We start from the raw sequence: 144179 nt of genomic DNA on the forward strand, positions 1-144179 counted from the left end.
ATACTGCTCTACTTGCGGCAGTGAGGAGGTGTGGTCACCAGACACATCACCAACGGCGAGAGCCGAAATGCTTGCTGCGTGAAAGTTAGAGCGCTGCGTGGAAATGTGCTGTTTCGGTGGCTCGTCGTCCCTTTGGCAGAGCTGAATCACGCCGGCGGCCGCTTGAGGGTTTTTAGAAACGAGCATGTGCAAGGCGCCGTCCTCGATTCTTTTCATTATTTGCCTGATTTTATTAGCTTCCGGCATGGCTGGGTTGATTCGGCGTCTAAGATATAAGACATATTTAATGTAGGCTGTTGTGGGTAGTGTGAAAAAAAAATGCTTCGTTCATCCTCGGTTTTTATCCCCAAACAGCATCGCCAGAGCAAACTCTTGATCAGGCGAAACTAACGAGCATGGGCGCATTGTATTGCAGACGGAGAGGGCATATTGAGAAAAATCTCATTATTATCAATATTTCTAAGGTGTCTTTTTAATTTGCCTTATCCATGGAGAACCTTAAGCTCTAGCAAAAAGACTACCGATTCAAGCACCAGAAAACAAAATGCACTTTAAATATGAGAAAAGTTCGCATATGCAGAACAGTCAAACATAGGCCCACCTATCCCACAAACATCGGACCACAAAAATAGGCCCACTTATCGAAATGTAGACCAGCCTTTTGGGGTACCTTATTCCTGTCTGTAACTTTCGCACTTATCTTTCACGCTTTCACACATATTGCCAGTTATCATACTGGCATGCAATGTGCCAAGAACGAGAGGAAAGAGGGTTAACCGAGGGGCCCGATTTTTATTAGTTATATCATAAAAAGCAAACAGACGCTGACACCATGCGGAACATAGGGGTAATTACTTGTGCTTAATAAACGAAAGAAATAAATGACAAATTAATAGAAATGAAACTGCATGAAAAAACTGCTTCCCGCAGTTTCATGCACATATAAGTAGACTAAGATAAATACCAATATAAAGTCGTTACCAGAGCAGAATAAAATACGGCATATTTACACAATCATATGATACATGTATGACATGTGATTATACATTGGTTGAAGGTGGCTAAACAGCTTAATTATAGATCAACAAGTGTCCAGAAATAAGCACGAAACACTATAGCATATTAAGTGAGCACAGCGAAGGAGCATGGCACGGGAATACTTTCTATGCCACGTGGTCACATTCGCAAAACCCCGGTCCCGTCAGCGGCTGCACTTCGAGGCCTCGCCTGCGGGAGAAGGAAAAAAAATAAGAAAGCGTACTTAAGATGCGCACATGCTGCAACAACTTTCTTCCTTGATCAATGCGCATCTTCCAAATATAACGATATCCATGGACAACGTATTTTTGCAGCAACACTCCCACGATATTCGATGGGAAATGCAGATCGGAAATAATGCGACATATTGCATATTTTACTTTGAAACTATTGACGCTTTCATCAAAAATATAAAAGAGCCGCGTTAGTTAAAAATTTTTACATGTCAGTGAAGCATCTCAAGCGTTGGGTGAATTCTGAGGTTTTTCGTGCCATCTTAAAAGTACAGCTGTTTTCTATCCTACTTTTGTGTGCACAGCACAATCGTGATCAACATTATGATGCAGTGAATTCTATACGCAGTGACACTGTTGACTTCGAGTACTGGAACTGCAATGTGACGAAAGCCCCCGCGTAATGGATGTTTTCCTTGAGTCCGAAGTCAGAAGCCCTGTAAATGCTACCTAACTTATACTTAATTCGCTCAGTTTCACTCAGGGCAATATGTCGCGCGTGCATTATCTGGTAAGCCAGCCATGGATGAATGATAGCCGATCAGCACATACCAGCTTCCAGGTTTCCTGACGTAGACATAACTCTCCAAGGACTGGAATAGTGTCACTTTCTAGTTGTTTTTCCCTACATAAAGTTTCAATCTTGTATAAAAGATTCGCCTGTTCGGCAACCTTCGTTTCACGTCCGCGTTCTGCAAGGCCTAGAAAGAAACGCAAGGAGGAAGCTTCGCTTCGTAAAAGACCGCCATTGATTTGTTGATATTTGGGTAAAAACTGCACCTTTTTCCAATATCAATAGTTCTCTTGTATTTTTTGCGAAACATGCCATCTGGGGTTATAAAAAAGGAACTATCGAATGATGATCACAGCGCGCCTGATATGTCACTGCAAGGCTGGCTATATTAGTTTCGTCAGCACTAAAAAATCAAGGCTGCTTCATAAACTGGTACTGCGCATGCGCGGTGGAGCTGGTGTCAGTCCAAACAGTGCGTCGGCAATAACTCCGCTGACCTACGGAGTTGCACTGGCCTTGTTTATTCTTTCTCACCCATCCGCCATGGTACGAAAAGCGCAGAATGCTAAGAAAAATATCGCTGGCGTCTGTGTGCAGTCTATGGTATGGTACCTGAGCATCCGACAACGCTGCTCCTGAAGTCTGGTCATGGCGGTGTTCAGGTCTGTCAGATCCTTTGGGCTCCAAAGTCTCTCCGCCGCCAGTGATGCCGCAGGCCTTCAAGGGACAGATTTTATAGTGTTTAGTTTTATGCTCGCTCCCTCAGAGACTGAGATATATCGCAACGGAATAGCATCGCACAGAGAACAGTAGTGATATGCTGCAGACAACTTACGCACCGTAAAAACACTCAGCGCACAGCGACGGGTTAATTCCCATTACTATGAATGCCAATCTGCTCAATGTCTTAAGCAGTAGCCATCCTCATTATATGTCATTTATTCCGCTAAGTTAATGTGAAATAAAACAAGTATTATAAGGCAAGAGAGCGCAAGGTAATACGAAACAGGGTGCGGTCTCAGGCACCGCGTCTCGGACAAATGTATGCGACCGTTCTCGGCCACGGCGGCTTAATTGGCAGATACAGGCAGAGAAAGAGAGAGAGAGAAACCTTTAATGGAAGGGAGAGATTTTCGTCGGCGTAGAGAGGTCGCTGACATGGTGCTCTACGCGAGGACAGGAATTGGGGAGAGAAAGAGAGACGGAGAGAGGCGCACAAAAAGGAATAAGTTAAAAAATTACAGATCCCACGCACTGGGGGAATCGATGTAAGCGGAGCTTTCAGTGCTCGATGCTTTGATTGACGATAATAAGGGCTGATGGTGACGGCTAAAGCCTAATTTATACAACGTTTAGGCTAACACGAGAGTGGTGAGTTGATGTTACACGTTACCTTGCGTTCACCACTGCTGTTTGTCTGCGTAGTACACAGAACACACAGGGACAGGTGTTTGCGGCGTTGTTGCTTGTCATATTTTATAACCTCTGAGAGGGTTGAGCGTTGTCATTTCCTCACATGGCACATCGCATTGTGGCAGAAGTATCAAACTGGAATTGGATTGTGGGGCTGCACGTAGCAAAACCACACTCAGATTTTGAGGCAAGCCGCAGTGCCGGACTCCGGATTAATTTTGATACCATGATGTTCTTTAACGTGTCCCAAAATCTAAGTGCACGTGCGTTTTCTCTTTCATCTCCGTCGAAAAGCGGCTGCCGCGATTGGGGACGAATCCGCGACATCTATCAATACCATCGCTGTAAAGCTAACGCGGGGGGCACAGAAGTGTTGATTTGACGGTCAACCGCTTCGGTATAGTGTCTCCTGGACCCTGCGGTGCGCTTTAATTAATGCGGCTCTGCTTCTGCACGCGCTGCCTCAGTTGTCCGCTTGACATACTTGCATGGCGTTTATTTTTCAGAAATAGCAGCAACGTAGTGTACCGTACGTTGAACTTAAGCTTATCCTGTTTCCCCGCAACTGCTGTCGTATTGCAGTGGGATTTCCTTGCCTTCTCGCGTCACCTCCCCCCCTCTCTTATATGGGAACTGCCTCTTCTCCTCTTCTTCCACTCTCTACAGTTCTATCTGCGTCCCCTCTGGCCTCGTACGTTAGCAGAAAGAGAAGCGCTGCAGTTTCTGCGATGCTTCTGAGGGGAATCACAGGTAATTACAGCTGTCAAGCGGCTGATGTGGCGACGGCCAGGGAGTTTCACAGGGCATTGTCCACATTCGACGCGGTGGGGTGAAAGCGAGTTTCTCCCGTCACATTTCCTCTCTTACTCGCGCTTGTCATTTATATACACGTTCTGAAACACCCCCCGAGGCGGTGTGCGTGACAGCAGGCTACAGCAGCAGCACAGCAGTGGGAAAGTCGAAGGAATAGGCAAAGAAATCTTGGTTTTAGAAAGCTTCGCTTAAAAAAAATTGGCCACTGAGTTTTCTAACTCATGGGCAACGGCGTGCTATGGTAAGGTCCTTCAGTGTATGCACCGTCCTACAATCAGGTGACAGGATTCGTTGCGTGAAAGGTGCATGAGGGTGACAGAGTAGAACTAAAGTTTGTCGAGTTGACCAATGTTTTCTAAGTAGGTGAATAAAAAGTTCATCGCGCGCCTCTGTTGTATGAGGCAGGCTAAAGGGCCTAAGACACCGTCAAGTGACAAAGGTCTTTGTGTAAGCGAATGCATGCAATGCTCATAGAACGCACGCTCGTCAGCATACGCTCGACACTCAAACAGGATATACCCCATAGTTTCAATTAAACCACAGTTGTTGCAATGTGGACTTGTCAGTTGACCGAAAAGGTACCGTAAGCCGTTTTCATAGGCGCTGTTCAGGCGAATACGATGATTAATTATCAAATGGCGAGGAATGTTGGATGGGAGTCTGGATCTGAGATTTCTGTCGATTGAGTAAAGGACATGGTAATGTTGGGTCGGCAAGCTCCATAGCCGGTCCTTTTCTTCCGAAGCAAATCTTTTAGCTAGTTGGGAAGCATCAGATCTAGTGAAATAAATCCGCTTATAGTTTTGGTGTTGAAGACCTTTGCATGCCGCTTCATTACTTTTTCGTTGGCCAGAATACCGCAATGAGCAGTTATCTACTGCAATTTCATACAGTGGCCTGATGCAATGGCCAAGTGATGAAAGTACGCAATGTAGAAAGAAACAGGCTGATTATTTTTTTTTTTTGACAGACGGCACAATGTTTGTAGTGCTCCCTTAGAGCCATTTAAAATAGCCCATTGATAAGGTACTCGGCGCAATATATAGAGGACTGCTTCTCCGATGCCGTAAAGCTCTGTTGTCGTTGAAGATGTTCTCCGCTGCAGGTTATCAGCTGCACTCGTCTTGTCGAGTGTACAAAATACCACAGGAGCAAGTCTCCCGAGTGGTTGTGGCATCAGTGTAGATGTGGGTGTGCTGAGTATATTTGTCGGCTAAGTAGAGGAGAGTGGTCTGCAGGAGTGCCGCCTGTGGCATGCGACTATTTGTCCCATTTACACCCTGTACAAACTGGTCTATATCTAGAGGCGAAAGTGTAGAGGGAAGAAAAGTCGGAGACAGTAATTTCTGTGGCTGAATAAACGGAGGAAGGGCCAAAATTTGTACAGCTTGGCCAAAGCCAGACTTAACGTGGGTTATGTGGACAGGGTAAATGAAGTGCTTCTTCCCTTGGAGCACTTGCCCGAGATGGGTACTCATTGTTTCTTGGGAAGCGATGACATCTAGAGGTAGACATCGCGCTTCCGCTACTGTTCACGAGGCTGAAGCGCCCCTTGGAAGGCCCAGATAAATTCGCAGGCAGTTGTTCCGCGCGGCTTCCAGAGTCCTCTTCTTTGCTGGTGATAATCTCTGAACCACCGGTAGGCAATAGCGCAATGTGCGTTCAATATAGGCTTTTTCGAACACTACCGTTGAGCGGCAGTTGCATCCGCATCGTTTTCCCGCCATGAATTTGAAAACTTTCGATGCAGCAGCAATCCTCGCACACATTTTTTTACCTGAAGTGACCAAGAGAGATTTCTGTCTATCACAATCCCAAGGAATCGCTGACACCGTACGTACGGCAGCGGTCGTCTACCGAGTAAGAGCGGTTATTTGCTCATTTTCTTTGTTCTGATTTTTTCTGGCGAGAGGTGAAGATCTCGGGGAGCCAAATACACGGAGAACTTCAGTAATGGTTCTTGAAGTCGCTGTTGATAGATATAGTGCGAACTTGATGCGCTTCAGGTGCAGATATCATCGGCATAGATAGTGATGTGTGCTCCTCGCGGCACGTTTCCTGTTATGTGACCAGGGTGAGATACAACAGGTGCGGGCTGAGTACAGCACACTGGGGTGCGCCCTTCTCCACTGCCTAAGACTGTGTAGGTCTGTTCGGAGTACTCATAAATGTTTTCCGTTCTGTTAAATAGCGATTCCGGAACTACGAGGACAGAACCGTTTAGAAATCGTTGTCTATTGAGTTACCCACCGCGATCAGCTAAAGGCATCTATCGCGGACAAATAAAGGGAATTTTTAGGCACGTAGGATTCACCACATAGGCAGCAGAAAGTCCCGTTACGCGCCGCCGAGGCGTGCCAACTGAGTTGCATGCGCGCCTTTTGTGGTCAGGGCGAGCGCAGGGTGGCGTTATTTATGTTATCGTTTTTGACTAAGAGTGGCGCGTTATGAGCTCATAGTCGTGGAAAGATCCGGCGTCGCAGTCTTCCGAGAAGTTTTCGCGCGCGCGCGCGCGCGCACACACACACACACACACACACACACACACACACACACACACACACACACACACACACACACACACACACACACACACACACACACACACACACACACACACACACACACACATATATATATATATATATATATATATATATATATATATATATATATATATATATATATATATATATATATATATATATATACCCGTGTGTACATAAGGCTGAGCAGCTTATCCATTCCTCTCGGCTCGGCCTTCAAAGGAGCGCAAGATGGAGGGGCCCCTGTCTAGTTGCCTTTCCGGTGACAGAAGCGACCAGTTTACCGCCATTATCTTACCCCTCCATGTTCTAAGCTGTCAAAGGCGGCCGAGACGCCTTATACCTAGCCGTGTTCACGGCCGACAGCGCACGTGTGATTCCAGAACTACGAGGTCAGAACCGTTAAGAAATCGTTCTATCTTGAGTTAAGGTAATCAAATCAAGAATTTTTTTTAGGCGTGAATGGCCCTCGGGGCGGTACTTGTCGGCGTTAACGTAGCCTCACCGCCTGGGGGAATATCTGATTGAGGTATGTCGAATGCTCGGTTGCCATAGACGGAAGCTTCAATCCCGCTATATAAGCTTTTTTTCTTCCTATGATGAAACTCACCTCCTCTAGCGCAAAACATCTGCAGGCATGGAGTGACGCCTGTCACCGGAAAAAGATGCCCGGAGCGAGTGGGGCTATACTAATTCAGGTACAACCAAATTACGAAGGCCCACTAAGCTTCAACAAGACACTCCCTCACCAGAACAGGAATTGGCCTCCCTGGTGCAGTATTGGGCCACCCTTTCCCACATGGCTCACTCAATTACCCAATGGCCCTCAGTCCCCAGCAGCTGCGGAGTAGCTGACCAAGACGGCGGTCAGACCTGTAACGCTAGGTCTTAGCGCTTAGCACTAGGTCAGACCTGGCACTAAAAATCGCTGGGTCCAGGCAGGCCGTCAATGGAAACTGACCCTTGCAACGTTTAACACCCGAACACTCTCGAGTAAGGCTAGCTTAGCAGGACTCTTTGAGAAATTGTCAGACAATGTTTCGGATATCATCGGCCTTAGTGAGATTAGAAGAACTGGTGAGGCTTATACATTGCTGAATAACGGGTATGTCCCCTGCTATATAGGTCCCCCAGATAATAAGCAATACGGGGTAGGATTTATAATCCATAAGGACATAGCGGGCAACAGTGACGAATTCTACAGCATTAATGAGAGGGTAGCTGTGGCCAACACACACTTCGCAGCGCACTGGGCCAGTGCAATATGTCGATATGTGGCCATGCCTCTGCAATTTCTAACACTGTGTTGCTGCCTCGACGTATTCGGTGACAGGGTAACTAAAGGATCAAAGCGTAACTCGTTGAGGTAAAAGTGAATCTTTGGCGAACTCTAATATAACAGATCGACGAAATGTCTCTTTGACCTTGCCGCCACATTCAAGGGCGTAAGTGGTGAGCCTCCTTGCTCAAACGACGCCTTGGTCGCGTAGACACACTTCTGGTTTTTATTTGAGTAGCTGAGAGGTACGTACATTGTGTATTTTGCCGAAGCTGGTAGAGTATGAATATGGGACACGGGCTTCTATAGTCATGCTAGCTAGCTCAGTTACCGTGAGCAAACGGTTGGCGACGAGCAGTCTTGGCATTCTAACCATCAGGCTGTCGTCCCTGTTAAGGCGATGGCTGAGGCAAAGAAACACTTCTCCTCACTTGCTTTACCCAAACGCGTCGTCTCACAGCTGAGGCCACAGAATGAGAACCCGAGTGCCAGAGAGCTGACGAGTACGACGAACCCAGATGGGGTGTGCAGGTGTGGTGCCTAATCTCCCTCTTCACATACGCAACATATGCTATATCACTTACGTTACACATTTAAAACCGTTTCTCGTTTCCTCACCAATGTCACAGCGCTCATTCCTTTCAAAAAGTATTTAAACGAGAACTATTAAGGCGTCCTATAGGGGCTCATTTACTAAGCATCAATCCAATCAAGCCGGCTTCCAATGAATTCAAAGAAGCATAAAAATTATATCAGTTTTATTATAGGGCATATTAATTACGCGTGGTCGTTAGATATGCGAGTAAGGATAAGAATAATGTCAAGTGGTAGTGACGGTAAAAAACACAGTAGCAATACTGTGAAAGATGAAACTAACTTTTTTGTGGGCACAGGTTTGCCCAACAATAGTTAGTTTCGTCTTTCACAATATTGCTACTGTGTTCTTTACCTCACTACCACGTGGCATCTGGATGAAATCAGATTACACAAGGTTCGGTGCCGACAGACAGCGGATGCAACCATCGATAACTTTCGAGAAACTTCCGATACGTGCAGGCGCGTCCCGCGCTGTGCGATAACATTTGTTAGGCAGTGAAACACGGTCACCTGATAAATATAAACAACTACACGTGTCAATATGACAGAAAATACAACTACCTCTGCGGACTGGAGCCAGTTGCACAAACATTGTATTGTATTGGGTTTTATGGCGCATACGCAAATCAGGCTATCATGGGCCAAACACATGGTATAATTTATTTCAAAAATTGGGTATCCTCAGCGAAAGTCCTTCTCCGGACAAGGACTCTGAGGAGCCCAACAAATCAAATGGAGACCTCAGCCTTCTTCACAGGACTGAGAAAATGGGTGAGGTGCATCATAAGATGCGTGAAAAACTGGGTAAGAATTTTTAGAATTAGTAGTTATGTGATATATTATATTTCGTTTAGGATCGCTGCGTCTTTCAAAAAACTAAAAACAGATGAAGTTCCTACAAGTGGGCTATCTCCTAAAAGTAGACTGGGATGGAAGGGAATGCGTTCATTGTAAAATACAGTAAAATATTTTTTCCTTAGCCGTTCGAGTTGTGTGCACGAGAATAAAGTTTGATTTACAGTGAGTTCAGTTCCACAAACAGCGCCTAACGTGAATGCTACTCTACCAGTTGAGCTACACGACGGTAGCCCTACTTCCTACCACATTTTTTTGTTAATTAATTAAGTCCCATCATGCTAGCCAGCATCCCCAGTAAAATGATCGAATATGTACTATCATCGCAGTTTCTTGACTCCATCTCGTTCTTTTCACTGGTATACCACAGCTGTCGTAAATCTCAACTCAACTTTTTCTCTTCACACACAAAATGCACGTAATTTTAGACCGCTATTTGATAGCTGACTGCATTTGTCTCGATTACTAGAAGGCGTTTGATCAACTGTATCGTGAACTACTAGCCTTCAAGCTAAACAAATTAAATATAGATGCTCATCTCGCCAGTTGTCCCGAGTCCTTATTATTGACCGTATTCTGTTCGTTGCATACAATGACACAAAATGTTCGAGCAAGTCAATTCATTTTGGAGTGCCATAGGGGTCCGTTGTATCTGTAATGCTGAACTCTATATATTAACGACCTCCCAAGATGCGTTTAACCATTACTTTAGTTTACTGCAGATGAATTTTTAGACCCACTCTTCTGCTTTGCCTCTCCAGGTCAGTGAGCATGTATTGCAATTGGTCCCCTGAGTCCCCAGTCTCGGAAGAGAACAGTAATTTACAATAGGTAGCGAGACACTGGAAGTGGTAAGGGAATACATCTACTTAGGGCAGATAGTGACGGCGGATCCGGATCATGAGACGGAAATAATCAGAAGAATAAGAATGGGCTGGGGTGCGTTTGGCAGGCATTCTCAGATCATGAACAGCAGGTGGCCATTATCCCTCAAGAGAAAAGTGTATAATAGCTGTGTCTTACCAGTACTCACCCACAAGGCAGAAACATGGAGGCTTACGAAAAGGGTTCTACTTAAATTGAGGACGACGCAACGAGTATGGAAAGAAGAATGATGGGTGTAACGTTAAGGGATAAGAAAAGAGCAGATTGGGTGAGGGAACAAACGCGAGGTAATTACATATTAGTTGAAATCAAGAAAAAGAAATGGGCATGGGCAGGACATGTAATGAGGAGGGAAGATAACCGATGGTCATTAAGGGTAACGGACTGGATTCCGAGGGAAGCGTAGCAGGGGGCGGCAGAAAGTTAGGTGGGCGGATGAGATTAAGAAGTTTGCAGGGACGACATGGCCACAATTAATACATGACCGGAGTTGTTGGAGAAGTATGGGCGAGGCCTTTGCCCTGTAGTGGGCGTGACCAGGCTGATGATGATGATGATGCAGATGATGATGATGATGATGGTGATGATGATGAAGTAGCGTTGCTTTTAAGATTCACTTCTTTGCTGACGATTGTGCTATAGTTAGTGAAATATAATGACGTGAACGACAGTACCGCCTTACAAAGCAATCTAGATGCTGTTTCTAACTGGTGTAACACGTGGCTCATGGAGCTTAATCCTAATAAGTGCAAAACGCTCCGTTTAGAGTGATTTGGAGTGTTTTCAGAATACTGGAGTGCCTTGCACTGCATGACTCTGGAAACAGTTTTGTTTTTCTTATCGCTGCCTTGGTGTCACATTACCTAGATTGATCTTGCACACCACCAGTACTGTTCACAATTTTAACCGCATGCTAAGTTACCTTTTTCTCTCCAGCCTCTTCTCTCAAATTAATCCTTGACAAAACCTTTATCAGAAGTAAACATGAATACGTGGCCTCTATATGACATCCGCCTAATAGTTAACTTGCTAAAGTAATTGAACTTGCTCAGAATAATGCTGCCAGATAAATCGTTAACAGCTATAACCGCATAGCAAGTGCTACATTCATGAAAAATGCCCTCGAACTGCCCTCACTTGCATCCCACCGCATAATCTTCGGGCCTTCCTTATTTCACAAGATCTCTTACTTTATTCCACACCTCCGATTTGATCTACTTCCCCCGCCCACTTTTGTTTCTTGACGCCTTGATCATAGCAATAAAGCCGGTATCAACTCACGTCGCGCTAAAGCTTGCCTCTATTCATTTATCTCACGGACTGTGGGGGGCTGGAGTCACCTTCCCGGAACAATTGCCTCCATACGAGATATTTTTTGTTTCCGAGAATCATTAGCTTGCATTGCCTAGCCAAGAATTTTCATGTACAACCAATAGCTTCATGCAGGAGGTCATTAGCTGTGAATAATTAAGTAATGTTGTATAACCCGGTATTTCAATTCTTTTTCTCAATCCAACCACTCCCCTCCGTAATGCCCTGGTGCCTTGAGGACATAAATAAAGGAAATGAAATGAAAAAGTTAATGTTTAATCAACATTATATTGTCAACCAGCCCCGCTCTTGTAATTGCGCTGCACCTAAATTTCTGCAACCTTAATGATGGAATCACGTAACGAGAACAAATTTTCTACGCAATATTTGAAAACTCGCACAGCTAGCATGGACTCGAAACGACACTAAGCGACCCGCCACTGTAGCTCGAGGAATATATGGCCCTGTGCGAGCACGAGGCAGTGGTTTTGACTTCCGACCGTGCTGGCCATGCTGCAATTATCGTAAAATATAAGACACGCTCGTGTTTCTAGAGAAAGGTGCATGATAAAAAGCTCAGCGTATCAAAATAAAACTCATTGTGTTTATCTACCTCTTCTTTTTCTTCTTTTTTGTCCGTTAAGAAGCTCTCGTAGCCCATAAGAAACATGAATGCAAAAGTCAATCAATCCACAATGCTCACCAAGTACTGGCTATCAGGTTAGTGCGATCAACGCTATCATCCCAGACACCGACTTCGCCTCCGACGACCAGGGCCTTTTGCTTGGCTGTTCCTGTGACAAGAAGAAATAGTGATGTCGGTCCGCCCACCGCCGCGGATTAACTTAAAGGAAATTACAAAAGTATTCGTAAGTTTAAGAATTGCAATCTTTCTATAGCCGCCGAGACGCGGAATAGACACGCGAAGTTATATAGAGAGGTCGAACCGTGGAAGTCGTGAGGCTCGCATTGATGGAGCGGCGCCCAGCTTTGGTTGTTGGCGGACGCTTCCATGAGCCAGCAGTGAGAGACCAGGACCCGGTGTCCCTTCGCCGTCAGCTCGGAGAGAAGGTGAGCCGTCCCGCTTTTGTGGTGCCGCGATTGGATTACCGCGTGTCGAGGTAGCTGCGCAGAGTGGCAAGAACGAAGCCAGCTGATGGCCGTGAGATATCAAGCAACGAGGAAAACACCACCGATGAGAAAACGCCTCATTACAAAGGTGAAAATGATTCCCGTGAAGCGAATACCCTTTTTATGCTTACAAACAGACTTGCCAGAAGACTTCCGCTTAAGCCCAAGTTACAACACAACACAAGTTACCATAGCTTATAAATTTGTAGAACTCTCAAGCTGGCATCATGTTCGCTGTAGAGTAGGAGTGCCCGACAAGTGAATTGTATTGGTGACATGAGCTCGACGCATTTCGCACGTTCTTTTGCCGGAAAACATGAAGAATATATGCATACAGTATACTATGTGACAAAATACTTCCCTTTTCTTGGCTAACTTGTCTGTCAAAAATACATGACCGGAAGTGTTCTGGGGTCATGGATGCACTGCTGCCACAGCGTGGACAAAACGGGTCCATAGCTCTTCTTTGCGACTGGAGCATCGCGAGTTGCGGCACATGCTGCATCTAAAAAGCTACGTGCACCTGTTTCAGGTGCTGACTGGATGTCACACTGGGCAAGTTACTGTCGATTTATTCAAAATGATTTCGTCGTTCACAATAAAGAGAGAAAAGTACATTCTATACGGAATTGTTTTTTCTTCTTCCTGTACATATTTTTTTTTGTCGCTGGTTAGAAGAGATTTTGAATATCGGAACACCGAAGAAGGCAATTTTTTTAGTGTGGGTTTCGAATTTTCTGTTATGAGCTGGTGCGTGACGCCGGCTGGTACTTATAGCGAGTATTCAGTGTCTATTCGCCGTTTTCAGCAGTAAATGCTTAAGCCGAAAGTTCTACAGGACCCGAACTAAGTTTCATTCGTCGGAAAAGCCCAAATATCCAATTATTTGCAGGCAAGATTTCCTGCATAACGTCACTCATTGTGCTATCAACTCGAATAACCTTGGCAGAAGAAGGAGTGTTTGGAGACATCGTCACTTATTGGAGAAGCGATTTAGACAAGGACAACCGGTTGGACATGTCTCCCCAACACCATAATATGCTAATTAGCCCTAGAGAGGCGCGAAACAAAGAAAACAAACAAGCATGAGCGTAACTGTGCACTGCTGAGAAAGAAGCGAATTGTGCCATTTTTTATCGCTCTAACACGTTGCCTCACTATCGCACAGTATTGCAAAAAAACCCTACGTGCATATTACCACAACCTTTCGAGGAGTGACACTCACAAAATTGACACGCAGAACGCGCAAACTAAGGAAAGTTGTAAATTATTGACTTCTTAACTGCAATATGTGTGTTTGGCTTTTCGCAACTTTCTCAGAGATAGTTAATGTTGCCCATGCGTGGCAAAAGAAATACTATGACGCCACATTATTATCACCCTCGATTACATGAATCACTAAAATTGAAGATCACATTCCCGGCGTCCAAAGTTTTTCTTGCACTTGCGCCCGGTAAAACAGCAGCCTAGGCTGGTCAGACCAAAAATCAACAAACAATATTGAGTTTCCCGTATTTTCTTCACGTCATTAACACGGACACTGCCGAAGTGAGCTGAACTTTTACGCCATCCATGAAGGTATACTGCGTAGGATACGGCATAGGCTTGACTGAGACTGCGGATTGAGCACTGAAGACAGTAAGCAAAAGTGTTAATGTAGTGTCCCATTGCAAGTGCGTTGGCGTACGGCAACTGCAGCAGGCCGTAGACGCTGTAGAAGTAAAGTTACTGTAGCGGTAAAAAAAAAAGAATTTGAGAAGCAGCGGCCGTACTTGACATAGTAGTTTAGATAATAAGTACCTAATTTGCAAATTTTCTCCAAGATACATGTGAGAAACTTTGTTGCAGACTTTATAGTCATAGACTCGCCAATGTGTTCAGTGTGCAACGTTCCTGTGGGCTTGCAGCGCGATATATGCGAGTGCATTCAATAATCATCAAACCCACAATCTCTAAAGACTGCGTTGAGTTCCTGTCACGATTGCATAGTCAGAAACTGCGGTAAAATCTTGGCCCATGCTGAGAGACTGCTTTGCACAGCGTCCACGCAACGAAAAATATTTCGGACATTTCTGAGAACCTCGTGGACCTCGATAAGACTTTATTATCAGTTTAAGTGTGTGCGTGTCTATAGCAGCATGTGCCACTTATGTGTTCGTCTGATCACTCTGTGCATCATATTCTTCGCCCAGCACACAGTATGCCAGGCCGACAGACGGGTAAACAGCTCCAGCTTTCATGAAAGTTGGCATCTCTCTATTCTTTGTGCACTATTGGCTGGCAGCGCTACAGCATAGTGTTATAGTTTTCACGGTTTCGAACTGCCTGGTTCATCACCAAGCCTGACAGTACGCAGTCAACTTTCGTTATATTAACATGGGTTAATTCGGCTTTTCGCCTAATTCTAGCGCAATTCAACTGCCCGGGCGAAAAACCATACCTTTATATGGTAGGTGGAGTACTTTACTTGGAGCACAAAAGCACGGCGCTTCGGGTAGTTCGAATCCCACTGATGCCCCTTATGCGCGCATTAATTACTAAAAGCCTGGAAACAGAATAAGTTCGGCAGACAGGGCTTACTACTTCGTTAGAGGCGTGGAGCTCTTTTATTTGAAGTTACCTTATTATTTTAGTGTCCCACGCTCCTTTCGCCCGTGAAGCCATTCAATCCCACTTGTTTCACGCCATATATCAGGCTGAAGCAGCTTTCAAACATGTCGGCTCTCTCGCCTCATGCTGCTTCCGTTGTGCTTTAGGAGCGAGAAACAAAAACGCCTTACAGACTACTTCAAGTAATAAAAAAGATGTGAATTTATTCATTTCGCCCCGTTACAGACTACTTCAAGTAATAAAAAAGATGTGAATTTATTCATTTCGCCGCCGTTCGTTAATACGACCTTTCGTATATTCGGCAAAGTCTTGCGGCTCCTCAAAGTCCGCATTAATTGGGAGTCAACTGTATTACCTCGTCATCCCGTTCGCGCTGTCGTTATAGCGAATATCTTTGGATCCTCTCGGCTAGCAATCCGCTGACGAGGTATAGTAGGAAGCAGCGTACGCATTCCTCTCGTCTCTTTCCGCTGTTTCACTTCGTGTAATAATTTAGCAGGTAGAAGTAACAAGTCCGGCAAACGGAAAAGGTGAAACATCTTTAACGGTATTAGGAGTATTAGCATTTGCTCTAAATTTACTTTGTTATATTTTGCAGACCAACGCAAGAAGACACAGGTAAAAATGAAGACGAGTGAAGCGTCCTGTCTTCTTGCATTGTGTGTTTTTTATTGTGTACGGCTGCTACCACGTCCAAGCGAAGCATTTCCGTCGTTGTAATTGCATATCTTTGTTACTGTACAGTTTTACCAGTAGTCTATGGAACATACTGCCTCATTATGTGAGCACCAAATAAAATCATTAAGATGACAACAGTTAGCCTAAATCAAGTTGTACAAGAGCCACTGACATGCACGCTTCGTAAGACAATAATACGCGGCAGACTTACTCGGACTTTATTTGTAAATACGTCTTGCCAGAAAACAGGGCTTTTGCGAAACTTGTTCACAATAAAAAATAACCTGAAAGAAAGGGAAAGGTGCCAGAGTAAGCGCTACAGGTAATGAATTTATAGCAATGTTTTAACAGGCAAACTATTCGGGCTTTCTCTTTAACCTGCAGTGCTACAAGCTGGGATATGCTTAATATTTCTTGGACACATTTTTTAGGTTGCAGTGCAAGAATAAAGCTCATTTTCTTATTTATTATTATTTATTGTTTATTTCTTACTGCAAACCCAGTTCAGGTCCAAGCAGGGTGGTAAAACACAACAATAATACAATGCTATAATCAATCACGAAGGGTGTTAAAACACAACAGTATTACAATGCATCAATCAATTGAAACAGGCAACAAGTTATTCCAATCTGTTATAGTTTGGGGAAAAAATGAATGCTTGAATACATCCGTCCGTACAAAATAAGGTGTTACTAAAATCGTATGATGGTGTTGACTAAGCCTAGACGTTGAACTAGACAGATAGGATGCAGGATTAATTGATAAATCTGCATTAAAAAGCATGGAAAGAAATCGAGTTCTTAGGTTCCCCATTTTCGTAAGCTTGACATTATTCCCGCGCATCTACCTTTGATAAATTGCATACATGATTTATTAAAACAATAGGCAGTAGAGCGTAAACTTCGGGCTCAGCTTAACGAGTGTCTTGTTGACTCACGCTTTACGCCTTACTTTCGTCAAGGCGGCTAAAAGTCATCTAACTTATAATGCACAGTTTTCCCCGGCCACTCTACATTGTGGACGAATAAATTGCTGCGTTTCAGAGATAAATGAGCACCACTCTGGGCCTTGCAGATTCAGCCACATGTAATGGCTGCACGCTCCGAGAAAAGCCGTAAACCCTTGGGAGCGTATCTAGTCGTCAAACAATAATCGTCATCAGCCGAGCTTTTGGTTCGTTTCTTCAAAACTAGGCAGTTGCAACTTTCCCTTCAAGAACAATATGTGATAGTGACACCGCGCATGCCATTCGTGATTTCAAACTATACACCGAGCGTGCAGCATTACACAAAAGAATTGCGCGCAAGATAGACACGATTGCTGTCTGGGGACGACGTAAGATCGAAAAACTGTGTACTTTTTTGAGTGCACCCTCCACCATACGCTCTTAAACAAAATTGCACCCCGTGGGTCGCATCTTGCCACGCAACAATAGTCATCTGTCCTGCTTGTGTTTCCTTTCTTTAACGCTGCGAGCCCCCGTAATTCTAAGTCACGAACGGCATGCGCGTTATCATCATGACAGAGTATTCTCGACAGGAAAGCTGCGAGCGCAGCGTTTTCAAGAAAGGAAAATCAAGCAACACTCATAGACAAAGGTACTTTGGGGTGTATATTTGCCACACAGCAATAATCGTCATCTGTATTGGCCGCATTTAATTTCTTTAACGCTGCGAGCCCGGTACTTCCAAATCACGAACGGCATGCGCCTTATCAGCATCACAGAGCATTCTCGACAGGAAAGTAGCGTGCGCAGCGTTTTCAAGAAAGGAAAAGCAAGCGATACTCTTAGACAAAGGTACACCCTTTGGGGTGTATATTTGCCACACAGTAATAATCATCATCTGTCTTGTCCGCATTTCCTTTTTATTAATGCTACGAGCCCAGTACTTCCAAGTCACGAACTGCATGTGCGTTATCAGCACGACAGAGCACTGCAGGAACAGCGACACTCAAGCTTGAAGCCCTAGGAGTCCATAATACTATAAGAGAAATTATAGACGCCCACCTCACAAGCCAACGAGAACGACTAGCTCTCACACCAACAGGAAGGACAGTCCTAGCGCGCCTAGGCTACCCCACACACGGCAAAGGCCACGAACAAGCAATTCATCTGGCCCCCAACTTCCGGGAACACATCAAGGTAGCCCCTATCCCCAGAAGCATGCACCCGGAACATCATGCCGATCGTCGCCAAGCTCGCGCAAAAACTCTACAGACAAAATATGGCAGTCTCCCCACCACACTATACACATATGCCGCGCAGTACCCCCAAAAGGCAGCCATGACGGCCAGCGTTGTCGACTGTAACCTACAAGAGGTGGTCTCGATGACGGTCCGCACTGCCAGCACCCTCGTAGCGGAGGAGACAGCCATCGCCTTGGCCATCACCTCTAGTCCGACCAACGAGTACGTCACAATCATTACTAACTCCCAGGCAGCTTGCCGTAGCTACGCGAGAGGCAGAATATCTTCAATCGCCCACCGACTCCTCAAACAAGTCTCCCAATTGCCGGACGTTGAAATAGTGTGGACTCCAGGACACGAGTCCCCCCGTGGAAATCAGCGTGCGCACGCTGTAGCCCGAGCTTATGCCTCCCGGGCGCCACAAGACAGGGATACGGCCGCCTCCATGGAGCCCGTACCTTTACAATACAACGCCATACTACAACACCACAGAATGAACAGACGACAATACCCGCCTCCACACAAGACCCTCTCACGTGAAGACGCCGTAACATGGCGACAACTACAAACCAACACATACCTCCATCTAAGCAGACTGCACGCAATACACCCTACACTATATTCATACAAATGTCCCCTTTGCAATGATTACGCCTCCCTATATCACACCACATGGGCGTGCCCCAACGTGAAGGCGGCCCCGCAAATACCCAACCCCACACCCGAGCAGTGGGAGGCCGTGCTGACTAGTTCGGACCCTCGTAACCAGCAGCAACTGGTGCGGCGGGCCCGGGAGACAGCAAGAGCCGCAGGAGCCCTGGACTAAGGGCGCCTCCCGCACAAGCAGAAAGACACCTGCTTGTCCTTTCTTTTTAATAAATGTTTCTCGTCCTCCTCTTCCTCCTCTCTGCAGGAAAGTAACGAGCGCAACGTTTTCAAGAAAGGAAACGCAAGCAAGACAGATGACGATTATTGGTGCGGCAAGATACGACCCAAAGGGTGTACATTTGTTTAAGAGTGTATTACAACCCCCGGGTATTCATGAAAGTTCCTACACTCAACACCACACTTGCGCCTACACTTTTATATGAAGAGCGCGGCCCTGAACAGGTGCGGTTACTACGCTTCATCGACAGCACATTCTTGAGAAGCGCAGCATCTTCCTGTGCCGAGGGCTGCCCCTGCCGGGGCCATAGCTGCCTTGGCGTGTTTTCTACACCATGAACCAAGAGCGCCAAGCGACCAGCTCTTCTGATGCACATGTTCTAAACGGGCGTGCAAAGGGCCTTCGGCCAATTCACCGCTCTGTTTCGATGGAGCATTTATCTACCGTAACGTCATTTTCCAATGAGCAGAAGACGCAATCGGCGACGGAGAACGCCGCCGCGCGTTCCTCAACAACAACAAAGACGCCCGAGATGGATACCGCGGGAGTGGCCGCCGATCCCATCGTCGCCAATTTTCCTTTCCAACAGCGAGAGGTGGACACTACGACCGGGGAAAGGAGGGAGGAATGTGCTCCCACAAACATTTACAACGACAAAACTGACAACGACGGAGGTAGCTGTTGGAAGATAGTCATACATAAGGGCCCGTACATGGTCAGTCCGCCTGTCCGTTCCGCCCTCGTCCGCCCGCGTGCTGATGGCTCTCTACTGGTGAGCGAGGAGGGGTCGCAACTTTGCCGTCCGCACGCCTGCTCGTCTCTCATTGGCTGGTCCGAGGCGGATGGTTCGGCTGTCGTCACAGCAAACATGGCGCGTGCTCAAAACGAAGCGAAGCGGGGACGTAAGGCCTAAGCTACAGCCGCATCAGAAACAGTCTATTTTCTCTCCTTTTTCTGATTTTTGCTAGTTATCTGGCACCCAAGCAGATAGTAATCGAAAGCAGCAAGCCGGTGTACCCTTCCAGACCTCATCAGTGCGTGCGATCGCCAACAGAAACAGACGGAGCGCCGGAAGTGTGTGTTGTGTTTACGAGAGCGTCGGAAGAAATATTTGAAGCCGTCGACTTCGTGATTTTTTGTTCCGTGCTTCGCGTGCGTGTCGCAAACGAGAAGTCCATCACATACAAGTGCATTCGGAGCAGCAGGACACATGTTCAGTGCGTGGCGAAATAAGTAGCGTCCGATTAGCGCACCCAGCGAACAGGACTGGTTTCTGTTCTGTGTATTTGGATCGTTGCCGCGAAGTGGTGAACGCCAGCCCTTCGCAACTTTCAGAAGTAATGATAAGATCAGTAACGATAACTTTTTATCGCTTTGTTATCGCTGCCATTCCGCGTGTGCTATACTGCGCGTGAGCCGTTTTGCCGGCTGCGACGCGCCGAGGTGACCGCGACGTTCGAGCTGTGTTCTTGCTGTTATGAAGTGCGTTTGCAAGCTACAAACCGTGATATATATGTGCGATGTGTCGCAGCGTTGCGGGGTGTAGAAGTGCTCGTTCTACGCGATGTGCGTTTGCTCAGAAGTGAACTGTGCAGAAGTGTTGCCGATCGCGTTTTCATATTTAGTACCCTTACAGATAAGCCCTATCACACCGGCCTTTCCTGCTTCGTACATCTATCGTTTCTTTCAAAAGTTGTTACTGCACGGTTGAAGATGCTTATATCGGTGGGGGGAAATTAGGGAACATAATAATAACTGCACACGTCAAGACGTTCAGCGCTGTCGTGAAATGTGGACGCCCCTGAGAGCACTAATGTCATGAATGCAAATTTCTGGCAGCCTTGATTTTCATAATGTGGACACTAGTGTGAAGATCAAGAATTTCTAGATTTCACGAAGTAAATTGCTTTATATTTTGTGATGCAAGCGGCTTACATATCGAAAATCTGAGCTTCTTGTTTTTGACTAGTGACTAAGCACAGAGTCTGTTTGTGAAGACACCAGTGGCATGGTAGATGAATATGTTATAGGTAAGAACTGGATACTACTTTCTTATTAACTAAAAATTTTACGCTTGCTGACAAAAAGCAATATGAATGTAAAAATGAACACGTAGGACGAGTAGTAACAAGTAAGTAAGTGTCACAGGTATGGTGTTATATAATATTCTGCTAGCAGCCAGCAGAACTGCGTGAAAGAAATTATGCCCAGACTTCTTCCTCACTGGCCAGCCACGGTCACGTTACTAATGCAGGCAGAATTGGGTAAGCGGAAGTTTGCGGTTACTTTGTTTATCCACCCTACTTGATTATCTGGTTCGTATCGCCTGTTCTGGCACGAGCCCTTAGTTTAAAGCGAAGAATAGCACAAGTACCAGCATTGTGTGCCTGATAGGTGCTTTATTTTCTTTCCTCATGTTCATTCTGCCAACAGTCATTAGCAAATAATGTGCATTAAACTGACTTGGGCTTATATAGTATGTCCATTAAACGTATTTCCAGTGCACTTTCATCTGCCAGTAAGTTTAGTGCTACCTATCATTCGTGGGTGCGGGATGTTGGACGCTATAATGGCTATCTGACTGATCTTTATTTTCGATAGGCCACGGTTCCACTCACTAACTGAACCGCCTTCAGCTGCGCAGCCAGAGTATAGAAAGGGGGACCTCGCCTCTTGTCATTCTTTAGCATGCTCATGGCCACAGTGCGTTGTCCCTGAGAAGTCAGCTGCTATCACAATTTAAAAAGTGCCTATTGGCTGCTATGAGTTTATCCTGAGCACGCGTTTTCACAGTTATGTAAGCATTAGTTATGTGACCGAAGCCAGCCAATGAGCACGAACTGCTTGCAAAATATTTAAGTGACTCTGCAGGCAGAGTGTCTGCTCCCTATATTATGTTAGCCGCACTGCTTTGTCAGTGTGCTGAATTGTTCTTTTTTGACAGAAATTTGCTACCCAGCCAGACAAGATATTGCCAAACCATGAATTTTAGGCCTGTACGCATGGTCACTTCTTTATTTTATGATATTCTGGACATGACACCCATGTCTAGCTTAGATTAGCAACATCAGCTTAACTTATGCACGGAGTTGAGTTGCTGCATGTGAGAAAAAAATCACTGCATAGCTAATAGAATTAGACTGGTACGAAAAAATTATTTGTCTTTATGGCTTGTAGTATAAGTGGTGCTGTTCATTTGATGCACACAGTAGCATGTGAACACAAATATATGTGTACCTTGCATTTATGTGCATGTGTGTGTGAATAAAACAACACAACTTCTAATATCAAGGCACGTTGTACCAACTATACCCATTAAAGATGTTCTATGTGGTATTCAGATAATCTTATTGAAATTTTATCACATGGTGCAGTTACAACATTTCATACCTGTATGTAAACCAATTTAAGAACTGTATTCACTGCATGTGAAAATGCATAATTAAGGCCAATGCAGTACCTGGGGTTGCAGCTTTTTAGTTAGCTTTTGCCACAGCTTATTAGAGGGATCTTGTTGATTATGCCATCCAAACAACTCAAATAAAGGTTTGTATTTAGTATACCAGCAGTGAAATACTGAACGCAGCTGCAATTCTTTGCATACTAGTGAGATTAATTTCACTGCTCATTGTTCTGTGACATGTTGTTCTTCAGTCACACGTGGTGACAGTATTTGGCGTCATGAGTTCTAGGCTAATTTTCACATGGGCCTTTCGATGAAGTGAAATCTGCCTCTTCAACAGTCAGTTTAGTGGAAAGCCACCACTGAACCAATAGCTCAAAGACCAATTCCTGCATGCTTTTCGCCAATTTGGTAGTGCGCGGAAACTATGTGTGATACATAACTTCAGCTACACCAATAATCACACAGGTAAACCTGCCACATATAGTTAAGTCATTGATATAGGCAGAGGAAGATGATGCACGTATGTAACAGTTCCTCATCCCTTGAAATGTGAATGACCCAAACCTTCGTGAGCATATCCGTCACAACCATCCAGCCGCACAAGTGGGAACACTTGTGCCATCACAAGTGAAAACAAGTACAATAGTACCACCGTCCCAGCTGGTTTGTCGTGATTACCTTGCCTGCTAGTTCCTTGTTTATATTGGATAGGCTGCCTATTACCAGCTTTCACAACATTTACTGCGCTAATGAAGGAACAGTACAGATAGCAGTAATGAAGGAGGTATATACAATTAGGGCAGAGAACTTCTGGGTAAGTTCAAAAATAAACAGGTAAAACTATGTCGAACAAACTATGTTCACATTAGAAGATATACCATCGGCAATTAATGCACATTCAGAACATGCAATAAGTGCCCTCTGTGGGAGATTAAGACATGTGATGCCAAAAACCTGTTTGCCTTTTAAATATTGACATAAAGAAAAATTCCAGTCTGTACTTGTATGTCGGAGGGTAGAATATCAAAGGAGAGGTGCAAAACGGATTTTGCATGTAGTAGTCCCTTATGAATGTGCTACTGAAGTTGTGCCAAGAATAGCAATCTGTGTGTAAAGCATTGGACAAGGTACCATATGTATGTCTGACACATTAAAAATCTTTTGCATTGAACATTCTGAGCTCGAAATGTTATGCATGCTGTTTTCAGCTACAAATAGTGTGTATACATATTTGACCTGCACCACAAAGAGCTGATGTCACAAAAAAAATGTGTACACGTTAGTGTTATGTTGCTTTTCATGGCGTCTCAGTTTACTTAATACAGTTTTGAATTTACAGATTGCTTCACATGTTTATAGCTAAAAACCACAGAAAACTACTTGCATTGTGACTGCGAGGTCACAACACGAGGATTTGTGTGGTATCGTTCCTGTTCATCGGTGTGTCCTTGCACTATAAGTATAAAACGTCACACCTGCAAATCTGAGCATCCACCCTTTCATTTCGAACACTTTTTTGAATGCTTGGCAGTTATGCTTACAGGCACATTGTGACAGCAAATCTACACCACCTTAATTTAAGTGCGATGTAAAGGGTTGTTTGTTTGTGCATAGCCAAGCTGTTCTAGAACGCCTGCAGGGATACAGCATTGTCCAGTGGCACCGTATAGTTCAGGCGTAACAGTGAACTAGTAAACAAAGCGGCTGATAATACTAAGCTGACCCATATGTAGGAGCATTATATTATCCAACCCACACGCAAAGTTGCCTTCAGTGTACTGAATAACCACAGCTTTGATTTACCAAGTTATATTGCTGCACACACACAGCACTGAAACAAAAGTCTGTACAATGGTGAGAAATGCGCCAAGGAATGAAAGATTACTTGTTCTGTGTAGATTTGAATAGTAGATGTGAATGCATACCCAATTCACCAGTATGCATGTTTTCTTTTGGAACAATTTTACATTTGGCACAGAGGCTGAGCCACTACGGCCTCTTGACTGCAAATTTCTGTGCTCTCACAGTGCTAATGGGAGTATCATTCATTTGGCTACCCGAATAGTGAATAGGCAATAGAACACTACAATCTTTCAGTTTGTCGCAAAACACCTTGTGCATTATTCACAAAACTGAACCCAAGGAACTATTCGCTGGTTTGTTGTGGAAATAAAAAAATGGCAATGAATGTTTCCTCACTTTTTGTGTGGCCCTGTCTTCTGCCCTACGTGCCTTCATTTCATTGTAATGAGCATGTTAAAACAGCAACTAATTAAGAAAGACAAACACAAAACTACTAACTATATCAACTTTTTACACCGCAAGAGGTCACTGAACTCACTGCTAAGCTACACTTGATAATCTCGGTTTGCTTTAAATAAATACAGGCACTGGCCAGCTGTTTATGTTAGGCTATGCATTTTTCAGTTTCCTAAAACATGGCTGTGCATGAGCTAGCTAGGTTGTTACTGCATAAATACATAAACATGCAGCCCATGCCCAACTAACTCATATAACCTGAGTAGAGCTTATTTTTTATATGTAGAGCAATCAAAATAGAACACGCACGTATGATGCTGACAGTATCAAACAGTCTCAAGTCGAACATCCTTGTTTGGTGCCATGGGTGAGAGAGGGAGCATGCCTGTCAAGGTACTGCTGAATTTTGTGCGCTTTGGTAATGTTTGTACATTGTTGAAAGGTTAAATTAGGTATGTTAAGTAGTAAGGTGGCAACATATTGGCCACCAAGGCTGGCAAGAAAGAATGTTTTTGTTCGATTTCACTCAAAATAAGTTTTCTTATCAGCAATGTAAGTTATATGCTTTCAAATAAATGCTCCCCTTGGAAACATCTCATGAATATACATATATCTGCATAAGGTCACTGCTACACATACATATTGCTTTAAGCCACTTATAGTGAGTTGTACACTCACTGCTTAACCTTCAATTCCTTGCTGCATGAAGTTAACCACTTATGCACAACCTTCTTGCACAAGGTGAGAACTTCATTCATCGCTGAGCACATATTTAAGTTTATATTTTGTGTAGAAAGTTTACAAGCAGCAAGTATTAAATTTCTAAGGTGCATGTTTCATGCCTCATCTTCGGTGCCTTTATATCTGTAAAAAAGGAAAAGGCATTCCATGCATCCAACTGCTTTAAGCAATCTCATAAAATTGGCAGAGTGAAAAAAAAAGCACGAGCAAGCGTATCCTGTACTCGGACGCTGACACGCGTGCTCAGTGGTAAAAACGTGTGTCTCGGCGACCTACGCAAATGCATTCCGCGACAGATGTGCGTGTGTTCCGTACTCTTGCAAGCTGTCACTAGCACTACAGAAACCGCGCCACCGCGTTTCCGGCGACACTATCAGTTTCGCGTGACGCAGAACGCTGCACGTTGGATAATTAATGAGGTTTTGTTCAACCAGCATAGACAGCGCGCGCTGAAAGTAATCATCCGAGAATACATCGCGTGCGGCGACGTGATGCGATTGCAATACATCTGTAAGCGGTGGCGCAGAAGACGACTGTGCAATGTTTCGAAGAAGGATGATGGTGCCAATGCAGCATATACGGCTGCAGAACAAAATGTGGCAGCCTAGAATCGCATTTTCATCGGGACGCGGAAACTTTAAATCCCACTGCCACATCTGCAAAAATATGCCAGTGTCGTCTGCTGTCAAAGGTCGTTGCCAACATTGAACACCTTTGCTCCGCCGAACGGTTGCCAGCTGTCAACAGGCCGCGTCGCCCAATAGGAGTGCTCGTGTCGTGCGGATTGAGCGTGCATCGAATTTCGCGACACCTTCCGCCTTTTGGGCTTCCGCACGCGGGCGGGCTAGGGCGGAACGGACTGGCGAACTGACCATGTACGGGCCCTAAGCGACGCATCCGTCAAACGAGCGCTAAGACACAACCCTCCGAGAACATCTTGGGCATTCCGGACGCCTCCCAGCCTACCGTACGCAAGCGAATTCGGAATCAGAACCTGCCTCAACTTCCTTTGCACGATAAAAGATAATTCTGCGGCGGCCTCACGGAGGACTTTGTCTCAATAAGTGGACGCGCCCAGAACTCGCCAGTGCTCTATGGAGTGCAGCCGGCTTGACCACCGACGATCGTCAGGACATCACATTCCGACTGCGACCTCAGCAGAACTTGGCAATCGTCAGCACACCCCAGTCACACGTAGCCGACGCATTGTACAAGGTGAGGGAGCTGAACCTTGGTCAGCTGGTCTATCCCATCACGACATATTTTGCGGCCCCTAGACAAGTCATGCAAGGGAATTGTTCCTGGTCTTTTGCCCGGTACACCGTCTTCCAAGCTAGTGGATGAGCTTGTGGCTCCTGGAACTCAAATGCTTCAAGCACGAATGATGGGTCAAACCAACGTTGCGTTGGTAACATTTGAAGGACATAAAGTGCCTCACTACGTGCGTTTCTATGGTGCAGAACTCCGCTGCTACCCCCATTGACCCCGCCAACTGGTTTGCAAGATATGTCACAAGCTCGGCCATTAGGCTGATTACTGTCCTACGCCGCACGTGGTCATTTGCGCGACGTGCGGGACTGACAACCCCACCCCGTCACATCCGTGCACCCCACACTGCAGATCCTGTGACGGGACCCACCCTACAGCGGATCCAAACTGCCCGCGGCGTGCTAGGCAGACACTGACAAAACTTGGGTGCGGAAAGCTCTCGAAAAAGAGCAGCGTGAACTCCAACCCTCCAGCGACCCGACCACTACCACAGATACGGCGGAGACCCGAACGTCGCGCGGCCCAACGAAGGAGACGAGAAAACTCCGGTCGGAGACCCGTTCGAGATCCCGTCGCAAGTTCAAGTCTTGGTCCCGATACCGCGAGGCATCGGTGCGCCTCCCAGAGAAGCGCCCTCCTTCCCCATCTTCCCAACAACCCTACAAGAAGGCCCTGCAGACCAACGCCCGAGACAAGGTGACCCTGGTCCCTTCAGGGGTGCAGCGGACACCGGAGAAGAAAACAGCAATCAATAGAGGCGCCTCGGGAGGTAGGTCGGGCGGAGGGTCCCACACAGCTCGCTCCGCCCCGTAAATCTCTCCCTACCCGTTCCCCTATTACCAATTCGTTACCAAATCCCGATCCTCTAATAGAAATAGCCCGCCTACGTCGTGACATGGAGGCGCGCTGTGAGCGCCTGCAAAAGCAAATGGACGCGCTGGTGGCAGACATGAGCACTAGTATGCAGGCGGCTCCGGACAGGATAGAACGCCAAATGGAGGCCCTTCAAATAGGGATTACGAAGCAAGTGAACTCATGCGTAGAGTGCACTTTCGCACGCATGCAAGTTTCTGAGTTTAGCGGTAACAACGAAAGCGCGCTTTCCGACCAAGGCTCTCGGCCGCAACCTTCAAATGTGTGCACCCGGCGCCCACATCCCTATGCAGGACCGCCCGATTCCTCTCGCGATGATCATGGTGCCGCGTAACGCGGAGGAACTAGTGGTGTGGCAGTGGAATTGTAGGAGATTCCGCCGAGAACGAGGTTCCCTACATCAGTATATTGCCACATCCACAAACCCTCCCGATGTCCTCTTCTTACAGGAAGTCAATTGCACCCCTTCTTTATCCGGCTACAGCACGCTCTCGGGTGTTTCTCCTCTTGTAGGAGCCTTAGTTTCGAAACATGTTACATGTCGCATGCATACCACTAACATTGACATTCCTCACCAAATATTGGAAATAATTACGCAAGGTAAACGCAGCGAGAGTCTGTTATGCTCATGCATACAGTTCCCCCCGTTCGCGAACGCACTGTTTTCAGCACCTACTAACAGAATTTGGTAGGTTTGGACGGGTGTGTGGTGGCCGCGACTTTAACGCTCCGTATACTGCATGGGGTTACGTTAAATCGCAGGCTAAAGGGACCCGCTTATGGAATGCCATCTGTAACATGAGATACACACTGCTTACCGACCCAGAGCACCTCACTCGGATGGGCAACAGCGTATCTCGTGACACCTGCCCTGACCTTACCTTCGTGCGCAATACTGGCCCAGTCGTAGCGCACGGCCTTTAGAGGAGCACCTTGGTAATGACCACTACATTGTGGCGACCACCTTGTCATTACGGGGTGCGCGCAGGCCCGCGCGAAATGTGCGTATAGCGGATTGGGTGAAATTCAGGGAACGTCGCCAGGACCCATCTGAGCGCTAAGGGTACGAACGCCGGCTTGACTCTCTCGCACAAGATGTAGAGGCCACCACGAGCACACCGCGCACCACAACCGAGACACCAGATATAGACCCGCATTTACTTCATCTTTGGAACGCCCGCAGAGGGTTGACACGACGATGGAAACGACAACTCCTCAACCGCAAACTTAGGAAGCGTATAGATCAAATGACACGGGAATCTCAGGAGTATGCAGAGATCCTTACGAGGAATAACTGGCGAGAATTTTGCGATCGCCTCTCAGGCACATTGAGCACAGCAAAAACGTGGTCGATTCTTCGCTCACTCACAGATCCCACCACAACAAACGGAAAAACATTTGAACAGTTGCACATCCTAATTCATGAGTACAGGGACGATGTCTCGACACTCCTCAGAGAGCTAGAGAAGCATTTCATGCCCACAGGCCCGCCGCCGCAGTACCCTGACTATCCTTATGTAGGTTAGGCGAACGAATTGCTCGATGCAGACATCACATCTGACGAGGTGCGGGTGGTCCTACAAGACCTACGCCGCAACACAGCACAGGGAGCCGACCCCATCCGATTCACCACACGGCTAGGATACTCTGCCCACCCCTTGAGTCTGAAACCCGTCCAACGATCTTGTCGTCAGCGATACGCCAAGCACTAAGTATTCATCCATTGCCACGTAGTATGCACCCTGAGCATGACAAAGGGCGGCGCAAAGCCCGTGTACGATACATTGGCCGCATGCTTGCAAACATCCCGGAAACACATACTTTATACACGGACACATCACGCACTCAAGAGGGCTATACCTGAGTAGTTTTGGATGGTACCGAATCCCTGAGAGACTCTGCTGCAATGCGTGGAACAAATGCCGCTAACGGAGAAATTCTCGGTGTTGCTCTTGCAATTCGATACGCCATCCGTTTTCCTGAGGAAGTGTATATATTGACGGACTCGCAACAGGCATGCCGGGCGTTCCTATCAGCACATGGCACCCCGAGAACGGCCCACCAAATTCTCAAACAGATCCCTTAAAATACGCCAACCACACTTCCCCGCATCCACTTACTCTGGACCCCTGGTCATACCTCGCTGCCGGGTAACGAACGCGCACATGCGGTTGCCCGAGAAATTTCCCTACGGGCGACTCGGCGTGGTGAGGCGACTAGTTCAAAGTGGGGGGATCCCTTGCTCCTTTACAAAGACATACACCGCCATTATACACGCATTCGTCGCACCCACGCCGCACCACTGCCGTCCTTCTCGCGGGAGGAAGCAGTGGCATTACGCCAGTTACAAACCGCAACTTTTCTAAATCTTGTCTCTCTCAATAAATTCTACCCACACTGTTATGCAAATCGTTGCCCTGGCTGTGGCAGCTCGCCCACAATCTTCCACGTCACGATTGAGTGCACTGCAAACCTCTTTCCTCCCTTGCCAACTCTCCTTTACCCCCTACGCAACAAAGAGCTGTGGGACGATGCCCTCCGCGACGGACCTCCCGAGGTCCTCCGAGCTGTGATACAACGGGCTTGAAACATCGCCGGAATCATCTTAGGGACCCTGAACTGAGGGTTCCTCCCACACTACTCTCGCCATATAATAAAATAAAGATGTTTTACTCTCTCTCCTCTGTCGAGGGGGAACGCTGTTCTAAACTTGGTGGTGTGGAGGAAGACTGAGTGGCGGATCGGTCGACAGCATGAGGGTAAAATTTCGATATTGCGGTCTACCTAGCGAGACTCTGTTTGACCAAGTTACGACAAATATAAGTTATGATGTAGATTTGGCCTTGTTCGTTCGTTCGCCACACTTTTTTCATCAGGGATGTCACATACTCAAGGAAATGGAGCAGATTCAACGAGTTGGAATCTATATACAGCGAGGCTTTGTGTGAGTGCATAGAGTGTTGGAACACGAGTACACGCGCACACACGCAAGCGCAGGCGTGCACAAATTACACCGAACCTTTCGGTAAGCGGAGTTGCTGACTACTAGCAAGTACGAAGGACGCCTTGAACGCATCATGGTTTCAGAGGCAGCGAGCGCATGCGTACATAGCGCACTTTGAATCCGTTCTGTCCGCAAAAAGCGTTTGCTTCCTCATTACCTCAGTCTTTCCCCCGCACGGCAGGTGCCGCCGCGGATGCGCGGAGGTGAGCGCCATCTGGTGGTGTTGCAAGGAACCGAGGAGCCGCCCGCGAGCTCCGCTGTGATTGGTTGGCGTGTTAGGCAAGGGAACAGCCAGGCCGCAGCCACGGTCACGAAACCCGGCGATTTTCGCAAAGGAAAGCTTCGCTTTTATAAGATGTAATGGAGCACAACAGCCATGTGTTTGTTTAACACATTTGTGCTAACCACCCCGCTACGACCAATTAGGGCAAGAGAACAGGTAACCCTTTGCACTGGGCGCTGACAAACGCCGGTTGGTCTTCCCTCGGGCACATCACGTATAGCGTTGGTCTAAGGCTGTCGCCTGTCACGTGCCACTGCGTTGCGCTCTTTCTTCGCTCCACCGGCACTCGCACTCCGCTGCCCGTGCAAGATTCGTGAATTCGTGACGCACGCGGGCAAGGAAATGCGCAAGTAGTGAACGCGCACCGAGTAAAAGGACACATCGCGGAGGGCTCGTAAATTGGGCTCTTATTACACGTCATACGATGGACGGCATTTCAGACAGCCCGCATTCGCTGCTGCCTGCAAGATCCATTCGTTTAATGTGAAGCTATCTTAGCGCACTGTCCCGGACTTTCGTGACCATGGCAGCTCTTGGGGGCTACTGCTGCTGTGTTGACGAGTAGCTCGCAAGCAGAAGAGAAAAAAAATATGCAGATAGAGTGCACGTACTGCAACCTATGCCAAGCAAATTTTTCGTGAATCGCTTAATTAAATGCTCTAAAATTGTACATCTCCTAAACGACGTATTGCACCATACTGACCGCGTGACTGCCCGGCAGGACGGCGAGACGCGGAGGCTCCACCGCGGCGACCTACGTGATTGCGGATTACACTGTCATTTGGGACACTATCTCCTGGATCGGCCCACATTACTAGTTCCCAATCTGCACGATTACCTCCGTTTATTCGGCAACAAAGCGACGAAGCACGAGCGTCGAAGAAAGTACGAAAAGTTTAGTGCCAACAAAATAATTATGTACTCGAAGTCATACACTTGTTGCAGTGAGTACATTTATGGGTCGGTTCTTGATTCTGCGTTATTCCCTATGGAACTCAGCCGGCAACCAGCACGTCTGGAAGACAGCCGTATGAGTGCTGTCCTGTGTATGAGCTGCTTGGCAAGGCGTCAGCAGCACTCAGCAGCTGCCACGTTCATTAGAAGGTTAGCAAAGAAAGCGTTGCTTTAAATGAATCACGTGCTCGATGGCAAAACTGAACCTCGGATTCGCAGTACAAGGCCGATTCCCAGTAGGCCACAACCGCAGTCGTAATTATCTCGTGCCTGCATCATTGCTCGTTCAAACGACCCACGCATGTGCCTCGTCTCGTAGCACGTGCGCGCTAGAGCACGATAAAGCACATGCGCGTGCTAATCTCCGCGCACGTGGTCCCGCGCGAGCGCTTTGTGGAGTCCGAAGGTTTAGATGCTGCGGTTCGGTCCAGGCGCTGGGTTGCATTTCTTCGCGGCCTAGTGTGCGTCGCATATCAGGATGCACTGTTTCGATTCTGCGGTTTACAAAAGCTTGAGCTGCACCAATTCCGTCAATGCGTGGAATCTGGCTTTTTTTATGCAAAAGTGTCAAATGGACCACTCAGCAAAAATGCCGGCGTGTGTCGTCTGTAGCAGTGAAACGGCAGGTAAATTCCCATTGGCTGCGACGTCACGTCCCGAGCGCGCCTCGACGTAGCAGAGCGGGCGAATGGGAACACCTGACGCCTCCTTAGTGCGCCAGATGTTGCGTGAGGGGAGAGGGCATCTCCGCGACACCACGTCACCCTCGCTCACGAAAGCCTGTGTTATCCACGCGTTCCTTGTCTGCGCAAGCTCTCGCCTGCGTTCTAACTGCGCCCGGTAAGGCCAAATCAAAACGCGCCAAGCGTCTCAACGCCCTCGCTTGCCCGCGAGGCGTTCATAACTCGACAGACCGCTCAATGGCGATCAAGTGGGCATTAAGGGCCCAAACGTGGTCAATCCGCCCCTTCGTTCCGCCCTATTCGTTCCGACCACCTGGGGAGCTTTACCGTGCACCTAAATCTAAGTACACGGGTGTTTTCGCATTTTGCCCACATCGAAATGCGGCCGCCATGACCGGGATTCAATCCCACGACCTCGTGCTCAGAAACCCAACCCCCTAGCCACTGAGCAACCACGGCGTGTATGTAATAACAAGTAACAAGTAAGTAAGTGTCACAGGTACGCTGATATATGATATTCAGCTAGCAGCCAGCAAAAATGCGTGGCTCACTGGCTAGCTATAGTCACGTTACCAATGCAGGCAGAATTGGGTAAGCGAAAGTTTGCCGTTACTTTGCATATCCACCCTATTTGATTATCTGTTTCGTGTCACGTATTTTGGCATGAGCCTTCAGTTTAAAGCAAACAATAGCACAAGTACCAGCATTATGTGCCTCATAAGTGTTTTACTTCCTATTGTCGTGTTCATTCTACTAACGGTCATTAGCAAATGTGCATTAAACTGACTTGGGCTTGCAAGGTATGTGCATTAAATGTTTTTCCGGTGCACTTTCATCTATCTGTAAGCTTACTGCTACCTTTAATTCGTGGGTGTAGGATGTTGGACGCTATAAGTGGCTATCTCACTGATCTTTGTTTTGCATAGGCCATGGTTTCACTCATTAAATGAACCATTTTCACCTGCGCTGCCAGACTTGGAAAGAGGTGCCTCGCCTCTTGTCATTCTTTAGCATGTTCATGGCCAGAGCGCATTGCCCCTGAGAAGTCAGTTGCTTTCACAATTTGAGACGTGTCTAATGGCTGTCATGAGTATATCCTGAACACACATTTTCACAGTTATGTCAACATTAGTTATGTGATCGAAGCCAGCCAATGAGGACGAACTGCTGGCAAAATTTTCAAGTGACTCTGCTGGCAGAGTGTCTGCTCCTTATATTATGTTAGCCACACTGTTTTGTCAGTCTGCATTTATCTTTTTTTGACACAAATTTACTGCCCAGCCAGATAAGATATCAAACCATCAATTTTAGGACCGCACACATGGTCACTTCTTTATTTTATCATATTATGGAAATGACACCCATGTCTAGCTTAGATCTGCAACATCAGCTTAACTTATGCACAGAGTTGAGTTGCTCCACGTGAGAAAAAGATCACTGCAGAGCTAATAGGAATTACACTGGTACGAAAAATATATTTGGATTTATGTCTTGTTGTATAAGTTGTGCTGTTCATTTGATGCACACAGTAACACGTAAACATAGATGTATGCGTACCTTGCATTCACGTGAATATTTGTGTGAACAAAAACAGCACAACTTCAAATACCAAGGCATGTTGCACCAACTATACCCCATCAAAGACGGTGTATGTGGTATTCAGCTGATCTTATCTGAATTTCAGCGCATGGTGCACTTAAATTTCATATCTTTATGTAAACCAATTTATGGACTGTATCCGCTGCATGTGTGACTGCATATTTTTAGACCAATGCAGTGCCTGAGGCAGCAGCTTTTTATTTACCTTTTGCCATCACATATTAGAGGGATCTTGTTGATTATGCCATCCAAACAAATCATATAGAGGTCTGTGTCTAGCATACCAGCAGTGAAATACTGAATGCAGCTGCACTTCTTTGTATACTACTGAGATGAATTCCACTGCTCATCGTTCTGTCACGTGTTGTTCTTCAGTCATACATGGTGACTGTATTTGGCTTAATGAGTTCTAGGCTCATTTTCACTTGGGCCTTTTGATGAAGTGAAGTCTGCCTCTTCAACAGTCAGTTTAGTGGAAAGCCACCATTGAACCAATAGCTCAAAGACCAATTCCTGCATGCTTCTCGCGAATCTGGTAATGCGCAGAAACTATGTGATTCATCGCTTGAGCTACACCAATAATCACACAGCTGAACCTGCTATATATGTAGTTAAGTCATTGACATAGGCACAGGAAAATGTTGCACGTATGCAACAGTTACTCATCCCTTGAAATGTCAATGACACAAACCTTCGCGAGCATATCGGTCACAATCATCCGGCAGCACAAGAGGGAACAAGTAGAATACACCGTCCCAGCTGGTTTGTCGTGATTACCTTGCCTGCAAGTTTCTTGTTCATATTGGATAGGCTTCCTACTTTATGAATTAACAGCCTTCACAACATTTACTGTGCTAATGAAGGCACAGCGCAGATACCAGTACTGAAGAAGGTATATACAAGTAGGCCAGAGAACTTATGGGTAAGTTCCAAAATATTCAGATAAAACTGAGTTGAACAAATTATTTTTACATTATAAGATATGCCACCGGTAATGAATGCACATTCAGAACATGCAATAAGTGCCCTGCGTGGAAGATTGAAACCTGTGATGCCAAAAACTTGACTGCTTTTGAATATTGACATAAAAAAAATTTCTACTCTCTACTTCTGTGTTGTAGGGTAGAATATCAAAGGAGATGTGCAAAACGGATTTTGCATGTAGTAGTCCCTTATGAATGTGCTACTCAAGTTGTGCCAAGCATATCAATCTGTGTGCAAAGCATTGGACAAGGTACCATATGTATGTCTGACCCATTAAAAATCTTTTGCATTGAACATTCTGAGCTCGAAATGTTATGCATGCTGTTTTCAGCTGCAAATAGCGCGTATACATATTTGACTTGCACCACCAAGAGCTGATATGACAAAAAAATACGTACACCTTAGTGTTATGTTGCTTTTCATGGTGTGCCAGTTTACTTAATACAGTTTTGAATTTACAGATTGCTTCACATGTTTATAGCTAAAAACCACAGAAAACTACTTACATTCTGACTGCGATGTCACAAGAGGAGTTTGTGTGGTATCTTTCCTGTTCATCGATGTGTCCTCGCACTATAAGTATAAAACGTCACACCTGCAAACCTGAGCATCCACCCTTACATTTCGAACACTTTTTTGAATGCTTGGCAGTTGTGCTTACAAGCACATTGTGACAGCAAATCTACACCACCTTAATTTAAGTGCGATGTAAAGGGTTGTTTGTGCATAGCCAAGCTGTTCTAGCACGCCTGCAGGGATACAGCATTGTCCAGTGGCACCGTATAGTTCAGGCGTAACAGTGAACTAGTAAACAAAGCGGCTGATAATACTAAGCTGACCCATATGTAGGAGCATTATATTATCTAACCCACATGCAAAGTTGCCTTCAGTGTACTGAATAACCACAGCTTTGATTTACCAAGTTATATTGCTGCACACACACAGCACTGAAACAAAAGTCTGTACAATGGTAAGAAATGCGCCAAGGAATAAAAGGTTACTATGTGTGGATTTGAATAGTAGATGTGAATGCATACCTAATTCACCAGTATACGTGCTTTCTTCTGGAACAATTTTACATTTGGCACAGAGGCTGAGCCAGTACGGCCTCTTGACTGCAAATTTCTGTGCTCTCACAGTGCTAATGGGAGTATCATTCATTTGGCTACCTCAATAGTGAATAGACAATAGAGCACAACAATCTTTTAGTTTTACGCAGAGCACCATGTGCATTATTCACAAAACTGAACCTAAGGAACTATTTGCTGGTTTGTTGTGCAAATAAAAAAAACGGCAATGAGTGTTTCCTCACTTTTTGTGCGGCCCTGTCTTCCGTCATATGAGTCTTCATTGCATTGTCATGTGCATGTTAAAGCAGCTTCTAATGAAGAAAGACAAACACAAAACCACTAACTACATCAACATTTTGCCATCACGAGAGGTCATTGAACTCACTACTAAGTCATTTGATAAGCTCGGTTTGCGTTCAAATAAAATATAGGTACTTGCCCGCTGTTTATGTTATCCTATGTATTTTTCGTTTTCCGAAAATATGGCACTGTGCATCAGCTAGCTAGGTTAACACTGCATAAATACATAAACAGCATGCTACCCATGCCAAACTAACGCAAATAACCTGAATGGACCTTACAGTAGTTCATGTATCATGTGTATTCTGTGTGAGCTTATTTTTTATATGTAGAGCAATCAAAATAGAACACGCATGTACATGCATGATGCTGACAGTGTCAAACAGTCTCAAGTTGATCATCCATGTTTGCTGCCATGGGTGAGAGTGGGAGCATGTTCGTCATAGTACTGCTTAATTTTGGGCACTTTGGTAATGTTTTCTACATTGTTGAAATGTTGAAATGTTGAATGAGGTGTGTCTAAGTAGTAAGGTGGCAACAGATTGACCACCCAGGCGGGCAAAAAAGAATGCGATTGCTTGATTTCGCTCAAACTAAGTTCTCTTATCAGCAATAAAAATTATTGGCTTTCAAGTAAATACTCCCCTTGGAAACATCTTATGAGTATATATCTGCATAAGGTCACTGCTATACATACATATTGCTTTTATGCCAGTCATAATGAATTGTACTGCTTAACCTTCAATTTCTTGCTGCATGAAGTTAACCACTTATGCACAACTTTTTTACATACAGTGAGAACTTCATTCATCGCATAGCACATCATTTAAGGTTATATTTTGTTTGGAAAGTTTACAAGCAGCAAGTATTAAATTTCTAATATGCATGTTTGATGCCTCATCTTTGGTGGCTTTATATATGTAAAAAAAGGGAAAGGCACTTCATGCATACAAGTGCTTTACGCACTCGCTTAAAATTGGCAGAATGAAAAAGAAAACGCATGAGCAAGCAAATGTAACCATGTCAGCAAGCTGTACTCGGAGCCTCACACGCGTGCTCTGTGGTAAAGAGGTGTGTCTTGGCGACCTACGCAGCTGTATTCCGCGACAGATGTGCGTGTGTTCCGTATTTTTGCAAGCTGTCACTAGCACACTAGCACTACAGAAACCGCACCACCGCGCCGAACACGGAGATTTCGGATTAATCGCTTCCGGCGACACTAAAACATTCGCGTGACGTAGAACGCAGCACGTTGGATAATTAGAGAGGTTTCGTTCAATCAGCCAAGGCAGCGCGCACTGAAAGTAAAGGACCGAGAACACGTCGCATGCTGCGACGTGATGCGATTGCTATACATCTGTAGAACGTGGCGCAGATAAGACGACTGTGCAGTGTTTCGAAGAAGGCTGACGATGCCAGTGCAACGCATGCTGCTGCAGAAAAGAATGTGGCAGCCTTGAGTCGCATTTTCACCAGGACGCGAAAACTTGAAATCACATGTGCAAAAATATGCCAGTGTCTTCTGCTGCAGCGCCTCCTCTACGTGAAGGAGGCGATGTCTGCTTCCAAAGGTAGTGGCCAACCTTGAACACCTTTGCTCGGCTGAATGGTTGCCAGCTTTCAACATGCCACATCGCCCAATAGAAGTGCGCGTGTGATCCGGTCGTGCGGATTGAACGTGCACCAAATTTTGCGACACCACCCGCCTTTTGGCCGTCCGCACGCGGGCGGACGAGGGCAGAGCGGACGGGCGGATCGACCATGCTTCGGCACTAATGTTTTCGCAGCCACAACTCAGAGTGCTTAGGTGTCCTCGGATTTTGTGTGTGTGCGTGTGTGTATGGTGGAGGGGGGGGCTTTTAAAGATGTCGAAAACTGTTCAGGAGTTCGTCAGGCACTGGAGTCGCTGAAAGTCTTTATGAGTACCGAAAGCTCATCCCGTAGATCATGTGGGAGTTTCTGAAGGTGTCGGGAAGCCGCGAGCTCAGAAATGGTGTTTGTAATAATTGAGGTAAGTGAATGAAAAAAAGTAATCAGACTTTGCCACTTGTCGTAAAATTGGTCTAAAATTAAGACAAAGTGTAGGCTGAAATGTCCGGCAAGCAAGAAACAGTACTCCCTGTCGGCAGTTCTATACCACGAACATTGCGAAGAAAAGTCTAAAAGACTACACTAGAATTCCCACCGCGGCAGTCCGTTGGATATGGCTTTGCACTGCTGATCTCGAGATCGCGGGCTCAGTCCCGGACATGGCGGTTCTATCTTTATGAGGTCGAAATGCAAAAAGACCGGTGCACATAGAGTTAAGGCCAGCTTGTGTAATTCCAAATAATCAAAGGTAATTTAGAGACCCACAGTACGGCGCGATTTATGTGAAAATTGTGGTTTTGCTACATGAAACGCATACTTTATCAACTATACAAGCAGAGAACTGGGCGAATTGAAATACTTTCATCAAGAAGTACACAGAGAATAGACACGGACAAGAAGTGAGAGCACAACCGTTGTCGCTCAGCTTAACTCGCGCTCGTGTTCAGTAGCAGAACAACGCTTTTTTTTTTTCATCTTTTTCAGTGCCTATTCCTTGGGCTAATCAACTAGCTACTATTAGCAATCCCATCACACAATGTTCCGAGGAGAATACTGAACTGCAATAAAATGTGACTGGCGCCTCTAGGGCAACATAGGGGACTTATGTTATCGCATCTGTCTGCAGATGTCTCTAAGTAGCAGAATCCATCACATCAAGAAGTCATCCTAAACACAATGGCTTAATATTTGGCATTATTACTTTCACCTTTTGTAATAGCGCCTCAGAAGGTCCCGGTAATTTCCGGAGATGTTCATTTTCTTCAAGTACTTTGCAACTTCGATGTCGGACTTCCTGAAAACACAGACGCAGCACAACGTGGGTGATGACTACGCACCTTGATGAGACACAAATTCTGTAGTTGCACTCCGTCAGGTTTTAACACCGTGACGCTAGTGCAATCGTTTCTGATCAAACAATTATAGCATAGTCGAGTGTCATCTTCTAATAATATGGCGGCGACTAAAATGACGTAATGAAGTCCCGCACCACCGTTAAATTCCAATTCTGACGATTTCTCTCAATCGCAGAGAACACCCCAAGAGACCTGTCTGTTACGCCTTCCGCTTCAACGATGAAGACAACGCACAATAATCTAGTAAGAAGAAGGCGAATCGTCAGGTTAATATGCTTTTAACGAACTTCCTTGTTTGCACCAATGTTTTATATGCTGTAGCAAGCGTGCTTGCCGAGCAAATAAAGCTGTGAGATGAGACTAGCGCATTTTGCCTTAGTTTGTTCTGTTTATTTCATTTACACCAAATGGTCTGACAAAGTTCAGTCATCAAGCAGCGAGGAAGTTCTTTGAAGTCTGAAGATTATTAGGACAACATAGAAAGATGTTGCCGAGGGATTTGATAAAACGCAAAATGACTCCCTGGCAAAGTGTCAGGATCCAGGGATACAAAATTACAGAGTAATCCCGGTGTGGAGATAAAAATGAGGAAAGTAATTTACATTGCAGAAGTCTGTGCTCTGTAAAGAGCTTGCATTCCACAATAAATAAACTGAGTTACCCTGAATTCTTATAGTTCAGTCTCTTCTTTAATAATAATAATAATAATAATAATAATAATAATAATAATAATAATAATAATAATAATAATAATAATACCTTATTGCACAAATTTACAAAAAGAAAAGTGCGTACAAATCAGCCTTGCCAAAGCCACATAGAGTTTGAACGGCAGTGCCTGGCAGGCAGCAGGAGCCACTAGGAAAAGGAAATGGCATACTTTTCACATTTTAATATTGTCCCTAGGAAAAAAAAGAAAGAACTGTAACGAAAGTAAAGTACTGAAGGCGACTAATTGTCAATTTGTCTGAGTGTCTCTTTTAACTTGCTTTTACGTAGTTTGAGCGCTCAAGACGCATTGAGAAAAATAATTTAAGTATACAGAAACATAGTAGGCTCGCGTTCTCTTGCCATATCTTCTAAAACGCCAGGGTGCGAGGTGAGGATCCGTAGGCCGCAGACAACGTGTGGGAACGTACTCGACCTTGAAGCTGCTTTCCCAGAAGTGCCTTATCGCAACATTTTCCAATAGTAGGTGAACAAAGTCCGCCATAAATAAGGTTTTGAAAACATCACTTCATGACTGCTGGAAGCGAATTTTTGATTTGGGGCCTGCATTTTATTGAAAGAATTTTCAAAAATTCGAAATTTCGAGAAGGATAGACGCATGAAGTTTATAAATCAATAGCTCTGCATCAAGAATAGGTGTCGCAGTTCTGTAAACGGCATCCATTAGACCATTCAAAGTGGACAAATTTGCTATGTCAATTTATATCTTACTTGAAGTTGTTGCGTTGTGTACCAGGGTTCTGCAAAAGTTGTATTTCAATATTAGTGAATTTTTTTAAGTTCATGTATTACATATAACTTTTGTCCGCTTTCGATGCGCTATAATATGTAATTCACAGAATTGTGATAATATTTTGCTTCTTTAGTTGGAGAATTGTAATTTGGATAGTTTCCCTTACTGAATATTTTCGATTTTTGCCAATTTTTAATAAAAATTTGACAATCTAAATGAAAAATTCGAAACAAAGAGCCACCAGATTTTAAGTTTTTTTTTTAAGATTCCGCACACCTGGTCAAACTTGGTGCAGTGGTTGCCGAGAAAAACGAGTTCTCCTTTACATGTATTCAGATAGGAACACCCGAGCTAAAGCTTCCTCTTAGTACACTATAGCACAAAGCAAGCACGATAACTTTTCGAACAGAGAATTGCATATACTATCTCAGACTGTACAGCACACATGCTATTGCACGAAGTCGTTTGCATAGATAATCTAAATGGGAGTTCCAGGAAAGATCAATGTCGAAGTACAAACGAGGGATCTTACAGAGGTCACGTAATTTAAAGGTTTACACAGACATGGTAAACACTTTGAATTGTGTAGCGCAAACGGATAATCGATGTTTAGTTTTTCAGAGGACTGTGAAAACAAATAAGTTTTGCCTTAGACGCATCAATATTGATTAACTTAGCAGAGAACCAGTCCTTCATGGCTACTGCTTGTACGGAATTAATAGCATGCACATAGTGGGTTGACTGAGTTATTATGACAGTATCATCTCCGTACTGATACAATCCAACAGACCATACCAGAAAGGTCATTCAAATAAATATTATATAGCAGTGGACTTAGCATACAGCCTTGAGGGACGCCGGATTTTATTAGTAAGAAATTGCTCTTAGCCTGCCCGAGTGAAACCTGGTAGCGCCTGTGATGAAGAAATATTTTCAGGAGCGTCAAGAATGTGCCACGAAAACCTAACATGGAAAGCGTGGTTAACAAAATACCTTGACTCACGCTGTCGAATGCCTTGCTGACGTCAAAAAAGGTTACGCATACAATCTGGTTGCTTTCAAAGGCAAGTTTAACACGTCAGACAGATCTTTAAGAAGCGCTTGCGTACCTTTACCTGGAATGAAAACACACTGGGAAGGGGATAGAATTCTTTGTTTATCCAAGAAGCTTGTCATTGTCAGCAATAAATGTTTTTCTAATACCTGAGATAAGTAGGGCAACACAGAAATTGGGCGATAGTTGTCTATTCTATTATCGGCTTCTCCCTTAAAAAGTGGAATTACTACCGTAGTTTTCATACTTAAAGGGATTGTACCACTGGAAATAATATTGTTGCGGAAGGATGAAAAGCGACAGCAACACATCTTTGATGACGCCAAAGATGGCGCATAGGTCATTTACATAAATAACATCAATACCTGGTGATTTGTTACACTTTAGACTAAAGATAAGTGACTTAAGTTCGTCTTCGGCTAGCAGAGATAGATGCGCATGACTCTAATGTACTGTTATGCAACGTACACGTCGGTGGAGCGGTGACGCATTACCCGAAAGTCGAAAAAATAAAGTATTAAAATCATTAGCAAGAGTAGATCATTTGTAATAAAAGTAGTGAAATGACGTTCGCGATTAGCATGCTTACTAGCGCCTCTGATGTTATTTATTAATAACCATGTTCTTCTGGTGTCTGTCCGAGCGGATTTAAATTCATCCCGTATTTGCATTCGCTTAGCGCGACGAAACATCCCATTTGCCTTATTTCTCGCTGCTTTGGATCTAGAGCGCATCGCTTCAGAAGCCTGATAACGTTTAGTGTGCGCCCAAAGAAGGTCCTTTTCTTTTATAGCAGCCAGAAGTTCTGACATCATCCATTTGTTGTCTTTGTTACGCTGTTTGACGAGTACGCTACGTGTGAACGCCTTCTTAAGCTGGTGTAATGCATCAACAAGCCTGTGGCATATATCGGCTCGTGCGATATATTTTTCAGAAACCTTCCAGTAATAGTTCGATACTAACGTGTAAAAGGTTTTTGAGTCACAGATGGAAACTTCTTTCTTATTGAACGCCATCGGGGGGGCCGGGGGGGGGGGGGGTACAGATGGGCTTGATTGCCGAGTCAACGAGCAACAGAGTAATGATCGGAAAGTTTTTTCGCCACGACGTAAGATCGCAAGATCAAAGTTTGAGCACGAATATTTATGTGATGAATGCAGGAAGCGGGAAGCCGGACAGATAAGTATTGTTCCTGTGTTGTCTTTTGAATAGTAGCCTGCAGTCCCCCTTTCGACAACGTATCAAAGTAATCTGCAACTAAGCCAACTGCAGGACGCAAGATGTCGATATTAATGTCTCCTAACAAGCATGCGTAATCTTCATATGACTGAGTCGACAGTGCGTGATCGAGTTCTACAAGGAACAATCTTCCGTTGAAACAAGGTGGCCGATAAACCGCAAACAGAACGAGCGAGAAGGTAGGCGTGTTTAGTCGGAGGGCAATAACTTCAGCCTGGTGAAAGCTAAAACTTAGCTCTATTACGATTAAGGTATCTCTAACAAATACTGCAACTTAGAACACGTATGGAAAAGCAATACACACGTAGTTGACTGAAACAAGCAATCAAGGTAAAAACAGAATTTGATTGAATCTTGGAGATGTTGCAATTCCGGACTGAATTCGCGACACGCCACAACCATCCTCCTGGAAGATTGCTCCTCACTGGCCACTTTGCGCGACGCCGCATTCTATGGTGCTGGTACACATCCTGCAGAGCACCTACACAGCTTATGCTGGGTCTGCCTCCAGGACAGATACCACCATAGTGTGCCAAGCTCTAGTGACACCCTTCTATCAGCCGAACATCTACTTGGATCACTATGACTTTGCATGTGTGAATCTGAGATGTGCGCTGCCACTTATTTACTTCCCTGTGTTCAAAACCGTTACGTTTAGATGTCAACAGTTCAGCACCTTCCCGAAAGCGTCTCCTCACTGTGACGTCATATAGGTATGCCGAGACTGCCGCTCAAACCCATTTTATCCCAAACATTTTGGATTGCACTCAGGATGTCTCATATACAAAAACTGCCACATATTGCCAAAACATTCTCTCGTCCGTTTTTTTTTTAAACAAAACTAGTTTTCCTCAGAAATGTACCAGCTGCCGACCACCACACGTGACTTCGCGGGTCAAAGCACGCAGCCCCTTTCATTCTTTTTAATCTGCCTTTCTATTTGTCATTTTTGAGCGCAACTCTTAGGCGCCGGTTCCTGCGGCAAGTGTCGGCGTCGGCCTAACCGAGCGAACGAGTGCAGCGAAAGATGAAAGCGCGAACGCTGAGCGCTGCGGTGGATGAAAGACTTGAGGAGGAAAGAGGAGGAGGAGGGTATGCCGAAAGCGTGAGAAGCGAAGCGTAGGGCGGCGACAATGGTTACGAGATGGCGCCAGAGTAGCGCGCGTCGCCTGGGAGGTCTGTCTGCGGCGGCTGCTCTGACTCACAGCCACGCGTCACCCACGCGCTGCCTCCCGCGATCTCTAGACGCGGCGAGTACAGGCGGCGATCATCGAAATCGATGGTAAGGGTCCGAGGCGTTGGCTATTTATGCATGACTCACTGAACCTACCCGCGCAATCGCTGGCGCTCGCGTAAGTTCTAGAATTTACTCTATTTTTCTTGTCGTGCGCGCAAGGCTCAGCGAAAACAAAAACAGCTAGAACCTGCGATGGCATTCGAGATACTTTCGATAACGAAAGGCGCGTCTTGCGCTGAGCGATAACTTTCAACGCTCGTTAGCCGGTAAAAATGAAGTCACCGGATAAACAAATACGCGTATCAAATGTATAACACATCTTTTAGTTCGTTTCTTTTTTTTATTTTTTGGCACTGCGTCCAACATAATGTGCTTGTATATCTCCTAGTGTGTTGCATATGCACGCTGCAAAGACGGGTACTGCAGTTGATGAAGGATGCTTCATAGCAGCTTTAACCCGTCTTCCCTAGCATATTTTGTGTATGTCATGTAGGTGTTGCGGGAAATGAACAGAACGCAACCCGTCTAGATATTGTCTCCACTTTGGTTTTTGCAATCGCTGCCTTATACTTTTCTGTCCTGCGGTACTTTGTTAATTCTTTTTCTTCTAAGCGATGGAAATGCTTGAACCGACTATCACGGTGGGAATACGGTATAGATTAGCCTTCGCAAGCATACCAGCAGTCGAGGCCTAGCTCGTCCCCGCCCAGGTGTAGGTAGTCATCGGGGAACAGGCGTGCCACTTCTGCCAAAAGCCTATTCAGGAACTCGAACGTGGCATTCTGTGTCGGGTTGAGCGAGCCCACGCTTCCGCTTCTTTCTTCCTCCTCACATCTGGCTAGCAGGTGAGGGAACGCCCTGCCCCACGACTTCGTGCGACCTATGAGGGCGAAGCGAACAAGAAATAAAGAAACAAAAAGAAAGGGGGAGAGAGTTCTGAGCCGCATTGTATGCATGCGCTGTTTTCCCAACAAAAGGGTGCCCGTTCACTCAGGAATGAATGCACGTGCAGACTCTTCGCATGCCTCACCTCTTCGGTTAAAGCATATCGTTATCATGTTCTCCCTCTTGACGCTGTGATTTACATTGCTCAAAGTTGGGCTATTAGCTACTGGAATTAGAAAACCCATGCCCTTCCTGTGTATTCTATCTTGGTTTATTTTACTGATCCTGCATATGTATACCCATTACAGGGGATTGGCCAAGAGTCGGATGACGTTTTAAACATTCGTCTTTGTACCACACTGTAACCACGTTACAAACACTTAACTAGCTTCTTTTTCAACATATTGGTCTTAACAGACGCCCTAGGACTGCCGTGCTTGTCTTGTTAGGTCAACGTCGTTTCGACCTGCCCCTGTCACTGCCAGCCACATACTATACTTAAACCTAATTAATCAGTTCCGTAGAATCCCACTTGAATTTTTCTTCAACGGCGAAGCTTGTTGTCTGAGAAATTTGTGTGGGTTTTCTTTGAAGATTCGTGGCACTCCTGGCTGGATGACAATTTTTCCTTTGCGAACACGTGTATCTTAGTTGCTAAGAATATTTATGCACAAAATAGGTAGTATACAAAACCAAGGAGCAATGATATCTCCAGGTCCGCTGATTTTGAAAGTTCACAGAACTTAATAAAGACTGGTGCTTTGGCAAAAGTAGCATCTGCTACCGCGCAACAGGCGGTAATATTTTCAGCTGACTAGGTAATGTGATCTGGCTGTGTAGTTTATTCGTTTCCGCTAGAGAAGATTACTGCCATAGTGGTGCCGCTTCCCATTGACCATGGTCTTTCGCACTTGCTTTCACATCCGCTGATATCAGAGGAATAGAATAAGATTCATTTTCGATTCCTCGGAAGCCGGCGGTGAGTTGGCCTTCTGGATTCTTCGTTCATGTGTCTCTCAAATATACACAATAAAATTAACAACACCCTAATCTCTACCACGGTAGCGCTTTAAAACCACGGCGCTGCTAGTTTGCTTTCCTTTCCTTCCCTCTTCTCCGCCCTTAAACTGGCTCTCTTAACTACTACACGCAGAGGCAAGAAACAGCGCGCGCTTTAGATCCTATAGATGAGATGAATATATACAATTATTATTAGGGTTATAATTATATCCGAGTGCTGATTGCCGTGTTATAGTTTGTTAACGAAACTACCCCTCAAGTCTAAATATTGTAAGGCAGTTTGTCGTGTGCGTATCATGGCCACGCATGCTTATATCGTGTTTCCGTTTCTCTACCACGGTTGCGCTTTAAAACCACGGCGCGGCAACTTTGCTTTCCTTTCCTTCCCTCTTCTCCGCCCTTAAACTGGCTCTCTTAACTACTACACACAGAGACAAAGAAATAGCGCGCGCATGCGATCGCATAGATGAGATGAATACATATATATAGAAAAGCATCAGTCATAGCTCTCGAAGTATAATATAATATAATATAGAATAGCTCTCGAAGATAGCGATTCCGGCGGCTAGCTTCCCACGCTATGCGTGCCGCCCTCGCACCTGTGAAAGCTTTTCCTAGACGCTAGATCTATACTATTCCTGCGCAACCTTGAGCGATCGGAAAGCGCGTTTTCCACGCCTGGCCGGCGGAGAGGGGAGGCTTCGTTCCGGCCGCGAAGCTCTCCACATCCCCGTAAGGAGCCTGGTGGTGGTCTCGTGCTGACGATGCCCTCTCGGTGAGCGCATATTTCCCCCCTCATCTTTTAAGAGATTCAATACATACAAGCATTTGTCTCGCAAACCAGATTTATTTCAAGGGAATTTTCCACGTCTCAATAATTTCTCTCGTCGTATTCGAGTGCTGATTGCCGTGTTATAGTTTGTTAACGAAGCTTCCCCTCAAGTCTAAATATTGTAAGGCAGTTTTCCTAGTCTCTAAAGCCGCTCGAGTTCACGCTGCTCCTCTGGCGGCCATTTTTCAAAGAAATTATGCCTTCCAACCATTCAGCAAAAATCGACTGTCGCGGACAACACCAGCCCCTTTCCACATAAGTATGAGGCTCGGAGCAGGAGCTATGGCGCTTGAAAGTAACCGCTGGCTTGACGAACCAACCGACTGAGCTACCTTTCCGGGCAACATTGAAGGATCACGAGTTCAAATCACAAGTTATGTTCCTTTTTTTCCCCTTTTTTTTCTCTCTTTTTAATGTCTTTTCCTTCATTTTATCACTGTACGTAAACCCTCCTAAAAAAAAATTATATATCCTCAATTATGTCTGGCCCCACATGTGCAGGTCATAAATACCAGGTTCTCTAGCCGAGTGCCATCCATGCGGTATAACCGAGCTCAGATTGGCCCACCTTGACTGATCAAATTGGGCACCAATGTAGGTTAAATGACGCGTACAACTCCTGCGGGACCCGCCGTGGTTGCTCAGTGGTCATGGTGTTAGACTGCTGAGCACGAGGTCGCGGGATCGGACCCCGGCCACGGCGGCCGCATTTCGATGGGGGCGAAATGCGAAAACACCCATGTACTTAGAATTTGGTGCACGTTAAAGAACCCCAGGTGGTCGAAATTTTCGGAGTCCTCCACTAAGGCGTGCATAATCAGAAAGTGGTTTTGTCACGCAAAACCCCATTCTCCAACTTTTAATTTAACTCCTGCGGGGACGGTAGAGTATCCGTCTCCAGTGCAAAAGGACCGTGATTCAAATCCCGGTGCAGCGCAATTCTCCACCGGAAAATACAAAAAAAAGAAAAACGTGTGTTGAGAAAATTGCACAAACAGGCCTGGAGTGCGGCCGGATCCCGGTGACCAGAACCGCTAACGCACTCTCTCACCAGAGCAGGATTGGCCACCCTGGTGCAGTACTGGGCCACAACCTCCTATATGAAAATATTAGTAGAGTTTGCAGAACAGAATAATATGCAAATAATGAACACCTTTTTCCGCAAGCGGGTTAGTCGAAAGTGGACGTGGAGGAGCCCGAATGGTGAGACTAGAAATGAAATCGACTTCATACTCTGCGCCAACCCTGGCATCATACAAGATGTAGACGTGCTCGGCAAGGTACGCTGCAGTGACCATAGAATGGTAAGAACTCGAATTAGCCTAGACTTGAGGAGGGAACGGAAGAAATTGGTACACAAGCAGCCAATCAATGAGTTAGCGGTAAGAGGGAAACTAGAGGAATTCCGGATCAAGCTACAGAACAGGTACTCGGCTTTAACTCAGGAAGAGGACCTTAGTGTTGCAGCAATGAACGACAATCTCATGGGCATCATTAAGGAGTGCGCAATAGACGTCGGTGGTAACGCCGTTATACAGGAAACCAGTAAGCTATCGCAGGAGACGAAAGATCTGATCAAGAAACGCCAATGTATGAAAGCCTCTAACCCTACAGCTAGAATAGAACTGGCAGAACTTTCTAAGTTAATCAACAAGGGTAAGACAGCGGACATCAGAAACTATAATATGGATAGAATTGAACAGGCTCTCAGGAACGGAGGAAGCCTAAAAACAGTGAAGAAGAAACTAGGAATAGGCAAGAATCAGACGTGTGCGTTAAGAGACAAAGCCGGCAATATCGTTACTAATATGGATGAGATAATTCAAGTGGCTGAGGAGTTCTATAGAGATTTATACAGTACCAGTGGTACCCACGACGATAGTGGAAGAGAGAATAGCCTAGAGGAATTCGAAATCCCACAGGTAACGCCAGAAGAAGTAAAGAAAGCCTTAGGAGCTATGCAAAGGGGGAAGGCAGCTGGGGAGGATCAGGTAACAGCAGATTTGTTGAAGGATGGTGGTCAGATTGTTCTAGAGAAACTGGCCACCCTGTATACGCAATGCCTCATAACCTCGAGCGTACCGGAATCTTGGAAGAACGCTAACATAATCCTAATCCATAAGAAAGGGGACGCCAAAGACTTGAAAAATTATAGACCGATCAGCTTACTGTCCGTTGCCTACAAAGTATTTACTAAGGTAATCGCAAATAGAATCAGGAACACCTTAGACTTCTGTCAACCAAAGGACCAGGCAGGATTCCGTAAAGGCTACTCAACAATAGACCATATTCACACTGTAAATCAAGTGATAGAGAAATGTGCAGAATATAACCAACCCTTATATATAGCTTTCATTGACTACGAGAAAGCGTTTGATTCAGTCGAAACCTCAGCAGTCATGGAGGCATTACGGAATCAGGGTGTAGATGAGCCATATGTAAAAATACTGGAAGATATCTATAGCGGCTCCACAGCCACCGTAGTCCTCCACAAAGAAAGTAACAAAATCCCTATAAAGAAAGGCGTCAGACAGGGAGATACGATATCTCCAATGCTATTCACAGCATGTTTACAGGAGGTATTCAGAGGCCTGGAGTGGGAAGAATTGGGGATAAAAGTTGATGGAGAATACCTTAGCAACTTGAGATTCGCTGATGATATTGCCTTACTTAGTAACTCAGGAAACCAATTGCAATGCATGCTCACTGACCTGGAGAGGCAAAGCAGAAGGGCGGGTCTGAAAATTAATTTGCAGAAAACTAAAGTATTGTTTAACAGTCTCGGAAGAGAACAGCAGTTTACGATAGGTAGCGAAGCACTGGAAGTGGTAAGGGAATACATCTACTTAGGGCAGGTAGTGACCACGGATCCGGATCATGAGACTGAAATAACCAGAAGAATAAGAATGGGCTGGAATGCGTTTGGCAGGCGTTCTCAAATCATGAACAGCAGGTTACCACTATTCCTCAAAAGGAAAGTGTATAACAGCTGTGTGTTACCAGTACTCACATATGGGGCAGAAACCTGGAGGCTTACGAAAAGGGTTCTGCTGAAATTGAGGACGACGCAACGAGCTATGGAAAGAAGAATGATGGCTGTAACGTTAAGGGATAAGAAAAGAGCAGATTTTGTGAGGCAACAAACGCGGGTAAACGACATCTTAGTTGAAATCAAGAAAAAGAAATGGGCACGGGCAGGACATGTAATGAGGAGGGAAGATAACCGATGGTCATTAAGGGTTACGGACTGGATTCCAAGGGAAGGGAAGCGTAGCAGGGGGTGGCAGAAAGTTAGGTGGGCGGATGAAATTAAGACGTTTGCAGGGACAACATGGCCACAATTAGTACATGACCGGGGTAGTTGGAGAAGTATGGGAGAGGCCTTTGCCCTGCAGTGGGCGTAACTAGGCTGATGATGATGATGAATGAATGGCTTCGGCAGCCTGTAACAAAGACACCACAATTAATCAGAAGACAGATTTTTCTGAAGGAAAGCACCTGCAGAGGTTCAAGTATTCTTATTCAGTAGACGCATTACTAGCAGTAGCGAGCCTCAGTAAATGTAAGATAATCACTAAAGCACTCCGTAAATTTGTTACCATGATTTGAAATTTGAAATTTTATTTTAAGCACGTTGTAAATACGAATGTGAAACAAGCCAATGACCTAGGCATCTCCACTTGCTAGGTATCCTGAATTATAAGATCAGATTAGAGATGGTCATCCTGCAACTCTATCCCAAAATATATATATTATGGGGTTTTACGTGCCAAAACCACTTTCTGATTATGAGGCACGCCGTAGTGGAGGACTCCGGAAATTTCGACCACCTGGGGTTCTTTAACGTGTACCTAAATCTAAGTACACGGGTGTTTTCGCATTTCGCCCCCATCGAAATACGGCCGCCGTGGCCGGGATTCGATCCCGCGACCTTGCGCTCAGCAGCCTCACACCATAGCCACTGAGCAACCGCGGCGGGTTATCCCAAAATGTGTTAATATTCCACGCAGCTTCGCTCCGCATTGCCAAAAGAAAGCTTTTTGGCAAATTATTAGCAGGAGGAACGCCAGTGCATTTCTCCACAGGTTTACTACATATCTCGGCTCTGGGACTTGGCACAAAATTCCTTATAAGTGCAAGTTTGCAGCACTAGCTGACTTCCATCCCACAATGCAACCTGTGAGCCTAACTCATTAATTAAAAGCCGGCTAACCATTCTTGGCGTAACTTATAGGGTTTCAGTGACCCCACATATTTACAAATGTCCACCACTACTATAAATTCGTCGCAGGAAAGAAACATTATCTGTACCGCAGTGTCTTACAAAAACGCAAAGAGAAAGCTTCGCTTTAAACAGATCATGCGAATACACATAATAATACGCCCCAGTGTATTAATATGCATTAACTGTTTACAAGAGTAACACTTGGAGTGTAGAACAGCCCTCGAAAATAGGAGGACAAAGAAAAGGTAGGGTGACATGCGCTTTGTCAGCTCGTGTCACGTCCATTTTTTCTTTGTCCTCGTTTTTTTAAGTGTGGTTTCACATTCGAAACCAGAGTATACCAACCCGTACAAGTTGCGGCACTAGTCAGGAACATTTTAGCACAACTGCGAATTGCTGTCATGACAAATGTGCTTGTTCATTTAAAAGTCATTTAACGTTACGCTTAACCTACGATGAATACGTTATTGGTATGAAATGGGCACTATATGTTGTCCTATGGCACGTTCTCCCATTTCTTCGTGGAACTGTTCCTTTCTTGATTCAGTGGTTTAGCCGTTCTTAGAGCTTAGCCATAATAATTGCCTCCCTTTTGGACGTCGCTGCAACTATTGTCATACCGAGAGAGGCTCATACGGGCTACTTAGAGGCTCAGTGGCTACGGCTTAGGCCCAGAGGCGCAGTGCCTCTTATGCATTGTGCTCGCTGGCGATAGGCTTCAATGACCCTTCGGACTGCACCTATATTGAACAAGCACACGAACAAGGTAGTCACGCAACCAAATTAATTACTAAGAGAAAGCAATGCAGCTCGGAGGTCTTATTTCTCTCAGCTAATAAGAAAACTCACGTTGAGCATTCAGATAAGCATCCAGACAATACTTGCCGGGGTTGTCCAGCTCAGGTACTATCCGGATTCCTCGGTCCCTGGCCTCGTTGATGACCCGCTCAACGTCCGAAGGCTGGTACACCAGTGTCTCCGGGTTGTACGCCCCCTGAGTGGGCGGTGAATCAAGATAAAGAAAAAGCTTCTGAAGAACAAGCATCTATCATGGCCGAACAAAGGGGCAGCAGCATTATGGAGACAGAGGAAAATGTTTAAGCTACGCTGGTTTAGCCTTTTATAGGTTTCGGTGTGTTTTGGTGAGTAATTAATTGCTAGCATGCATAGTTGTTGGATGACGCGTGCCGATTGATTCACTGGCTAATCTTTCATATTTTAGTCGATTTTGCGTGCAGTGAACAGTTCTCAGTTAAATATATTCATTTGAACTGTCTATCCTATTGACGTTGCAAATCATTACTACCGCTTTCTCTGTTTTTGTTTTCATGGGCGAGAGTTGATTAATGACAACGTGCTCAATCACAACATAAAAACTAGCAAGGTAATATGTTGGAAAATTGATACATTATTCAAATAGGTAAAGTACAATGTATATGAGCACTAAGAATATACTGGACTGACGGGCCCTCTATCCCTTACATGCTTTATATGCTCGTTCATTACCTATCAAAACACCTTACGACCTTACCTTTCTGACTTCGCACTTAGCGTTCGCTGCACCTCCTGTACCGGTACAGATACAATGATTTATAATTGGCAGCTAAATATACCTTTCGTACTATTTAGCAGATAATGCAATTACTGGATTTTACTGTAATTACTACCTCAAATTAGTTTCACGAAGAATATAAAACTGAGGACGATGAAAAGTTTTTCTTAGAATTAAAGAAAGCAAATATTTATATCTTAGTAAGGGAGGCACAGATTTTTAGTAAATAAATATATAAGCAGGCTCAACTTCAATTGCCATATGAGTATGCCAGGGTGGCCGAAAAGGGTTCTTATATTTCACAGATTTCTTCTGCAGCGAAATGTTAATATTTTCGCGAACGGTTGTAAACTAATGCAGCGTGCAGGGCATGGTATTGTATCTTTTATTATGCTGTCAGACAAGTTGACTGAAAAACTACACGTAACCAGTGGCCCCAGGGGCCCACAGTCAGTTCTCTTCAGGATCGACGTACATTTTAGACTACACTATATTCGGGCTGCTTAATGCGGATAGCGACGTTGGTGTGTCACACTGACACTGTATATCCCTCGTAGGAACTGCAACGAGCCCGGCGGCAACGCGGCGGAGACTCCCACGCTGCTTCGAAGCCACGCGCCGAATGACAAGCTAGTGTCCGGTCTGAGCAGAACCAGCCGCTCAATTGTGTGCCTTCTCCATCTTCTGCACTTTCCCAGCCGCCAGTAACACACCCATTTTTGCCGAGAGACAGCTTCGACGCGAGCAGAACTACGCGTGGAGGGGCGTAACCTGATGAGGCTCGATTCCCAGCCTAGCTGTGCCATTCGGGAAGTTGGCGTCGGGGAGGTTCGTCGTAGAGCGACAGACACCCAGTGACCCTCGCGTTCGGCCTACATTTTTGTACTGCAATATATGCATGACCGGCACACGGTAATGCCCCAAATTGTCGCCAGATAGTCGCCGGATAGGTGTTACAAAAACTGGACTGAACACGCCAAGAATGCTTCGCATTAAAACAAAGTACGCTACTTCATTTAGAAGTTATCGCAGATATAATGAAGCTTTCTTTGTGTAACCGAGCAGCCGTCACGCCAGTGCAATGTGCCGTCTTGGACCCGCCCCCAGCCTTAAGCACATGTTCCCCTTCAAGTAGTATAAAGAGAAACGGCCAAATTACTTTCAAGGTGTCCTATTGGCTAAATAGACGTGTCTCGCATAAAAGTGACGAATATGACTCGATGTTCGAGGGAAAATCTATTTGTTACATAAGAACAAGTACGATTACAATGCGCACATCCCGAGTAGTCTTCCCTTAAAAGTAAATTCCGTGCCCATTTTCATATTGCTTATGGCTGTACTCTAAAGATTGCATATAGCTTTCTCACAAAACGAGGGCCCAGAAACATTAGAGTGCTCATTTAATAGCCCAAACTGCTATCAATGATATTGATAAATGAAGTAACAACGAATGACCGATTGGAAAGCCAACGCCAACAGCAAATTGAAGAAACTACACTGGAATTTGACGTATTGTGTAATAATATTACAGCAATATTAGGAAGAAATATGATAATCGTGCCAATGATTTCACATGCTCAGCGCATTATTTGGTTCATAACTTCTATTCCCACTAAAATAACATTTAACATGTGTTAAAGCCTGTAACCTTTGTTTCAAGGCACACGGAAGGCGAAACAATGCGAAAAACATACTTTGACAACGATTAAATCATCCTTGTTAGCGGGTGAAGAGTAACGTATAACCAATGTTACTCTTGATTTTCGGGATGCTGCTAAGCAAGTTGATTTTACGCATATTGCTTGCCTTAATAATGCCAATGAAGCCTATAATATGTTTACTGATATCTTTAAACAGCTATACCAGTCCTACTTTCCCTCTAAAACATGTAAACAATCTCGAAAAACTCGCAAACCGTGGATCACCCCAGAGTTGCGGAATGAAATTAAGTATAAAAATAAGCTATACAGAAGGTTTATAATGACACGTGCGGCAGAAGATCTGCAGTTATTTAAACAGTGTCGAAATAGGTTAACAAAGAAACTGCGATCAGCTCGAACGGAATATTATACAACATATCGACACGTGAAGAAGGGCCGCCATGATGTGATTTTGACCCGTGTAAACTCACTGCTACATCGTAGTCAGTCACAAAACCATGTGCACAATTTAAATATTGGTGGTAAAGAGCTAACGCGAACTGAACTCGCAAACGCCTTCAATTATGCTTTGACAGAAAGAAAAACTAATGGGTCGTTGTCGGAGATATATGAGTACATAAACTTTCATAATGATAATACAATATTTTTTAGATCCTGTGACAACGGATGAAATACTGTTATACTCAACCTAAAAAATAGTGGATGCCGAGATATCCACGACATTCAGATAAAGCCAGTAAAATATGTTGCAGATATCATATCGCCAACCATCACACATATTTTAACCTTTGTTTAGCTACATCGATATTTCCAGAACAAATGCAGATTGCAAAAGTAACTGTTTTATTTAAAAAGGGAGATAGAAATGATTTCGGCAATTGTAGAGCTGTGTCCGTACTACCTGTCTTCTCCAAAGCACTAGAGAATATTTTGCACTCCTGATTTACAAAATTTATAGATAAATAGAATTTGCTAACACCTCCCCCCCCCCCATGTCAATTCAGATTCCGAAAAAAAAAAACAAATCTACTGAACTGGCGCCTTTAGAACAAAAAGAGTATATTCTGTCACAATTTGAAAACAAATCTTTTGTGATTGGAATGTTCGTCGACTTCTCAAAAGCGTTTGATCTTGTAAACCATGAATTACTTCTAGAGAAACTATGGTACTTCGGAATCCGAGGACAGGCTGCAAAGCTAATAACATCTTACTTGTCTAAAAGGCAACAAACGGTTAACATACATAATGCGTATTCAGAAGTAAAACCTGTTTATTCTGGTGTTCCACAACGGAGTGTATTAGGACCACTACTTTTCAAGATTTACCTTAATGACATTGTAAACATTAACCCAAATGCCAGATTCATAATATATGCAGATGATACAAGCATTTTTTTCTCCGGAAATGTCATTCACGAACTGATACAATCGTGCAACACGACGATGATCTCGCTGAAAAATATCGTCCCAGTCTAATCATATGCGTGTTAATGAGGGCAAGACAAAAGCGGTAATCTTCAGGACGAAAAATAAACCAGTTGCTCATCACAAAAGCATCTTATTTAACTCCAAACAAATAGAAATAGTTGACCATTTTAAATGTCTTGGTGTAGTATTTTCTTCAACTTTGTCATGGACAGCGCATGTGGACCAAGTTGCAAGCAATTAGCTAGAATAACTGGCGCAATTGGCTGAATTAGATACATTATTCCTAAACCAATTAAACTGCTTCTTTACAACTCATTATTTTATTCTCACATTAACTATTGCGAGCTGGTTTGGGGCACTGCAACACCGTCCTGCCTACAGAAAATTTATATTTTGCAAAAAAAAAAAAAAGTTTCTTCGCAATGTCTTTAATGCAATTTACGGAACAACCACCAAACGCTTTTTTTCTTGAAACTGGTATAATCAAAATATTTAATTTGTGCCAGCATCGGCTCAGCGTTCGTTTTAAAATAGGAACAAGTAATAATATAAGTAACATTCGGCATCTAGCAAACTTACAAGAAAATAAACAGGGTTACACTTTCAGACACCCCGAAAACTGGTTGGTGCCAACAGCACGCGTCAATACCGGGAAAGAGCGCCTTCAACGCACACTTCCTTCCCTACTCAACGCGTACGAATCTGCTAACATCAACTTGTTTGCCTGTACCCAACGAGATATACGTGCCATATGCAATTCATGTGCAAAGGAATGCACCACTGAGTAATCATTAGGTTATAGGTAATGCTTAATATAGCATGTTTTCTTTGTTGTATATTTAAAGCGTCCATTATTCTTTGTCATTTGTCCTGTTATTTGATGAATGTTATTTGACGATTATGTTAAGTTTAATCCCGATTGTGACGAAGTAACTTGGTTTCTGCACATGTAAGTGCAGATAAGATTTTGTTTAGTCTTCTTATGTTCTTGCTGTATTGTTATGTTCTTTATTTTTTTTTATCACGAAGCCATCATGTCTGCGACGAGATTACCTGTCGCTGCTGCTTTGTATTTCGGGGCTGCGGCCGAGTCAAGCTGTTTATGACAGCTTTTCTGCAGCTCCCCCTGTCTGTATTTTTTGAGGTAGAAATAAAATTATTATTATTATTATTATTATTATTATTATTATTATTATTATTATTATTATTATTATTATTATTATTATTATTATTGTTGTTCACGCCTTTATGAAGCGCAGTCAGTCGTATTCACGATCATTAAGAAGAGACGGAATGTGCCGTGTAAATGCAATCTCTCCGTTTTTTCATCACCCGCGACGTTTAAGTCTTTTTTTATTGCAAACAAACTACGGAGCTGGTCGATGCTCTTATAGCCGCCGTCTCTAGGTAGTCCTGAATACCACGTTTGATGAATTACAACTTTTGTGCGGCCTAAATTATGGAAAGTAGAATCTAACCATATGTTATAAGCAGTTCTACTGCTTAACAGTTCGCCACATGTGTCCGCCGCAAGTATCGATGTCTTCTCGTTGCTATTCCTACATCATTCCTTGGGGAAAGAAGCGCTACATCAAAGCAAAAGGTTAGAAGGTGCAGCAAACGGTATGAAGGTTCTGCAGTATCGGCCTGACCCACCTTCAAGCTGAGGTCCGGGAACGCTTGGCTGACGAAAGGAAAAGAATATTCATCCACGATGCGCCAGTGAAGCACGTTCATCTTGTTAAGTGCCATGGCGTCCTGTACGCAAAATGAAAACGGAGCATTGCGACAACCAGCGTGCGGTTTCTGACGAAATGCAGCGCAAGAAATGGCGCTTAAGAAACTTCCATAGCTCAGTCTCGTACCTAAACGAATATGTCGGTGTGCCCCAGCATAACGTAGCGTTCACGCATTTCAGTCATAGCAGAGCACCGCAAAGTCAATGAATGTACGTTTCTGCCGAATCGGGATGGCCGGGAATGTGAACAAAGCCTCGGTACTTTTGTTAGTTGAACATTTATAAGGCCTGGAACTTCTGTGTGCCTGTCGAACTCTTGACAGCTTGCAGCTTTTTTTTATGAACAAGGCTAAATATATGCTGCAATATAGATTTCACAGAATTTGAACAAGTTTGATCAGTGGTCCGACCACACCTTGAGTGAAACTTCAAGAATAAAGCAGCAAGTGCCTTTCAGAGGGAACATGTGTGCATGCGCCAACGAACCGCCTTATCCCACTCTCCTGCCTCCTTCCTTGTATTTTCAGCCAATGTCTCCAAGTTCGCCTGTAAGATTCCTTGCGGTGGAACTTCTCACCCTTCTCTGCGAACCAGCCCAGTGTGAAGGAATCAACGGAGCCATAGAACTTCCGCAGCGTATATTCTCGGCAGTTGCGCAAACCTACAAACTTGGAATTGCGGGAGTTGGCAAATAATTACCTATCACACAATTAAATAAATAAATAAATAAATGGTAATTTCTTTCTAATAGTGCCTTTACAAACAAACCTGCTTCAGTTGTAAGCATTGTTTATTCCCTCACTTGGCGATTTGGGATGCTGGCGAGTGTAGTACCGCTAAACGGGTGGTTTCCTGTCTTCACCTGGTAGATTCTGCAAAGACGCTGTTTCGTGACGCGCGCAGGGGTACGTGGCATTCGCACTATGCTTTTTCGGAAGAACTCGTCAAGTATTCCTGACTTGAAATCGACCATAACTGCAAATGACTATGCGCACAAGCGCGTACGACATAAAAAGGGCACTCACCAGCGCTTCGACGATGGTGGCGACGGGAAGAAAACGGCTGCCGGTGTTCAGGAGTAGACCACGGTGCGAGAATCTGGGAGCGTCCACCACCTCGCTTTCATTGGCCCAGAACTGCAAGTACATGGAAGCACAGTTTCCACAGCCGTGGTAACCATGAAGCCAATGACGAAGTCATCTTCAGTCGTTAGTCTTTACATGAGACGGCTGACATGTTCTAGCTGTCCCTGTCGGCATGTTTAATCGTTCCGATTTATGAACGTGTCCTCTAAGCCCGAAGCAATTAGCGCTATACCCGCTGCGGTTGCTTAATAGCTATGATGTTGGGCTGCTAAGCACGAGGTCGCTGGATCGAATCCCGGCCACGGCGGCCGCATTTCGATGGGGGCTAAATGCAAAAACATTCGTGGTGCTTAGATTTAGGTGCACCTTAAAGAACCCCAGGTGGTGAAAGTGTCCGGAGTCCCCCACTATAGCGTGCTTCATAATCGGATCGTGGTTCTGGCACGTAAAACTCTATAATTTATTAATAATTAGCCCTACTTGTTAACTTTACTGATTCTCGGCGCAGACCAAGACAAAGCTTGTAAGAGAAAAAAAAACACAACGCATTACGACGCAAGAAAAGCCAGTACTAAAGAACATTAATCGTCAGGGTGGGCTTCATAGTCCTGTAGACGTAACCTCGTATCTTTTGTCCTCCTCTTTTTCTTTCCACAAAACACCACTACTAGCATGTCTGACAAGCTATCTCAATCGAAAGCTCTGCTAGAGCATACAAAGGCCCGAAGAAAGGAAAACGGCTAGAAGGAAGGACACGAGATCTTTTTCAAGCCCAGTTGTAAAAAGTGTAAAAGAAGGATCACGGGAAAAGGCCGTGCCTGCGGCGACCGGGTACAAAACGTCAACGTTCACCCATGAAGCTACATCCTATAATGTCACATCCGTCTGTTTGCATAGAGTTTACCTTTCGGGACCGGTCGCACTGTGAGGTGTTCCGTATTCCGCGCCCACTTACAGCGTAACTTATATTTCCACACTATATACGTGTAATTAAAGGTTGGGGCTGTGGCCTGCTTGATGTGTTACGTCTAAATTATTTTAATTTAAGTTATGGTGTTTTACAGGCCAAAACCACGATCCGATTATGAGGCACACCGTAGTGGAGGACTCTGGAGATATGGACTACCTGAGGTTCTTTAACGTGCACATAAATCTAAGTACACGGGTGTCTTCGTATTTCGCCCCCATCTAAATGCAGCCGCCATGGCCGGGATTTAATCCCGCTACCTCGTGCAGCAGCACGGCACCATAACCACTAAGCAACCACGGCAGGTTGCGTTACGTCTACTGCTATACTGCCATACCTGTCATATGAATACCATTATTACATTTTCCTGAACTTTGTAGAGTGCTGAAGTACATAACATTACATAGCAAAGAGCTGTGTAAATAGTGGCCATATAATGTTCAAAGACCAGTGTGATGATGGTCTTCTCAAGAGAGGTTTAGGTTAAGTTCCTCTGGAGATATTTTTAGAGAGGTAGATTTCTAGGAAGAAGTCAGACAACAAGAATATACCTATGTTACCCTGCGTTGGAGCATTTAATTGTGGAAAGGCTGTATAATATATCAGTATTTTTCGCAAGACACGAAGAAATAACTGAAATATGTAAAATATTTTAAGTAGCATCAATGAGTAATTGCAAGCTGTGCACACCTACACCCAAAACGCAGGCCATCAGCTGCTCTGTTGGAGCTTCTAGTGCATTTTCAATGTCGGAGTAATTTTTGTCTGCCTTTTGCTCAAGTGCACTCCGTGACAAAATCACAAAATGGAGTGATTTCTAATTGCAACTGAACAGCAGCGTCAGCTTGGCAGACCAGCGGTACAGCACGTTTTATAAGATTAGCCCGCACTTGGTATCACCACTTGGAGCGGAGACCTGTTTAAATGTGTCACCTTTAAGATCTAGATTTTGACTGTGAATTCACAAAAATCTCCAGCTCACTAAGCTCCTACAGATTGAAATGATGTATAAGTTGTCTTTTATTCAATACAGTTGTTCTTGGCTTCTTTCTAAATGGGAGAGTACTTTTGTAGATTGGTGCCTCGCATACGCCCGTGCATAATAATAATATTTGGGGTTTTAAGTGCCAAAACCACTCTCTGATTATGAGGCACGCCGTAGTGGAGGACTCCGGAAATTTTGACCACCTGGGGTTCTTTAACGTGCACCTAAATCTAAGCACACGGGTGTTTTCGCATTTCGCCCCCATCGAAATGCGGCCGCCGTGGCCGGGATTCGATCCCGCGACCTCGTGCTCAGCATCCCAACACCATAGCCACTGAGCAACCACGGCGGGTAGACCCCCGTGCATGCATCTGCATATGATAAGACTCAGCTACTCTTTCTGCACAATGATCTTTGTGTATCATGACGATATTTGTGAAATCCGGTGGACAACCACAAGAATGGCAATGGCTTGACAGGTAGTTGACCTTTCGAGGAGTTACCGTGTTCCATAAGGGGGATGCATGCACCCTTCTGGCCAATGTACACATTACAGCATTAAAATGAGTATATAAACAACACCAACACACCGTACAGCACAAATTATATATTTGCCACGTGTAATTAAAGCTACATCAATAATGTACCTCACAATTGGTACAGCAGTTGCAGCACAATACGTGTACTTACATTAAACAATCATAAATACGGCAGGAGCTTGGCATATGCTTGAAACTGCTTTCATCATACGCAATCAGTCAAGGCTTCCTTTTTTGCATCACTGACTCTAACGCTTTTCTTTTTCTTTCAAGTGATGCATCGGCAAAGTTCGTGCCATGCTCTCCGACCGTTATTTATCTTTGTTCGCACCTTCTAAAAGCGCACGGGTGTGGCCCCAAAACAAGGAGCTAAATCGCCATAGTAATGGTGTGGCCCTTGTGCACTTCATATATAATTCAATGCAATACATTGCCTAAGTTTCGTCGCATAACTTACTGTATTGCGGCAAAGCTGACTTCATGGATCCGATATCATTTAACAGACCTTTGTCATTTTGCGGCTCGCCCGCGCATAAGTTCGCGCAACCACAAAACGCATACTTGAGTTGATGCTGGTTGATTTTCTAGTTAAATTCCGAGACCTTCACGACCTCGTGCTCAGCAGCCCAACACCATAGCCACTGAGCAACCACGGCGGGTTCTGTAACCCTAATGGCGCTCCGGTTAACTATTCTACGCATTACAGCTCCTGCACAGCTCCACTTCTTTCTCTTAATGTCCATTAGAATATCGGTTAGACCCATTTGTTCTCTGATCCACACCGCTCTCTTCCTATCTCTTAACGTTACGCCTACGTCTTCGTTCCATCGCCCTTTGCGCGGTCCTTCACGTGTGTTCGAGCTTCTTTGTAAATCTCTAACTTTCTGCATCATATGTTAGCACCAGTAGAATACACTGATTGTACACCTTTCTCTTTAGTGGTAATGGCAAGCTTCCAGTATGATATGAGTATGTCTGCCGTATGCTTTACAACTCAATTTTATTCTGTAAGTTTCCTTCCGATGATCAGGGTCCCTTGTGAGTAATTGTCCTAGGTAAACGTATTCCTTCGTAGAATCTAGAGGCTGACTGGCGATCCTGAACAATTGTTCACTTGCCAGGCTATTGATCATTACCTTTCTTTTCTGCATATTAATCTTCAACCCCACTTTTAAACTCACTCTCTTAAGGTCCTCAATCATTTGTTGTTACTCGTCCTCAGTGTTGCTGATTAGGACAATGTCACCTGCAAACCCAAGGTTGCTGAGATATTCGCCGTTAATCCTTACCCCTAAGCCGTCCCAATCTGATAGCTTGAATACTTCTTTCAAGCACACAGTGAATAAGATTGGAGAGATCGTGTCTCCTTGTCTGACCCCTTTCTTTATAGACATCTTCCTACTTGTGGAGAATTAGGGTAGCTGTCGAATATATGTAGTTATTTTCCAAGATATTTAGTAAGCCTCCTCTACTCCTTGATTACGTAGTGCCTCTATGACTGCTGGTATCTCTACTGAATCAAATGCCTTTTCGTAATCTATGAAAGCCATGTTTAAAGGTTGATTGTGCTCTGCAGATGTCTCGATTACCTGATTTATTACATTGATGTGATCCATTGTACAGTATGCCTTCCTGAAGCCACCGTGATCTCTCGGTTGACTGAAGTGTCCTTCTTATTCTATTTGAAATTATCTTTGTGAACATTTTTTAGAATACTGGAAGTAAACTAATGGGCCTATAATTTTTCAATTACTTACAGTCTTGTTTTTTGTGGATTAGCATAAAGTTGACATTCTTCCAGTTCTCTGGGACCCTTGAAGTCGTGATACATTTAGTATAAAGGGCCGCAAGGTTTTCAAGCATGATGTCTCCTCCATCTTTGATTAAATAGACTGTTATTCCATCTACTCCTGCCGTCTTTCCTCGTTTCATGTCTTCTAAGGCCTTTCTAACTTAATCGAAAGTTATAGAAGGACCCTCTGTAACCTGTTCATCACTACTTTCAAAGCCTAGTTACGATTTCCTTCATTACAGCTTTGTCATCTACATCTCGCTCCTCTAAGGCTGTGTATTTGTTTGCAAGTACCAGCCTGAATGGGTCTGCTTTTATCCTTACAGCGTCTAGGTTGGCGTGTTTCTTCTTGACCAATTTTAGCCTTTCTCTCTTCAAATTCAAGTGAATCCTAGACCTCACTAACCTATGATCACTGCAGTTTACCCTACGTATCACTTCTACATCCTGCACTATGCTGGTATCGGCAGAAAGTATGAAATCGATTTTATTCCTTGTTTGACCATTAGGGCTTTTCAAGGCCCACTGGTATGCTTTCTGAAAAAGGTGTTCATAATTCGTAGCTTATTCCTTTTCGCGAATTCTTCCAACATCTCTCCTCTAGCGTTCCTAGAAACGATGCCGTAGTTGCCAAGTGCTTGTTCACAAACTTGCTTTTTCCACACTTTTGCATTAAAGTCGCCCATTACTATAGTATACTCAGATTGCACTTTTATAATCGCTAATTCAACATCTTCATAAAACTAACCTACTTCATCACCATCGTGACTGGATGATGGAGGGTAGACTTGTACCACCTTTAATCTATACCTCTTATTAAGTTTTGATGCGACCATTGCTACCCTCTCATTCGTGCGGCAGAATTCGCCAATGTTGCCCGGTACGCCCCTATGCTTAGGAATCTTACCCGCATAACTTCCTATCTAGGAGTTCTCTATAGCAGAGGACGTGGCAGTTAGTGATAGGCAAGGGGAAACATCCAGCTGCCCGGAAAGTTGCAGAGAGCAGAATGGAGACAGACGCAAGGTGACAGTGACGCTGACGTGACTAAGAGCTACCATTGACGAAACACTACCATTATAGGTTCGGCAATCGTATGGAAGGCCTCTTTGCAAAAAGTCGTCCCGCATGCACCCATACGGAAGCAAAAAAGTAGGAAGTATGGCGTCAGAGAAGGTTGGCAATTCGGGGCTAGCGGCATGGCGTCATACTCCCTTCCCGCTTCTTCGTTCCTTGGTGCTCAAAAGTAGCTCGTATCTATAGAGGCGCAACCTGTGGCGTTGGTAGCGAAAGCAATGGCGAGTGCATACGCTCGTGTAGATTATCCACTGCGTCTCAAGGCTAGAACAGCGGTGCGCCTGGCCAGTCTATAACACTGGTTAACGAAGGTATGAGGTATGTGATATATGACGAAAGTGGAAATCGCCTGCATCTGCCTGCTGCCTGTGTCTCTGCGACACGTATGTCTATGGGCGCTGGTCTTCCCGATTGAAAAAGGAGTCGTATAGCGACGCACTGCAAAACGCTTCCAAAGAAGCAGAGCTGCACATTTAGACTGTGAAAGAAAAGCACCATCAAAGTATTCCGTAACAGCTGCAATACCTGCTCTCTGAAGAAACCACGAACGCGAATTTAAGAGATGGGATGGCATGAAGAGAATCGGCTAATGGGGGAAGAGCAAACTGAAACGGTAATCAAACGGACAAGGGCGGCATGGTGGCTGACATTGTCAGAGAAAGTGGACAACATTCTCACTGCCGAATTTTATGCATATCGAAGCACTCATAACTGCCAAGCGTAAATTCACAGATGTCCGAGTCATGTTGAAAAATGTGACGGAATTTTCAAGTTTTGGTTGGCAACTTATTTGAAGAAGTAAGCAATTTTAGCACTTTACATTACTGCAGTACCATAACCGAAGTATGAGGAACTCACATGTGTGGCGTTGTACCGGCGCACGAGTTGACTGAAGGACTCCAGGCCGCGTATAAGGCCCCATACAGAGCGGGAGGTCAGTACCGACGGTCGCGAAGGTGAGAGTACTAGGTGGTCTGCAAGTTATGACAGGTTTGCAAGTGACCCACAGAAATGGCGTGATGGCTACGACGTTATGTTATAGAGCACAAGGCCGCGGGTTCAATTCATGGCCGCAGTGGTTGCATTAGGAAAGGTTTCGACTGAAAACGCTTAATTATACTAACTCTCAAAAGTAGTTTGTAGCCCTGTGGAAGCTGCAAGACTCCTTAGCGAATAAAAAAGCATGATGCCCCTTGAGGTGCGTCCATCCGCGCCGCGTCGTCTGCTCAGTGCCTGCTGGTTTCGCGGTGTACGTCGTTCATGCGCAAATGTCCTAAAATGACACGTCTCGCTGTAGAATATATTGTACCGAGAACAAACAAAACTGTAATCCTGCGGCTAATCAGACAGTTACGCTCAAAACTGTATTCTGCCGCGCAAGAATATTGCCTGTGTACGCCTCGTACCTTCGGCAGTGGGGCAAATGACCTGTGAGATAGAGTATAGATACTTATGTTTCGGTGCACAATACTTGACCTATTGCAGTGAAAGTAATTCTGAAACGCTTCTCTATTTGGTGCCACTCAAATCTTGATATAGAGAGGCATACCTTTTGTTCCTTTTACATCATCAGCAACAAAAAATAATACGCTGCTTTGTTCTTGCTCAAATTTCGCCGCAAGATCGCATTTTACAGTCCGGATGGTTCATTAAACGCTTTGCCGTATTACCCGCCTGATAGAAGATATTCAGAATACATAGTCATCTGGCAACAATGGCCACGTCCGCCATGTTCTTTGCGGCGCAGTTGCCAGCTGGCTGCACGCTGTGAGGCTCCACGATCGGTACCGTGCGGCTATCTAGCAACGATGGCCTTGATCATCCAGCGATTAACAAACGCCAAACTTCTCTGCGCTACCACTAATAAAGGAAGCCAGGCCAGCGGGTTTTTGCACCTTCTACTATTTGTGCGGACGGCATTATGAAGAAGCACATTGATTTGAAACTGAAATTTATCCGCCGAGCCTCTTTCCTCGGTAACGTGAGCTTCGAAAATGATCGAAGTGCCCCGAAAAATTGCTCAATCGCTCCGGAATTTTGGCGCCCAGCCTCTAAACCAACCTTGCATTTCAGCACAATGCCCCAGGTCCGTTGCGTCCGCAAGCAAACGCGCCGCACGAGAAAGATCGAAGCAGTTCTTCGAGGCTGACTGCAGCTGCGTGAGCAATAAGAAGTGTGGCTTTTCCGTTCGCAGCAGAGGGTCGCTTCGAGCCTGCTGTTTGAAATTGTGCGTTAGGCAGCACAAGCATGTCCTACTAAAATAGAGGAAATACGTGATCGATCACTCCAGTGACAGGATTTGGTTCCGTGCGCGGCTTCTTTTGCCCTCCGCAGCGTGAACGTATCGATTTTCCGCGCGACAGGACGTTGCGCGTTTGCTCTTTCGCTAGCGCTCTGCACACTGCTTAATTCGGACACTGATTTCTGCTTCGGCCGCATGCACCTCGAGGATCTTAGAGTTCACAGACGCTCTGGCTGAAAGCACAGCGCAATAACAGCAGCAACGCTGCAAAACTGCGGCTAGGCCCACCTAAATCCGGGTCTCGATACAGAGCCTAAAACTAAGAAGCCTAATGAAATTAGATACCCAAGAAAAGTGTCGAAAATGAATGCACATGCGTTTCTACATCACGCTGTGCTGTCAGGCAGCGAAAGTGCGAAAGCTTTTGAGTAGAGCGCTTGGGCCATCGCCCATCTCTATCGGTGGCGCGCTTCTGCGAATAAGTACAGCTGCAACGAGCACCAACGTTGTCGCACCTCATTCATTGTTTTCCAGAAACTGCTTTGATGAACACTGCTGAGCTTCCTTAACGTTTTAGTGAATTCATGACAATATAAGTTGGACGCATAAGTTTGAGACAAGCACCCTCAAGCCAGCGATAAAATGTTGTACCACTCTTTAGCGCCCATGTCTTTTTTTTATGCAGGAGACCTAATTCTTACGCAATGAAGCACATTATCTTAAAAGCTGGATGTAGCTCGAGATTCCGGGCTCCATCCCGAGATTCCGTCGTTTGGAAGGCGCGTCATATTTCGCCTACTGTCAAGTATTTAAAAGCCGGTATAGCCGACAGTCTGAGGTGCGTTGTAAAATGGTGCCAGTTAATATGCCAGCAAACGTGACACAAGAAAACATATATATTACATACATACATGCTAACACACAGTAAGAAGAGGAGGGAGGCAGAGTATGTCATTTGTCACCGCCCCCCTTCACTGTTGCAAGCGGGCGCTTTTGGCTACACGCTGAAAAGCCCACCAAACTACAGCTGCAGCTAACTTTTCTTTCCGAATAGAGTGACCACATAAGTAATGCTTTTCTTGCTACGCATACCCTGCTTGGACAGCGGATATTGCCTTTTGTGCCTTCTTGGGACGCCCTGTATCGGACGAAGCGCGGGGTTCGCCTTACATGCTCGCGTTGTGGAGAACCCCTAGCGCAAGGCAGTACCCGCCCTAACAAATGTCAGCTTGCGCAACTTGCATTGTGCCCAGGTTTTTGGGACCACTACATCCGCATTCAAAAACACAGTTAGCTTCCTACATTTAATCTTACAATAAGGGAAAGTGCAATAAGGTAATGGTCAGATAAGCCATCTTCGACTGACACGGTATGCTCGGAAAAGGTTCGGTTTAAAAAATATATCTAATTTAGAAAATGACGACCCTTGCACACGCGTGGGTTCATTAACCACTTGAATAAGATCATGTGTTAGCATAATGTCAGAAATAATGTTAGCATTTGCATCAGCCTTATTGTTTACTTGGAGGAGCTCCCAATTGACACCAGGCAAGTTAAGATCGCCGATCAAAAAAATTTTCTTACTTTAGTAGAGAGACATGTGCTCTTTAAGTTTATTCAAGTAGTCTGGTGTAGCATCAGGTTGTCTATAAAATGCGAACAGCACAAAGGATTGACCCCAGCACGATAACCTAACGCATAGGTACTCTAGTTCGGGAGTATCACCGATAAGCGTGGCTCTAATTTAATCTTTAACTACAACAGGTATACCTCCTCCTCTGCGCAGTCTATCCTTACGAAATACTTTGAAATTGGGTGAAAAAACAAGTTCACTTGTTATATCGCTGCGCAACCAGGTTTCCGCTATGACTGCGATGTGCGGATCGTGTTGTAGCAAGTGAATTTCTAGGGAATCTGTCTTGTTCACCACGCTACGAGCATTAAAATTCATGATACGCAGACGCTTATCCTTGGCTGAACCAGAATGTCTGTGGATGGCAGGTTAGAAGATTTCTAAACATGAAAGTTCTGAAACATTGTTTGCATTATCGGCGACTCTCGTGCCTATTTCTGCGCTTGCGCGTGACGGCGGGTCGTTGGGCGGTATGGTTTTTCTGCGTCGTATTTTTTAACAGGAATTCTTGCAGTTTTTTCCTCGCTCCAAATATAAGCTGTACTATTGATGTATAATTTGTCAAAAGCTAAGGAAACTTTATCACCCTTCTCGTGGTTTTCTGTCGCACTTGCCCAGAGCTTCCTTCTAACTTCTAGAACTTTTCGCGAATAGTCTTCACTTATTGATATAGTATTGTTCTTCAGTTTGTGGCATTGTTTAAAAATTAACGCTTTGTCTCTTGTATCGAACAATTTTAGGATGACAGGTCGTTTCTTTTTCGTGGACGGACGACCTAATCTATGTATTCGTTCAATAGCTATCGGGTTCAGTTTGAGAAGTTCTTGGAAGATCGATACCTTTATTTACGGCTGTTTCCAGTGATTCGCCGTTTTCACTCTCTGGTTCTGTCAGGCCAAAAATAATCAAATTAGGTCTTCTACTGTGGTTCTCAAATTCATCTATTTTCTTTAAAGGGTCAGAACAACTTCGTTAATACGTGAAAGCCGGTTTTGGCATAAAGTCACCTTGTCTTCAAGTTTCGATAAAGCGTCAACCTTTTTTTCAACTTCAACCAGGCGGTTTTCTTTGATATCCTTAATATCAGCTGCGATTTCCTTAAGTTCCTTCAAAATCTGAGCAACTTCGAGCCCGGGGTTAGCTTCAATGTCCCCTCCTAAAAGCAGTAACTTCCGGAGGCAAAAAACATCAAGCAAGCAACACAGTCATGGGCACGGCAGCACTAGTAGAAAAGGATCGCTTGAACGGTAACGCTTGCCGTAATCCTTTTTCACTTGCACAAGGAAAAGCAGAGAGTTGGACCGCATTCTTTCGGTGCCACCGTGCCCTGTGGTCGCGTATTCCGAAGGGTGGCCCTTTATACTTTTTCCACACGGTGTCGCAAATTGCAGAGGCTGGTTTGACCCAGCCTCTGAATAATTTTATGCTGGCAGCTGAATTTCTCAGTTTGTGTTTCAAGAAGCAAAGTTTACGGAATGCAGAACAAATAATACTAATATATAAATTCCAGGAAAGGTTATTAGAAAATGTCATGCCTAGGTATTTATAATTTTCTACTTACTTTAACGGTGAAGCGACCGATGTGTACTCATATTTTAAAGCGCTTTTCTTGCGAGTAAAATGAAGGCAGTCTGTTTTGTCTTTGCTCAAGGCCATGCTCGACTTATCGCCCCATTCTTGTATATTGTGTAAGCTTAGATCAAGTCCGGTCTGGTCATGTACTTAAGATATCTGTCGCAATAAGACGCAGTCGTCCTCAAACAATCTAATTTGTGTGCCTGGCGTAACAACGGTGACAATGTAATTTATGTAGAGGAGAAACAGCAATGGCCTCAGGACGCTTCCCTAGGGTACGCCGGATGTTACGGGAAGAGAGCTGGAGTTGTTACCTTCAATTGAGAAAAACTGCGCGCGATCCGAAAGATAAGCTGCCATCCCAGAAACTATAATCTTAGGAAGATTATTATCTCTTCATTTTCTGAATCAATTTAAAATGAACTAATCTCTCGAGTGCCTTACTAAAACGCCTTAATAATGCCTTACTGAAATACCTTACTAAAAAAACGGAACAGTCATAAATATACGATAACCTTCATAAATTAGGCGATATAGTTACAAGAAAATTAAACATTTATTGCAACTGTTCGAAAGAGACAGTTACACTGGAAATCGCGTTGTAATTCTCCAAGGTCGCACACATCTGCTGCCTTTTTTTTTTTTGTGAATATTCCAAGTAATTAATGTTGATTTTACAACGTTGCGTTTAAGCGCGACAATACAATTACCTAAACTAGCGATACATTTTTACTGTGGACTTAGAAACCAAGTAGAATTCTTTGTTCTGTTATAAAAATTGTTTGCGGTAAATGTGCACTTCTTACGTGCGCTGCACTGCTTCTACTGGGCAGGATCTGGAACCTGTGTGAGGCACTTATTACCTTTTGTCCCTGCAGTATCTTGAGATTTTATATAGTTGCAAGAAACAAATGCAAATTCAAATAACCGGAGGCAGGTGAGATCGTGTGCGGTCCCTCCCCCCTCCACTAGAGAAATAGTTGGTACGCCACTGCCATCAAATCAACTTGGGTCACCGAGTATGAGTCAATGTGTACATACGTGCCTTCTTTCAATGAAGCTCTTCTCTACAGACATGGGCCACTGTAGATGGGGGACTGGGTAGGCGCCGCTGTTGAAAGAAACTCTTTGACGCCTGCTTGGGGTAGCGGCTATGTGCCAATCGGTCTGTGCCGGTCTCTAACTGACGTCCTTGAAGCCAACTTGATTAAGTAGGTGCGTGCCACTGGCAATGTGCCGCTCTACAATGACGAAAAATATCCCTTAGATTTGTCCGCCGATCCTGACTGAAAACAAAACAAACCCACGTCACAAGCTTCCCTGAAGGACAAAAACCTGACGCATTACCGTGCTGCGCCACAAATGCCCTGAGTATGTGCCGCCTTTCAATGAACGCCTTTCACGCCAACGCTTTAGCGAGCCGCGCACCAATGCACTGGGTGTGCGCCGCTCGTCAATGAACGCCTTGCCAGCTTGGGTCGCTGGGTATGGGCCACTGAGTTCGCAGGCAAGCAAGGGAACGATTCCAAGCGCTCGCACGCACCGACGCGCCACGCTTGTCGTATAGAAGACCACGCGTGAACTTCTCGGCAGCGCCTCTAGATGGAGCAGCATGTCCTGAAAGAAGGGTGAGAGTGGAGCCCGATTGCCACATGGCGCGTTTCTCAGCGTTCGCACGCACCGGTGAGCCATGCATTTCGGAGCCCAGTCTTCGCGGTGGCGGCGCTAAGTGGCGCCGGGTGTCCTTCGGGAAGCGCAAAAGAGGAGTCCCGCTGCAGTACACCTCTCATACATAACTCTTTTCGATGGCGGCAATACATTGCGTGGCTATATTGATTAAATGCGAACGCATTAACGCATGGTCGCAAGTTATCGCTCGTGTGTCTCCTGTCTTTTTTTCACCGTCCTAGTCTGATAGATCGCTTAAAGTTTTTATGGCATTACCTTCGATAGTCATCACGAGGTGGATTCTGCCAAATTTTGGTGTTCTTTCCTTTTTTTGTAGGTGGGCGCGCCAGGGCACGTAGTAAACGATTATAGAGAAAGCGTTTCATTCGCTGGAATTGGAGCAATGGATTGGACCAGTTCCGCCACTCCAGGAGTAGGAATGTTCTAACTCTCACCATTCCAAAGAGTTAAAACGGTGTAGTTAACGGAGCTTTCCACTCTCCGCAATGAAGTGGAAATGAAATGGGAGGCTTCACTCTGAAACTCTATTGCGCACACCCTGTCCAAACTTTTCTTATCAGCCCTCGTGACAAAGGATAGGGGGTGTTCGCCCACGTCCATGTATCGGCTACGGCGACAAAGCCGGGCGAGAACGTGAGCAAATGTACGCGCCGATTTCCCGGGGCTATAAAAGCTGAAACTATAGAAGCGTTAACTTGGATAACATTTTAGCGCCAGCAGACGAGGACAGAAGGAAGGCGTGTACAACACAATGCGCTAATTTTAACAATTTATTCCCAGAATAAATTTACCTTTATACACTATGCACAGTAGCGCCACAGCTTATCAATTCGTCAAACTGCGCTTTCCAAAGAGGCCGTTTCTTTAACAGTTCTATAGACGGAGTGCTTACACAACTTTGATCACTACGATTGATAGCCTGTGCCTCAATAATTTTGTGCATATCTCTATCTCTGTGTATGGCCAGAAACACACAATTACCAAAGAAAGGAGTACATCTGTATTCATGAAAGTGAACAGACAGATGGCCGTCATGATTTTTCACATTTAAAGTACGCTTTCTTAAGGGATCATTAGGGCACCGTCGTCTCTGTCCTATGTATTTTTTACCACAGGGCAGCGGCAACTCGTACTCCACTGATTCTTCACAATCCACAAACAGATTTCGATGTCTCTTCGAACACCCAACAACTGATCTCCGACACGGGTCTGTCAACCGACACACACTGTTAATTTTTTCTGTAGCTCAAAATAAAAACTTTTGTGTTCACGCGACTAGCAATGTTTAAGACAGCGTGACATCCTATGTACGCGCGGCACAACCACTACCCTTAGTTTGTTTTGCGTCTGTTCGCTTGCTGTGTCCCGAATGCTGCTTTCTACACGACAACGTTTCAGCAAACCCTCGGCTACGGAAACCTGCAAGGACTCCGGAAACCCTGCTGTGGACAACCGTTCCGATTGATCAGGCTTGTGTAAATCCTGCGATCGCACGACCTTTTTGCGAGCATTTCCAAGACATAGATTAGCAATGTTCCTTTTAACAAGGTTTGAATAGGCGGCGTTGTACATTAGGTATGGCTTATTAGCTAGGCCTATATATCCAGCACGTGCGTTGGTTTTAAGGTGGATATCTCAAAACCGCAGAGCTCCTTCGGCGGGCAATTCAACCGTCAGTGTTAGTGGATTAAGGGGTCCAGTAAAAACTTTGAAAAGTTTATCCACTGTAGGATCTGCGTACAGATTAAAACGAGATAAATAGTAATGCACACATCAGGACAGTGTAAAAACGCTGAAATCACTCAATGCATCTGACAAGCTTTTGTTGTCGCGCGCTAAAAATGTCTATAAGTGTAGGTGCCAATCACATGAGCCAATGCAGACTCCTAGCGTCTGAGTAAATACACCATCATTTCATTCTGCGTATGTAGAGTTAAGACAAAAGCGAAGAAAACCTAAAAGGCCCTTGACGGATAACCTAGATGAGTTTTGAAACACAACTGCTCCAATGTCATCAGTGCACTCTTCTACGCAAACTAGTAGTTCAATAATGAGGCAAGTAGGAATAGAAGTCCTTTATGTCAAAGAACATGCAGAAAAACTTGCCTGAATTTTCTTTCAGGAAATGTACTACTTCCTGTGAACTTTTCCTCCCAAAACGGGTCGTCAAACTTCAGAACTCCGAGTTTTTTCTTGCAAGAGTAAAATCGCTATTTGCCAGGTCCCGTTTTTCGAAACTGTTCGAAACTGGGTGAGTTGTTGAAGTTAGCGCATTGCGTTGTCAACGCCTCCCTTCTGTCCTCGTCCGCTGGCGCAAAAAAAAATGTTATCCAAAATAGAGCAGCAACACGCGCAACACGCTGCAGTGCTCTAGAAGCGGTGGACGTGCTGCGCCCCGGGAGGCGAGTGCTGACGATATGGCGAACGAAGCGCGGGCTGTTTCGGCTGTTCCGTTGCGAAGGCATGAAGGTTTGATTTTTATATTTCAACGATGTATTTGGCGGATGCTTTCGACAAGTGGGTAGCAGCAAGGCCACACCCTCTACAGTGGAAAGCACAGCTAAACAGATATTGGACAAGGACACGACTTTGACAAAGACACGAACAAAGGTAGCGTGAAAGCTATAAACAAGTTTGTTCGTTTTTCTTTTGCGTGCTGTGTAGTTGCGAATTTCGGGCTGCTAAAGGGTCTTAGTTCAGGCAATGTCAGTCCTAACCGACCATTCTTGTAAGAGGCTCTGTAAACTGCCTTCCGTAAATCGAGCGAACATCGAAAATGCTCACAGCTTTCATCCATGTTTTCGTGTGGGCTGTCTTCGCAAGGGCCCCTGAGGTTGACGATCAGTGCCTCCATGAGCGTGCCCCAGAGAGATGCGTCCTCGCCGTGCCTGCCCCGATCCCAGCGTAGCTTCGCCTTAGCCCGAGCGCTTGCGACGTCGGCCTCGCTCGAGTGCCGGGGGGCGCAGTCGCCGAACAGCCAGCGTTCGCGATAGCGCCGCATCGCTCGCTCCACCAGCGGACAGGGCGAGTGTGCGCCTGGCCGTGGTGTTGCTGTCGCTGTCACCGAAGTCGGCGAAGGGTCCGTCGGCGAAGGGTCCGTCGACGAATGGTCCGTCGACGTTGACGACACTGACGCTGAGAATGTGAGATAAAAGGTGCCCGCGTCCAAGAAGAGCACGCCGGATCCGACCTTGTGGCTCTGAGGCAGCGGCCAGATGAGGCCTGCGGTACGCGCCGCCTTTCGGCCAAGGCCGGAAACGTCAGACATTAAAGCGACACTGTAAAAAGGAATATGAAGTAAGGCTGTTCGAATCGAGTCGAATACGAATATTCGACGAAAATGACCACCGAATACTAAATCGATAGTCGAATATTCGCTCATTTCTAAAGAAATATGACATAAAGTTGGTCAGGGGTCCGTTTGGTAAAAATGAAATCAGTCTTATTGCACTAACGCATGCGCGCAATTGTGATCACAATAACAACTCCGCACAACTCAGAAGCTTGCAGATGATGAACAACTGCTTTTAATTATCTGAGGCACTATGAAAATGACAGTAATGGATCAAAGAAACAGCATGTTACAATTTGTACATACAGTGTTGTGTTCGTTGAAGGAGAGAACTGTCATACCACGGCACCGCATGTACGAGAAGAAATGGGGAGGAAATAATTTGTTGTTTTAAATGAAATCTGCAAATGATACAGTAAAGAGAAATAATAGTGGACGAAAGAACTTATCGCCGGTGGGAGCCAAGCCTACAACATCTGCATGCGGGATCAAGAAATGTTTCACTGGCACATGACAGCTCATTTATACACTCCGGGCAACATATTTCTTGCAACATCGCGCAACTGGATTCCCAGAAAAGCTGCAAACAAAATGAACAAAACAAAGCTCGAGGCTACACAGTACAATAAAAAATTTACATAAGGGAGTATGTGAATACATAGTAGAACACAACTGCCCCGTGAGCCAAGGCACCATTGTCAGGAGTGTGCTGGCAATGAAGAAACACATTCCCGGGGTATGTAGTTACATACACAGAGGAGACAAGCTTGAAAACGACGTAATCACAGGCGCACAGATTATCAGTAGCATTCTTTTTCAAAACCATAATGTGCCGTGAATGTATACAATAAAGGCAATAGAACATCGATGCAACCTCGCGCGACTATGAGCAAAACGAGAACAAGATAAAAGCGGGAGCTAGCGTCTCGACAAGTGGATTTGTCTTCTTCAAGGCGACATATGTTTCCCTCGGCGCAGTATACTTGGGTACGGTCCTTGTAAAGGGCAAAAGGGTTAAGGCGGGTAGGTGAGGCAACGCCCGAAGGTGTGTTGGCGGCGTGGGTGTAGAAATGAAAAGAAAGGAGTGCTACACACATGGCCGCTGACACGGCCGTGCGTCAGCCGGTCGTGTGTTTCTTTGTGAAAGGGGCCTTGACCACGGCGTAGACGCAGAGTTTAAGTTCATCAAAATTGAACTTAAACTCTGCATCTTACAGACAGTCAAATTTCCCCTCTGCGCGAGAAGGAATACACAGATAATAATACCTCATCCATAAGTTCAAGACATTGCAACCAATAGGTATTGAAACGTGTACTTATCTTTATCCGGCGACCGCGTTTGGCCGCCTAACAAAAGTCATCGCGCAGCGCAGGACGCGCCTGCATATAAAAGAAGTTTCTGGAATGTTATCGATGGTTCCGTCTACTGCCTTTCACCGCAACTTGTGTAATCTGATTGCATGTATGCGCGACGCGAATAGTGTAGAACTTTGTGGAAGACATGCGGGTCCCATCGGTTAATCTGGAACATTCGACGACTGATCTATAAAAGCCGACGCGCTTGGCCCGCTGATCGGATTTTCGACGATCGCCGACTGTGTTCGCCGCTCTCGTTGTGCTTTAAATGTAGCATTTTCTGTGGGCACAAGTTCGCCCAATAAAAGCTAGTTTTGCCTTTCACAGTATTGCTACTGTGTTCTTTAACGTCACGACCACATGACATCTGGTGGAGGTGCTTTTCGTTCATGTACGGGAGCCCCCGACAAGCCGTGATCCCAGCCCTGACCGCAAAGAGAACACCATCGTAGTCCCGGACCATCGAGCAAGCCGCCATCTTCAACAGCTGCCTCCGCAGCACGGACTTCTACCTGAGAAGACCAAGAAGATTGTGGCCAAGGCAACCACAATGGCAGCCCTAGCGTCCCCCATCGTGCTGCACCAGCCCAGGGAGCCTCCGAAGTTCCGCGGTTCAACATTCGAGGACCTGTAAACCTGGCTTGAGACGTATGAGAGGGTCACTGCATTTAACAGCTGGAACAGCGACGACAAACTGCGACACGTCTTCTTCGAATAGGAAGACGCTGCCAGGACGTGGTTCGAGAACCGAGAAGCCACCTTAACGACGTGGGACCTGTTCCGCAGTGGCTTCCTGCAGACCTTCACAAGCGTCGTACGCCGAGAACGAGCCCAAGCACTACTAGAAACCCCAGTGCAGCTGCCTAATGAAACCACCGCGATCTTTACAGAAGAAATGAGCCGCCTATTTCGCCACGCCGACCCGGAAATGTCCGAGGAGAAGACAGTCCACTTACTGATGCGTGGTGTAAAGGAGGAACTTTTCGCCGGGATGGTACGAAGCCCACCGAAGACCGTCGACAAGTTTCTTCGCAAGGCCACTAGCATCGAGAAGACACTGGAAATGCGGAACCGGCAAGTCGACGGCCGCATGAACTCGACAAACTACGCCGGAGTTCAGTCACTGGCCACCGACGACCTACGCGAGACTATCCGAGCGGTCGTGCGGGAGGAGCTACAGAAGCTGTTCCCATCATCACAGCCTCAAGTGGCTTCGATTGCCGACGCCGTACGGGAGCAGCTCCAACAACTCCGAGTAGCCCCGGAATCGCCGCAGCCTCAGCCGCAAGCGGTGACCTGCGCCGCCGTCGCCCGCCGTCAAGGTCCCCCTCCACGACCGCGCCAGGGCCCCGTAACGCCACAATTCCGTGAACCACCGCCGCCGCCGCCAGCACGCCCCCCTGCCGCCCAGCTCGCCTACACGAGGAAGACAGGCGTTTGGCGCGCTCCTGACCACCGCCCTCTCTGCTACCACTGCGGAGAAGCGGATCACGTCTACCGACGATGTCCATACCGGGAGATTGGACTGCGAGAATTCGCCGTCAACGCTCCGCGCCCGCAGCAAGGTGAACGCCCTCGCGATATCGCCGACTACCTCGCCGCTACTCAGTGGAGCTCTCGACGACCACCGCGTTCGCCATCACCAGGCCGCTACCTGTTGCCGCAGCGCCGACCATACACTGGCCCAGCCCGGGGCCGGTCAGCGAGCCCATATCCGGAAAACTAAAAGCAGCAACCGATGGAGGTGCGGTTGCTGTTCGTCGAACTGACGAAGATCCTCCGCCGCCGACGAAGACGCCGAAGAAACTACCTCGACGACATAACGACACGCCGCCGTCCCGACGAAGTCGGGAAGCAAAGAATACGACGAGGAAAGACGATCTGACGACGTGACGTTGCAGCTTCAGTTCAACACGACGCAGCCGTGATCCGACGCCAAGACCTAACTGCAACGCCAGACAATAAACCACGGACCTCGACGTGCTTCTCGGCGGTCACGCAGTTACCGCCTTAGTGGACACAGGGGCCGATTACTCCGTAATGAATGGACACATCGCCGCCCAGTTGAAGAAGGTTAAGGTTGCATGGGAGGGCCCTCAAATTCGGCCCGCTGGAGGGCACCTCATCACGCCGACTGTAATCTGCACGGCAAGAATAACCATTCACGACTGGACTTACCCTGCCACCTTCGTTATCCTCCAACAGTGTTCACGAGACGTCATTCTCGGTATGGACTTCCTGAACCAACACTGCGCAATCATCGACGTGAAGTCGAAGTCAATAACGCTGTCGGAAGATAAAACGATACTGCCGGAGAGCCCTCGTAGTCACCACGTGGTGCCATGAGTGTGCTCGAAGATCAAGTGAGCATCCCGCCGCGCTCCACCATTGTTATTTCGGTCGCCACCGAAACACCCGCTGACGTAGAAGGCGTCATCGAAGGCAACCAACGTCTACTGCTAGACCATGAAATTTGCGTCGCAAGAGGGCTAGCTCGACTGCATGGAGGGAAAACTGAAGTGTTGCGGACAAACTTCAGCCAGGAGTTCAAGCACATCAACAAGGGCACGACGATCGCGCACATCGAGGAAATTCTGGAAACCAGTAATGCGTTTGTCCTTTCGGATTCCGCCGCATCTACCCCGACGACGATGGTTCCCGAACCAGACTACGAAATTGATCCAAGTCTCCCCGTGATTAAGCAACAGCAGCTCAGAAGTCTGCTCCGACGATGGAAAGGCTGCTTTTCGACGTCATCGAGGATTCGACAAACACCAGTCGCCAAGCATCGCATAATCACCGAGGAGTGCGCTCGACCACTCCGCCAAACCCCTTACCGAGTTTCGCCGCGAGAACGTGCAGCTATAAGAAAACAAGTCGACGAAATGCTGCGCAACGACATCATCCAGCCGTCGAGAAGCCCGTGGGGATCCCCTGTTGTCCTGGTAAAGAAAAAGGACGTAACCCTACGTTTCTGCGTCGATTATCGCCGTCTGAACAAGTTCACGAAGAAGGACGTATACACCCTCCCAAGGATAGACGACGCATTGGATCGGCTCTGTAACGCTAAATACTTCTGGTCCATGGACCTGAAGTCTGGCAATTGGCAAATAGAAGTCGACGAAAGAGATCGCGAAAAGACGGCCTTCATCACCCCAGAAGGCCTCTACGAGTTCAAGGTTATGCCATTCGGACTGTGCTCGGCGCCTGCAACGTTCCAGAGCGTCATGGACACGGTGTTAGCAGGATTGAAGTGGCAGACCTGTCTCGTTTACTTGGATGACGTCGTCGTCTTCGCCAGAAATTTCGACGATCACCTCAAGCGGCTTGCGACAGTACTAGAGGCCATCAAGTCATCAGGGCTTACTCTGAAACCGGAAAAATGCCGCTTCGCTTACGATGAGCTTCTGTTCTTAGGCCACGTAATCAGAAAGTCTGGTGTCCGTGCAGACCCGCAAAAGACAGCTGCAATCGCACAGTTCCCGCAACCCATCAACAAGAAGGCAGTGCGTAGATTCCTTGGCATGTGCGCCTACTACAGGCGCTTTGTCAAGGACTTTTCACGCAGCGCCGAGCCGTTGACACGTCTAACTAAATGTGATGTTGAGTTCAAGTGGGAAACGCCGGAGGCCAACACATTTGAAGAACTAAAACGACGCATGCAGTCGCCGCCGGTACTTGCGCACTTCGACGAGTACGCCGATACAGAAATTCATACTGACACCAGTAGCCTAGGCCTCGGTGCCGTTCTAGTCCACAGGAGAAACGGAGTCGAACAGGTGATAGCTTACGCTAGCCGGTCGCTGTCAAAAGCGGAAGGCAACTATTCTACGACCGAAAAGGAATGCCTCGCCATCGTTTGGGTTACAGCTAAATTTCGCCCCTATCTTTATGGCAGGCCATTCAAAGTCGTCAGTGACCATCAACGCGTTGTGTTGGCTAGCAAATATAAAGGATCCTTCAGGACCACTGGCGTGGCGGAGCCTCAGACTACAAGAATACATCATCACTGTAACCTACAAGTCCGGACGAAAACACTCCGATGCCGATTGCCTATCACGCGCCCCCATTGACCCGCCGCCGCAAGACGACGAGAATGACGACACCTTCCTTGGAATGATAAGCGCGGAAGACTTCGCTGAGCAGCAACGGGTAGACCCGGAGCTAAAAGGCCTCGTCGAATATTTGGAAGGGCACAGCGACGTTCTCCCCAGGGCATTTAGGCACGGATTATCTTCCTTCACGCTTCAAAACAATCTACCCGTGAAGAAGAGCTTCTCACCAGTCCGCGCCAACTACCTTCTTGTTGTCCCGTCAGGACTTCGTCCAGTAGTATTGCACGCCCTACATGACGATCTGACCGCTGGACACTACGGATTTTTCCGGACACTATCGAGGATACAAGAAAAGTATTATTGGCCGCGCCTGACCACTGACGTCGCCCGTTATGTCAGAACATGCCGAGACTGTCAGCGACGCAAGACACCGCCGACAAGGCCAGCCGGATTACTACAGCCAATCGAGCCTCCTTGCCGACCATTCCAGAAGATCGGGATGGACTTGCTGGGACCCTTTCCGACGTCAACAACCGGAAATAAGTGGATCGTCGTGGCGACGGACTACCTCACCCGCTTCGCTGAAACTAAAGCACTGCCGAAAGGTAGCGCAGCCGAAGTGGCGAAATTCTTTGTCGAAAACATCCTTCAGCGACATGGCGCCCCAGAAGTCCTCATCACCGACAGAGGAACGGCCTTTACAGCGGAGCTCACCCAAGCCATTCTAAAATACAGTCATACAAGGCACAGGAGGACAACGGCCTACCACCTGCAGACGAATGGTCTTACGGAGCGGCTGAATAAGACCCTCGCCGACATGCTAGCGATGTACTTCGACGTCGAACACAAGACCTAGGATGCTGTCCTGCCGTGCATAACATTCGCTTACAACACGGCGGTGCAAGAAACAACACAGATCACGCCGTTCAAGCTGGTCTACGGCAGGAACCCGACTACGACGCTCGACGCCATGCTGCCGCACGTCACTGACGAGGAGAACCTTGACGTCGCTACCTATCTCCAGCGCGCCGAAGAAGCCCGACAGCTCGCCCGCCTGCTGATCAAGAATTAGCATAGGACCGACAGCCGACACTACAACCTCCGACGACGCTTCGTCGAGTACCAGCCCGGCGATCATGTTTGAGTATGGACCCCGATACGCCGACGAGGACTCAGTGAGAAACTGCGACGCTATTTCGGACCCTACAAGGTCATCCGACGTATTGGCGCACTGGACTATGAGGTCGTGCCAGACGCCATTTCGCATTCACAGCGGCGCCGCGCACGATCTGAAGTGGTCCACGTGGTGCGCCTTAAACCCTTTTATGGACGCTGACGAACTTCCTTATTTTGTTGTTTTCTTTGCTACGTGTGCTTCTTTTTTTATTACTTTCGTTTGTTTGCAGCATCGGGTCGATGCTTTTTAAGAGGGGGTAATGACACGCGTACTTATCTTTATCGGGCGACCGCGTTTGGCCGCCTAACAAATGTTATCGCGCAGCGCAGGACGCGCCTGCATGTAAAACAAGTTTCTGGAATGTTATCGATGGTTCCGTCTATACTGTCTTTGACGGCAACTTGTGTAATCTGATTGCATGTATGCGCGACGCGAATAGTGTAGAACTTTGTAGAAGACACGCGGGTCCCATCAGTTAATCTTGAACATTCGACGACTCATCTATAAAAGCCGACGCGCTTGACCCGCTGATCTGATTTTCGACGATCGCCGACTGTGTTCGCTGCTCTCGTTGTGCTTTAAATGTAGCATGTTCTGTGGCCTCAAGTTCGCCCAATAAAAGCTAGTTTTGCCTTTCACAGTATTGCTGCTGTGTTCTTTAACGTCACGACCAGATGACAGTATTAACGTCTCAATAGGTGCTTTAGAATTTATTCACTACACTCTAAGAAAAAAAGTAGCGACCCTTGCTCCATTAAGGGAAAAACGGCGATGTATCCCATGTGCGTCTTTAAATGGAGCGAATTTCCTCCCTGATCCATGGGAGCAACGGTTTCTCCCTCTCCAAAACCAACATGGCCGACTCCAGGCAAGCCAAGGTATGGATACGACTAGGCCTACGAACTGCGGTAGTGCGCTGCTGGAAAACAACGTACGCGTCATAAGCGTAGTGTATGTTACAGAACTTTGCAAGAAAAGAAAAAAACAAGTTCGCTAAGCTTTCTTTGGAGCATACGAGGAACCAGGTGCAAGTAGGACACGATTTTGCAGCGATGCCTTCCACTCGACTGCCACGCTTATCACCCACCATTGACGGCTGGCTGATCACGTTAATAACGCGGGCGGAGCGTTGCTCTAAGCACTGTCGAAGCGCGAAAAGGAATGGCATCGCTAAAGATCGCAGCGTTGAAATTACGTAAACATAGGGATATCTATACATTAATCCGTCGCACACATACACACACGCTTATGTAAACAACGCCCTTAGCGCCACGTGGAGAGGCTTCAAATTACTAAACCGTATAGTTACTGCTCGGCTCGATAAATGGCGCTAAAAGCTAACGAAAAAAAAAGAAGCTGCCGTTCCATTTTGCACTTTCCCTTGGGCAAGGACACACAACACTTCAAAGACATACTGTGCGCAACAGTATCAAAAGAAGCCAGCAAAGACACCAAGGACAGCACAAGGGAAATTACTTGTACTTCATAATTGAATTAAAGAAATGATAAATTAATGGAAGTGAAAGTGGATGAAAAAATAACTTGCCACAGGTGGGAAACGATTCCACGTCTTTACATTACGCGTGCGTCACTCTGCCAATTGAGCTACCACAGCGCCGTTTTCCGATCCACTTTATGTGGTATTTAGGTGTCACTACTAGAACAAACCTTGGGAGTGTTAGCCAGCGCCACCACTCACACACCTTGGCGGCGGACGTGGAACATGCTTTCTCCCGCAGGCGTCGCGAGTTTCTGGGTGAAGGGAACTGGTCATAGTGGTCAACCAGTCTAAGTGGATGGGCAAAGGCTCCGCGGTAGCTCAATTGGTTAGAGCATCGCACGCGTAATGCGAAGACGTGGGATCGTTCCCCACCTGCGGCAAGTTGTTTTTTCATCCACTTCCATTATTTTATCATTTCTTTCATTCAATCTTCAAGTACATGTAATTTCCCCTGAGTTGCCCTTGGTCTCTTTTTTTGTTGGCTGCTTATGCTATTATTAACAGATCGCGCCCCTCTGTTAACCCCTTTATTCTCGTTCTATGTACAACAGAGCAACATGGAGCATTTTCACACGTACTGCGCAGAACATAGCAACCACAAACACACAACACACGGCACATACACAAACACTGCTCGAGCTGTCTATATCCATACGCCTTGTAAGCTTCTTATAGTTTCGACCTGCATTCTGATACCAGTGAGTGACACTCTGTTATACGTAATTGAGCAATAAATTTCTATAAAATACTTGTTTAGGTATAGTCACATGATAGGCACGGCAAATCCACACAGACATGTTAATATAAAACCACACTGTAATTAATGCTTCTGACTAGCGACTTTCAATTATTAACACGGTGGAGAAGGCGATCTGAGCCTTTCACTTCGAAGCCGCGCTTCAAGAACCGCTGGCGTTTAGAAAATACATTCTGTTGAGATCACTTCGCCGTTTTCTCGCCTAATTTAGAATAGAATAGAATAGCTTTATTTCCATCTACTTGATGGAGGAGGCTGCAAGTAAAAGCTGCTCCAGTAGAGGCAGCTTGACCAGGCCCGCACCCCCCCTACAGAATATTCGGCAACAGCATACATGCAAACACATATGCATCATACATTATTCTCATGAACCCACATACTCGCATATACACATGCACACCCATATTCATACAGAGCCAGTGGTGACTAAATCAAAAATACTTAGGGTAGTTTGTGTGGTTCTCGTGGTGAATACAAATGAAACAAGAAGAGGTCGCTGAACATTATTTACACACATATATATACACACACATGCATTCATATACCCTTATATGCATACAAACTCGTATGGATACCTACATATATACGCACACATATACAGAAGCATATATACACACTTTATATACATATTAGCCGAGATAATGTACACTTAACCAGTAATTTAAGAATCCTGCACATACAAGTCTCAGTTGTTGGGCCGTTATTTGCGTGACATCAACGCCTAGATTATTATATTATTTAGTTGCATTGGCATTGTGTATGAAAGCTTTTCCCTTAAATAATTTGTTCTGGGTGTGACCACCCGCCATATCTTTTTATGACGGGTAACATAAAATTTGTCATTAAGTTCAAGGTTACAAAGTTCTCGTAGAAAGGAGCAGCTCAGTTTTACTTCCCGCCTAAATGCAGTTGTTAACTTTTACTGGTATATCTTTAACACAGAAATTATGTTGGCTTCCTGAAATAAGCTTATAGTATGGGAATTGTATGGGGACATTAAAGAGCAGCCGAACAAACTTCTTTTGCAAAACAAATAGTTTATGCAAATTAACAAAAGTAGTTGTACCCCATACCAATAAGCAATAATAGAGGTGCGAATAAAAAAGGGAGTTATAAATGAGAAGTTTAACATTAAACGGCAATAGTGATTTACATTTCCACGTCAAGCCAATGACCCTAGATAACTGGATTGTGACTGCGTCAATGTGTTCCGTCCCAAAGCATATTACTCGAAAACGTTACGCCGAGAGTTCTCACACTAGTAACTATTTCTGTCGTTTTTTCCCCGTACATAATGTTAATATTCGAATTCACTGGTTTATTTTTAGGCCTGAAGAGCACAGCGCGTTGGTTTTTCTTGTATTTATTTCGCATTGGTTCATTATTGACCAGTCTCTCAGCTTAGAGAGCATGAGGTTCGTTTCATACTCTATATCTGTACAGTTTGTTCCTGAAACAAATATACTGGCGGCATCAGCATACAGGACATATTTCGCGTTTAGGTAAATATTCGTTACATCATTGATATAGGCGTTAAAAAGAAGGGGCCCCAAAGCACTTCCCTGCGGAACTCCTTTTGAAACAGGCTTCACAGTTGAGCAATGCATATCTATCTGAACAAATTGCTGCCTGCTTGCTAGGTAAGATTTAATTAGTCCTAAAAGATGACCTCGAATGCCATAGCTATGAAGTTTTTCAATCAATGTTAAATGGTGCATATTATCAAATGCTTTGCTAAAATCCACATAGACGCCAAGCACAAGTCTTCTTTTTTTCGAACTGGGATATGAATTCCTTTTGTTCCAACAGTGCATATTCGGTGGATTTAAGCTTTCTGAAGCCAAATTGGGCAGGTGATATTATATTGTTCTTCTCGAAAAAGTTAGTAAATTGGTGATGTAAGATTTTTTCCAGGCCCTTAGAAAAGGTAGGCAGTATGGATATAGGCCTATAATTTTGGATATCATTTCTGTCTCCCTTTTTTAAATAAAACACTCACTTTAGCGATTTGCGTTATTTTCGGAAATTTGCACTGGACAAACATAAAGTAATAATATATGTAAAGTACGGTGTGACAATATCTAACACATGTTTATCGGTCTAATTTGCATGCCTTTAATATCACACGAGGAAATATTTCGCAGTGATGTGAAAGCAGCGAAAATTTCATGTTCAGAGACAGGCCCAAGAAATTATGAGAAGGGGCTAGCAACAGGCTTCAACTTAAAAAATGTCCGAGATGAACTGTTTTGATTGTTGCTAACAAAGTGATCATTAAACATAGTGGCGAGAGGGATGCAAGATATCTCAGTGCCATTTATGCTCAGTTTTTCTATACGATAATGCGATTTATTACGATTAAAGACAGTATTTAACCTTTTCCATAAGAAGTCAGGTTTTGGTGCAGAGCACTCAAATTCAGACTGAATGTGTCGCATTCTACTTAGTTTTATTTCTTTATTCGGTTTATTTCGATAAATTTTGAATTGTTTCAGTGTGTCTGGGTGCTTATATTGAATAAATTTATGATACAATTCGTTTTTGCGATGTATTTTTGCAAGCTGTTCAGACGTTATCCAAGGTTTACGAATTTTTTTGTCTAGGGTAGTTCTTTTTTCGGGAAAGTGGTACTTGCATACACCAGAAATCATATCTATGAACTTTGTATATGCCGCTTCAGCGTTCGCGATTTGACCGATAACTTCCAGGTCACAGGTTAACATCTGAGTTCTAAAAGCCTCAAGGTTGGCTGCTGTAATTGGCTGATAAGTGAAGCATCTCACATCCCTCTTGTCTCGAAAACTATGTTTAGGTATCATAATAAATTTTGGAAGGTGGTCGCTTATGTCGTATGATAGCACGCTGGCGGTTATGCTTTCGTTTTGCATATTTGTTAAGAATAAGTCGAGTAGAGTTTCACTGCTGTCTGTAATTCGGTTTCGCGAAGGAATCAGATTTACAAAACCGTTTGACGTTATTATAGTGATCATTTCTTTCTGGTATGTGGAATTTACAGACAGATCTATGTTAAAATCACCACTAGATATCAAGAACAAGTTATTCTCGGAAACAAAACGCAAAAACTGCTCGTAGATACAAAAAAAAAATCCAAGAAGGCTGCCATTTGGGGGCCTATAACAAACAGAACAGGTATTTGCCAGCACGTGCCGGAAGTATTTCGAAGTCGTCACAGACACTAGAGAACGATGGAAGCAATTCGCAATTCATTGCATCTTTCAATAACAACGTAACACCGCCCGCTCTACGATTTGGGCGACTTAAAAAAATAACAGCATGAAGGGCCTCGTGTCGAAAAAAACTCGGTGCCGGCGTGCAGCGTCCACCGTCCTTTCACAATTTTCGTATCGAGCCAGGCATACGCAGGATGACCTGCGTAGTTACGCAAGTGCTCCATGTAGCGCAAGGAAGTTCATCATCAGCCTGGTTACGCCCACTGCAGGGCAAAGGCCTCTCCGATACTTCTCCAAAAAACCGGTTAATGTGCTAATTCTGGCCATGTTGTCCCTGCAAGCTTCTTAATCTCATCCGCCCACCTAACTTTCTGCTGCCCCCTGCTACGCTTCCCTTCTCTTGGAATCCAGTCCATAACCCCTAATGACCATTGGTTATCTTACCTCGTCATTACATGCCCTCCCATGCCCCCCATTTGTTTTTCTTGATTTCAACTAAGATGTTACTAACACGCGTTTGTTCCCTCACCCAATCCGCTCACTTCTTATCCCGTAACGTTACACCCATCATTCTTATTTCGATACCTCCTTGCGTCTTCCTCAATTTAAGTAGAACCCTTTTCGCAAGCCCCCAGGTTTCTGCCCCGAAGGTGATTACTGGTGAGACACAGCTGTTATACACTTTCCTCTTGCGGGATAATGGCAACCTGCTGTTCATGATCTGAGTATGCCTGCCAAACGCACCCCAGCCCATTCATATCCTTCTGATTATTTCAGTCTCAAGATCTGGATCCGTGGTCACTACCTGCCCTAAGTAGATGCATTCCCTTACAACTTCCAGTGCCTCGCTATCTATCGTAAACTGCTGTTCTCTACCGAGACTGTTAGACATTACTATAGTTTCCTGCAGATTAAATTTTACACCCAGCCTTCTCCTTGGCCTCTCCAGTTCAGGAAGCATGCATTACAATTGGTCCCCTGAGTTACTAAGCAAGGCAATATCATCAGCGAATCGCAAGTTAGTAAGGTATTCTCCATTAACTCTTATGCCCAATTCTTCCCAATCCAGGTCTCTGAATACCTCCTGTAAACACGCTGTGAATAGCATTGGAGAGATCGTATCGCCCTGCCTGACGCCCTTCTTTATTGCTATTTTGTTGCTTTCTTTATGGAGGACTACGCTGGCTGTGGAGCCGCTATAGATATCTATCAGTACTTTTACGTACGGCTAGTCTACATCCTCACTCCGTAATGCTTGCATGGCTGCTGAGGTTTCAATTCAATCAAACACTGTCTCGTAAGCAATGAAAGCTATACATAAGGGTTGGTTATATTCTGCACATTTCTCTGTCACGTGATTGATAGTGCGAATATGAACTACTGCTGAGTAGCCATTACGAAATCCTGCCAGGTTCTTTGGTTGACAGAAGCCTAAGGTGTTCCTGATTCTATTTGCGATTAGCTTAGTAAATAGTTTGTAGGCAATGCACAGTAAGCTGATCGGTCTATAATTTTTCAAGTCTTTGGCGTCTCCTATCCTATGGATTAGGATTAAGTTAGCGTTCTTCGAAGATTCCGGTACACTCGAAGTCATGAGGCGTTGCGTATACAGGGTGGCCAGTTTTTCTAGAACAATCTGCCCACCATCCTTCAAAAAATCCGCTGTTATCTGATTCTCCCCAGCTGCCTTCCCCCTTTGCCTAGCTCCCAAGGCTTTCTTTATTTCTTCCGGCGTTACTTGTGGTATTTCAAATTCCTCTAGAGTATTCTCTCTTCCATCATCGGCGTGGGTGCCACTGGTACTATATAAATCTCTATAAAACTCCTCACGCACTTGAACTATCTTATCCATATTAGTAATGATATTGCCGGCATTGTCTCTTAAAGCATACATCTGATTCTTGCCTATTCCTAGTTTCTTCACTGCTTTTAGGCTTCCTCTATTCCTGAAATCATGCCTAATTCTATCCATACTATACTTCCTTATGTGAGCTATCTTACGCTTATTGATTAACTTGAAACGTTCTGCCAGTTCTATTCTATATGTAGGGTTAGAGGCTTTCATACTTTACCGTTTCTTGATCAGCTCTTTCGTCTCCTTCGATAGCTTACCGGTATCCTGTCTAACGAAGCTACCACCGACTTCTATTGCACGCTCCATAATGATGCCCATAAGATTGTCGTTCATTGCTTCAACTCTATGGTCATCCTCCTGAGTTGAAGACAATTCCCTATTCTGTAGCTTGATCTGGAATCCCTCTATTTTCCCTCTTATCGGTAACCCTTTGATCGGTGTCTTATGTATCAGTTTCTTCCCTTTCCTCCTCAAGTATAGGCTGATTCTAGATCTTACCATCCTATGGTCACTGCAGCGCACCTCGCCGAGCACGTCCACATGTTGTATAATGCCAGATTTAGCACAGAGTATGAAGTCTATTTCATGTTTAGTCTCGTCATTCGGGCTCCTCGACGTCCATTTTCGGCTATCCCGCTTGCGGAAGAAGGTATTCATGATCCGCATATTATTCTTTTCTGCAAACTCTACTAATAACATCTCCCCTGCTAGTCTTAGAGCCTATGCCATATTCCCCCGCTGAATTGTCTCCAGCCTGCTTCTTGCCTACCCTGGCATTGAAGTCGCCCATCAGTATAGTGTATTTTGTTTTGACTTTACCCATCGCCGATTCCACGTCTTCATAGAAGCTTTCGACTTGGTGGTCATCATGACTGGATGTAGGCGCGTGGACCTGTACGACCTTCAATTTGGACCTGTCATTAGGTTTCGCAACAAGAGCTGCCACCCCCTCGTTAATGCTATAGAATTCCTGTATGTTACCAGCTATAACCTCAATAATCAGGAATCGAATTCCTAGTCCCGTCTCTCCTCTTAGACCCGGCAGCACAGACCGTGCCCGCTTTTCTTCCTAACTTCACTGAGCCCTAATATATCCCATTTACTGCCCTCTAATTCCTCCAATAGCACTGCTAGACTCGCCTCACTAGATAACGTTCTAGCGTTAAACGTTGCTAGGCTCAGACTCCAATGGCGGCCTGTCCGGACCCAGAAATTCGTAGCACCCTCTGCTGCGTCACAGGTCTAACCGCCGCCGTGGTCAGTTGCTTCGCAGCTGCTGGGGTTTGGGGGCCGGGGTTTGATTGTTGTATTCAACCAGGCTTACGCAGGAGGACCTGCGTCTTTACGCAGGTCCTTCATGTAGCGCAAGGAAATTACCGAACTAATTTAATTTCTCAAGGTGAAATATGTCGCAACAATTGTAAATTGCGACTGACACACCACCTACCGAAATGAAAGCGTCTAATTTATATGTATATACGAGAAAACATGTCTCTTGCTCACAAACTCAAAACGAACTCCTTTCGCATACCTCAAACGTCAAAAAGCGGCGCGCCCGGTTCCATGCCGAAGCGACAGATGGCACTCGTCCCCGTCACATATAGATATATGGAAACATAGGAAAAAACAATAACAGTAAAAGGGAAGAGAAATACAGCCTTAAAGAAGCACAGAGCGCTATGGGGATACAATAGCTACGAGGTGCTGCGCGGTATGTGGAAATGTGTAATGGTTCCAGGACTTACTTTTGGAAATGCGCTTCTTTGCTTGAAATCAGGGGTACAATCAGGACTCGATGGGAACCAAAGGTCAGTGGGACACCTCGCATTGGGCGCTCACGGGAAGACTACAAATGATGCTCTACAGGGTGATAGGGGCTGGACTAGTCTTGATGTGAGGGAAGCTCACAATAAAATCGATTATGAAGAACGACCGAGAAATACGGAAGAAAGTAAATGGGCTAAGGAGAGTGTTGAACTACCTGTACAGTTAAAACATTGATTCACAGAGGAGCAAACGAACTAGGAAGCTTACCAGCAAGTATGCGGCCTGTAGGGTGCGCAACACAGCAACAAGGAACGTCAAGCGGAAAGTCAGAGACACTAAAATGCTCTCATGGGTTGCGGCGATGGAAAAGAAACCTGCCATGAGTAAGTACTTAAGAGGAGAAAACGAAATCAGGAACGAAACAATTTATGATAACACAAAGGGAAGCTGATTACTTTTCGAAGCCAGATCAGGATGGCTTAGAACACGCACCTCTAAAGCGAGATATAAGAAGGAAGAAGAAGCATGTGCTTGCTTCGCTAAAGCTAGGTAAACGATGGCGCATGTTTTATTAGAATATGAAGACATGTGCTCAGAAGTAGATTTAGGCACCACTGGCCTCATTGAAGCCCTTGGGTTCAGCGAGAGGAAGGGAAAGGTAAACATGTCTGCAATAGAGATTACTAAGAGGCGACTGCAAGATTGGTGGAAGAAAAGTAGGGAAACCACAAAAATGGAGACGTACAAACGCAAAATTCGCAATAGGGAGACAGAATATTTTGTTGTAGGAGTTTATTGTGCTTTCTTTAGCCTAGTTAGGACATTAGGCAGTATAATAGCAAGAACTTGGTGGCGCAATCCACCGCGCCGTTCCAAAGGTGACGCTCATCACATCCGTCCGTCCGTCCGTCCGTCCGTCCGTCCGTCCGTCCGTCCGTCCGTCCGTCCGTCCGTCCGTCCGTCCGTCCGTCCGTCCGTCCGTCCGTCCGTCCGTCCGTCCGTCCGTCCGTCCGTCCGTCCGTCCGTCCGTCCGTCCGTCCATCCATCCATCCATCCATCCATCCATCCATCCATCCATCCATCCATCCATCCATCCATCCATCCATCCATCCATCCATCCATCCATCCATCCATCCATCCATCCATCCATCCATCCATCCATCCATCCATCCATCCATCCATCCATCCATCCATCCATCCATCCATCCATCCATCCATCCATCCATCCATCCATCCATCCATCCATCCATCCATCCATCCATCCATCCATCCATCCATCCATCCATCCATCCATCCATCCATCCATCCATCCATCCATCCATCCATCCATCCATCCATCCATCCATCCATCCATCCATCCATCCATCCATCCATCCATCCATCCATCCATCCATCCATCCATCCATCCATCCATCCATCCATCCATCCATCCATCCATCCATCCATCCATCCATCCATCCATCCATCCATCCATCCATCCATCCATCCATCCATCCATCCATCCATCCATCCATCCATCCATCCATCCATCCATCCATCCATCCATCCATCCATCCATCCATCCATCCATCCATCCATCCATCCATCCATCCATCCATCCATCCATCCATCCATCCATCCATCCATCCATCCATCCATCCATCCATCCATCCATCCATCCATCCATCCATCCATCCATCCATCCATCCATCCATCCATCCATCCATCCATCCATCCATCCATCCATCCATCCATCCATCCATCCATCCATCCATCCATCCATCCATCCATCCATCCATCCATCCATCCATCCATCCATCCATCCATCCATCCATCCATCCATCCATCCATCCATCCATCCATCCATCCATCCATCCATCCATCCATCCATCCATCCATCCATCCATCCATCCATCCATCCATCCATCCATCCATCCATCCATCCATCCATCCATCCATCCATCCATCCATCCATCCATCCATCCATCCATCCATCCATCCATCCATCCATCCATCCATCCATCCATCCATCCATCCATCCATCCATCCATCCATCCATCCATCCATCCATCCATCCATCCATCCATCCATCCATCCATCCATCCATCCATCCATCCATCCATCCATCCATCCATCCATCCATCCATCCATCCATCCATCCATCCATCCATCCATCCATCCATCCATCCATCCATCCATCCATCCATCCATCCATCCATCCATCCATCCATCCATCCATCCATCCATCCATCCATCCATCCATCCATCCATCCATCCATCCATCCATCCATCCATCCATCCATCCATCCATCCATCCATCCATCCATCCATCCATCCATCCATCCATCCATCCATCCATCCATCCATCCATCCATCCATCCATCCATCCATCCATCCATCCATCCATCCATCCATCCATCCATCCATCCATCCATCCATCCATCCATCCATCCATCCATCCATCCATCCATCCATCCATCCATCCATCCATCCATCCATCCATCCATCCATCCATCCATCCATCCATCCATCCATCCATCCATCCATCCATCCATCCATCCATCCATCCATCCATCCATCCATCCATCCATCCATCCATCCATCCATCCATCCATCCATCCATCCATCCATCCATCCATCCATCCATCCATCCATCCATCCATCCATCCATCCATCCATCCATCCATCCATCCATCCATCCATCCATCCATCCATCCATCCATCCATCCATCCATCGCGGCTAACGCAAGAGGCTGCGTTTCAACCAGAAAGCTCGCCTTCGTGCATAGCGTTCGCCGCCAGTGCTTCCCGCTAAACATTGCGATTGCATAAACTGCAAGCGTGAGAGCAGTCTGTGATCTTTGAATGCTATCGCGTTCCGCTCCTGAAGACAAAGCTTAAAAACTTTTTCAATGGCGGCCGGACAGGCTGCCATTGGAATCTGAACCTGGCAACGTTTAACACTCGAAGGTTATCTAGTTAAGCAAGTCTAGAAGTGCTATTGGAGGAACCAGAGGGCACTAAATGGGATATAATAGGGCTCAGTGAAGTTAGGAGGACAAATGAAGCATATGCAGTGCTAAAAAGCGGGCACGTCCTGTGCTACCTGGGTTTAGCGGAGAGGCGAGAACTAGGAGTCGGAGTCCTGATTAATAAGAATATAGCTGGTAACGTACAGGAACTCTATAGCATCAACGAGAGGGTGGCAGGTCTTGATGTGAACCTTAATAAGAGGTACAAATTGAAGGTCGTACAGGTGTACGCCCCTACATCCTGTCATGATGACCAGGAAGTCGAAAGCGTCAATGAAGACGTGGAATCGGCGATGGGTAACGCCAAAACAAAATACAATGTACTGATGGGCGACTTCAATGCCAAGCTAGGCAAGAAGCAGGCTTGAGACAAGGCAGTGGGAGAATATGGCATAAGCACTAGGAATAGCAGGGGAGAGTTATTAGTAGACTTTGCAGAACAGAATAAGATGCGGATAATGAATACCTTGTTCCGCCAGCGGGATAGCCGAAAGTGGACGTGGAGGAACCCGAATGGCGAGGCTAGAAATGAAATAGGCTTTATACTCTGCGCTAACCCTGGCACCATACAAGATGTGGACGTGCTCGCCAAGGTGCGCTGCAGTGATCATAGGATGGTAAGAACTCGAATTAGCCTAGACTTGAGGAGGGAGCAGAAGAAACTGGTACATAAGAAGCCAATCAATGAGTTAGTGGTAAGAGGGAAAATAGAGGAATTCCGGATAAAGCTACAGAACAGGTATTCGGCTTTAACACAGGAAGAGGATCTTAGTGTTAAAGCAATGAACGACAATCTTATGGGCGTCATTAGGGAGTCTGCAATAGAAGTCGGTGGCAACTCCGTTAGGCAGGATACCAGTAAGCTATCGCAGGAGACGTAAGATCTGATCAAGAAACGCCAATGTATGAAACCCTCTAACCCTACATACAGAATAGAACTGGCAGAACTTTCCAAGTTAATCAACAAGCGTAAGACAGCTGACCTAAGGAAGTGTAATATGTATAGAATTGAACATGCTCACAGGAACGGAGGAAGCCTAAAAGCAGTGAAGAAGAAACTAGGAATAGGCAAGAATCAGATGTATGCGTTAAGAGACAAAGCCGGATATCTTTACTAATATGGATGAGATCGTTCAAGTGGCTGAGGAGTTCTATAGATATATATACAGTACCAGTGGCGCCCACGACGATAATGGAAGAGAGAATAGTCTAGAGGAATGTGAAATGCCACAAGTAATGCCAGAAGAAGTAAAGAAAGCCTTGGGAGCTATGAAAAGGGGGAAGGCAGCTGGGGAAGATCAGGTAATAGCAGGTTTGTTGAAGGATGGTGGGAAGATTGCTCTAGAAAAACTGGCCACCCTGTATACGCAATGCATCATGACCTTGAGCGTACCGGAATCTTGGAAAAACGCTAACATAATCCTAATCCATAAGAAAGGGGACGCCAAAGACTCGAAAAGTTATAGACCGATCAGCTTACTGTCCGTTGCCTACAAAGTATTTACTAAGGTAGTTGCAAATAGAATCAGGAACACGTTAGACTTCCGTCAACCAAAGGACCAGCCAGGATTCCGTAAAGGCTACTCAACAATATACCATATTCACACTATGAATCAGGTGATAGAGAAATGTACGGAATATAACCAAACCTTATATATAGCTTTCATTGATTACGAGAAAGCGTTTGATTAAGTCGAAACCTGAGCAGTCATGGAGGCATGGCGGAATCAGGGTGTAGACGAGCCGTATGTAAAAATACTGAAAGATATCTATAGCGGCTCCACAGCCACCTTAGTCTCCCATAAAGAAAGCAACAAAATCCCAATAAAGAGAGGCGTCAGGCCGGGAGATACGATCTCTCCAATGCTATTCAGAGCGTGTGTACTGGAGGTATTCAGAGACCTGGATTCGGAAGAATTGGGGATAAGAGCTAAAGGAGAATACCTGAGTAACTTGCGATTCGCTGATGATATTGCCTTGCTTAGTAACTCAGGGGACCAACTGCAATACATGCTCACTGACCTGGAGAGGCAAAGCCGAAGGGTGAATCTAAAAATTAATATGCAGAAAACTAAAGCAATGTTTAACAGTCTCGGAAGAGAACAGCAGTTTACAATAGGTAGCCAGGCACTGGAAGTGGTAAGGGAATACATCTACTTAGGACAGTTAGTGACTGCTGATCCGGATCATGAGAATGAAATAATCAGAAGAATAAGAATGGGCTGGTGTGCGTTTGGCAGGCATTGTCAGATCATGAACAGCAGGTTGCCATTATCCATCAATAGAAAAGTATATAACCGCTGTGTCTTACCAGTACTCACGTACGGGGCAGAAACCTGGGGGCTTACGAAAATGGTTCTACTTAAATTAAGGACGACGCAACGAGCTATGGAAAGAAGATTGATAGGTGTAACGTTAAGGAATAAGAAAAGAGCAGATTGGGTGAGGCAACAAACGCGAGTTAATGATAGCTTAGTTGAAATCAAGAAAAAGAAATGGGGGCATGGGCAGGACATGTAATGAGGAGGGAAGATAACCGATGGCCATTAAGGGTTACGGACTGGATTCCAAGGGAAGAGAAGCGTAGCAGAGGGAGGCAGAAAGTTAGGTGGGCGGATAAGATTAAGAAGTTTGCAGGGAGAACATGGCCACAATTAGTACATGACCGGGGTAGTTGGAGAAGTGTAGGAGAGGCCTTTGCCCTGCAGTGGGCGTAGCCAGGCTGATGATGGTGATGATGATGATGAAACTTTTTAATTTATTCGTATATTTATTCTATTATAGTAATTTTTCCCATGACCACTGACCTCCAACAAAGCAGATAATCTCCCTCTCCCCCTGCGCCGTTGTCAAGGCCCCTTCCTCGAATGAACACACGGCCGGCTGATACACGGCCGTGTCACCGGCCTTGTGAATGCCACCCCTTTGCTTTCATTTCTACACCCTGGCCGCTAATTCAGCTACTGTGGTTGCCTCACCCACCCGCGGAAACAAAAATACAAGGAAAGAAATAAAAGAAAGGCACACAGAGCGAGGCCGGGTGCCCGCGCCCCTTGTTCACCTGACCTCACTCCGTGCAACTTGTTCTTTGTCTCCTTGGATGAAGAATGATATTAAAGCCCTGCGATATCACGACATAGAAGAGGCGAGGGAAAAAACGAGAGAGGAACCATTAAGCCATCAAACTAAACAAGTTTGAAAAATCGTCCGAAGAGTGGAATCGCAGATTTGACAAATGTACTAAGTTTAATGGAAAGTACCTTCAATGTGATAAGGTTGTTTGGTAAAAATAGCTTTTTAAGAAGAATACTGGCTAGTCTTGGGTGCCCCCTCGTTTATATATATATATATATATATATATATATATATATATATATATATATATATATATATGAGTAAAAAACACGCTTCAAATACAAACACCATCAGGATACGATTTCTTTGTCATTACTATTTGCACCATCTATTCCTTTTATTAGCATTTATTCAACAAAATATCTTCAAGACGTAATTTAGAGCTAATTAATGCAAAAATTTCTTTCGCTCGATTCGCTGTTCTTAGCCACCGTCCATGGTCGGGGTGTCCCAGTGATAACGCATGCAGATCTCCGGACAAGCTATACTGACGAAAGGCGAAAAAGAAATGGTACTACAATGCATTCGTTACATTATCTCATCACTAACTGTTGACGGCGCATGCACAGTATTGTCGTGGTAAGTAAACGTCAAAATAAGCAGCAAGTTTCCAAATGTTACATATATTATCGTACCTTCCGTTGTCGACCTCCGTGTTTTGTTCCTGCAGTGCAGATACAAAGAAAATTAACATGAGCCACGCGATAAGTTTTTAAAGCAAGTCGAAGAGGACGCAAACTTCTTAATCCTAAAGTATTTACACGATATGCGCTATATTGATGTAGTTGCCGAGGGCCTTTCGTGGCATCAAATCCATCGTCAGTAGATTATCGCCCAGTCTCGAATTGATAAACTTCTTTATCGTCCGCAGCTTAACCAAGCAAGAAAAAAATTAAAGGAGCAGGAAAATCTTAGCAGTGTCTTCAGATGGGCTGGTTGGTTCATGATTGGAGTAAAACAGAAGCGGCGCGACAGAGCTCGGACGAGTAAATTGCACAGGACGGAGCGCCGAGCAGCGACCAAATGCTTTATTTGCAGAAGCACTATTTATATGCTGCTTCTGCAAATAAGGCATTTGGTTGGCAGTCAGTGCTCTGTCCTGTTCTCTTTACTCGCTCTGTGCTGTGCCGCGCTGTTTCTGTATTACTCCAGAAAAAATGTGTATCACTGTGTCACGGTGTATACCGATGCTTCCGCCGACGCATCTGTGAGCTTGCCACAATCCCTTCGCGAATGAAGCTCGCAAATCGCGCGGCACCTGCAGGGAGAAGTCCAGACGAAGAACAATGCGTTTATCACGTTCGCCTTTAATCCACGGTCAGATACACTTCGTAACAACAGTTGCATCTCTACGAATTCTCGCGAACAGTGTTTTTCGTTTGTCTGTGCTGGAAGGAGGGGGAAGCATCCGCGGTTACTGCTTAATGCAGCGGTCTGTCTTGGACGGCCTTGTTTGTCTTCAGTGCGCTAAACGACAGCGCCACTTATGATTACACTGAGCGTTGCTACACCGTAGCTTTCCTTCTTTAGTTCCTCGAAGATGCCTAGGACTACGTTTTAATAGAGTAAATGGCCGACAAGCTTGGAAGGAAGTCTCGACAACGCCTGTAGAGCTTTGATACGCCAATAGTACGTTACCATCTTCCAAGGTAGTCTTCTTCGTTTTTCGAATACGCAGAGTTCCAGGGACCGATCTTCGGGCACCTATGACTGCAAGACAGAAATCAAGCTCTCTTTTGATTGCTGACTACAAAATTTATTACGATTGTCGTCAAAAACCGGGGTCCCTAAAGAGCCTCCAGCATGCTTATTTGAAGTAAAATTCAAAACTATTGTAGATTCTGATGCTTACGTGGCACGGAATATAAGGAGTAGAACGGAATTCATAAGAGCTTTTCGCGAATATGGCCTGCGAAAATTTGCAACTGCCGAGGCAGTTTCGTGAAAGAAAATGTTGTTAGCCATCCCTGAGAACAGCTCGAAGCCCCAAAGGAAATCCGTACGGGTTGCCCAGAAAGTGTTTCCTTTGTACCTTCGTCTTAGGGTGAACAACAACGTTTATTTTTTGTCCCCTTTCGATGAGCGCTTTTTTTTCACCGGTGTCGAAAGCACTTAGGTTAAGAGAAGAAAGTGAGAACAGTGAAGAATGGTGCGTATTCTTGAAATCCAGCACACCGCGATAGTTTTATCGCGCGGTAGTGACAGTGATAGACGAGGAAGTTGCAGCAGGGTAGAAGGTGGTCAGTCAATAATTGATGTACTCGCTGTAGTAGCTTCATGGCTGTGCTATTTCGCTGATGAGCTCGAAGTCGCGGGTGCGACCCCGGCTGCGGCGGCCGTTTTTTGATAGGGGAGAATGCAAAAAACGCTCGTACGCTTAAATTTAGGTGCACGCTAAAGAAACCGATGGTGTCGAAATTAATGCCGATTCTCTGTCTAAAATGGACCTCGTAATCACGTCTTGTTTTTTGGCACTTAAAACACAAGAGTTTAATTTTGTTTTTAATAATTGATCTGACCGTCAGCTTAGAAGAACGAAAGGACTCGTAAGAGGGTGTAACTATATTAGGCACAATCTTTGAAAGCCCACACTTCAAAGAAGGACATACAGGTGGAAAAGTTGAATAACGAGGCGGCTATTTCGGCCATTTCAAGAAGCAGGTACCAGATATACTCGACTAAGGGTCACACTTATGTAGGAGTCGCAACCCCAACGTGATCAGCCCTAAATAAAAAATTAAAAAAAGCTTTAAATAAGGAATACCAAAACAGAAGGGAGCATCGCATCCTGTGTGCATGCTCGTGGATTCAAAGCGAGTGGCCTGCGACATCTTCGGACATCGTTGTGAAAAGCTTTCATGTCACAGCCTCATCGAACAGCGTGGAGGGCACTGAATACGGCTGTATACACGAGTGTGTTACCGAAATGGAGCCACAGTATATTGGTGACTATATACGGGCGCCAGCTACAAGGCGTGCTTCCTTGAACAAATATACGCGTTATGAACATAAAAGTATTCGCTCTTATTATACATATAAATCAGCGGTATTACGCACGGCCAGAAAGAATTACACCGCATTGTACACCCCCATGTAAGGGACGCTTTGCGAAAATATGTATGTATGGCTCTTGCGCGAGTATATACAGTAATTCGTCAAAGTGGCCGAGTGGTCGAACATCGCCCACCACCCGCTGCGACAGCGGCTGTGGAGTTCCGCTGTTGGGCGCGAGTTCTCGGGTTCGATTTGCCGCCGAAGCGCCCACATCCTGGTGGCAATGCGAAAAGGCTGCCCTTACATTTAGGTACACGGAAAGAACCGCAGATGGTCAAAATTTATCTTCAGTCTCCAATACGGTGCCTCTTATAGCCCACTGTGCGGTTTCGGGACGTTAAACCCAACAATATTTTTCTGTTGTTCACCGGGGTTCAGCGAAATATTGCCGAAAAATTATCTTAGCTATGAGAAGCCGAAACATAGTTCCACTGTCCAGACTGCTACATCTCGCCGTCGTTGTCTGCTTCAAGAAGTTTCGGCACATCATGGGCGCTACACATGCTCACAACCAAGTGCTGTTGTACACCGAGTTTGAATATAAAAGAAGGTTTGTGAACAGCACACAAAGAATACCAATGGATGCATGGCTTGACTTTTGTTGGGTTTCCCCACATTGATTTATCAGTCATAAAGTTATCTGGGCATATTCTGTTCGGAGTACAAAGTGGTAGATTACATTAAATGAGGCTAATGAGGTCTCCGGTTTATAAAATGTTATAAAAAGTCTAAAAAATCTTGCAGATCTCTCTCACACATACTCCAAGGTATTCGGAGCTGATACTTCTTCTGGTTTCATAAGACTGCTCTGTAGTTTGAAGCGCTGTATTCTAAAAGAAGAAAACAAAAAATACACCGCCATCGCACTGACGTCGTTCTTGTGTTACATGTCGTGCTTCATTTGTAATCTCGAATGTTAGGCCTACAAAGCACCCGGTCTACACAAGCTTGTGCCCGAGAGCTCTACTGTGTATTGCGTTATCGTTCGATTTCATTCTTGCGATAATATATCCTTCGCGTAACTGAAGAAATGAGTGATGTTCTTACCATGAAAGCGTAGGTCCTCGCCTGAAAAATAAGAGATAATTACTTTCTTATTGCTGCTTTTCTTCATGCGTACCCGCGCGTGTGTGTGCGCGTCTCGTTTTATCTATTGCATCAACGAATGCCAGGCCACAGCCTTCACGAATTGCTAAACATTGCAAGCGATTACTACACACATATTTATTTACTCATGAACCCCGCAGGCTCCAGAAGGATTATTGCGGAAGGCAGGAGGGTGTCCCATAATAGGAAGGAAAGAGCAAGAATTGAAGGTATGCACTGATAAAAGTACAAACAGTGGCATGGCATAAATATGTGCAATATTGACACGTGGACTTGCTCATCTTTATTGGGTGAACGCTTTTCACCGTCTAACAAATGTTATCACTCAGCGCGGGACGCGCCCGTATGTATCGGAAGTTTCTCGAATGTTATCGGTGGTTCTGTTGTGACCGAAGCATGTGTAATCTGATTGCATGTGCAACGCGAATTGTGTAGAACTTTCTGAAAAACACGCGGGCACCACCGATTACTCTGGAACCTTCGACCACTCGTGTATAAAAGCCGACACGTTTGACCGGCATATCAGATTTTGACCATCGCCAATCGTGTTCGACGCTATCGATGTGTATTGAGTGTAACTTCCTTTTAAGTTCGCCCAACAAAAAGTCAGTTTCGTCACTCATAGTTTTACAGCTGTAATGTTCACCGTCACTACTACGTGACAATATATTCAAAAGAACTCAAGTTATGCAATCCCAAGGTTATTCCAGCAGAAACAAGGCTATGCAGTTAATGGGACGGTTGCATACTTACAGAAAAGAACAAGTTATATACACCCAAAATAAAAACACTTGAACACTACCCAAAGCTTACACTGATTCCTTGCTTCAAGGCTACATGGTCGGCAATGTAATGTGAATAAGACAAGAATGCTCAAATATTTCGCGGATAAATCATACAACGTTCTCAAACCCCAATTGCTCTCATTAATTAGACTAAACGCCAAGGATCCTTAACATTGGCATAATTGCATAGTGAGTGGTCCTATCGAAGGAAATGTCTGTGACGTGTACTCGCTTGATGCACATAGAAATCAACCCTCTCAAAGACCTATTTGAATCACCGCATGTTACGACGGTTCTCCACAAAATGCCCAACGCCATCATAGAAGTCTTCATCATCATGCTGGTTACGCGCACTGCAGGGCAAAGGCCTCTCCCATACTTCTCCAACTACCCCGGTCATTTACTAGTTGTGGCCATGTTGTCCCTGCAAACGTCTTAATCTCAACCACCCACCTAACTTTCTGCCGTCTCCTGCTACGCTTCCCTTCCCTTGGAATCAAGTCCGTAACCCTTAATGACCATCGGTTACCTTCCCTCCTCATTATATGTCCTGCCCATGCCCCCATTTCTTTTTCTTGATTTCAACTAAGATGTCATTAACTCGCGTTTGTTCCCTCACCCAACCTGCTCTTTTCTTATCCCTTAACGTTACACCCATCGTTCTTCTTTCCATAGCTCGTTGCGTCGTCCTCAATTTAAGTAGAACCCTTTTCGTAAGCCTCCAGGTTCCTGCCTCGTACGTGAGTACTGGTAAGACACAGCTGTTATTCACTTTTCTCTTGGGGGATAATGGCAACCTGCTGTTCATGATCTGAGAACGCCTGCAAAACGCACCCCAGCCCATTCTTATTCTTCTGATTATTTCAGTCTCATGATCCGGATTCGCAGTCACCACCTACCCTAAGTAGATGTATTCCCTTACCACTTCCAGTGCCTCGCTACCTATCGTAAACTGCTGTTCTCTTCGGAGACTGTTAAACATTACCTTAGTTTTCTGCAGATTAATTTTTAGACCCACCCTTCTGCTTTGCCTCTCCAGGTCAGTGAGCATGCATTGCAATTGGTCCCCTGAGTTACTAAGCACGGCAATATCATCAGCGAATCGCAAGTTACTAAGGTATTCTCCATTAACTCTTATCCCCAATTCTTCCCAATCCTGGTCTCTGAATACCCCCTGTAAACACGCTGTGAATAGCATTGGAGAGATTGTACCTCCTTGCCTGACGCCTTTCTTTATTGGGATTTTGTTGCTTTCTTTATGGAGGACTACGGTGGCTGTGGAGCCGCTACAGATATGTTTCAGTATTTTTACGTACGGCTCGTCTACACGCTGATTGCGTAATGCCTCCATGACTGCTGAGGTTTCCACTGAATCAAACGCTTTCTCGTAATGAATGAAAGCAACCTCGCCATGTAAAAGAGCTACGCAGTTTCCTAGGGCTTTGCTCGTACTTCCGCCGGTTTATTCGTGGATTTGCCAACATCGCGTATCCGCTGACATGCCTCCTCCAGAAGGGCGTTCCCTTTGAATGGACTCCTGAATGTGAAGCTAGTTTTCGTGAGCTGAAGTCTCGTCTGACGTCTCATCCCATTCTCCGACACTTCGACCATGCGGCTCCCACAGAAGTTCATACGGACGCTAGCGGTATTGGCATCGGCGCTGTCCTTATTCAACGCGTCGACACCAAAGAACACGTCGTCGCCTATGCGAGTCGTTCTTTAAGTAAGTCCGAGCGTAACTACACCGTTGCAGAGCATGAATGTCTTGCAGTTATTTTCGCAGTACAGCGCTTCCGGTCGTACCTGTACGGGCGCCCCTTCACTGTGGTGACAGACCATCATGCTCTCTGCTGGCTCGTTAATCTCCGTGATCTGTCGCGCGGGCTTGCGCGTTGGACACTCCGTTTACAGGAATATAACTTTACCGTTTCTTATAAACGCGGCCGCCGACACGCCAACGCTGACTGCCTCTCGCGCATGCCGCTTCCAACGACGGACTGCGACGCGGACAACTTCGACTGCTATATCGCATCACTGGAGCCGAGATTTCCTGATATAAATACCTTCAAGGTCGAGCAACAAAAAGACAGAACTTTAGAACCACTGCTCATTACTGCAAGGCAATCAGCACCATCCACTCGTTTCTGTGTTCGTGATGGGGTTCTTTACAAAAAGAACTATTCTACTACAGGACCACGGTATCTTCTGGTGGTCCCGGAGAGTCTCCGTGTCTCCGTCTTGCGCGCTATGCATGACGATCCAACATCTGGACATTTGGGTTCTGCGCGAACTCTCTACCGCCTTCAAGAAAGGTTCTACTGGCCTGAAATGCGCCAGACGACCGCCCAGTATGTGTCCTGCTGCAGCGAGTGTCAACGTTATAAGCATCCGACGAGTGCTCCTCCTGGTCAACTCCATCCAGTGCCACCCCCCAGCACTCCCTTTGAGCAAGTTGGCATCGACCTCCTCGGTCCTTTCCCGCGTTCATCCGATGGGAATCGCTGGATTATCATGTGTGCAGCGATCGTGGGCGGCAGTTCACTGCAGACGTGGTCGAAGAGATGCTTCGTCTATGTGCTTCAAGGTTTCGCCATTCCACCCCGTATCATCCCCAAACAAATGGCCTTACGGAACGCACGAACAGAACTCTTACTAACATGCTGTCCATGTATGTCGAGTCAGATCATAAGAACTGGGACAGCGTGCTACCTTTCATTACGTACGCATTTAACACCTCAAAGCATGAAGTTACGGGCTACAGTCCCTTCTTTCTTCTCTACGCTCGTCCGCCTCGTTATACACTAGACACTATCTTCCCGTTTTCCAGCCACGATAATCTTTGTATATCAGAGACAGTCTGTCTTGCTGAAGAAGCCCGACGACTTGCTTCTTTACGCACTCTTGTTTCACAAGACCGCTCGAAGGCACGCTGCGACCGCCGACGCCGACACGTGATATATGACCCTGGTGATTTAGTGTTGCTCTGGAAACCAACCAGGCAACGTGGACTATGTGAAAAACTGCTGGCCCACTATGTTGGACCCTATGTTATTACGGCGCGCATCAACGAATTAACCTACCGCATAGCACGTCTCACATCAAATGGCCGACGGTCAGCAAAGACTGAACTCGACGACTGAGCACGTCCACATCTTGTTTAATGCCAGAGTTAGCGCAGAGTATGAAGTCTATTTCATTTCTAGTCTCGCCATTCGGGCTCCTCCTCGTCCACTTTCGGCTGTCCCGCTTGCAAAAGAAGGTATTCATTATCCGCATATTATTCTGTTCTGCAAACTCTACTAATAACTCTCCCCTACTATTCCTAGAGCCTATGCCATATTCCCCCACTGACTTGTCTCCAGCCTGCTTCTTGCCTACCCTGGCATTGAAGTCGCCCATAAGTATAGTGTATTTTGTTTTGACTTTAGAAGCAATCGTAGAAGTAATTGAGTCGAAATCACAGCGTGGTACGCGTTGACGAACGTTGGAGGTGTGCTCGGCGCGGGAGGAGAATATGTCATCAGTGGCTAAGCATACACTGGCGGTCTAGTGCTCGACAGGAATCGAGGGCGGAGCGCGGTGGCGGAATGTATTACGCCTGCAATTCAGAAAAAAAGAGCACAGCGCATGTGACACTGACTACATGTGCGAGGGAGATTTAGCATACGGTGATCCGCGATTCGCAGCTATGAAGAGCATCTGCGCATGCGCGAACTCGTTTCCCGATGCGGCTGCTATTTTGCCACCTCGCACTACCAAATGCATGCGCGATCTCCCCGCTTCTTTATTGCCGCCGCGGTGGTAGCTGTGGTCGAGGCGCACACTTCCACTTATCTTTACACGACTCCCCCCTTCTCCTCCTCCTTTACAAAGAACTCCCCCACCCCTTCGATCCCTCCTTTCTCTCGCGCAAGAGCTATTACCACATTCCGTAAAACTAACATAAGGGCAACAAAAGAAAGAAAGAAAAGCGTCGCTTTGTGTCTGTTGTCCGTCGAGCGATGTTTCACAAGCTAGGCAAGCAGAAAGTGCTCGAAAAGATAAGTCCGTGTGCACGTATAACGGCCGTCTCAAAGGCAGGTCGTAGAAAGAGCTTCCCGAGTTTTACGGAGACAAGTTAAAGGGGACTGTTAAATTCGGCGACCTCAACATTTCGTTTCTTCGCAGAAATGTTTCCGTATGTTAGCAGGCCGGAGAAATATGCACGCTGTCGGATAGGACGACAAGCCACTCAGACGCAATATTGGAGGTCGGTCGTGTCGGGTGTTTTGAAGCGCAGAATTGTTGAGGACGTTCACAGAGGCCATTGACTCATTCACAGAGGCAGATGTCGACAAGCTCGTCAGCCGTCGTCTGGCTGCGACCCTGCCATGACTGCCATCAACACAATTACAACATGTCAAAAGCCGTCGGTGACCTCCTGGGCATACATTGTAAGTGCGGTGGCGGGCCTGAATTTGAATAGTGTGCAGCGCTAGCGAAAAAATAGCCGCCAGAGGACCAAGGAAATAACCAAAGCCAATAGAATATTAATATCAAAAAATGACATTTCCAGCATGCTATTTGTTTTGTTATCGGGCAAGGAAATTGCATATTTCATTGCTAATCTATGACGAGGCGCAATGACCGCGCGCATTCACCATTGTGTAATAAATGAGCGGCCTCTGCCTTTATGTATGGTTTTCATGTTTTTTATTCATTTGACGATGCATTCTAGCATTCTAGCTTGAGGCGCCTGTATATATGGTCTGCCTGTATTAACCCCTCCCTGTGAGAACCCTCAGCAGAGGGTTGACAGTATGAATAAATAAGTAAATAAATAAATAAATAAATAGGAATAATTAAATATTTAAATGTTTATCTACGGCAACAACAAACCAGTTGACAGTCAACCAAACGTGTCGTTTTCCATGTATCCACATTTCTGTTCGTCACTTTAACGCCGTTATAACGCATGATAATGAATGACCAAAAAGCCGACGCTTTCACTCGAATTAATCCAATATCGCCGTTTATATTGCAATATATATATTAGTACAATAGTTCTTACTACCCTTTTGTTCGGACCGATACACTTGGCGAAGACAAAGTGCGGCCCGCGATGATGATAATAACGAACACGGGAAACAAGCCTCCATTATGTGGGGCAGGAGTGCTCTCGCACCGCCCGCCCCCCCCCTTATGGTAGGGGGGGGGGGCGGAAGCCTTGGCCAAGCCTAGTTACGGGCTGCATTTTGTTCTGCACATGTATAGAACTTTAATCGTATCACATAGTAGGGTTCGCGGAAGCTCATGAGTATGTCATTATTAATAACCTACCATCAGCCATCAACAACTCTGTTTCAGCAAGCTTGCGTGAGCTTTGCAAAAACATACTTAAGAAGGGTGTAAGATTGGGCTTGTTGGTAAAATACGCTTTAAGGTTTGATTGACAGGGCAAGCACACCATAGGGGACAGAAAAGAGAACAGGCGGGTGCACCACAGCGCGACCTGGTTTGCCAATAGTTTGATCTGTCGACGATGTGGAAGGAAACAAGTACATGTCTTGTCATTCAACCGCATCGTGTATGTTCATGCTTAAAGAAATAAAAAAAAATTGACGTTTATTTGCTTCTGGTGGCTCTTCATAAACGGTGTCAGCCATCGACCTAGGCGATACCATCTTCGTCGGAGGCTGTCGGCGCAGTCGAGAGAACGGAGCGCCGTTTGAGACTTTCACATTTATCGCGCGCAAAGGAGGACCGTCGCAATAACACAAATATATTTGTAAAGCTTTCAGTTGTTGCGCACGCGCTAAATTAGTACGGCATAGACGGAGCGCGGCCCACGAACTTCGCCAATACCCGCCGTTCACTGGAGCCTGCACACGTTCCAGCGCCCCGTTGTCGGAACAGCCGACGGCGCTTGCGATGAAAATGCCGCTTACCGTGGAGCGTTTATTTTTGGTCAGCACCTCAGCGCCTGAACAGTTATGTCGCGTTTAAATGAGCATACAGTTGGTTTGCTGGACATTATCGGGAGCAAAGAACAGAACAGGCAAGCCACGCAGCTCGCCTTACGGTCACTGCCCGTCTTCGAAACCAAATGCCCTCGCAACGCGTCTTCAGATCTCTCCAGTGGTCTAGTGCTGGGCATCACATGCCAGATGAGGCGCAATTTCGACATCAGTTGGTCATACATTCATTATAATTACGCTTCAAACAAATTGTTGCCCGAGTTTCGCGACTTCCTCGCTGGTGACAAAAGTGCGCAGCTCGACTACGCCAGCCGGTCGGCCGCCGCGGCAGCGCTGGAGAACCGCGCGGATTCGCGCATGCGTAGTTGGCCAGGTCGCGGCCGGGCTGGAAGGGAGACACACGCGCGCTCAAAAAGCGCACGCGTCTACCCTCTAGCCAAGCCGTGGCTGGGAAACGTGGCCCCGTAGCGACAGTGGCGCGTGGATGGAGGGGCTTCATCTTCAGTTAGCACCATCGTCGGCAGGCGAGTTCATTCATGCGCAGATGCTCTTCACGGTTGTGGATCGCAGTATGCGGAAGTTCGTCATGCTGAGCACGCGGTCAAACGTCGATTAGCCAAGGTGGTGCGAAATACTAAGAACAAGAGGAGAGATTAAAGAGCTTGCGCCGAATCGTTTTATGCGATAGGTACAGAACGTGCTAAGCATTCCCATCTCCATAACGCAACAAAGCGCCAGCAGTGGGTGATCTCAAAGCGAACATTTGTTTGTCGGTGTTTTCCTTTGACAAAGTCAAAGAAGAGGAAGAGAAGGGCAATAGAAGAATAAAGTAGCAGTGGGGCAGGGGAATGGTTGGTTTTGAGACGGCTGAGATTTTCGGTTCATCGTGTACCGGTTGGAACCCGTTCAAGGCTCCGGAGTCCCTTCACGTTTTGATGGCGGCGGTCAAGTTAACCCGCAGCAAGACGTTCCCTAGCACGATGCTTTCGCTCGTATCGGAGCCACAATCTGTGCGGGCACCGATGCGAGCGAAGGAAACTGCGCCAGGCCCTTTCTGCGATCGGCGTCACTACTACGCAACCGTCGCCGCCATCCCAGGCTTCAGATTATCGTGCAATAACTTCAAACATTCAGCCTGCCGATTCGGATTCCACTCGCCGTCAGCCTGCGCTCGACTTAGCGGCTCTCCTGGACTCTTTTTAAGCCCGCCTTAACCAGCAACTGCTCGCCACTGTGAACTGTTCAGTCCAGCGTACGTCTTCCGCGGAGAGTCGCATCGCCAAAGTCACCTCACGTGTTTTTTGCCTCGTGTCGCCTGCTTCCACTGCTCAAGCTCCGGCTGTCTCGGCACTTTAATCTTTCCCAATTCCGTCCCACAGCAATGTCAGAGATCCTTCCCAGATGCGCCTGCCTATGACGGTAGAACGTCAGGGTCTGTTTTTTGCATGCAGTTTGAGACTGTCGCTGCTCTCCACTCCTGGTCACCTCACCACAAAGCTCGAATCCTCGTGTCTCAGCTTCATTATGCTGCCACTGAATTTCTGAAATTCGTGCCGGCATCCTACCGTTGCAACTACGCAAGTTTCGTCTCGGCACTCGAATCCTGCTACAGCGATGCCCATCATTAGCAATAACATCTTACAGAATTACAGTACGTGCAACAGGACCACTACAGCCTGCAAGAGCTCGCTCCTCATGTCAATCACCTCTCGTGGAAAGCCTTCGCTCCTTGTCGTAACTCCCCACCGCCAACTTTATTTCTACCAAAGCCTTCATCGACGCCAACCTCAACGTTCAATACTTCGTCCTCCGCACCCGCCCGTCTGCAGTTCACGCTGTATTCACTCTGGCCTTAGAGGCTCACATAGTGGAACGCTCCAATGCAGTGGCCCACTTCCACCGTTTAAGAAGCGTCTGCAGGCCAAGCCAGTCGCTCCGATACATACCGTCAGCACTCTCCAACCATGCGCTGCTATCAATGCAACGGGATCGGCCATTACAGTCGAGACTGCGTGCGTCGTACCCCTTCGTCGGAGCATTTCACCGCGGGCCACCCAGGGCAGGACCCCGCGTAAGTCGTCCAGTCCCTCTCCTGTTCCTGGGCCCGTTTACAGGTATGCCCGCGTAGCAAGTCCCCCCAGCTTGTTGAGCCACCGAAAAACGTTAAAGCCCTAGTGAACACCAGTGCAACTTTTAATTTGATGACTCCAAATTTGCTCCCCATTCAGTGCTATTTGAAGAGGCTACGGTAACATCAGCCGACCTCCTCGTTCCTGAAGGAACTCGTTACCATCCTTCGGGGTAATCGCGATGACTGTGACAGTTTTTGGAAAAAAATCTCAGTGCCCTTCTAGTCTGTGAAGAAGGATGACCAGTGAAGCTGTGCATGTGGGCCCCTGAATGGTGAACTGTGCCTCCGCCGAGAGTCGGCCCGGCATTGCACTATCTTCGGGATCGGCCCACGTATGGGGAGTGCTTAACGCCTGCTTCACCTCCGGCACGGGTCGGCTTGGCATTGCACTATCTTCGGGATCTACCGTATGGGGAGTGCCCAACGCCTGCTTCAACACCGCCGTGGGTCGACACCCGACATTGCACTGCCTTCGGGATCGGCCATCTGGGCAGTGCTTAACACCTGCTTCACCTCCGCCGCTGGTCGACCCGGCATTGCGCGATCTCCGGGATCGGCCCACGTATAGGGAGTTTTTTTTTTTTTGTTTACCATGCCCACGACACGAATATTTCCTTGGATGGTAGAGCTATACAGCTTCGCTGTAAAAGTGTATCATTCATTGTGGTGCAAAACCTCTGCGCACCCTTAATTTTGGGCTGCAACTGGGGCTGAACGCTGGGCTTACAGAAGAATTTTAACCACGGTCGGTGCATAATAGGACTGCTCCCTAACGATCCGGCACCTGACCTGGCAGCCAACACTGTCGCACATAAAATGGTCCTCGTGTGTGCGCTCTATATTTAAGTTAGCCAGCTACGCGGCCGTAGGAGCTCACTCCTTTGCTAAAGTATTTATATTAGTTTTGTACGAGAGTACGCGCCATGTCAATATGGATATGTGCGCTAACGACCGTGCTTCAACCAACGGCCCACAAAAATTAACATGTTCGCCCTCCACGACGGCTTTCTTTTCCTGTGCTGGCAACATCTACGCTAACTATACGCTTGTCTTCTGCTTCGTGGGTACCCGTTCGTTGTGACATGGACGCATACTTACATGCGGATGTCTTTGTTGACAACACTATGTGCTCGCGACCGGGCAATGAATTTGCTATTCCACGCTCTTTACTGCACTCCCCTTCTGCATTTGCTGTCCTGGTGTTCAACCTGCAACAGTGTACTTCTTCAGTGAGTGGCGATGACTTTGGCGACTTAGATTTGTGCCATTTAGGCCCAAACTTAAAGTCATCCGAGAAGCCCAATATCTAAGCAGTGCTGGTGAAAATTCAAGGATGCTTGGCGTTATCACCGAGCGAACTTGGCTGTACTACTCTTATTCGTCAGAAAATGAACACTGGCTACCGTGCACCCGTTTTGCACAACCCTCGTCATGTTTCTGCTTCTGAACGCGCTGAAATTACAACTCAAGTTGAAGACATGTTACAGCGTGGCATCATATCTCGCTCGTTCAGTCCTTGGTTGTACCTAGTAGTTCACGTGAGAAAGAAGGACGGCATTATGCAGTTTTTCGTACACTATCGCCGTGTAAACAATACCAAGCCGGATGTACACCCTTTTTACCGCCTCGACGACGCCTTAGATTGGCTTCACGGGGCCCAGATATTTTATTAGACTCGACCTCTCCAGCGACTGGCAGGTCGGACTCAACAAGACCGACGCAGAGAAGACTGCTCTTATCACACCGGACGGGATGTACCATTTTGACTGCCTTCATTTTGGGTTCTCTAATACATGTGCAACGTGCATGCATGGACCGGGTCCTTAGATACTTGAAGTGGTCAATAGCGTTCGTGCATTTGGATGCCATCATCGTTTACGCTCCCACGTTTTCCAAACACCAACGACGATTGGAGCTCGTCTTGCGCGCTCTAGTGATGGTGGGCCCCTTATAAAGCTTTCAAAGTACTTCGGCTATTCATAAGTTACCTACATGGGTGAGAGCCCATGGCATCAGCCCTGACCCTTCGAAGTAACAGGGTCCAGCAAATATCCCGCCTCCTACAACGGCCTAACAAGTTTTTTTGGGCTTCGCTAACTTCCAACTTCCACCGCCTTGGCTGCGCCGCTCGCGCTGCACCCCTCAGTAAACGTTTGAAGAAAAATAAGGAGTGGCATTGGGACCCCGAACAGGAATGAGCCTTCCAGAACCCTGAAGACTCCACGGACGCTCGCACAATATCGAGAGGGCGCCCCAGCATCATCCACACTGACGCCAATGGGCCTCGGCGGTTTCTTCTACAATCCGACTCCGAAGGTAGGGAGAAGCGCGTTGCCTACGCCAGTCGTCGCCTCAGTGAAACAGGAAGTCAGTACCAGGCTTCAGAACTTCAGTGCCTATTGGTAATCAGGGTCACTGAGAAGTTACGGCCCTGCACCAACGACAAGCATTTCAGTATTGTTACTGACAACGTTGCACTGCGCTGGCTCCATACAAAAACAGATCTAAATGCCAAGCTTGCCCGGTCGCTCCCCCCCCTTAAACTTAAGACTACAGCTTCACGGTCATTAATCGCAGCGGTTCTTGTCACCAAGACGCCGACTACCTTTCACGCAACCCTTTCGTTACTAACTACTCTACGCCGGCATTTCGGGTACTCGATCTCCGAGCTGCACAATCTAAGGTTACCGAAATCTGCGACATCGTCCGGCTCTTCTCTGGTGATGGATGGATGGGTGGATGGATGTTATGAGCGTCCTTTTATGAGAGCCTAAATCGACCGCTGGGCAGATATATTCACATTCTAATAAAACACGCTCAATCTTTTCCCTAGCTTTACCGAAGCAAGCACACGCTTCTTCCTTCTTACACATCAGTTTATAGGTGCGGGCTCTAAGGCATCCTCACCTCGATTCGAAAAGTAATGAGCTTCCCTTTGAGTTATCATAAGTTGTTTCTTTCCTGATATCGTTTTTTCCTCTTAAGTAGTTACTAAGGGCAGGTTTCTTTTCCATTGCTGCCACCCATGAGATTATTTCAGCCTCTCTGACTTTCCGCTTGACGTTCTTTGTTGGTGTGTTGCTCACCCTACAGGCCGCATACTTGCTGGTAAGCTTCCTAGTTCCTTTCCTCCACTGTGAGTCACTATTTTTCCTGTACAGATACATCGACACTCTCCAAGCCCATTTACTCTCTTCCATATTCCCTCAGTCGTTCTTTATCATCAATTTTATTGTGATGTTCCTTCACTTCAAAACTCGCTCGTCCAGCCGATGTCACCCCGCACAGCTTCATTTGTAGTCTTCCCGTGAGCGCCAAATGCGAGGCTTCCCACTGACCTTTGGCTGCCATCGAGTCCTGATTGTACCCCTGATTTCAAGCAAACAACCGCATTTCCAAAAGTAAGCCCTGGAACGATAACACTAGTCCACATCCACATAGAGCTCTGTGTTTCATTATAGCTGAATTTCTCTTCCCCTTGATTATTATTGTTTCTTCCTGTGCTTCCATATATCTATTGCCTTCGTTTATCCATATACCAAGGTATTTATTTTGTTACGCGAAGGGCGAGTTTGTAAGACGAGCAACTATTTACAGGTTATATTTACAACAGCGGTTGCAGCGCTGACCGGTTAGATTGACAGCGCGAGCCCAGTTTGTTCTTCCTCCTAATTTCTCGAGTGATGGCGCCCACGCACCTCGCTCAAACAGGCAAATATCACACGCTTGTAGCATAATCCCCCGCCGGCAGCGGCGACGCCCCGGTGCGTCTAAATGTCATCACTGGGAGGGTGATACTGCTTCAGCCGTGTAACGTGCACGATATCACTGAACTCGGAACCAGATGGGGCATCAGGTGCGATCTCGTAGGTGACGGGAGTCACGGCACGAAGCACTCGGTATGGGCCTGTGTAACGAGACAGCAGCTTTTCTGACAGGCCGACCTGACGCGACGCAGACCATAGAAGCACCAAAAAAACCAGGCGGGAAGTGCATGTCTCGGTGTCGCTGGTCGTACAAACGCCTTTGACTGTCTTGGTACTTCAGAAGGCGGTCACGGGCAATTTCCCTTGCGTGGGCACAGCGGGCGATGGCGTCAAGTGCATATTCACTGGTTGGTGCCGCGTGAACAGGGAGGGCTGTGTCGAGGGGCAGCGCTGGTTCTTGGCCGAGCAGAAGTGAAAATGGGGAATAATCGGCTGTGTCATGGCGCGAAAAATTATAAGCAAATGTGACAAATGGTAGAGCGAGGTACCAGTCAGTGTGGTCTGAAGAGACATATCTCGCGAGCATGTCCGTTAGAGTGCGATTGAGACGCTCCTTGACGCAATTTGTTTGTGGATGGTATGATATGGATAGCTTGTGCCTCGTGGCACAGGACTGCAGGATGTACGCGATAACTTTTGATAGGAATGTCCGGCCACGGTCAGTGAGAAGTTGTCGCGGAGCTCCATGTAATGAAAATCACGTCGCGTAGAAGAAAATCGGCGACATCTGTGGCGCAGCGTGTAGAAAGCGCTCGGGTGATGGCGTAGCGCGTGGCTCAATTCCTGGCCACAGCGATCCACCTGTTCCTAGAGGTAGAAAGTGGAAAAGGGCCAACTAAGTCCAAACCAACCCGAAAGAATGGTTCCATGGGAATGTCGAGTAGTTGAAGGTATCCAGCAGGGAGCGTTGATGGTGTCTTGCGTCGCTGGCATTTCTCACACGCAGCTACGTATCTTCGAACGGAGCGAGCAAGCCCTGGCCAAAAGAAGCGTCGGCGCATCCGGCCGTAGGTACGTGACACACCTAGGTGACCGGCAGTGGGGAGGTCGTGAAGTTCGTGGATAACAGTCGAGCGAAGTTGTTTAGGGGTCACAAGGACTGATGCAGGGCTGTCGCGGTGAACGTTGTGGCGGTAGAGTACGCCATCTCGAAGTGTGAATGAGCGAAGGGAAGTGTCGGCAAGTAACGATTCCAGGCGGTCAATGATCACACGAAAGGACGGGTGACGGCGCTGCTCCTCGGCAACATAGAGCAGTGGAAAAACAGAGAGAACACAGGCGTCGGTATCAGTATGAGATGTAGAGGTCGCGTCTTCGACTGGGTAGCGAGAGAGGCAATCTGCGTCCTGGTGCTGGCGTCCAGACTTGTAAGTCACTGTGTAGGGATACTCTTGTAGTCAGAGGGCCCAACGACCGAGCCGGCCAGTAGGATCCTTGAGCGACGAAAGCCAACAGAGCGCATGATGATCTGTGATTACTGAGAAGGGCTTGCCATATAAATATGGGCAGAACTTTGAGACAGCCCAAACGAGAGCAAGAGATTCGCGCTCGGTAATGGAATAGTTGCTCTCTGCAGTAGTCAGGACCCGGCTAGCGTAGGCTATAACGCGGTCGTGTCCGTGTTGGCGTTGCGAAAAGACGGCGCCGATCCCATAACCACTGGCATCGGTTCGGACCTCTGTAGGTGCGGACGGGTCAAAGTGGGCCAAGACCGGTGGATTGGTGAGAATCGTGTGAAGGCGTGAAAATGCGGCAGCCTGAGGGGAACCCCACGTAAAAGGCACGTCTTTCTTCAGAAGCTCTGTGAGTGGCCAAGCGATTGCTGCAAAATCTTTCACGAACCGTGGCAAATAAGAACAGAGCCCCACAAAACTCCGAACGTCTTTGACAGACTGAGGTATAGGAAAAACCATTACCGCTCGAACCTTCTCCGGGTCGGGTCCTACACCGGAAGCATCGACGAGATGGCCTAGCACTGTAATCTGTCGGCGCCCGAAGTGGTACTACGATGAATTTAATTGGAGCCCAGCCTAGCGGAAGACGTCAAAGATAGCTGCGAAGCGCTCAAAGTGCGTTTAAAATGTAGGAGAGAATACGAGGACGCCGTCGAGGTAACAAAGGCAAGTTGACCATTTGAAACCTTGAAACAGAGAGTTGATCATCTGTTCGAACGTGGCACGCGCATTGCATGAACCGAACGGCATAACCTTGAATTGGTAGAGGCCATCTGGAGCGCCGAAAGCGGTCTTTTCTTGGTCTTGCTTATCGACGGAAATCTGCCAATAACCAGATCGAAGTATTTGGCACCGTGAAGACAATCAAGAGCGCCGTCGATTCATGGTAAAGGGTAAACGTGCTTTTTAGTCATTCGGTTTACGTGGCGATAATCAACGCAGAAACGCCACGTGCCATCTTTCTTTTTGACGAGCACCACCGGCGACGCCCATGCACTCGACGAGGGCTCAACAATGCCTCTAGCGAGCATCTTGTTGAGTTCCTGCTGAATAACTTGCCGCTCTGCCGTGGACACGTGATGCGGTTGGCGGTGAATGGGAAGAGCATCACCAGTGTTTCGCCGATGCTTAACAAGGGACCTCTGACGAAGTGATCGATTGTCAGTGTCAAATAAGTCGCGGAAGCAAAGCAAAAGGCGATATAGGGCGGCTGCTTGGTCACGTGCAACGTCCGGAGCAATGATGGGACGTAATGGGCCGCCGAGGTTCAAGGCATCCTGCGGGTAATCAGGAGGATCGGGAGACGCGTCGGCTGCAAAAGCAGTGACGTGGTCGTCTGTCACTGACCAGAGCATCACCACCGCTATGCCTTCAGGTAACACTTGCTTTGTCAAGCCAAAATTTATAACGGGGATACACGTCCTAATAATATTTGGGGCTTTACGTGCCAAAACCACTTTCTGATTATGAGGCACGCCGTAGTGGATGGAGGACTCCGGAAATTTTGACCACCTGGGGTTCTTTAACGTGCACCTAAATCTAAGCACACGGGTGTTTTCGCATTTCGCCCCCATCGATATGCGGCCGCCGTGGCCGGGATCCGATCCCGCGACCTCGTGCTCAGCAGCCCAACACTATAGCCACTGAGCAACCACGGCGGGTCGATACACATCCTATTAGCGGCAAATTTTACGACCGAGTGTGGCACAGAGATGTGGCGCGCCAGAAGGACATCACGAATAGGTGCGACGACATAGTGGCCATCAGGCATGGTTGCCGTATGAGGTCAATTCCATGAAGGTTAAGGCTTTTCGAGGTAAGCGAACAAACGCTGTAGTGTAGAGGGTGTTCGGTTGTTCGGGGCGAACGTCTGAAAGAACAGGAAGCTCTAGGCACAGCGCACTGGTGGCACAGTCGATGAGTGCAGAAAGCGTCGTCAGAAAGTCGAGCCCGAAGATGAGGTCATGAGGGCAACTGGTCAGCACGGTGAACAGGACTGGAACTTGTCGGCCAGCAATTCCTATGTGAGCAGTGCACATACCCCTGACGGCAACAGTGGCGCCATTGGCGACGCGTACGGCTCGAGTTATGACAGGCGTAAGAACTTTTTTGAGGCGACGACATAGGTTAGTGCTCATTATGGACACTTGGGTTCCAGTATCAATTAATGCCGTCAACGGAAAACCATGTACGTCTACTTCAATTAGGTTCGTGTTGGTGAGGAGCGTCAACGGAGGATTCGGACAGGACGAACGTGATGCAGCACTACCTACAAGAGCTGCATGGCCTAGTTTTCCGTCCGTTGGTTTGGCGAAGAAAAGCGGCGCGGCTGGGGTGACGGGGTGCGACGGCGTTAAGGCGATGGTGATCGCACTGAGGAGCGGCTGCCAGGGGCCTCAGAAGTAGGGTACAAACGGCGAGGTAAATAACGGCGAGCGTCGGCGTAGGGGCGAGGAGCAGGGAATGAGCTCCTGTACTGCGGTATCGATGTGGTGCGGCATTGGCCGGATACATGACCAATGCGGTGGCAGCGGAAGCAGATCGGTTTGTCATCTGGGGTTCGCCATTCAGGAGGATTGCGTGATCTGGGAGCGAAATACTGGTCACAACAGGTTGTGGACATGGGAACGGGTGCCGAATCAGGTCAAAAGACAGAGCAGGCGGTAGGGATGCCAAGGTTTGCAATTTCTTGCCGCACAACTGCTTGGATAACGGAAATAGTGGGGGCCGCTTGGTCAAAGGTACTTTCAGGGGGTCGTGGATGAAGGGGGGCTGGACTTGCCGCTTCAATCTCACGGCGAACTATACGGGTGACGTTCTCTTGAAATGATCGTGTGGCGCTAAGAGCGGAGGAAGAGGACGTGGCAGGGGTGTTTGGGAGCTCGGAAAAGTGTGGGACAACGCGGCGGCGTCTGGCTATATCGAAGCGGCGGCATTCTTTGACGATGGCGTCGACGGTAGAAACGTCGTTATAGGCCTGCAAATTGAAGGCGTCGTCCGCGATCCCTTTTAGGATATGGCCCACCTTGTCATCCTCGGTCATGTGCTCGTCGACTTTCCTGCAAAGCGCGAGCACTTCCTGCATGTAGGAGACATACGATTTGGTCGACGACTGGACGCGGGTGGCAAGCTCTTTTCGCGCAGCCTGTTGGCGACCTCACGAGTTGCCAAATAGGTCGCGAAGCCGCTCTTTGAAAATGTCCCAGCTGGAGAGCTCATCCTCGTGGGTGCGAAACCAGACCCGCGGTGTCCCGTCCAGATAAACGATCACATTGGCAAGCATGATGGTAGGGTCCCAGTGGTGGCTTTGGATAACACGCTCATACATGCCGAGCCAGTCGTCGACGTCAACGTCATTTTGGGCGGAGAATGTCCCAGGATCACGGACACTAGGAACCGTAACGTACGTTGTGGTAGGCGGAGCAGGTGCAGGTGGCGACGGGGTGCTTCCATCGGAAGCTATGGCTGAGAAGACCACAGTGCAGCCACTTCCGAGCTCCGTGGCGAGGACAGTGAACGTTCCACTTCCTCCACAATGTTACGCGAAGGACGAGTCAGTAAGACGAGCAACTATTTACAGGTTTTACTTACAACAGTGGTTGCAGCACTCACCGGTTAGATTCACAGCGCGAGCCCAGTTTGTTCTGCCTCCTCTTTCCTGGCGTGATGGCGCCCACGGGCCTCGTTCAAAGAAGCAAATATCATACGCGTGTAGCAACATTATTTTGCCCGAGGTTTTTCCTGGCCCTTTATTGCACGATCTGTTCACTGTTTTTATTGACTATCATAAGACGTGATTTTCTAACCCTAAATTTCAAACCTAAATTCTCGCCTTCCTGCCCACAGATATTAGCCAGACGTTGCAAATCCTTTTGCTTGTTAGGTAGCAAAACGATGTCCGCATAAAAGAAACCTGGAAGCTTCTGCTCTGCTACTGTAACCACCAGTTTGCATGAGAGATTAAACACGATATTACTTCCTTCTAGCGTCCTCTCCACCCTCACCATGAAAATCATAAACAGCAGTGGGGATAAAGGGCACCCTTGCCTCAGTCCTATGTACCTTGCCCCTTGAACGTTTATCAACTTTCTTCGGCTGGCGTATAAACGTGATTCCACGCGACTCTTCGTATAGGATTTTTTTCGTATTACATAATCTCCCTTATGGATCCTTTTTGTCACTTCATGCTCGCGTCGTATGCTGACATGTGCTAAATTTTTGTTTGCATCCACCCATGCAGTAAAGTACAACTATAAGCACACTGCCCTCTCACTTTCCACCTCTACCAGTAGCCAATCTAACCTAACTTTCCCCTCTCTCTCAGAGAACGATGTGTAAGAACTGCGGAGTCCTGATTCCCGAACTGGAAGTTGCTTAAACTATAGCTGATAAATCTTACCTCCAGCGGGAAACGTGGTATCTGGAAAAATAAAAAGGCAGAATGAATAATTCACGAATATAACTGGATCGCGCAAAATAGACGAAATGTAGCGCCACTTATGACGTCATTCGTAGATTCAGTTGCGGAGAGGGTACGTTGACGCGAGAGTGTTCAGTCACTTGATACATTGTGTGCAGGTTGTGTTTAACCGTATGAATTGAGCAGCAAGTGGACTTTTGCTGACTACGACATAACCCATATACAGGGCGTTTCTATGATGAAGTAACATACAGGGTAGTGACGCAGACGTTGGCTGTGTGATTTACGCCAGCAACCGTTATCGCTCGCGCTGCAATAACGGTTGCATTGTCGCCTTTCAAGCTGCAGCGCATCCGGCTAAATGGAAATAGTTTGTACGCGGAACGTTCGGGAGCACTGCAATCACGGCGCGCAAACAGGCATGTCATGTGTTTTTTTTATTTCGTAGGCATCTGCAGCAAGCGCAATGAAAACAAATATTTAATAGGTAGAAAATTAGAAACCGTTTAATCGGACGTTTTCCAAACAGCTCTATACAACTTTCTAAATGTAAATCTTGCCTAACTTCATTTCTTCAGAGGTTGGCTAATTTTTCTTGACTAATTATGCAATTAAGGAGACTAGAAAAGATCGTGTGCCTTACTACGTGTAATAGTCAACAACATGAATTTGCTCGCCTCGTGTTAGAGTGCATCATCATCATCATCATCATCATCATCATCATCAGCCTGGTTACGCCCACTGCAGGGCAAACGCCTCTCCCATACTTCAACAACCCCGGTCATGTACTAATTGTGGCCATGTCGTCCCTGCAAACTTCTTTATCTCATCCGCCCACCTAACTTTCTGCCGCCCCCTGCTACGCTTCCCTTCCCTTCGAATCCAGTCCGTAACCCTTAATGACCATCGGTTATCTTCCCTCCTCATTACATGTCCGGCCCATGCCCCCCCCCCCCTTCATTTCTTTTTCTTGATTTCAACTAAGATGTCATTAACTCGCGTTTGCTCCCTCACCCAATCTGCTCTTTTCTTATCCCTTAACGTTACACCTATAATTCTTCTTTCCACAGCTCGTTGCGTCGTCCTCAATTTGAGTAGAACCCTTTTCGTAAGCCTCCAGGTTTCTGCCTCGTACGTGAGTACTGGTAAGACACAGCTGTTATACACTTTTCTCTTGGGGGATAATGGCAACCTGCTGTTCATGATCTGAGAATGCCTGCCAAACGCACCCCAGCCCATTCTTATTCTTCTGATTATTTCCGTCTCATGATCCGGTTCCGCCGTCACTACCTGCCCTAAGTAGATGTATTCCCTTACCACTTCGAGTGCCTGGCTACCTATTGTAAATTGCTGTCTGTTAAACTTTACTTTAGTTTTCTGCAGATTAATTTTTTAGACCCCCTCTTCTGCTTTGCCTCTCCAGGTCAGTCAGTATGCATTGCAATTGGTCCCCTGAGTTAGTAAGCAAGGCAATATCATCAGCGAATCGCAAGTTACTAAGGTATTCTCCATTGCATTTTATCCCCAAATCTTCCCAATTCAGGTCTCTGGATACCTCCTGTAAACAAGCTGTGAATAGCATTGGAGAGATCGTATCTCCCTGCTTGACGCCTTTCTTTATTGGGATTTCGTTGCTTTCTTTATGGAGGACCACGGTGGCTGTGGAGCCGCTATATATATCTTTCAGTATTTTTACTTACGGCTCGTCTACACCCTGGTTCCGTAATGCCTCCATGACTGCTGAGGTTTCGACAGAATCAAACGCTGTCCCGTAATCAATGAAATCTATATATAAGGGTTCGTTATATTCCGCACATTTCTCTATCACCTGATTGATAGTGTGAATATGGTCTATTGTTGAGTAGCCTTTACGGAATCCTGCCTGGTCCTTTGCTTGACAGAAGTCTAAGGTGTTCCTGATTCTATCTGCGATTAGCTTAGTAAATAGCTTGTAGGCAACTGACAGTAAGCTGATCGGTCTATAATTTTTCAAGTCTTTGGCGTCCCCTTTCTTAAGAATTAGGATTATGTTAGCGTCCTTCCAAGATTCCGGTATGCTCGAGGTCATGAGGCATTTCGTATACAGGGTGGCCAGTTTCTCTAGAACAATCTGTCCACCATCCTTCAGCAAATCTGCTGTTACCTGAGCCTCCCCAGCTGCCTTCCCCCTTTGCATATCTCCCAAGGCGTTCTTTACTTCGTGCGACGTTACCTGTGGGATTTCGAATTCCTCTAGACTATTTTCTATTCCATTATAGTCGTGGGTGCCACTGGTACTATATAAATCTCTATAGAACTCCTCAGCCAATTGAAGTATCTCATCCATATTAGTAATGATATTGCCGGCTTTGTGTCTTAACGCATACATCTGATTCTTGCCAATTCCTAGTTTCTTCTTCACTGCTTTTAGGCTTCCTCCGTTCCTGAGAGCATGTTCATTGCTATCCATATTATACTTCCTTATGTCAGCTGTCTTACGCTTGTTGATTAACTTCGAAAGTTCTGCCAGTTCTATTCTAGCTGTAGGGTTCGAGGCTTTCATACATTGGCGTTTCCTGATCAGTTCTTTCGTCTCCTGCGAAAGTTTATCGGTATCCTGCCTAACGGAGTTACCACCGACTTCCATTGCACACTCCTTAATGATGCCCATAAGATTGTCGTTCATTGCTTCAACACTAAGGTCCTCTTCCTGAGTTAAAGCCGAATACCTGTTCTGTAGCTTGATCTGGAATTCCTCTATTTTCCCTCTTACCGCTAACTCATTGATCGGCTTCTTATGTACCAGTTTCTTCCGTTCCCTCCTCAGGGCTAGGCTAATTTGAGTTCTTACCATCCTGTGGTCACTGCAGCGCACCTTGCCGAGCACGTCCACATCTTGTATTATGCCAGGGTTAGCGCAGAGTATGAAGTCTATTTCATTTCTAGTCTCGCCGTTCGGGCTCATCCACGTCCACTTTCGGCTGTCCCGCTTGCGGAAGAAGGTATTCATTATCCGCATATTATTCTATTCCGCAAACTCTACTAATAACTCTCCCCTGCTATTCCTAGTGCCTATGCCATATTCCCCCACTGCCTTGTCTCCAGCCTGCTTCTTGCCTACCTTGGCATTAAAGTCGCCCATTAGTATAGTGTATTTTGTTTTCACTCTACCCATTGCCGATTCCACGTCTTCATAGAAGCTTTCGACTACCTGGTCATCATGACTGGATGTAGGGGCGTAGACCTGTACAACCTTCATTTTGTACGTCTTATTAAGTTTCACAACAAGACCTGCCACCCTCTCGTTTGTGCTATAGAATTCCTGTATGTTACCAGCTATATTCTTAATAATCAGGAATCCGACTCCTAGTGCTCGTCTCTCCGCTAACCATCGGTAGCATAGGGCGTGCCCGCTTTTTAGCACTGTATATGCTTCTTTTGGCCTCCTAACTTTACTGAGCCCTAGTATATCCATTTAATGCCCTCTAATTCCTCCAATAGCACTGCTAGACTCGCCTCACTAGATAACGTTCTAGCGTTAAACGTTGCCAGGTTCATATTCCAATGGCGGCCTGTTCGGAGCCAGTGAGTGCATCGGCATATTCCTAAGCTGTGCCTAAAATCAGCTGGGGCAGAGTGTATAAAACTAGCAGTTTCGAAATGAAAGGAAGACTTCGTCACAGCCAGCGTCCTGCGGCCTCCTTGCTGTCGAAGCGCGCTGGCTGCCTGTTGCTGTGTTTCGCGTGCCCTGATAGCTGTAATCCGTCGTGCCACAGTTTCAATGGTAATGGCGTTTTTCCAGACCCAGAAGTTGGTCTAGCTTGCACAGGGGAGAGCTCGGTCCAGTTTCCTTATTTCGACAAGCCCGATAAAACAAATTTGAAAAGTCAGTTAATGGGATTTTGTTATTTAGTAACTAATTCACCCGTACTCCGTGATCGGCACCACAGACGGCATGTCTGCGAAGGAACTGTCCTCATATTTCAAAACGGCTATTTTTAAAGACTAAACGCTTCGTAGAAACACCCGGTATTGCACCATCGTTATGCCCATCAACACTGTGCACAGTAATTTTTTCAGTAGGTATGCCCAATGCCTTTGTTCCTCTAGGCACGCGTAATGCGATTTCTCTCAGCCAGTTAGGAATTGCGAATGTCATGATAATCATGATTTGTATGGAATACTTACTGATAAAACTCAGGTCTACTATATTGGTAGTCGTGTCTGCAAAATATGAACAAATAGCTCCTCAGTCATGCGTCCAAAACAATTGCTGCAACGTGCGTGTGTACACTGTAACATACCATCCATCACTTTAACGATCATGACTTTATCTTTTTTAACAAGCCATTGGCGTCGCTCCGACAAGTCCTTTCTATCGCTGTGAACAAGGAGGAAACGAGAGACCCGCGAACAATGTTGCCAACTAGAAATAAAAACCCGCTAGTTGAGGCGCCAAAGAACTCCAATATCCGGAATACTGATATCTAATATTGCCTATAAACCTACAAAATACAGACAACACATAGTCGCGTTCAAAACATGTTTTATTGCGTCTACATAGAACCCAATGAAAAAAAGTTACACTTAACAGAAAAGTATGTTTCTTATTTCATTTTTGTCCATGATGGGATACAAAACATAAATTATCAATATTACAGGCGCCTCTTTGTGCGACTCTCAAGTGCAGAAACGGGTATTGCGAAACGAAAAAAAAAAGAGGCTGCTGTGAACTAGGGCAGTCCAGTGGGCCAAGGAAGCCGCCGACAGGCTGGAACTCTTGGCCGTAACCTCGGCGGGTGCCCCAGCCCACTAACTCGCCGGGCGCGAATCGTTCTGATTCGAAATAAAGTTTTCTCACTCACTCGCTCACTCTGTGAACTACAACCACTCGCTGAAAATCGGGTCATCAAAATTACAGGAAAATGTCCCCTGTTTCATGTTGGGTAAGGTCGCGTGTCGTCTTCGTATATTCGTTCGCTGGCGTGGCTGGATCTAGGGTCGGTGCCATCGCTAACCCTGCAGATCTCCGTCGCGCCGATGTTGCGAACAACGTGCTAGAGGCGCGTGTAACTGTAGCAGCATTTTATAATTTCTTCAGAAACGAGCTCGCACAGTAAAGGAGGCGTTTGTCGTCCGAATGGCCAGTCTGTTGTTTGAGTTCTATTTAACCACGTTCAGGTGGCTGAAAACACGCTGCATCATCCACGCTGGGCCACGGTAGCATCAGTAGTTACAAAGCGGCATGAGTCAACCGAATTTTTGGATATATATTTCTCCGGAGCCATTTCACTATGCAATATCCCCTAAAGCGCGTCTGAAAATGTGGCAATGAGTGAAACTGCTACGACACCCCTCAACCGTTGGAGCTCAGGGAAGGCATGGGGACACGGAGGAAGAAATGCGAAGCACGCTGTTTGCGGAAGATGATAATAATTACCTCTTTCTTCGAAAGCGGAATGGGTAAGCTGCATGTTTATGACACGCGAGGCACGAACTCTCCGAAAAAGAAAATCTAAATTTTTTGTACGGCCCCCAAAAAATGCAACATTACACGAAAGCCGCGAAAACACGCGCCGTCTGTGAGCGAACAATTTGTTCCGCTAGACTGCGCAAGCAAAAAAAAAAAAGAAACATTAAACATAGCCGGAAAACCGCTTAACTGGGAACACTGCATGCCCAAAAATACCTCCCGAGTAAAACAAATAAACGGAATTGTTCGGGATAACGCGGTTCAATTGCCCGCCATGTGAAGTACGTCGCCGTGTAATCCTTACAAAATTACGACCTGCCGTATCAAATACTTGGAAGCAGAGCCGCCAAGACAATTACCGTAATTTACTTTGAAAAATTTTAGTCTACAGTGTCTGATAAGCGGATTTTTTGAAAATTTATTTCTACGCTTTCGTGTAACAGTGAGCATTTACTTTGATATCTGCAACTAGAGGAGTGTTACCCGCCGTGGTTGCTCAGTGGCTATGGTGTTGGGCTGCTGAGCACGAGGTCGCGGGATCGAATCCCGGCCACGGCGGCCGCATATTGATGGGGGCGAAAACACCCGTGTGCTTAGATTTAGGTGCACGTTAAAGAACCCCAGGTGGTCAAAATTTCCGGAGTCCTCCACTACGGCGCGCCTCATAATCAGAAAGTGGTTTTGGCACGTAAAACCCCAAATATTATATAATAATAACCAGAGGAGTGCTTTCCCTGTAGCGCTTTCTCTGCCTCTTACGAAAGTTCGAACAAATGGGACACGGACACACTGCGGCCCTGTGAGGACATTATACGAAGATGGCGGCATCCAAAAGTATCTATCAATTTTTTTTCTTTAAAAAAACTTACTCCATGGTGAAATTTTTGCCCCTACAAAACGCTGCAATTTTAGCTGAAGAAATATTAGTTACACGTTTGAAAGAAAAAATAAAGCGGCCGAAATCGACCCATGCACAAGATAAGCCGAACGAATAAAGACCGCTGATGGCGACGTACACTCTTAGGATGTCTCACACCGGCAGCTGACGTCCTCCAGACTACTTCGCATTTAACAGTGTTCCACATCGTATGTGAACCCATTCTCCATCGTACCCGTATTATAAGGCGCTATTGTGATCAACTAGCTCTGTCGAAGTTGGGCGCTGGCACCCATACCATAAACGTTCGGCGCAGATCCATGATCCCTTGCTTGAGCGGTAAGGAAATATATAAAAAAAATACGTCGCCTGTAATTTGAAACAGTAACAGTAGCAGCTTCCTTCTGGATGTCGTCGTTTACTACCTGTTGAACGATGCACACGTCACACTGGAGGGTGGTCACAAAGAGTGAAACCCTCCCAACCGCTGCTGTCAAAGTTGATTAATCAAGTCGCAAGAAGGCGAAGCTAGACAATGGAAAAGTGCAGCAACTGGCCTCGAACTAGCGAACAGCAAAGCACGAGTTCTGCGCGCTGTGCCTTCACAGAGCGTGGAGTGTTGACCGGGCAGTATCGAGTTCCTCCATGGCGTCTCAATTTTTTTTTTCAGAGCTAGTCAAAGATTACGTCGCCGCCGTCTGAGTACACTGAAGCAACCATAACAGGAAAAGTACAATCGACAGCGTCGAGGGCTCGTATTTTGTAGATTACCATTTAATTTTCTTTTATTATGATGCGGTGCGCATATAGTGGCGGCGCAGGGGTGTGCGAGTCGTTTGCAAGTCAAAGGCTTCAGACGAAGAAAGGCTTCAGACGAAGGTCGTAAAGAATAGTTGCAAATTACGGGCACCAATACGTGGGGGCCCCCAAAGCTTAGAATGACTTAAAGAGGCCCTGAAGCAGTTTTTGTTGAAGAGGGCAAATGCACTTGGAATTAAAATAGGCTATTTCAGAAATACTTTGCTGCAAAAAGTATTTGAATGCGCCCAGCAGAAGTGGAGTTATTGGCAATAAAACACCCCTTTCCCTGTGCTCCCGTTCCTACTTCAATGCCTTTTTTGGATGTTAACGTACACGCCAACATTGGGGGCGAGGACTCACGGTGTCGCCATCTGTTGGAAGCGCCTCCTTTTGCGAAGTATGAGGGATCACGCGGCACGCTCCTCACAGGTTTCGATTACGGCGCTCAATAAGAACACCATGCGGCAGCCCCCCTGGACATTTCTGCATGTAGTCTCAAAACGAGGGAAATTTGTTACTGTCGAAATAATAATCTTTGGTCAAATGAAAGCTCAGAGTCGTTTGCAGACGATATCTCTTTACCAAATACATACAGTGAACGCCACTGCGCGCGGTCGCCGCAATGGAGTCTCCCGAACCGGCTTCTTGCGTGAAAGGTAGGCAAAGGCTGAGAGAAAACTATGTGAAATATGCTCTTAGAGTTGGCTGTCTGTATAACCTAATGGAGCACAGCAGAATGAAGCCTTAATGCAGCGATCGCACGGGTTCGCAGTCACCGACTGCGCGCCTGCATGCACATCCGCGCACAATGTTTCGCTCTCACTGCGTGCGCGTTTTCGCGCCGTGCCGTCAGATTTAGTCCGCAGAATGTGAGCATTTGACATTACGCAAACAACCATTGTTGCGTGGACGCTGTCAGAACTGCTCCACAATAATTTCGGTATACAGACTTGCACGCCTACGGCGACTGTGATGTGCCGTCTCGACGATTCAGTCTTTTTTGTCTTCTAAATCTTGGATGCTTCAATATTATTTCTCAGGTTGCGTGGCGCTGTATCTTTATCGGTCTTCTCAGCGCGCGATTTCCCGATGCTTCCCTTCCGTAATCCAGTGCATTACATCATAACACAAACATGACCATAAGCCTTGCCTTCTTTTAATGTGCTTCTTACCACTTCCTTTCCATTCCAGTGAACTTGCCAGTATCTAGCATCAACAAGTTCATTGACCAAATCGTCATCAGATTAGCCGAGCAGCTGGCGTGGGTGAGCCTCTCAGCGCTCGTTTTCTGCTACTCACCGAACATCGCAGTCCCGGCGCCGTAGCAGAAATCTTGTTCGCGTCTGTGCTTGCTGCATACCCGAGTTGTAGCCGATGGCCGCCTGCCGGTTTTAATGTTCGCGAGCCAAGTTTCACGCAGCTTCTTGTCCTGCGGCTACGTGTGAATACGGCTGACACCAGGCTCCATTTGCGTACGTCCGGCACTGCGGCACCGAGCAGTAGGCTGCCATGCTACACGCCTCCAAAAGCAGCCACTATCTATTATAGTGCTTTCAAATGCTGTCAAGCAGATACCCAAGGCGGCAAAACACCACCACTTATTCAGAACTGCAGCGCCGGTCGGACATTAACCTTTGGTTTGCAGTTGACGTCGGACAGTTCCGAAGCAGCCGGCGGACGCGCTGTGTCCACGTGATCCCTCATGCCACGTCACGCCGACGGTGGCGCCAGCTTTTCCACTGCTGGAGCTCGCCACCAATACTTCCGATTTTGGCGCCTACAGCACTGTAAACGTACGCCAAACGCGGTTGTCGTCAGCCAGCGCCTCCTCTGCGGTTCGCTCCCTCAGCGAGCCGCAGCGCGCTTAGCCAGTGGACTCATGGCGGCACACTGCGGCGGCCGTGGTATCAACGATACGCAGAAGGCCGCAGCTACATGCAACTGTAGTGCATATGCACAACGTTTGGTTTCTGCGCGACAGGGCTTGAGTTCCCGTGCTCACACGTATACACGGTTTCTTCACGGACGCCACCATATTGCTACGCAGTGGCGTCATCTGTGGACAGTAGGTACAACTGTCTAGAATAGTATGGCCAAAATAGAAGGAGGGGCACAAAAGGTGGAGGAGGATTCGGATTCCTTGCACAAGCCAACCAGAAAATCTATATTGGAGAGGACCAAAACTCCTGCCAAGAACACAAGTGCGTAAAACTAGAAATAGAGAAGCGCAGCTTGTACCTATATGCGACAGCACCATGGCTACAGCATCTGAAGAACACGAATAGAATAGAAAAACATATCAATGAGTCGCTAAGGATATCGAACAAAAATACAGTGGTCACCCTGTTTTTCTCCTGGGTGACATTAACTGCCATATAATGAAGCTTTAAGGCAAAGAAAAGGATGCAATGGGCTTCCGCAAACTAATGGAAGAACGCTACCTGTCCATAGCAAACCTAGACCCAAACAGCCAAGGCACCTACACGTGGACACAACACACTCAAAAATCATCCGTTGACTATGTGTTATACAACAACTACGCCACCGCACAACAGATTCAAATGAACTCAATGCACATTGACGAAGGCAAAACTGGCAGTTGTGGTAGTGACCGCAATAGAATTAAAATACTTCTAGGTACCCCTCCACCTCGCACACAAAACAAAAACACAACATACACAGCAAGACACTGGCAGATGAGAGACAAAGACAAATTAGAGGAAAATAGAAAACACACAGCCCTATGAACAGTTCAGAGAACGACGTCTACAAGTGGCATCCCTCTTGGCAAGACAAAAGGGATGACCCCAACACGACGAACACTCTGGTTCGACAAGGAAGTTAAGGAAGAAATATCAAAACGCAAAAGACTATCCAGACTACACCGCCATACAACTGAAAAGGAAACCACTGAAAAAGCCAATGCTTGGCAAGCCTACTCAAACAAGAACCAAGAAGTTGAACACCTTGTAGCCAAAAACAAGCAACTTCAAGCAACAAGAAAGCCACATAATAAAGGAACGAAAAGATTACAGTCAAAGGTTCTAGATGTATATCGACTTCCTGCAACCAAAAGAGACCACAATGAAAACAATTGCACTACACACTGTCTCTGGACTTGTTTTGAAAGCACAGGAAGAGATGGAAGCATACCTGACATCACACTTCAAAACACTCCAAGACAATCCGCAAGATCACACACCACAACCCTTAAACACAGCGACTGATAATATGAGGAGTACAATAAGAGAACGTAGCATACTGAACCCAATATCCACAACGGAACTGAAACGAAGCATCAGCGACCTTCAAAATCAAAAATCAGTAGGCTCCGATGATATCTCCAACGAATTCCTAAAAGCACTAAAGACAAAAGCAAGAGAGGGACTACAACACTACTTCAACAGTATCCTTGATTCGGGTCAAATACCACCAGCATTGCAATAGACAAAAGTGACCCTCATACAAAAGAGCAAAGGAAAACCAATTGAAGAACTAAATTCCTACCGCCCGATATCTATATTGAGCAATGTACTAAATCTGTTCAGCGCAATCCTCACCCGAAAACGGCAAAAGTTCTGTGAATCAAATAACATATTCATAGTCTGAAAACGGCTTCAGATCAAAACGCAGGACTAGTGACCGTATATTCACTCTCACCCAGGCTATGGAGATTAAAAATATGGAAAATTCTACGCTATATCTGGCTTTCCGTGATATGGGAAGAGCCTATGACGGTGTTCCGCACTCGAGCCTTTGGCAAGAGCTACTGAGCATAGGACAAGATAAAAGCATGGATCTGCTCAAGAACCTACACACGGATTGCATAGCAGTGTACACACTACAAGAACTAAGGTCGAACAAATTCGAGCAAAAGATAGGACTAAAACAAGCATGGCCGTTGTCCCCAACATTATTTAACATATAGATCACACACCTCCTCCAAACATTAAAAAATGAGGGACCAGGCCTTCGCCTGTATACGATAACGACTTACAAACAAAAAGAATAGACCAAACTTTCATGTCCGCCATTCGCTGACGATATTGTTCTGCTAGCAGAATCAGCAGCTGATCAACAGCGGCTTGACATCTGCTCCCAAGTTACTGGAAACGACCAGGTAAGGTTCAACACTGACAAAACACAGTGGATGGGAGTGAATAAAAGCAACACTAGCGACGAATTCACCCTCCAAAGGAACCTCAGCAAAAAAACATCGGAATAAAAATAACTCGGCGTAACTCTCAGCGACTAACCAAATTTTCTGTATCAGCATCAAAATTCATTAGCAAAAAAATCTAATCGCCTCAAACGCCACATCTTGCACTTGGCCAGACATTCATACAACCCATGCACTGTCGGACGCACAATATGGAAGGGCCTAGCAGTACCAGCGACAACATACGCGGACGATGCGCTGGCCTACTCCAGTGAAACCATAAAATGCCTGGAGCGTCACCAAACAAAACGAGGCCGCTGGCTGCTAGGGGGCAGCATAGCCATTGAAAATGCAGCAGTAAGCGAGGAAATGAGCTGGTCCTCGTACAAGGCAAGGGAGGCGAGGTCCAAATTGCAATACGCCGGTAGACTCAAATGTATGGCAAAGACAAATTACAGTCGCAGAATGTACCTACACCTAAGATACAAAAACATCAAGACGGCTTCGATTAGGAACTACACGTCCCTATAAAAGAAATACAGCCAAAATTCAAAACACCACGACACTAAGGCAGAGGCAGAGTGGCGCAAGGCAGTTATCAAGGAAACCAACGATGCTCAAAAAACAATTTGGCGCACGGCAGTGCCAGAAAAGCAAAGCTTGGTACTATATTACCACCATACGCCGGAACCATGCCCATCACCACACTACCGAGGAGATAGAGGCAGCGCCCTGCTGTTTCAAGCCCAAACTGGCGCTCTCCTCACAAACCAACGCCGCCACGAACTATTCGGCGTAGATCCGACGTGTCGCTTGTGCGGTGCACCAGAAGAAATCCTTCTCCACGTGCTACAACGATGTCCGAGACTTCCCGCAGACCTCCCGGCCCATGGCCGAGACCCTGGCGCTGACTGGTCTCACTGAGGAGGATGGAACTGCACGCGCCGAGACAACGAAGACCCGGCTAGAACAGCGGGAACGACAGGGCAGGCGAGCCGAAAATTTGGAGGAAAACCCCAGACATGCATCGCCCGGCTAGAGCCACCCAGTCACAGCGAGCGGCCGCCGACACCGGCCACCTCAGCTACACGAGCTACTACGACAGATAACAGCCGACCAGGCAGCGACACGGCTGGGACGCGCCGGCTTGAACCGGCAGGGCTGGCAGATTGGATCGTCGCGGCTTTGGTGAAATCCGAGGCCACTGGAGTCTAGAATACAACGAACCGGAACAACGAGGCGGAATCGCAGACTGTGACATATCTGTTTTATATTTCTTCTCTCCTTTCTACGCCTTATTTACATTCCTTTTCGTGCTTTCAATATATCCTGTGGCGTTGACAAACGCCTGCCCCGAGTCAAAAGGGATCAGGGCCACTTACTTACTTACTTACTTACTTACTTACTTACTTACTTACTTACTTACTTACTTACTTGCTGGCTGGCTTGGGCGAGTACTCCGTCTTGCATGGCAGGTATACGCTCGGCGGTAGTTTCTGGCGTTTGGTTTCGTGCTCATGCGGTCTATTTAGTATTACACGGCGTCTTCTACGTTGTAGACGGTTCTGTGAGACGTACTGAAGTAGTTTAAGTCGGTATGGCCGGACTTTCTGCTGGCGTTGAGGCGGACGGAGCACGCACCGCGATATGTGCACGAGTGTTTGAGCCTACAATCAGCCTCGGAGATGAATTGTGTATTTCTGAATGTTCCATTCACTAATGTGACCTTATTGCAGTATTGTCCTCTAGTTCTAAGCTGCGGTTTAGGAGCAATGAAACATACGCGACGATCGTAACAGCGTGGGTGCCGTTCTGCTACGATAGGAGCTGTGCTGTTATACTTTGACAAGAGTTCAAACTGTTAGCTGCAGATTACATTGCGTGACTACTTGGTTAGGTGAATGAGGTTTCCACCCAATAATAAAATAATCTTGGTTAGTAATAACAACATAGCTTACAGTGTGAATTAAGCTTGTAAACGCAAAGCGACCGTTTACGCACTGCGCGAGCGTCCTAAGTAGTGGCAGGTGCTGGATTACAGATATCTTTGTTCTGTATAGCGCATGGTCCAAGTATACGGCTTCAACGTTTATAGATCTATAAATGTTGTGCGGCGTGACTACGCGAGGCCTTATTGTAGCATTAGGCCGTTTTCTCTGTGTTTTTCGAGGAAGAGGACAACGGATGTGTTTTTTTCCGGTTGTGTTCCGTTCTCTACAACGCACTCACGCGTATTACGGCAATTTTGTCCTCAAAAATAGCCATCGCATTCTTATTATGCGATTCCTGTCATGTATTATGGCTGTATACAGGGCAAAAATGCATTGTCGACGCACATAGCTTATGCACGTATCATGCTGGTTCACCAACCGCAGTAAATCGCCGTGTTGAGCAGCGCCATCGGCCTCATGCCCATCGCCATCGCCTCTGCCTGTTTGTTATCCGCTTCGCTCGTCTCTGGTTCAACAAAAAGTCGGGTTTAGTCCCTTTTCGCCGCTCAGTCTCTTGTCGGCGGGCCTTCATTAGTGTCTTCTGCACCCGGCCGCGCCGGTATTTTGAGCCGTGAGGCGATATTTTCGTGTAACGCCGGTGGCTGGCAGCGGGCCTTTGATAGGCAGCTAAGCTGATAGCTCTTAACCACTAGCGGGGTATGGCTGCTCATCGACCTCTTGCTGCTGGACTGCCAACCACGAGTAATCCCCCTTCGGTTGGATCTTCCCTGCCCTCGGATAATTCTGCTTTCTCTTCCGATGGTCATAGCGTGATTCGTGATGTGGTCTTAGAGCCTCGCGGAGGGGCCCCCCCTGCTGCCGCCGTTGCTCGCAGCGCGCTGCCGGGCGGTGCCGAACATATGTCTTCGGAACAGGGCCGAGTGGACGGCGCGCTGACGGCGTCGTTTCATCACGCCGTCGCGCTCCAGAAACAAATCACGGACATTCTTTTTGACACGCAATGCAAAGTGACCAATGTCCATTGATCTCAAATTCTCGGTCATTTGAGGCAGACATTACAAGAATGTGGCGATATGAGAGTGGTGGCGACGCGGCAATGCGGCCGTACGGGCAAACTGCATGAACCCAGGCTCGCGTGAGTGCCGCGACGTGCCCCGGGGCTGACACCCGGGCCGCGGCTGTGCCATCCTACGCTGCCGTTGCCCGAGGGGTTCCGCCTACAGTTCCAAGGCCGCCTATCGGTGATGGACCCGTCGCTGCTGCGGTGGTCTCGGCGCCCATCTCTGCTGAGGAGGCCGTCGACGCTCCCGTCAGGCGAGATCACGCTCATATCATGTTTCTAACTCCTCTAGTCCCCACCTCCAACGCCGCACAGGACCTAAACACCGTCTTAAAAGACAACATCGATCCTGTAAAAGAAAACCTAGGCGACATCACTGTCAGGAAGGCACCACGTGGACTGACAGTTCTATCGAACGAGAAAACCTCAATGGACAGGCTTACGGTTGCCCTTGAAAACAACCCCTTGACTAACACCACCATGTCCATCCGCCTAGCACAGAACGGAAGCCCCATGTTAAATTAACGGGGGTAGATCCCGACATTCCGGCTTCTAACTTGATCGCACAACGCAATGAGCGAAATCCTGATTTAAATCTAGATGTATCCCAGTGCTCCGTGCGCGTGTCGTTTAAGGAGCGCTCGGGGAACTTCTCTCACGTGTTGGAAGTGAATCCCTCGGCATTCCGCTCCCTTATGAGCCGCAGCCGTGTCATGGTGAGCTGGACATCAGCAGCTGTGGTAGAGGATCTTCATGACCCCCCCCCCCCTGCACATATTGCGCAACGTATGGCCATTCTTGTCGCGCTTGTCCAGTGCGACAGCAGGAGGGTATGGCTGTTGTTACGTTTCGCTTCCGACGTGCGGTATAGCCCGCGCGGATGCAACGGACGCCGGGGCTTCGTTCACAGCGGCGGACATTTCGGCCAGTTCAGCGCTGTCCCAACGCCTCCTGCTGAGCGCGTCCAGGCATGTTTCAATTCCACGTGTCTTCGTGTGTGTGTGTGTGTGTGTGTGTGTGTGTGTGTGTGTGTGTGTGTGTGTGTGTGTGTGTGTGTGTGTGTGTGTGTGTGTGTGTGTGTGTGTGTGTGTGTGTGTGTGTGTGTGTGTGTGTGTGTGTGTGTGTGTGTGTGTGTGTGTGTGCCCGCGCTTGTCAAAGCGCGGCAGCCGGGGAGAGGAACTCCCCCGGCTGCCGACGTCACTCCCCCGACGGATACGTCACTTCTTGTCACAACGTGTCCGTGCGCCGCCGTCACGTGCGCCTCTTGCGAGCCGTTCCTTCTTGCCCTCGCCTCCGAGAGTATAAAAGCAGCTGCCCCCGGACGCCAAGAGAGAAGCTTCGATTTATTCAGTCGAGTAACGTGGGCTCCCATTTCTCCACTTCGGTCGACCTGACCGGCCGCTCTTTTGCGATGCTAGAATAAACAAGTTGTTCTGTTAGCAGTCGACTCATCCTTTGCCAGGACCTTCGGATGCTTCCAGCTGTGCCCCAGGCCGCCGGGCCAACGCTACCCTTGGGGCTTGCGACCCATTTGCAACACTGTCTCTGCGCGCTGCGCGGGCCCGCACCTCGGCGCACAATGCACTGTTCGCGTGGGCGACCCGGCAGTGTGCTGCAATGAGTGCCGCAAGGCTAGTCGAACCAGCTCACACCCCACTGGAGACCGTCTCTGCCCTCATTTTGCTAGCCGTATAGCCCGCATGAAGGCTAGGACTGATTATGGGTAACGCTTCCCACATTGCTCCTGGAGCAGTGCGCGACGGTCTCAGCGCGGTGGATCCCGCGCTCGTGCGCTTCGGTGAATGCGTCCACTGGGCTCGAGAATGCGACTGGGGCCGTGGCGCGCCCCCTCTGTCTTGGGCGAGGTCATTAATTTTTTCTCCGTTTCTCCTTTTGCCGTCTCGTGCGCTACTGCTCTCCCTCTACTCCTCACTCGCACTTACCGACTCCTATTTCATTCCACTCTTCTGCGTTTGATCATGCTAGATGTCATTCCGCGGCTCCTGCCCGCCTTTCCCTATTCTTTGGCTTTCGGTCATGAGTTGTGCAGCCTGCTCCACAGGGCCTATGCGAACGGGGGAACGGACCCATGGCTCTTTAGAGCGGCGTGTTGGCTCTCAAGCATGAGCTTGAGAGCCAACACGCTCTCAAGGGTTCTGGCGACCGGACTTTCCTTCAAGGCATAAGTGTCTTTCAATCGACTATGGCTAGGACACATGCCCTCAAATTTCTACAAGCCAACATCGACCACACCCGCGACGCGACCAAGTTGTTGGTTGACCATATGGATCGGGAGGGGGGGCTTTTCATTTGCTGTCGTCTCAGAGCCGCACATCCGAGATGGCAGGCTTGCCAACTTGCCGCATACCCTAACCCCTTTCAACGCTCCCGTGAATCCCCGTGCAATGTTGCTGGCACGGGCTCCCGGCTTTGACCTATTCCCGGTCTACATTTCGCAGCACGTCGTAGCGGTCGGCTGCGCCAGCCCGGGAAAGGAATTCATCCTTGTTGCGACCTATGCCCCTCCGCACCGACCTATTGACCCCATACTAGACGAGCTCTGGCAATGTTTTTCACGACAGTCCTTCCAGAACTTTGTTCCAGCAGGGGATTTTAACGCCAAGCATGAACTCTGGGGCCCTGTTGCTGGCGACGTGCAGGGCGTCCAGCTGGCAGGTTTTGCCAGCAGCAGCAACGGTCTGCACATATTTAATGACCCCACATCAGCCCCTACTTTCGACACGCCCTACGCCAGCTCGTGGATTGATGTCACGATGCTGTCCATACCTTTGGCGCAGAAGGGGTATACTTGGGCAGTATAGGACGCGCACACGCTCTCGGGCCACAGATATATCGAATTCTCTCTCTGCGCGACTCCCGGCATAACCGCAAAGCGTCTGACCACTTTCGCGCAATGTCAGATATTGAGCGTTTTGCAGAACTCCGCTTGGTTTGCCCAGGTAACTCGCTGTGCCTTCTCCACGATCCTGTCGCTGGACATGGTGCTCGCGCAATGCCCTCTCTCGGAAGTACATGCGTGTAATACGACAAGGAGGTGAGAGAGCGAACGCGTGGTGGACTCCGAAATTGGTTGAGAAGCGGGCAAGGGTGCGCGCGATGCGACGCCGGGCTCAGCAAGCACGAGACCCCGCGCTCCGAGAGGCTTTCAGACGGCAATATGCCAGTGCCTTCGCGGTTTACAAACACAATATCCGAATCACGGACGACAGCTTTGAAAAGACTCTCTGTCGAGACCTTACCGCGAAACACCTTTTTGGCTAACCTATTAAGGCGGCTTTCGGCAAACACGCCGCACCGACACCACTTCCCCCGCTCGCTGTCTCTCCGGAAGAATCGACGGTCTCCGTTCTTGACTCCGCCGAGCTGATCTTGCGAGAGCATGTGGCGACCGACGATCCAACCTCTGACAAGTTCCATCAACGCCTTAGGCAGCTCACCACATGCGCGTAACCTTGGCAACACTGGGACCGTCCGTTCAGTATGGCGGAGCTCGAACGTGCGATCTCGCTTGGTAACCCTCGTGCGGCGCCGGGCCTGGACGGCCTTACAGGCATGTTTGTCCGCCAGCTGTTTCAGCAGCATCCCTGCTTCTTTCTGTATTTGTTCAACGGCGCTCTCAATCTGGGCCACTTCCCCTCCTGTTGGAAGGTTGGCAGGATAATTTTCATACTTAAGCCTGATCGCCCACCTCACCTACGCTCCGCGTACAGGCCCCTAGTCATGAACTCACTTTTCGGGAAGGTCCTCGAACGCCTACTATACTCCCGGCTATACTATTTCTTGCACTCTCGCAATCTTCTTCATCCTCGGCAATTCGGATTTGCACATACGATGCCCTTCAGGCGCTCTATGACCTATGTCACAGGTTGTGCGCCCTGAAATCCACCAAGACTCCAACCGTCCTCATTTCATTAGATTTTACAGGGGCTTTTGACAACGTGTGGCACGACGCGGTTCTCTTCTTTTTCCGCAAAAACCGTTGCCCTGTAAACCTCTACAACCTGCTCCAGTCCTTTCTGACGGGTCGAACGGTTGTCTTTCGTCCGTACGCAGCAGAGGTGACAGCACGCTCGTCGATTGGCAACCCTCAGGGATCACTGGTCAGTCCGCTCCCATGGAACGTAGTCATCCATTCGCTCCTCGATCTCGACGTTTCTGAGGGAGTACACATACAGGCCTATGCGGACGACACCATTCTCTTAATTACTGGCACTTCGCGTTTGCAACTGCAGGCTTTGGCGGAATCGGTCCTTGCCTTGGTCTCGACAGAACAAGGTCCAAATCAGTCACCTAAAATCGTGTTTTTTTGTTTTTTAACAACGGCCACATTGGAACGTCAAAAGGGCGGCCATCCATGCGATTGGATGGATATTCCTTCCAGTGCGAAGATCGCATCAAACTTCTTGGTGTGGTCTTTGACGATAAACTTCTTTGCCAACGTTGAATATATTAGATCTAACTCTGAGGTATTGGGTGTTCGATTATTAAATTTTATCTGCTTACATCGCACGTCCCCTCCGGCAATTATTCGCCAGCTGTACAGACAGGTTTTGCTGCCTGCAGTTGCATACGCATCCCCAGTTTGGTGGCCTCCCTTCCCCTCCGTCCGCCTTACCACGCGTGTCCTCTCTTCCCAGTGGTCCCTTCTCGCTGCCACGACGGGCGCTTACCACACGACGCGCACGTCGGCACTTCATGTGTTAGCCAACTGTCCTCCCCTAACTCTGAAGCTGGATCGCTTGGCGGCAGAGTTCTTATTCACACTTCGCCAGGTGACAAATTATGGCGTTCAAACTTTACATCCCCACCTACTCGACTTTCCCTGTGACCCGTGGAAGGAGCACGCTGGCGAGCGCGTCCTGTTTCCCTTCACGCGCCTCACCCCCGAACAGGCTAATATGCTTTCCCGGGCTAATGTTTACCATGTATACACGGACGGTGCCTTCACCACGACTACGGCGGGCGCCGCGTTTGCAGCATTGGATCGGTGTGGTCGCATCGTCCGTGTGAGCAAATGCAACATTTGTAGTGCCTCTAGTGCGTTCGGCACTGAGATGTGTGCATTTGAGGAGACCCTAGCACGTATAGCTACTCTGCACCGTACAGTATACCTATACACCGACTGTCTGTCGCTGCTGGTGGCCTTGTCGCGGTTCCGCGTTGCGGGGGAGCAGATGCGGGGGGTAGCAATGCGCTGCGTTCCTTGGCAAGAAACGGACCTGGTGTCCTGTTATTTCACGTACCACGGCACCGGGGCGTGCTGGGTAACGAGCTTGCTGACACCGCCGCTTCGTCTGCGTGCACTACAGGTGTTATGCGAACGAGCGCTCGCTCCATTCGGTCGATTAGAAAGCGGTTTTTTGAGAGCGGCACGAACCAGTGGCATCAATACTGGCAGCGGGAGGCAGGGGCGTAGCCAGAGGGGGGCTTATGGGGCTTCAGCTCCCCCCCCCCGAAATTTTTTCGTGCTGTCGTGCGCCGCCAACCAAAATAACCCCCGGCGCCGGAATCATGCTGGATTTAGTCTAGAATGGTCCATTTCATCCTCGAAAAGACATTTCAGCGCGAACATTGCGAAATCGGACTGGATTTCGCGGCAACGCCCATGCACAGGGAATCACATATCGTAACGCAACGAGCCCCTCCCAAGCACAAAGTTTCAAGGGCGTTTTGATGGCGAGCTAGCTCGTCGTGGCATCTCGCGGAGGCCGCGGAATCGGACGGAGCGCATGGATTTCAATTCTGGAACATTATGGGTATGAAGTTCTCATAAACTGTTGATGAGAAAGATGCATTGACATTTCCAAAGTCGTGCTTTAGATTTTCAATTCCGTAACATTGGGGGCTTAAAGTTCTTACAAACATTTGAAGCCAAAGGTGCGTTGACTTTTCTAAAGTCCTACATCGGACCATACAACGAGACAAGCCAAATCAACACACTATCAGACAAATTTACAAAGCACGCAGCGAGGTCCGACGAGACGAAGCGTTGTGGCGGTTCATTTGTGGCAGTGTGACACAGAAAAGAATACCAAAATTTGTTTTTCACTTGCGCCAAAGCATCCATGTCAAGGTACTAAAGCCAGCAAAGGAAACTACGTTCTTATTTATTTTTCTACTTTGACTTTCATTCCTCAGAACACATTAAGCCTCTTCCCTTTTCTTCTTTTTTTTTCTTTTTTTCTCGCTAATCGCGGGCTGCTGGAGCCACCCACAGCGCAGGCGTTTTTCTCGTGTTGCCCCGATCCCCGCGCAGCGCACTTCGATGCGCGTTCGTTTTTCTCTGACCGAGTGGATTTTCATCTGGCATAGTTTTGGACGCTTTCTGGATAGCACATGAGAAAAAGAAACAAATGCGTGGCCGCTCGCCGCCATCACTGCGGGGACTCGACGGATGGCAACGCGTTCGCTTGAGCGGAATTTCTCAGGAAAATTAGGATACGATACCGCGCAGCATGCCTATGGTTATCTGTGGACCAATCGTCTCACGTTTTCTTCGATATTCCTTCGGTAGCCGCATTAGACGCCCAAAGTAGGCATTCGATTATGCTTAACATGCCTTCCTTGTGTTCTTGCAATTGCATACCCCCGCCCTACAAGAGAAAAGAAATGCATTGTTGCGGCGCAGCAAATTGTAGCATGTCGAAAGTCTGATTTTGTTACGTCTTCTTTTGTGGAAAGTAATGGGCCACGGGACGCTTCTGTTGGCGGATACTCATTATGTTATTGCGGTAGCAATTATGTGGACCCTCCGGCGCATTCCTGCCGTCTCCCTCATGTTCCGTATAAAGTCCAAGGGCGATAACATCGTGACCGCGCGCCGCATGCTGCATGTGCGAGTGAAAGCGCAAGGGGGGGGGGGGGGGGAGGTGGCATGGGTTTGCCGATGATGGTGGCTCAATCTTGTGTGCGCAAGGGAGAAAAGCAGGGAGGAAGCTCGCCACCTCCTGTCGCGCGCGATACACCAGAGGAAGTCGAGGGAGGGGGGGCTGTGATGTGTGAGTCTGTGGTTGCGCAACATGTTTATTTGCTTGTTTGAGGCATCTTATATCGTGACTTTTTCTTAGATACGTAGATTTATTGAAGACTTATAGGTATGTTGAAATATCTTGTTGCGAGGTTGTGTATACCGTAAGATTCGTCGGACGATCTCGCCGCTGCCGCCATTTGTTAGAGTTATCGGACGATCTACGAGCTGTAGGCCGATCTCACCGCTGCCATTCAGATGTAAGATTTGGCAGTCGTAGCTGTAGGAAGGAGCTTGACTCTTCGTCGGGACTTAGGAGAGCAGGATTTATTTACATGTTATTTGCAGTTGAACATGAGATACATCGACAGTCTAGCGTGACTCCCAAATGGAGCCCGCAAGACGTGCATACAGCAAACAGCTTACGAGCACACAGCTCACGAATACATTTCGAGCACGACAACGAGCACACAGCTCACGAGTACAACACTAGCACGACAACGAGCACGCACTAGCAGCCGACAATCGCTGTTTATATGCTCTCCGCTCGACGTCATAGTTCGACGTCATTGTAGATGACCCGCCCTTTTGGAGGAGGCGGGCTCTCGGCTTGGAGAAGAATGAGGGCTCACACACACGCACACACACACATGTTCACGGTCCGAAATCGACACCACACACATTTCGTAGAACTCGGAGCCGTTGCGGGTAGCGCGTCCGGGTAGCACATTGTCTTGCGTCTTTGTCGGCGCGTGGGAAGGAGCCTTCGTCGGCTTTCCCGCGGCAACTCCCTCACCCGTAGCAGATCAGGCGCGCGTTGTCGTGCTGCGCACAAAGCCTGCTTCGTCGAACGCATCCTAGCTGAAGCGACGGAGAGTGGAGGATGCGCGCATTGTTCCCGACACAAAGTCGACTTAGTCACGCCGTTGCTAGAGGTTGGCGGCGACGTTCCAAGATGAGGTTGCCACCGCTGGCTTAAATGGCTGGCAAACTTGCACTGCAGCTGGCCGTTCTTAACAATACGTGCAGTGAACTTTGTTTCCAGTGACACTTTGTTGCCTTCTATCAAACTGTATCTTCGCACTTGCATGTTCCATTGTATCTTCGCATTTCTAATGCACGAGGGCGAGTCAAATGAAAATGAGCCAACCCACCCCGTGCAATAATGGTTCGGTTCATTATCTGCGAGGCATGCACATAACACAGAGTCATCTCTCGTTTACGAAAGCGACACACAGGTGTGAGGATAAAAGTTCTTTAATGCTCTTGTACATTGGGTTGATCTTGGTGTCGTGGTATAATGGACACACCGAAAGTTTCACAGCATGTTGTCGTGAGGTTATTGACAGCTGAAGATGTTTCAGAAATTATTCGCCGTGTGGCTGCCGTGTACGTTGAACATGGCGTTTCATTGGCCACTGTGAAGCGTTGGAGCAAACGGTTCCAAGAAGGACGTGAAAGTTGCGAAGACAATCCAAGACCGTGCCAAAGCCACTGTGCAATCAACCCAACACAATTGCAAAGGCTAATTAGAAAAGAACGGAGGATAAACATCGGTGAATTGGCAGGGCGTGTGAAGATCCGTCATGGTTCGGGTCACACTATAATTCAAGAACATCTCGGTTATCGGCTCTTGTGTGCGCAATGGGTGCCCAAGATATTGAACCACGGCCAGAAGACGGAGAGGTTCGGCGCTGCCTTGACTCATATAATCCTGTATCACAATTAGGGTGGCGACTTTTGTCTGAATTGTGACCGGGAACGAATCATGGTGCCACTACTACGAGCCTGAAAGACGACGCCAAAGCTTACAGAGGAAACATTGCAATTCATAACTCCCAAGAAAAGCGAAGGCCGTCATTTCTGCCGAAAAGTTGTTGACTTTTTTGCGGTCGTCAGGGGCCATAACTGATCGAATTTGTTAAACCTAAAGACACTCAATCGTTTCGGATATTGTAAAACGTTGGATCGGCTGCGTGTCGAAATCAAAAACAAATGATGTGGAAATTGAGGAATGGGGTCATCTTGCTGCACAATGCCCGTCCCCACGTCGCTGATGTCGTTAACATAAAACTGGCAAAGTTCAAGTGGGAAACGCTGAAACATTTGCCATACAGCCTAGACCTGTCGTCTTGTGACTTCCACATTTTGAAGCACTTGAAAAAAAAAAACAGCACGAAGGAACCACAATTGTGTCGGACGATGACGTGCAGGAGCAAGTTACAGACTTTTTGAAGCAGCAACCCAAGGAATCTTATGAGACGGGAATCACGCGACTCGTTAGTCAGTGGGTCAAATGTCTAAATGCTTATGCAGGCTACCTTTAAACAAAGTACGCCGTTAGTCATATATTCGCATTGGCTGACTTTCATTTGACTCGCCCTCGTACATTTTCCAGAACTCATTATTTTTATATTTATTTCATTTATTCCATACTGATAGCCTGGGTGCCAGGCCTCAAGCAGGAGTGAGCATACATAATTTTTTGGCCAAATAGTTGCAACATATAACGTCACAAAGACCATGGTGAAAAAGTAGGAAAATAACTGAACAAAGAAAAAAGCAGAAATAAACGTGGCGTTATCTATAATGAAATGCATCATTATACAACCAACACAATAAGAAAAATATCAGGTTTGGTGCCTGAGCCCATTTATAAATAGTTCGACTGTTTCACATTTTACGACATCAACTGGTAGACAATTCCATTCACGGGTTGTTCTTGCAAAAATAAATTTTTGAACGGATCAGGTGAATTTATAAAATCTGCAACTTTCTTAGAGGGACAAAAGCGCATTGTACATTCTGACGATGGTTTTATATACGATGCCTTATCAATTCCAATTTTGTCATGAAAAACTAAATACAAGAATTTCAGCCTTTCCGTACTTCTTCGTAGCCTTTGAAGTTCCGCTTTTTGTAAGACATGTGCTCTCCGTTGCGACTATAATTTCGGTGAAATTACTCACTATACACGACCGATGACGGCTGCTCCCGCGCAATGCATTCTAACAAAGCACAGTGTCATTGAGATTTTTCCCTGGTCTTTGCGTATATACAAAAATGTAAACAAAGTTCTTGAACGAAAGAGAGAGACAGATGCAAATGAGAGAAAAGCACGGAGGTTAACAAAGTTTCATCAAAATATTCGTCCTCAACTTCATTTCATGGCCTTTACATGTTTCATATCAGCGGCATGCACTGCTTTGCTGGTTTCAAACTGACATAGTTCTAAAGTTCATGTGATATTTTCTTAACGTATTAACTAGACAGAAAATATGGAAGCACTGATATCAATTACTTCGGGAACAAATTTTTGAGACATACGAATATACTATTTTGTGAAAAAATACATATTTTACTCCTCTATCTGGACAGTGCCTAGCGTTCAACTATTCGTTTGCCGCATTTTTCGCAATGGCAATGGAGTTACTATTAGTGTATTTGATCCCTCGACAAGTTCCATGAGGAGGAGGCGGAGCCGGATCGTGAGCCCCCCCCCCCCCCCCCTCCCCGTACAAAATTTCTGGCTACGCCACTGGCGGGAGGGGCAGGGTACCTGCCTCTACGCCTGGGTGCGCAGTGTCCACTCTATTCCTGGCTGGTTCCCTCCAAATCGCCTACTTGTTCATCTTTTTACAGGACATGGGCACTTCCCATATTATCTACATTGATTTCATCTTAGTGCCACGAATCTGTGTGCCTGCGGCGCGGAGTGCGAAGGAGCGGAGCATTATTTTACTGTGTGCCCACGCACTGCGCCTATAGTGGCTCAACTGTGCGCTCACTCTCGGATTGAGCATGTGACGCCGTCGATATACCCTGCTATGCTTCAAACTAAACGGCAGCGTGCATT

The 144179-nt window shown here is 46.7% G+C and overlaps 1 protein-coding gene and 1 non-coding gene across 2 annotated transcripts; one reads left to right on the forward strand and one right to left on the reverse strand.

The window, feature by feature from the left end:
* Positions 1–1163: 1163 nt before the first annotated feature.
* Positions 1164–74530, reverse strand: LOC142578485 (beta-hexosaminidase subunit beta-like). Its single transcript, XM_075687868.1, has 11 exons — positions 74047–74530; positions 64982–65097; positions 58704–58814; positions 57597–57698; positions 52186–52294; positions 45017–45218; positions 39199–39285; positions 29385–29425; positions 12188–12278; positions 2398–2502; positions 1164–1227 (listed from the first exon to the last, which is right to left on the reverse strand). The coding sequence occupies exons 1-11, from the start codon at positions 74528–74530 to the stop codon at positions 1164–1166; spliced, it is 1512 nt and encodes a 503-aa protein (XP_075543983.1).
* An 8420-nt stretch (positions 74531–82950) lies between these two features.
* TRNAT-CGU (transfer RNA threonine (anticodon CGU)) lies at positions 82951–83023 on the forward strand. The gene has a single exon. It is a non-coding gene; the product is annotated as a tRNA-Thr (tRNA).
* The last annotated feature ends 61156 nt before the right edge of the window (positions 83024–144179 follow it).

Source organism: Dermacentor variabilis, chromosome 4 (assembly GCF_050947875.1).
Source record: "Dermacentor variabilis isolate Ectoservices chromosome 4, ASM5094787v1, whole genome shotgun sequence".
Lineage (NCBI taxonomy): Eukaryota > Metazoa > Arthropoda > Arachnida > Ixodida > Ixodidae > Dermacentor > Dermacentor variabilis.

Excerpts from the sequence above, each read along its gene's own strand:
- LOC142578485 (XM_075687868.1), bottom strand. The coding sequence starts at position 74,530 with ATGTCTGACGTTTCCGGCCTTGGCCGAAAGGCGGCGCGTACCGCAGGC. Across the intron at positions 58,815-64,981 it reads GCCGGTACAACGCCACACAT|TTCTGGGCCAATGAAAGCGA; the intron begins GTGAGTTCCTCA and ends ATGTACTTGCAG. Across the intron at positions 12,279-29,384 it reads TACCATCCAAAACTACTCAG|GAACAGCCAAGCAAAAGGCC; the intron begins GTATAGCCCTCT and ends TTCTTGTCACAG.